Source organism: Lontra canadensis, unplaced genomic scaffold, assembly GCF_010015895.1.
Source record: "Lontra canadensis isolate GAN:19392208 unplaced genomic scaffold, GSC_riverotter_1.0 scaffold25, whole genome shotgun sequence".
NCBI lineage: Eukaryota > Metazoa > Chordata > Mammalia > Carnivora > Mustelidae > Lontra > Lontra canadensis.
The window spans coordinates 13,901,521-14,044,198 of NW_022631019.1; the positions used below are offsets into that span (position 1 = coordinate 13,901,521).

The 142,678-nt window shown below is 46.4% G+C and overlaps 4 protein-coding genes across 6 annotated transcripts in view; 2 read left to right on the forward strand and 2 right to left on the reverse strand.

Annotated features, from left to right (window-relative positions):
* Positions 1-218: 218 nt before the first annotated feature.
* RNF186 (ring finger protein 186) lies at positions 219-41,608 on the reverse strand. Its single transcript, XM_032864029.1, has 3 exons — positions 41,451-41,608; positions 2,669-2,732; positions 219-1,123 (listed from the first exon to the last, which is right to left on the reverse strand). The coding sequence occupies exons 1-3, from the start codon at positions 41,606-41,608 to the stop codon at positions 284-286; spliced, it is 1,062 nt and encodes a 353-aa protein (XP_032719920.1). The 3' UTR covers positions 219-283.
* Positions 41,479-67,359, forward strand: OTUD3 (OTU deubiquitinase 3). Of its 3 annotated transcripts, none has more exons than XM_032863615.1 (8): positions 41,479-41,827; positions 49,064-49,212; positions 53,781-53,893; positions 58,387-58,509; positions 61,634-61,765; positions 62,273-62,369; positions 63,498-63,682; positions 64,673-67,359. In XM_032863615.1, exons 1-8 carry the CDS (start codon positions 41,607-41,609, stop codon positions 64,847-64,849), a joined length of 1,197 nt encoding a protein of 398 aa, XP_032719506.1. In that variant the 5' UTR covers positions 41,479-41,606; the 3' UTR covers positions 64,850-67,359. The 3 variants fall into 3 exon arrangements, with proteins under 3 accessions (XP_032719506.1, XP_032719507.1, XP_032719508.1); XM_032863616.1 differs by having other exon boundaries at positions 63,504-63,682; XM_032863617.1 differs by lacking the exon at positions 58,387-58,509.
* An 8,318-nt stretch (positions 67,360-75,677) lies between these two features.
* On the reverse strand, positions 75,678-78,967 carry LOC116871379 (group IIE secretory phospholipase A2-like). Its single transcript, XM_032864059.1, has 4 exons — positions 78,928-78,967; positions 78,037-78,175; positions 77,767-77,873; positions 75,678-75,909 (listed from the first exon to the last, which is right to left on the reverse strand). The coding sequence occupies exons 1-4, from the start codon at positions 78,965-78,967 to the stop codon at positions 75,767-75,769; spliced, it is 429 nt and encodes a 142-aa protein (XP_032719950.1). The 3' UTR covers positions 75,678-75,766.
* A 59,432-nt stretch (positions 78,968-138,399) lies between these two features.
* Positions 138,400-142,678, forward strand: part of PLA2G5 (phospholipase A2 group V) — a 7,649-nt gene continuing 3,370 nt past the window's right edge. The window contains exons 1-3 of the mRNA XM_032863618.1: positions 138,400-138,456; positions 141,119-141,168; positions 142,293-142,437. Of these exons, the coding sequence (XP_032719509.1) occupies positions 141,129-141,168; positions 142,293-142,437 (185 nt within the window). The 5' untranslated portion in view covers positions 138,400-138,456; positions 141,119-141,128. The remainder of the gene's footprint in view (positions 138,457-141,118; positions 141,169-142,292; positions 142,438-142,678) is intronic.

The following is a 142,678-nucleotide window of genomic DNA, read 5'->3' on the forward strand; positions in this document are numbered from 1 at the left end:
CAGGAGCATTAGAGTAAGAGGAAACCGGGCCCCTTGCGGCGGTCAGGGAATCTGCGCCCCCTCTAAGACCCCGGGCGGTTTAGATGCGCTGTGTCCCGGGCAGACGTTAAGTCTAACACCCAGGCACATAGTTCTGGACCCAACACAACCCGGCTTTGGCTCGCAAGTCCAACGGGTATTTAATCCTCCAAGGGAAGCAGCCTTCGTTCAGGGTCCCTTCACCTGGTCGCTGTGAGCCTAACAGGGCCCAAGAGGCAGCAGGTGCCGTCTCTTCAGGGCGTGCTTAGGCGATGGAAGAGATCTCGCTGTGTTTCCGTCCTCGGCAGAAAACAGTCCCGGGGGAGGGACAGCAGCTGCCCTGGCTGCTGGCGTGACAGCAGAAGACCAAGGACAGTAGCAGGGCAAAGGCGATCACCAAGGCAAGCACCCACTGGATGACGCCCGGGTAGACAAAGGGCAGAATGAGGACAATGAGCAAGACCAGCAGGATCAAGTGCACGGCCAGGCGCCGGGCGGCCACGCGGTTGGCGTTCGCCTCGTCCTGCTCATCCTCTCCTGCAACGCCGGGGTGCCCTGCCGCCAAGGGGGCGGAATCTGCCAGTCTCTGCGGACACAGCCGCACCTCCGGCCACGGCCGGCCCAGTAGCCCCACCACGGCCTCCTGGTCGCGCAGGCTGCAGATGAGGCCCCCGGGGACAGAGGTGGCCTGGCGGCACAAGGGGCAGGTGACGGACCAGGTGTTGTCCTGGACACACAGCAGGAGCTTGAGGCAGACGGCACAGAAGGAGTGCTGGCAGCCCAGCAGCTTGGCCGGCCGGTTACAGCTGTAGGGCTCCCGGCACACCAAGCACTCCAAGTCGCCATCCGCGGAGCCCCAGTGCCCCCTTGTCGGGCCTGCGGCCTTGGCGGAGGGGGATGTGGCTCTTGCGGAGATGGGCTGGGGCTGCTCTGGGACCCGCGAATGCAGGATGTCTGCACAAGCCATTCTGGGCTCGGAGTCAGCAGGACCAGGCAACTCGGGGCCTGGGCGTGGACGAAGGGCGACCGCCGGCGCCGCTGGGACCTGGATGCTGTCTGGCCTCGGGCCGGGCGTCTCAGCCTCCCTCGCCTCCTCGTCAGGCGCCTGGTGACAGCAGCCGTTTATCACCCCTTCTCCTGGGGCTGCTCAGCTTGGCTCTTGGCTTATGTCTTCTCCCGAGTTATTATTATTTATTTTCTGGAAACCTAGGGTTAATCAGTAACTCGTGAGCCTGGGGACCTTGAGTTGCCTGATAGGAAGGCCGGAGGGGGCAGGGCCGGAACTGTGAGTCAGGATTTTCCGGTTGGGACCAGGTGTCTCAGGAGCCTCAGCAAGATGGTACCTGATGAGCTCTCAGATGCATAAGGATCCCCACCCTCTCCTGACCCCTGGAGCCTTTAAAAAATGCAGATCTCTAGGCCCCAAACCCAAAGACTGCAATCCTCTGGCAAGTCTAGGTGGGATTTAAGAACCTCTGGTCACAGTTAACAGACATCTCTGATCCTGATGTTGATGAGGGTGGCCGGGAGAACCCACTTTGAGAAATCCCACCCCTAGCCAGATTTCAGACAAAACCTTCCAGAGGTCAAGATGGGTGGACAACAGTTTTGTGCTTTGAGCACATTTGCTGACAGGTGACCTCGTGTAAAAGAGACATGAAGGGGGAAAAAAAAACAACTGAGTGAGTGGCAAGGGGTGGTGGGGCATGGGAAGAAAGCCCGGGCCCACACAGAAAAACCCAAACCCAAACTGCTCATGGGTCTCTCTTGTACCTGCTACTGTAGCCAGGTGCTTCCTTGTCCCAGCAGCTGTACGGACAGCTACGGAGTCACGAGCATCACCCTTGGGGCCTGCTTTGCCTGCACCTATCCAATGACAGGTGTTATTTTTGGGCGTGGGGAACATATGTCCTTGGGGGTCGTAAGAGCCACTGCCCTTTATTTGGGGTTACTGTGAGCCAAGCCCTGTGCCAGGTGGTCTCCTGGGGTCCCACCACAGCCTGTAATCGAGGCGCTATGAGGCCCGGGAGCAAAGACGGGGTGTGGTCAGGGCAGGCCGGCTGACAGCCTCCCAGGTGGACGGACTCCCATGGGGCCAGGGCCCGGTGGAATCTGCCAGGACCCAAGGTCAGGTTCCCAGGAACTCAGTCTCACCAGTTCACATGGCCTCCAGGCGGCTGAATCCACCTGGCAGGACTCACGGGGAACTGACGGACGTGTGCAGCATGCAGTTAAGAAAACGGGATCCCCCTACGTTGCCTTGACCATCGGAGCGTGGGGTGGCACAGTCCATTCCTTCAAAACATGCCTCACGTCGGCTGCATTGACTCCAGGAGGACGTGCCGAATGGTCCTTTCCAGCTCATGTCACCTGTTGAGGGCCACACAGGGTCCAGCTCTTTCCATCCAGCTCTTTCCTCCACCCCAAGGGGCAGGCACTGCCCTCCTGCTCCACCCTGCCCCACCCCCGACTGGGCTTCTGTCTTGGAAATCCAGTTCCCAAATTCCGCCTCTGCCAAGGTGTTTCTTCTTGGCCCTCAGCTTGACCGGTTGTTTCTTCCCACTAATGCTTTCCCCCAAGTCAAGCTGAAGGGGGCCTCGGATCTGACTCTGGGCTTCCGTTTTTACCCCATGCCCAGCATCCATCTTGCCTTCTCCAGGGGCCGGTCCTGTTTTTCTTTGAGGCAACCATTGCTGACCACTGTAGTTCCCATTCTGAGGAAGGGGGAAGGGGATGAGATTCAGCAAAACCCATCAGCGTATTCCGTCCGTCCTATTGGCTGCAGCCGTTGATTTCCACCCAGGCAAGTGATCTAAACCAAGCCAATGAGATTCAACTCTGGAACTTCCGATGAGAAGCTTCCCTTACTGCTAGGTTTCCAAACTGGAGGATGGGCCCCTGGGCCTGCTAGGACCACCGGGTCAGAGAGCCTGTCTGAGAGTAAGGCGAGCGCAAAAGAAAGATGAGAAGAGAGTCAGAAACAGCCCTCATAACATTATTTGAACGCCTGGATCTAGCCATACCTGCAGCAAGAGCTCTATCTTCAGATTTTTTAGTTATATTAATCTATGAAACCCACCCCTGTTTTCATTCTTCAGCCAGCTCAAGCTGGATTTCTGTCCCTTGCATGAGAAAGTCTTCCGAGTAACATAGCAAGAGATGAAGAAAAGAGATGAAGATGAAGCCTTTACTTGCTGTCAGACGCAGGGTCAAGCATCACAAGACGATCAACCCGTACATGGCCAAGAGTGAACGAATGCCTGTGTGTTCCCATGCTCAAAGGGAATCTGTCTTTTCGCTGCTTTGACTCACATCAAATACTACTCTTCTGTGTCTGCTAAACCCTGGGAAGGGTTGGGGATGGAGGAGAAAAAATTTGTTGAGCTGTATTCTTTTATAATGAGAAATAGAAAATCAGGCGGACAACACAGTGACGTCAGCATGGCTAGTGCTCCTCCCCGCCCCCACACCTCTTCTAGCCAGCTCTAGGGAAAGCGAAATAATCAAGAAGGTCGCTTGCTGGGTGAGCTTGTCATCAGACCAAGGGAAACTATTTATGGGTCGTGTCTAAAGAGGAAAATTTGATATCACTGGGCAACCATCATTAAGAAAATTTATTACGGGGCGTCTGGGTGGCTCAGTCAGTTAAGCGTCTGCCTTCAACTGGGGTTGTGATCCCAGAGTCCCTGGATGGAGCCCCACATATGGCTCCCTGCTCAGCGGACAGCCTGCTTCTCCCTCTGCCCCTCACCCTGCTCATGCTCTCTCTTGCTTATTATCTCTCTCTCTCTCTCTCTCTCTTTCTTAAATAAATAAATAAATAATGTTTTAAATAAAAGGAAAATATATTGGTTGTAACAGCTCAAATATTACTGGAAAATAAAAAGTAGAACATGGAAGTTCCTTTGACTACTGCTCCTGAGAATGATGGCTTTTCACAGCACATTCCATCGTGTTTCTTGCATCCTGCCATGGTAGTTTGGGAATTTATTTATTTATTTATTTATTTTTAGTAGGGCAATGCAGGGCTTGAACTCATAACCCTGAGATCAAGACCTGAGCTGAGATCAATGGTCGGACGCTTAACCCACTGAACCTCACAGGTGCCCCAGTACTTTGTTTCTTAAAGGTGCTTTGGCTTAATGATCTAGCATCAGCACTGGCTTTAAACTGGACATCCGGCGCTTGTCACTTGACTAGCCGTGTGACCTTAGGCAAGTCATTTCAGCTTCATTGAGGCTCTGATTTTAATTTGGTCAAACGGAGACATTAACATTGTAGGAAATTGTGGGAGACAGTGCTTAAGCCCCCCACCTCCATCTGACTGCTCAGGGAAGACTCAGTAAGGTAGGCACCTTGCTTTGTAACCGACCTCGATGTCATTGATCTCTCCCAGGGACATGGAGATAAGATGGTTTGTGATCTGGTTAGCTGGTGCCTTTCAAGGAGGAGTGTATATGTGCAGGGATCTGGAGCGTAGCCTGAATCAGCACTGTCTCAAGGGAAGTACAAAATGTCTCCAGAGACGTAACATGCAAATTCATCTCGGATTCTCAATTCTGCTCTGTGTTATGTTTGTGTTTGCTGTAATAAGAAAATTTGAAACCTTCGAGTCCTTCCACATCTTCAAACAAAATATATTTGTTTTTTAATTGCTGTACAAATATGAACTCATTTGTTCTTTGTAAAGTCTTTTATTTCCCCCCCTTTAAAGTGCATTTTCTTCTGTCCAGTGGCTTCCTTCAACCCTGTGGCTCTACGGAGCTTGAGAAGTACAGCCTCGAGGGAGATAGACTTCCATAGTCCACTCCAGTGGGGAAGCCAGAGCTAGTTCTCCCGATGGACCCCCTGGGCACGTCGTGCTGGTAACCACGGACCGACACCCTGCAAAGACATTGCTGATCTGAGCTTAAGGCCTGTCTCAAGTTCACCAGGGGAGGAGTGAGAAAACAGCAACGTCATGAGGTTAAAGTGTTTGATCCATGCCTGGCCTCTGATTTTGGCCAACGCACGGTCGCTCCACATTCCAGCGTCCACCAAGCACTGTGCCCCAGTCAGATGCCCCATCGTCTTCGGTCCTCTCTGCCCTGAGCTGGCTGGTGTCTCAGCTCACAGCCTTATTCTAGAATTCCTGCCTCTGTGCACATCAGGACCCTGCCCCCTACACCTCCCCCGCCCCCCCGCCCCCCTTCCTCTCCCATCCCCAAGCATCTGTGGTCTGAGGACAGTCTGCTAGAGGAGACAGAAGAATAGCATTTGGAACAAAGTCACAGTATCAACATGATGAAGATCAAGTACAGAGGAGAGGGAGAGACAAAGCACCCACTGCGGGACATTCGAAACTGTGCTTTGCTTTCTTTTACTGTTTTTAAAAAATAATTACGTGAAGAAAATCCATGTTTATTTATAGAAAAGGAAATTGCTGATGAACAAAAAGAAAAAGAATATCAGTAATCAGCAGTCTCACAGCCCACAGAAAACCAGTTTCGAGATCTCCTTTCAGACTTCTGTCTGTGCATACTTCTACAAAGAAAGTGTTTGCCCATTACAAGGGGACGCTGTTATTTATTTATATTTTGATAACCTGTATTTTTACCTATGAGTTTATCATGCATTTCTTTCCATATTAATACACATACTTCAAACATTCCTGAAGGGGGTGGGATATTTTGTCTCACGAATGTACCGTATTTTCATGAATCAGTTCCCATGAGGACCATGTCTAGGCTTTCCCATTTTCCAGCATTATCAGCAATCCTGGGATGTACATCCCCAGACATGTGTTTTTTGTGTCTGGCCCTTTCAAAGTTTCCATATGTACATGATTTCTCTAGAAGCCTTTTCGGCTGGGGAGCATCTGGCAGGTCAGGTCCCAAACCCAGATCTATGTTGAGTTGTCGATGGCCCTGCTTTAAGCCCCAAAGCCTGGAACTGTCAGCTGATGGGCTGTAGATGAAGCCACTTTTGACCAATTCAGAATCATCACCGTGCCTCTCTCCCTGAGGTTTCAGAAATCAGGTAACGAACCCTAAGGCCACATTTTCTTTGAATTCACAGTAATTCTAGGGTCTAGATCCATTTCCCAATGCCACCTCTGAAATTACTTTCCAGTCCCTCTCACTTCTTATCTCTTTGCCTGGCTCTAGTTCAGACTTCAACTTGGAATTCTTCCTTGATCCCCTCTGTCTACCTCCTGGGGTCTAGTCCTGAGACCCCAGCCCCTTAACTGCTCCCTCAGCTCCATGGAGCTAAGCCATGGGCAAAGGAAACCCCACCCTTTGCATGTGGCCGGGCCCTGAGGGGAGCCCGTCTGTCCTCACGTGGTGGAGGTGGAGCGTCTCCTGGGTTCCGAAAGGTCCTTGTCTTTGTCTTCTGCAACCTCTTTCCTGTGACCTCCAGTTGTGTGAACTGAGAAGATACAGAAGATGAGTCCAGGAAAAGAGGGGTTGGAGGAAGAGGTGTTCTTATTACATCACCAGAATAACAGAGCACTGGAAGTCTGGTCCCAGTTGGACGCCATGGCCTTAGACTACCAATGGGCCAACTCTACTAAACACCTGGCTGAGAGATATTTTAGTTGGAGTTTAGTTCACCCATTCTTCCAGATCTTAATATTTCATACCATGTCCATGCAACTCTAGCTTTCTGTGAGCTTCTTAAAAGGTACTCCTGGAAAAATGTGGGTGGGTGGAGAAGAAGGTTCCAGAGACAAACATGGGAGAGAATGCGTCCTTTACCTGAACTTGGAGATTCACATGGATGCTGGAGTGTTAAAAGCTCTTTGAAATCCCATTGTTAACCTGCTTGATTTTATTTAATCCAGATTTTATCTTGAACTTCTCTGACTGTGGAACCAGTTTCCTATAGAGTACTTTTCATTGCCACATAAAATTTTGGGGGTACTGAGAAACAGTTTGGGAAATGCTGTTGGATCCAACTAAGTCACCAGAAAATTGCATTTGCCTCCATGTTTTCTAAAGACTCTCACTGAGTTGTACTTGGGACTATTTTGTTGGCTTTTTTTTCCCCCAAAGAACACTCTAACAAATAGGCTTATAAAACTACTACTGCATGGACATTCAGGGATGTGGCCGGGGACACCTGTGTCTGACACTACTCGGTGTCAGTCAGTGACACCTATATATACACACACACACACACGTGAAAAATGTTCTTTTTGGCTAAGCGCTGGAAAAACCTTTGTTTCATCTGAGGGCAGATTGTCTGTCCACACTACTTAGATATTCCAAATTATATATTGTAGCTTCCCATTTTTGCTTTGGCTGCCAGGAAGCTCAACCTTAGCCGTGGTGAAATATCCTACTTATCATGTGGTGCTGCTGCAGCCCATCCCCATCTCCTTAGGGTACATTTCTTATCCTAGTTTATGGTTTATTTAGTCCTGAGGTCTGATGTTCCATCTTTGGATTTATATTTCATTTATATACATATACATATACACATACACATATACATATACATATATAATATATAAAAATAATTCCAAAATGTTTGTACAAAGAGGAGATGTAGACAAAAAGAAGAAGAGACATGGAGATAGAATAATAGAAGAAAACTTGGTAAATACAGAGGGGAGGGAGAGTGGACGTGCAATGTGGAATTCCTTGCTTGAAAAGAAGCCCATGGGCTCTCGCCTCCTTCGACTCACACTGTCCTGGATCCAGGAGCCTGGGACGATGTGTGCCTGTCTGGGAACACCTCTCCACTTGTCCTCGGCTCACCACATTCCAGGGAGCACAGACGTGGGATCTGGATCACTGGGCCGTGTGAAAATTAGTCCTCCTAGGCATTGTCTGTGACCGTACACTCTGTTCTGCAGAGTGATCAGCCCAAGGTTAAGAGGCAGCCAAACCAGCCTCTCTTTTCTCCACAATGTCCAGTCCTGGCCTTTGCAGAGTCTTCCTGGGAGGAAGACACTCGACTACACATTAGAGTCTCCTGGGCACCTGGGCTTTGAGTCATGGTAGGATGGCTATCTTTGAGCAGATTGGCAGGACAGACAGAACTGCATTTATTTTTTTTTATTTTTAATTTATTTTTTATTTAGAGTCAGTAAGCCAAGATACAGCCCATCATTAGTTTTTGATGTAATGTTCAATGATTCGTTAGTTGTGTGTAAGTTGGAGATGCAGAACTTTGAGGAGCCAGGTTAACCTAATTCTTAGCTTCCTCGTCTACTTAATGGAGATGAAAATTGTGTCTGTGCCAGGAATCTTTTGGTCATAGGAGTCAGAAAACTCAACTCAAGCTTGCACAGCCCATGAGGAAAGGGAGTTTGTTGGTTCATGTGACTGGGAAGTCCAGTGGCATCTGGCTCCGAGTGAACCTTAGCCTGGGGCTCTCACAGGAACTACTATTTGTTGAATGTTGTCATGGCTTAGTCACTTACTTCCCACCACACACACCTAGGAAATAGAGTTTATTTCTATTCTGTGGATGAGGAAACTAGGTCACAGAGAGGGTGGATGGCTCTACATGGCTAGCAGGTGACAGCCAGGGAGGGAGGGGTTTGGGTCTTGCTCCAATGCTCCAGCCGCTCAGTTAGATTCCTCCTTTGCCAGCAACATGTGTGTGGGTAACATGTACCTTTAAGGGTAAAGAAGGAGCCCCTAACACCCGGGCCTGCCTACCCCAGCACTCCTACCTCACCACCACGATCTGCTTTGAGCTCCATGACTGATCTTATGAGCCCATTCGTCCTTGTGTTCTCAGTCACCACTTGGACTCCAGACTCCCAGGTCACACCTCTTCTTGGGTCACTGATCTCCAAAAGGCTCTATCATGCCCTATTCAGTCCCCTTCTCCCACTCATCCCTGACTCCTAAAAACCTTCCATTGTGCCCTCTGGGATTGGGTTATTAACAAAAATATCTCCATATCTTGACTTCTTCCCTGGACATTCCCTTTGCCCACACATGCGACCAGGAACCCAGCTCCCCCTTGGGATTCTGCTGCCCCTGCTGCCCTCTCAGGTGGAAGCTGTTGGTCCTCTTACCACCCTTGTACTGAGGGGTCTGGAGGTGGCCAAGTGTCCTCTTACATCCTTATTGTCACATGTAGACCCTTCTCCCTCCCCTCTTCCTGAAACCTCTCAGGTTTGGACTTAACTGTCATCAGATACGAATTTCTACTGTCTTCATTGATTTCTGGCTCCTTCCCCTCATTTCCCAGTGATCTGGGCTCCTGGCTCACTGTTGCTTTCCCCCCTACATCCAGTCTGAATTTGTGATGCTTGTAACACATTTGTGTCTGATCCTTCCAAGCACCGGAACTCTCAGTTCCTTGACTGTCCCAGTGAAGCTAAACAAAGCTGGAGGAAAACATACAACCAAGCTCACTATGATCTTCCAATGGGGCTTTAATACTTCCAGGCAAGGACCCACCAGGTCTTTAGTCCATTGATTCTCCCCTCTCCAGAATGGCTAGTTTGCATCTTCTGCTCTCTCCTGAAACCTCCATTTCTTCTCATCCTTATTCTTTCCTGTTGACCTTGCTGCCCATTTATTGAGATAATGAAAAGAACTTCCTTAGTCTGCCCTGCCCCACCTGCCATCCACCAGGATCTGCCCCCACATTCTCTGCCTCCCCTCCTGTTCCCATAGGTAAACTTCTGTGCTTCTGGCTAAAATCAGTACTTCCATTTGTGAACTCCACTCCCTCTCCTTGGGTCTGGCCAAGGCCATTGCACAGACAATTCTCTCCTCTCTTTTGTTCAACATCACTTCTCTTGCCTCCTTCAGGATCATTCCCCAAAGCATAAAAACATCTATTATTTTTCTTATAAATTCTTCTCAGGTGGACATGCAACATTTTTCAAAAATAGATCACATATTAGGCCATCAAACAAGTTTCAATAAATTTAAAGGGATTGAAGGCATATAAGGTATGTTCTCTGACTACCATGGAATAAAATTAGAAATCAGTAATTGAAGGAAATTTGGGAAGTTCACAAATATGAGCTAATTAAATAGCATACTCCTAAATAATTAATTGGTCATAAAAGAAATCATAGGAGAAATTAGAAAACACCTTGGTATGAATGAAAACAAAACCACAATGTAGCAAAAGTTATGGTATGTAGCTAAAACAGTGCTGAGAAGGAAATTAATGACTATAAACGTCTATATTAAAAAAGAAAAAAGATTCCAAATGAATTACCTGAACTTCTACTTCAAAAGTCGACAGAAGAAGAAAGAGAAGGAGGAGGAGGAGAAGAGTTGGAGGAGGAGGAGGAGGGGAAAGGGAAACTAAACCTGAATAACAGAAGGAAGAAAATAAAAAAAACAGAAAATAAAATAAAAAAACAAAAAACAGAAGGGAGAAAATAATGATTAAATGAAACAGAAGATAGAGAAATAATAGAAAAAAATCAATAAAACAAAAAGATATTTCTTTGGAAAGATCAATGAAATTGACAAACCTTTAGTAAGACTAACCAAGAAAAGAAGAGAGAAGACTTAAATCACAAAAGTAATGAATAAAAAAGGGACATTACTACTGACAGTACAGAAATAAAAAGGACTATAAGGGAATACTATGAACAATTATATGTCAATAAATCAGATAACCTAGATGAAATGGACAAATTCATAGAAAGAAACACATTATTAAAACTGATTCAAGAAGAAATAGAAAACCTGAATAGACTTATAACCAGAATGGAGATGGAATTAATAATCAAAAAATTCTCACAAAGAAAAGTACAGAACTAGATGGTTTCACTGAAGAGTTCTAGCAAATGTTTAAAGAAGAATTAGAACCAACTCTTCCAAAAGAAAATAGAAGGGGAGGGAACACCTCTGAACTCATATATTCCCCTAAGACCAAAACTAGACAAAGACATTACAAAGAAAAAAAAAAAATAGAGACCAACATTCCTTATGACTATAGATGCAAAAACCCTTGACAAAATTTAGCAAACCAAATCCAGCAGAATATAAAAAGAATTATATACCATAACTATCTGGGATTCATCCCAGAAATGCAAAGATTGGTTCAATATAAAAGATCAATTAATATATTACACAATTTTAATAAAATAAATGAGAAAAGCCATATGATCATCCCAATAGTTGCAGAAAAAGCATTTGGCAAAATTCAACACACTTTCATTATGAAAACACTCGGGAAGCTAGGAATGGAAAGGAACTTCCTCAATTTGATAAGGGGCAACCACAAAAAAACCCTATTGAAAACCTAGCTGTTGCTTTGTTTTGCTTTGTTTTGTTTTTCACAGAAATTGACAAGCTGATTTTAAAATTCATATGGAATGCAATGGACCCAGAATAATCAAAACAGCTTTTAAAAAGAACGAAGTTATAAGACTCAGTTCCTGATTTCAAAAATTCCCACAAAGCTACAGTTATCAATACTATGTGATGGTAGCAGAAAGGTAAATGTAGAGTTCAGGGGAGTTGAGAGTCTAGAAGTAAAATCATACATTAATGGCCAATTGATTTATTTCCTTTTTTAAAAGATTGTATTTATTTATACGAGAGAGAGAGTGCAAAGAGAGAGAAAGAGAGGGAGAGAGAGAGAGGGCATGAGTAGGGGAGTGGACAGACGGAGATGGAAGGGGAGAAGCAGCTCCCCAATGAGCAGGGAACCCAACACAAGCTTGATCCCAGTCAGACCTGAGTCACCCAGACACCACTATGGCCAACTGATTTTCAATGAGGATGTTAAAACAACTCAACACAGAGAAATTGTCTTTTCTTTTTTTAAAAAAGATTTTGTTTATTTATTTATTTGTCAGAGAGAGAGAGAGACAGAGACAGAGAGCACAAGCAGGCAGAGTGGCAGGCAGAGGCAGGCAGGCAGACCCCAGGACTCTGGGATCATGACCTGAGCTGAAGGCAACAGCCTAACCAACTGAGCCACCCAGGTGTCCCAGAAATTGTCATTTCAACAAACGATGCTGGTTCAACTGGATATCCATGTACCGAAGAGTGAGGTTGGACATTCTATATGAAAATTAACTCAAAATTCAACAAACCTAAATTTAAGAGCTAAAAGTATTAACATGCAAAACACAGAGATGGGAATCCTCATGACCTTGGATTAAGCAACAATCCCTAGGTCTGACACGTAGAACACAAGCAGCCGAAGGGAAAATATAGATAACCCCTGACCAAAACTGGCAAAGACACTCTCACGAATGTGAAAAGAAAATCCATAGAACAAAAGAAAATACTTAAAAATTCTATGTCTGGTAAGGTTTTGGCATCCAGAACACATAACAAACTCTTATGACTCAACAGTAAAAAGACAACCCAATTAAAACATGGGCAAAGGGGGCACCTGGGTGGCTCAGCGGGTTAAAGCCTCTGCCTTCGGCTCAGGTCATGATCCCAGGGTCCTGGGGTGGAGCTCCACATCAGGCTCTCTGCTCAGTGGGGAGCCTACTTCCTCTTCTCTCTCTGCCTGCCTCTCTGCCTACTTGTGGTCTTTGTCTGTCAAATAAATAAATAAAATCTTAAAAAAAAAATAGGCAAAGGAGTGGACATCATTTCTCCAAAGAAGATACATAAAGAGTAATGAATAAGCATATGAAAAGATGCTCAATATCATTACTTATTAGCAAAATGCAAAGCAAAACCACAATGAGATACAACTTTCACCCACTAGAATGACTGTAATAAAACAAGCAAACAGTAACTGGTGTTGGGGAAATTGAAACCCTCATGATTGTTAGTAGGAAAGTAAATCATACAGATACTTTGAAAAACATTTTGGCAGTTTCTCAAAAAGTAAAAGAAGATTACCCCAGTACTTGGCAATTATACCCCTGGGTATATACACAAGAGAATAAAAAAACATATTCACATAAAAACTTGTGCCATGGGGCACCTGGGTGGCTCAGTGGGTTAATTCAGCTTGGGTCATGATCCTGGGGTCCTGGGATCGAGCCCTGCATCGGGCTCTCTGCTCGGCAGGGAGCCTGCTTCTCCCTCTCTCTCTGCCTATCTCTCTGCCTGCTTGTGATCTCTATCTGTCAAATAAATAAATAAAATCTTAAAAAAAAACAACTTGTGCCATGTCCACAATAGCCCAACTAAGGAAAGAACCTAGATGTCCATCCACAGATGAATGGATAAAGAAGATGTGGTATATATACATAATGGAATACTATGCAGTCATCAAAAGCAATGAAATCTTGCCATTTACAACAATGTGGATAGAAGTAGAGGGTATTATGCTGAGCAAAATAAGTCAATCAGAGAAAGACAATTATCATATGATCTCCCTGATATGGGGAATTTGAGAGGCAGAGTGGGGGGCTTGGGGGATAAGGAAGGAAAAAATAAAACAAGATGGGATGGGGAGGGACACAAACCATAAGAGACTCTTAATCTCACAAAACAAACTGAGGGTTGTGAGGGGTAGGAGGGTAGGGAGAGGGTGGTTGAGTTATGGAATTGCAGAGGGTATGGGCTATGGTGAGTGCTGTGAAGTGTGTAAACCTGGGGATTCACAGACCTGTACCCCTGGGGCTAATAATACATTATATGTTAATAAAAATAATTAATAAAAAACCAAACTTGTGAATGAATGTTCATGGCAGTATTATTCACAATAGCCAAAAAAAGTGAAAATAACCCAAGTGCATTAACCAATAGAGAGACAAAATGTACTTTATCCATATAATGGCATTTGGCTGTAAAAATGAATAAAGTTATGACACATGCAGCAACATGGATGAACCTTGAAAACTCTGTGCTAAATTAAAGAAGTCACATAGAAAAGGTCACATATTGTTTGACGCCCCCCCTTATAATGTCCCCAGCAGGCAAATATGTAGAGTCAGAAACCACACTATTGATGATAGAAGGAGAAGATTTGGAGAGTGACTTCTAATGGGTTTGGAGTTTCTTTTTGGGGTGATGAAAATATTCTGGAATTAGATAATGATGATGTTGGCACAACCAGGCAAATATCCTAAAAGACAATAAATTGTGCACCTTAAAAAATTATTTATTCATTTGTCAGAGAGAGAGAGAGAGAGAGAGAACACACAAGCAGGAGAAGTGGCAGGCAGAGGGAGAAGTAGGCTCCCCACTGGGCAGAGAGCCCAATGTGGGGCTCGATCCCAGGACCCTGGATTCATGACATGAACTGAAGGCAGACATTTAACTGACTGAGCCATCCAGGTGTCCCTAAATTGTGCACTTTAAATGAGTGAATGTTACAGGATGTGAGTTACAGCTCAATAACTCGCAGGACCTAAGTTTTCACTGCTGGGGAAGGAAGATAAAAATATTGAAAGGGAGAAAACTAGAATAAACTCTGAGGTCTTGAATTAGAATTAGGGGTCGGTGTGAACTCTTGGCTTTCAGTGAAAAAAGAAAAGGTTCAGAAATAAATATAGATGTGTGTGTGTGCACATGTGTATCCTCTTCTCTTTGCTGAAGGGGCCTGGGAGCAGTGACACCCCCATAGTGATCCTCAGAGACAGGTAGCCTACTCAGATCTTGTTTCTAAATAACATTCTCCATCAAGGACTCTGCTAAGGAGTCCAGGGAAGCAGAGCACCTTGGAGAAATGGTTGATCCCAAGGTCTGGGGAGGAGCCCCGAACATCATATGGTTGCCAGAAAAAAAAAAAAAAAAGAGTAAATGGTCAAAGGGCAATGTTCCACTGTCCAAATCAAGGATAATTTGGCAATAAAATAATTAATGATAATAATGGATTAAAACTCATGAAATGAAATAAGAAGAGTCCATATAGATACAAATTCATAAAGGAATGAATTGAAAATGTCATGAAGAAAAGGATAGTTACAGAGTTTGAAAGTATTAACCCACACAAAGGGAAAGAGAATAACGTATGGTGCTGGCAGGCACCACCTTAATCAAGAGATAAAAATGAACATCAATAATGGGATAGATCTAAAGACTGTTCCCCTTAATAGGAGAAGTGAGAACTCAGCAGTGCTCTTCTAGTGTTCCTGCCGATGATGCGAAACTTCAATAGAATCATGAGGAAGTATCAGTCAAACCCACACCCAGGGACGATCCATGAAATCTTAAAAAATGTTAAGATCATTCAAATCAAGGAAAAGCCAAGAAACTGTTCCAGATTAAACGAGTCTCAGCATGTGATTTTGAACTCAATCTTTTTGCTATAAAGGACCGTGTTGGGACAATCAGTGAAGCTTGCATGAGGTCTCTGCATCAGATGGTGTTTATTTCCTGATTTTTATAGTTTTAGTGTATGATGGAATGTCTGTATTTGGGGGAGACATATACTGTTGTATTTGGGGATGATGTGTCAGGCTGGTAATTTTTTCTCAAATGGTCAAGGAAAAAAAGCTCTTTTTGTCCATGGTATGCTGGAGTCCACTATGGTTGTATTTCCCCACCTATGCATTCAGTAACACCACCGTTGGTAGCTTGAAATTGTGGTGGGAGTATTTATATCATGGCAATTAGCAAATGTTACAACTTAAGGCTTGTCTGCATTGGCGAGCCAACAGTTGAACATAAATCAGGATTCTTTGTAGCATCTTTCCAACATTTTGGTACTTTTTTTGTTATTTCAAAAACTTATTAAGTTACAAAAAGGAGAAGATTTATTGACAAGTTACTGTTTCAAACCCTCCTTTGAACAAAGCTTGCAATAAATATATAAACATTTGTATTTTTTTACTCAAATAAAATTAAATACAGTATTATAGTGTTTCAGGTGTACAAAATTCAGTGGTTCTGTACATTTCTCAGGGCTCATGATGATAAGTGTAGTTTTAATCTCCATTAACTGTTTCCCCTGTCACCTCACTCACCTCCCCTCTGGAAACTGCCAGTTTGTTCTCTATAGTTAAGAGTTTCTTTTTGGTTTGTTTCCTTCTTTCTTTCTTTTTTTTTTTCTTTGTTCATTTGTTTTGTTTCTTAAATTCCACATGTGAGTGAAATTACATGGTATTTGTCTTTCTCTGACTGACTTAATTCACCTGGTGTTCATTTCACTCTAGGTCCATTCATGTCGTTGCAAATGGCAAAATGTCATGCTTTTTTATGGTTGAGTAATATTCCATCATGCATATGCCCCCTCTCCCCATACATTATACCACATCTTCTTTACCCATTCATTTATTGATGGACATTTGGTCTGCTTCCATGTCTTGGTTATTGTAAACAATGTTGTAATAAAAACAGGGATGCATGTATCTTTCAAATTAGTGTTTTTGTTTTCTTTGGTAAGTACTCAGTAGTGGAATTACTGGGTCATATGGTAATTCTAGTTTTAATTTTTTGAGGAACCTCCTTACTGTTTGCATAGTGGCTGCAAAAAAGAGAGTGTTTGTACAGTGTTTTATAGTTATCAGAAGTATACTCCTGTACCTTCAACTTAAGATTCTTGACAACCCTGGGAAGGAGAAATTATCACGCCCATTATAGAGACAAGTAAATGGAGACTGAGATAAGTTGGGATCTTAAATTTTAGAATAATGGCTCTTTTTATATATCTTTGTGCCCTCAGTGCCTGGCATATTCCTTGACATATACTAGTTGCTCAATAATGGTAACCAAATCTCCAAGCAGAAAAGGCAAGTCTCCAATCTAGATCTTAGAGCTATATAAATTCATCCTAAAATGGAATGGACCCCAGGTTGAGTCAAACTTCTCCCTGACCACCTATACCAGCACCCCAGGACCCCAATCATAGTCCTCTCTGTCAGTTTGGTCTTCTTCTCCACACCTGTTCTATGCATCTGAGTTTTCCTCTGGGCCACACTGGGTGGCAAGTTCATGGCCAGCTCTGACAATCCTGGAGCGTTAAGTGTTTTTCCTGTGAATGAACTCCACCCACCTTCTTTCTCCCTTCTCTCTGTTGACCTTAAATTTCCTTCTCTCTTTCATAAACAAAGCATAAAGTCATCTCGCTAACAACTGAGCCATCCTCCTCTGCACGGAGACTCCCAGAAGAGTAATTTCAGGTCAGAGTGAAGTCCTGTTTTATAGCTTTGGCCCCACATCACAGGAAAAATCACCAGGGTTGTCTGGCTGTTTCTTGACAGTGAAGTTGTGCTCTAAAATAAACAGCGGTGACTCAAAAAGAGGAGGAAGGAGAGACGGAATATTTTCCTCATGTAAGGAAGGGTGTGAGGGTGAGGGCATGGGGGGATGGGTGGAAGGTAGTGCTTGGAATTTCTTTTCCTCCCTTTGGTCACCTTCTGGGGAACTGTCTTCACCCTACAGAGTCAGTATTACCTATTCATCCTCAAGAAATTTGTCTGCCTCCTCTTACAACTGAGTCAGCATCTAGAGGAATCGTCATCCATTTGGTGTTGGGACCACGGTCCGAGCAGGTGGTTGGCATTCTAAGTTTTCTGCCAGCAACACAGTTTGCTCACAAGCAAGTGTATCTTTCATCAGAAATAAAAGGGAACTCATTCCAAACATTTCACTTTTTTTTTTTTTAAGATTGTATTTATTTATTTGAGAGAAGAGACAAAAAGAGCATGAGTGGGGAGGGACAGAAGCAGAGGGAGAAGCAGACTCCCCGCTGGGCAGGGAGCCAGATGTGGGGCTTGATCCCAGGATCCAGAGACCGTGACCCGAGCCAAAGGCAGATGCTTAACCAACTGAGCCACCCAGGTGCCCCTAAACAGCTCACTTTATTTATTTTTTTAAACTTAAATTCAATTAGCCAACATATAGCACATCATTAGTTTTTTGTTTGTTTAGAGTTTTTACTTTCTTTTTTATTTAGGGAGAGTGAAGAACATACTACTTGTGTCTTTGTGATCATTTGCTGAGCTATTATTAATTTGTATTTTTGTTCTCAGAATGATGGATAGCTTCCTGTTTTTCATCCCAAGAAAGTAGCTAGAGGCAGAAATTTCCAGGCCTCCTTAAATCACAGCCCCAGGACTTGAGCTCCTCTGGGTGACCAGAGTGGATTGTCTGCGAGAGGATGCGGCCCCAAGGGTTGGCAGAAACAGCTCCTAGTAGGCAGGAGACAGAGGAGGAATTGGGAGAGCTCTCCCAGAGAATAGGAAGGGTAGGGTAGAAAAATTTAACTTGTTCCAGAAAAGAGGAACTGGCAGGACCTCTGATGGGCACGGCTGTGGGCTGAGCAGGGGGAGTTGCCATCCCAGACACAGAGCCCGCCTCTGTACCTCCCTGCCCCCCAGCTCCCATACTGGCCAGGGCCAAAGATGTCCTGTACACAAGCTTGGCTCCAAGGCAACAGAAATGCCTCCTTCAAAGTAAGCTGGGATGGTGGGCCAGCAAGTCCAGGGTGGGCTGATGGTCAGAGGGTCTCTCCTGGAATGGTCCAGATTGTACAAGCTCCCAAGGACTTTTGCACAGTTCTTGGCGGAGGAGGGTTTTGCAAAATATGACTGAGATGGAATTTTCTGGCAGCTAGTCAGGTGGGGACTCATTAGCTGATTTATAAAATGAGCATTTCTTAGTCCAGATCGTTCGGGAGTTTAATGTGCACTCATTACACCCATTATATAAACACTGACTTTGATCCACGTGATGACTTTATACTTCTTTTACTTTCAGATTGAATCTGTATGGGTATATTTCACTGAATAGTCTATGAGATTCAAGAAAGTTCTGTCACAAACAAAGTCCCACGTTATCCTCACATTACAATTTGAATAAGAGAGGTATTGCCTACTTTGTTAAACAGAGAGAAACCTGATCTATAAATGGGTCCCAAAGTGTGTTCCATGGGACACCTATTGCATGGTATGTTTTGCAAACAAATTTGGGAAATGGGGTGTTAAATAGAGTTAAACAAGATTCACTTTTGCATTCCTTCTTATACAAATATGTGCATTTGAATCACCAAGGGATCTATGGAATGGACATAGACAACATTGTCTCCCAAACTTCTTTAATCATAAAACTTCCTCTCCCCTTTTCACGTTGAACATTTCCTGGGATGGGGATTCAGCAGGACAGTTTCAGAAACTTGGCTGAGGTTCTAGTCAACTGAACCATGTGGCCCATCACAACCACCAAAGGGGTTTTGGTCTCTGAAAACAGCCAAAGGGGAAAAAGAGATGATGTGCCTTCCCTAGCAAGAAAAGTCCCTTGGACTTGGAGTTGACAGGCCACCACTGGACACACTGCCCCTTCAGGGTCCTAAGCAATGATTACAGCAGCCCCTCATCTTACAGAAGGGGAAACTGAGCCCAAAGAGAGAAATCAACTTGTCCTAGATCACCCAGCCAAGAGCACAGTTCCTGCAATCCCAATGTCCAGCACCAAGAGGTTCAATCTCACTGAGTGGGGGCACTTTTCATACTTTATCTTGTTTAATGTTTAAGAACAATACGTGCACAGAATTTATAACTCTTCATTTCGGGGCACCTGGGGGGCTCAGTGGGTTAAGCCTCTACTTTTGGCTCGGGTCATGATCTCAGGGTCTCAGGATCGAGCCCCGCATCAGGCTATCTGCTCAGCAGGGAGCCTGCTTCCCCCTCTCTCTCTGCCTGCCTCTCTGTCTACTTGTGATCTCTCTCTCTCTATCAAATAAATAAATAAAATCTTAAAAAAAAAAAAAACCTCCTCATTTCATGGCACCAGTAACTATCTATAAAGGTAGGACTGGCAGATAAAATTCAGGACAGTCAGTTGAGTGTGAACTTCAGACAAACAACAAATAATACTTACATCAAAGAACTATTCATCACTTACTTGTATTTTGACTTGCTAAATCTTACAATCTTGCATGAGCCCAAAGCCTTCCAGGAGCTTTTAGCCAAAATGCAGTAGAAAGCATGGAAAGGTTTGACTTTAGGTTCACATTCTAATTTGGCCACTTACAGACTTCGTGACCTTGGACAAGTGACTTAACCCCTCTGAGCTGCAAACAGCTGGAGTAAGAATTAATCAAAGAAAACATATGGGCAAACTCCCAGCACAGTGCCTAGCATGTAGTTGGCACTCAAATATGACAGTTATTATTGTTCTCTTTTACTTAGAATAACATTTTTTTTCTCGGTCTCTTGTTCTGGTTAAAAAAAAAAAAAAAAAGTGTGGTTGTGGATCCTGGGGGCATTAGTTGGAAATGTGTACCTGACTTGGGTGATCTTAAGCACACCCTTCACGCCATCACCTACTACAACCAGAAAATCGCAAAGCAATCAGGAGAGTGTGGGCTTTGGCCCATGTGGCAGGCACAGCTAGAGGTCCACCAGGGGTGGGTCCAGGTTTTGTGGAACCTGAAGTTTATGCAATTTGGGGAGGGGGTCTTAAGAAAAAGAATACGAAACTAAGTATATAAAATTAAATATGGGGCGGGGGTGCCTGGGTGGCTCAGTTTCTTGGGTGTCTGACTCTTGATTTCAGCTCAGGTCATGATCTTGGCTCAAGTTATGATCTTGGGGTTGTGGGATTGAGCCCTGTGTTGGGCTCTGTGCTGAACGTGGAGTCTGCTTTTCCCTCTCCCTCTGCTAATCCCTCCATCCCTGTTCCCCCCAACCCCAAAATAAATTTAAAAAAATTAAATATAGGGCATTGGAGGAGGATGGACAAATGAGTTTCCCTGAAGCTTAAGCTTTATTAGCTTTTCAGTAAACATATTCTGATGCCAGTCCAGTATCTACTCTCTACTTCCTAATTTTATTAATTAAGATATTTATTAAAGATTTTATTTATTTATTTGACAGAGAGAGACACAGCGAGAGAGAGAACACCTGAGCTGAAGGCAGATGCTTAACAACTGAGCCACCCAGATGCCCCTTCTTAAGTTTTTTTTTTTTTAAAGATTTTATTTATTTATTTGAGACAGAGAGAGAGAGAGTGGTGGGGAGGGGTGGAGGGAGAGAGAGAAAAGCAGGCTCCATTTAACTGACTGAGCCACCCAGGTGTCTCTCCACTTCTTATTTTTTAACAGAAACCGGATTTTACTTGGGTAGTGCTATGGACTGAATGTTTGTGTCCCTCCAAAATTCGTATGTTTCAAGGTCATCCCCAATGTGATGGTATTTGGGAGGGGGGGTTTTGGGAGGTGATTAGGTCATGAGGTGGCATCTTCGTGAATAAGGTTGGTGCCCTTATGAAATAGGCCTCAACTCTTCTGCTGTGTGAGGTTGCTCATGAACTGGGAAATGGGGTCTTACCAGACACCGAATCTGCCATGGCCTTGATCTTGGGCTTTCCAGCTTCCAGAACTGTGAGAAATAAATTTCTGGTGTTTTAAAGTCACCCATCTATGGCATTTTGTTATAACAGTCCAAACAGACTAAAATAAGGGCAATTGTCCAGCTAAAAAAGTTAACACTACCCCCATTTTCTAGATTCCCTTGCAGCTAGGCATGTGCTTGTGGCCTATCTTCCCAAGGAGATGGTAGCAAAGATCTATTGGTCATACCTGCAGAAAAACAATTATTTCCTTGATTAAAAGGCATAGATTCAGAGGGTGCACCTTTGTCTTTGTTCTCTCCCTTCCTGATTCTTCCTTCTGGAAATGAGAACATATTCTAGGAGGTACAGCAGCTGTCTTTCAACCATGAGGACAAAACCCACACACTAGTATGGCTGGTTGGAAAGATAGAGGGCTCCTGGATCCTGGGTGGTATCTTGGAACCACAATCCCTGTACCAGTCTATCTCCAGAATTCTCGGTATGTAAGAAAAAGAAATCCTTTTGTTCCAGCCACTGTGTCTGGTTTCTGTTACATGGAGTCACATACAGTGTTAATGGAACAGTATCAGAAATACCCAGGTTCAAACCATAAGTCTAACACTTACTGTTTGGACAACTTTGGGCCATTTAACCCAATTCTCGGCAATAAAAAAAAAAAAGATTTTTTATTTATTTAATTGAGAGAGGAGAGAGAGAGGGAGAATGTGTATGAATGGGGGAGGGGCAGAGAGCGGGAGAAGCAGACTCCCCACTGAGCACAGAGCCTGACACAAGGCTCAATCACAGGACCCTGAGATCATGATCCGAGCCGAAGTCAGATGCTTTGACTAACTGAGCCACCCAGGTGCCCCCCAATTTTCTGCAATTTAATCACCATATTTAAAACACAAGGGTTACGGTGATGATTACATATCCGAACAGAGAACTCAGAAACAGACTACATATATGGCAGGCTGATGTATGATAGACATGGCTTCATAAATGAGTTGAGAGAGGACAGATTATTTAGCAGATGGTGTTGGGAAAACCACTTGTTCTATAAAAAGAAGTTGAATCTCTTCCCAACAAAATGAAAAAAAAAAAATCCCCCAAGGACTTAAGATCTACTTACAAAAGATAAAAACCATAAAGCTAATAGAAGAAAAGTGTAAGATTATATCTTGGACATATCGGCATGAGTATGGATTTCAAAAACAAGAGGGTGAAACACAATTTTTTGGAAAAAAATGGACTTAGCTACATATACACTTACATTTTTTAAAAACAAAAGACACCATAAACAAAGTGAACAGATGGACGGACTAGAAGGAGAAATTTTCAGCTTAAACCAACAGAGAATTATTGCCTCAAGTCTAGGTTCTAGGCCTGCACTGTTGAATATACCACTGACCACATTTGCTTGTTGAATACTTTATATGTGACTAGTACAAATTGAACTGCATTATAAGTATAAAACAGATAACAGATTTCAAAGACTTAGCATGCATAAAGCAATGTAATGTGTCTGAATAATTTGAAATTGTTTACATTTTGAAATATTTTAGACTTATTGAATTAAATAAATATATTGTCAAAATTAACTTCACCTGTTTCTTTTTACTTTTTAAATGTGGCTATTAGAAAAATTTTAATTACGTATGTGGCTCACAATATATTTCTATTGGACAATGTTGTTCCTTGGCAATACAAGAAAGTCCTATACATCTGGAGGGAAAAAAGTGTGGATACTCAGTAGAATAATGGGCAAAAAGCATGAATAGGCAATTGATAGATATAAAGTGGAAACCCAAATAAAGGGGGAAAGTAGATGAAGAAAAAGAATGAATAACCAGAGAAAACAAATAAATATAACAATGAAAGTAACTTGACCCATCAATTTAGCAAAAATGAAAAACTAGTAGTTGCAAATGGTGACAGCATTTGGAAAAAAGGGATCTTCATGCACTCTGGTGGAGTGCATACTGGCAGAACCATTCCTGAGTAACTCTAGTTGCACTAATGAAACTGTGTTTGTGCATATGCAAGGCAGATGTCCAGCTTGTGGGTACCAATCTGGTTCATGGCAGTGCTGATTCTGAGTGGGCAGTGCTTACATCTCGATGGCTGTTAAATAGTTTGAATATCACGTATGTGTGTATCCTACTGAACAAGCTATCCCACTCTTAAGAATGCTCCTCTGAAAAACTCTCTGATACACATCTGTAAGATAGAGAAATACAAATAAATACAAGATCAATTTGACACACACCATACGTGCACACAATCTGGCCTAGATTGGAGCCAGGAGGTAGATATTTCCTTGGTGTCTACCACTGGGGAACTGTTAGGTAAAATCTGGTCTATACATTGAATGAAATGTTATGTAGAATCCAGAACTAATGGTCTGGATATATATATAGCAACATGTGTAGATCTCAAGAAGAAAGTGTTGAGGAAAAAAGAAGGAACAGAATGAGATTTATAGTGCAATTCCATTGTGTGGATTAGAAAAAAATCCATATGATACAGTTTTGCATTTATGTATACATCAAAATAAACAAATGAAAGGTCAATTAGATGGACTTATATTAATTAAAATCAATTTGGGTTGTTATGGTGGGAGAGAAGAACAGAAGTGGAAATTGAAGATAAATGGGGAGGGGAAAAATAAAACAGAATAAAACCAAAGGGGGCCTCTTTCTAGGGCTGCCATCTTTAACAAATAAAAACATAGGATACCCAGTTAAATTTGAATTTCAGATAAAAAACAGATAATACATTTTTTAAAGATTTATTTATTTGAGAGAGAGGAAGTAAGAGAAAACACGAGTTGGGGGAGGAGCAGAGGGAGAGAATCTTAAAGCAGACTCCCCTCTGAGTGTGGAGCCTGACACAAGCTCAATCCCACCATCCATGAGATCATGACCTGAGCTGAAACCAAGAGTCAGATACCCAACTGACTAAGTCACCCAGGTTCCCAGAACAGATATTTTAGTTTCTATACTCACACATGTAAGTACATCTAGAATGTTGACTGTGGCTGAACAAATGGCAAAATTCAAATTTAACTGGATATTCTGGATTTTGTCTGGCAACCCTAGACTCAGGATATAGGTAAGTTCACTCCTTTATCTGGCTGAACTGACTAAACAAGTGATAAAAGTGGTATTTATCAGTTCTTGGGAACTCAGTCCTTGCTTACTACCCTGATTGGTCCTTGGCACTGCCCATATCTTTCTGGGTGGGTCATTGGGTATCAGACGGCTATCCCATTGGATGTATGGGTGGTATGAATTAAAGGTCTTTTTGGCCATTTACAGTAACATCCAAACCTTACATGTATTTAACCTTTGTGCTATGTCAAAGGCCTGTCACTAGGACCCCCTGGGAACATTCAGCCCATCGCTCCTCACTCACATCCTACAAGGGAGAACACCTAGGAAGCTGAGCGAGAGAGCAGGTGTTGGACAAAACCATGGGCGTTACTGCCAGTTCATCCTGGTTCAAATCCCAGCCCTGCCATTTATTAGTTCTGTGACCTTAGGTCACTGACCTCCAGAGCATGGGTGATTTCATCTATAAAATAGGAGAAGAAACAGATACCTCCCAAGTCTGTTGTGAGGATTATAAGAAATAATAGTGAGAAGTGTGATAACAAAACATATATAAAGGGCTTAGTATAACTATCAAAAATATTTATCTTGTATTTAAAAAAAAAACCTGGGAGGAAATATGAAATGTCAGCTGTGGCTAAGTACATGACTAAAGGAGACAGAGCATATAAAGTGCTCAGCACATGATCATCACCCAATAAATATTACTTATCTTTTTCTATTAGTATTTATTGGCAGTGGGCTCCTGGATGATGGTTATTCTTCTCTTTATACTTTGTGGTTATCCCCCCCATTTTCTAAAATGAAAGCATAATTATGTTTGAGCCAAAAAACTTTTGTGGGGTGCCTACCATGTCCAGGGAACCATATTAGTTCCTTGGCATAGATTTGGAAGAGAAGAGGTTGTAGTGGGAAATCTAGGACGAGATGACCGGATGGTCTCTCTACAGTCGCTGTTCTCCCTCCTGCTCCTTGTGTGGCAGGATCTGTAGACTAGTTACAATAAATGAGATAAGCAACATAGCCCTTAGGGGCTCAGCAACTTCCTCTAGCCTTTCAGACCACTCCTTTCCAACATGTACCCTCTTTTTTCTCTACTATTTTCCCATCACAGAGTACAAGAAAGGGGCACTAAAAATCACCTAGCAGTGCCCACCAATTTTACAGATGGAGCTCCAGCCTGTGGCTTCTCTCCTCTCCCACTTTCTGCTACATTGGGGTTCTTGCTCCTTAAGAGACAGAATTAGATGGGATTAAGATAATCTAGACCAAATGTTAAAAAGTCTCAAGGCCCCAAATACTAAGATTATCAGTTGCAATACATTCTGAGCTTACATTCTGGTGCCAGGGTGTGTACTGAGCCCTTTCTGGTGCAGAAGTACCTTTAGTCATAGTACTTTTTGTGGAACATTGTAAAACTCATGTGTATGCCCCCCAAAGAACAAGTTAATGCAACTCTGCTGTATGTTTAACTCTATTTAAAAAAAGAGAGAAAGAGAAAGATTGGATGAAGCAGGGATCTCTTTGAGCTTCCTTTCTAATTTTAGGCTGCTTCTTGTTTATGTGTTTAGTCATTTTTGAGCATTCATCAGATAACAAACAGATACTATATTTATTAGGGACCTTTTATGGGTCAGACTCTCAGTAGACAGATGGTAGCAGGTTCCAAAAATCTGGGAAAAGAAGTATTTATGGGAGAAAAAATTAAGATTGACAGAAATTCAGGATGCTTTCTGGGAATATTTACATTTTGAAAGAGACTTTACTATTTTTTCAGCAAAGGAGGACAACTCTGATGGTGGAATTTCAGCCAATGTGGTATGTCAAGGTAAGAGAAGTATTTGGGGGCAGGGATTCCCTTCCAAAGCCACTCAGCTCATGAACCTGAAGCAGCGCTTTCTTTGGGGTGACAAAGTTCTTCCCAGTGGGTGGGCCTCAGTGCCAAAATATATTTGAAGCTTTATCCTCAGATAAGATGGGGATAGGGATCCTTTGGAGTTCCTTTGATGGGACTTGGCCTTCATACAGCTCTGAAGAAATGAGAAGAGAGTAACTGGAAGAACATGACCTGGCTGCACTTGCCCCATTAGCGGCCAACTGCGGGGTGGAGCAGCTGTTTCCAGGTGTGTCCAGATTGTCATGTTGACAAACACGTCAGCCTGCACCCACCCTGCTGTTTTCAGGGAAACCCTCTTCTCTTCCTGGTGTCCTTTGCTCTGGTGTTCAGCTCCCTCAGCTGTGACTCTGTGTGAACCCAGACCCCAAGGAAGCTCTGTGTCCCTACTCAGTCTCTCAGTATCTAGAAACATGTCTGGAGGTGGGGAAAGAAAGGCAATGGAAGATCACTGATTTCAGAGGGTTAAACCAAAGGGCTGCTTCTTCACGGATCTTGTATGCATCTGTCTCCCACTGCCCTGTCCCTGGTGGCCCACAGTCTGTTTTGCATATTTCTTGGAAGAGAAGTGGCTTTCTTTACAGGGTAAAGTCCCCCATGATAGGAGGGAATTCAGAGGGGTGGAACAGACCAGGTGTTGGATTCTGATCTCTGTGGATGACTCATCCACTTTGGCTTGGAATTTGCCTTTGCAAAATGGAGACAATAAAACATTTTCCCCTTTACTGCCTCACCGTTTTTTCAACTTACGAGGTTGGCAGGAGCACTGATTAGCCTGTGAACTCTTTCGGTCTCCCTTGGAGGGTAGTATCTGATAGAGGTGATGTGGATGGTTGTCGTTTATAGAACTGAAGATGTGTTTTCAAAAAAACCCTTCCTGATACCTGGAACTGAAAAGTTTGTTAGGCAGGGGTAGGTAGAAATAGAATGAAACTCATCTTGGAGAAATCAATAGTCCTAGAATTGATATTTGTGCCTGAATCTAAGCAGTAGGATCTGTGATTCTCAGGTTCTTGAAAATAGGACAGTTTTGTTTAAAACTTTGTAGTTAGGAGCACAGGCTCTGGAGTTGGACTCATGTTCGAATTCCAGCTCAATTCTTGCTAGCTGTGTGACTTTGGATGAATTTATTAATCTTTTTGGGCCTCAATTTCTTCATCTGTAAAATGGGAATAGTGGCCGCACCTAAGATTGTTTTGAAGATTAAATGAGTTTAAAAATCTAAAGCTCTTTGAACAGAGTGCATTACAGACTGGGGGTTTAGTAAGTGTTAGTTTTATCTATCTATCATCTGTCTAACCTACCTATCTATTATCTATCTATCTATCATCTGTCTATCAATAACATTATCTTCTGGACTGAGCAGTGCAGTATAGAAGAAAGAATCTAGGATTTGAAACAAATCTTTTTCCAAGCCTGCCTATACTATTCAGAAGATTTGAGATCTCTGGGCACATTACTATTCTTAAGATTTTGTATTCAGTAATGGCTGAAAGCTGAAGATACTTAGATGAGCTGTATAAAATACAAAAACATCTTAATAGTGTCAAAGACCTAGAATGAGAGTGAAGGGTACTGGCTGAGATCTGGGAACAGATAGAATCCCGGAGAGGTGAGCCATACTTTCAGGGCCACTTTCGCTCAGGAACACTTGCTGGTATCAAATAAACAGCTAAAATATTGAGCTGTCTTTTGGCAGCCTTCCAGAGCTAGGAGGACTAAAATGGGATTTTGTATCTCATCAAGAGTAGTGATCCTGGTAAACCATTTCCATTTTTAGCTGAGACTCAAAAGTGCTGTGTGGTAGGAGAAAATGTGAAGTGGAAGTAAACCAGCTCTAGCTCAGACTATAGCTAGCTAGTCTTCGAATCATTAGAATGGCCCAGAAAACCGCAATCTTTTGATTGTTTAAATTGTCCTGGATAGTTAGTACCCTCAGGTATATAATAGAAGCTAATGAGCTAATGAAAATCTCTTTTTTTTTTTAAGAAATTAACATCATTCTAGGCCTCAAATTATTTTAACAAATATGGTTAAGAATACAATACGTAGCAAGTAATTAAAGATAACTAGGTACACTAAAAGACAAGACACCATGAGTGAGTGTCTACAGAAAAAAACAGACAACAGAGACAGACCCATACAGACTGCTATTGTAAGAATGATCTGAAACCAACAATCAAACAACAACACTTACTGTGTTCAGGGAGATAGAACCTCAGCTGGAAAATTTGGTTAGGAAACAGGAAGTGATAAAAACGTATCGTAGCAGATTTTAGAAAGAACCAAGTAGAAATTCTAAAACTAAATATAAGAACCCAAACTAGGAATATAATGGATACAATGGATAGGTTTAACATCAGATTAGGCACAGCTAAAGAAAGGAATAACAGCATATACTGTAAAACAGGTAAAGAAAATCTCCAAAACAAACAAACAAACAAACAAAACAAAACAAAAAAAAAAAACAAAAAAAACCCCAAAAGGATAGGGAATCAAAAGGGTGTGAACTACACAAGAGGTAAGTGACATAGAATGTCCAATTTGGAATTAATAAGAATCTCAGAGGAAAAACAGAATGGAATGGAGGTTGTATTAGAAGAAAATGATTGAAAAATTTCCAGAGATGAGGGCATATCTCTCCACAGACACATGAAGCCCAGAAAATCCCAGACAGAATGAATAGAAAGAAATCAGACTCAAGCACCTAATGGTGAAACTGCCCCAGTGGTTCCCTATTTCTGCAACATTCTTCCACAGTGCCCATTCTGGCTAAGTTATCCACAAGTCACATCTTAATTTACATCTAACCTAAATTAAAATGCTTCATGTCTCACCTCCTCTCCTCAATTCTGACTTAGGTGACCCTTCCTCTGGGCTCTGATAGCATCCCACACTATCAGATTTTTAAGCTTACCATACTAGAAGTTGCCTCTTTATCTGCTGTATCTCACACCAGACTGTGAACTCTATGAGAGCAAGGAATGTGTCTTAATTGCTTATTGTTGATTTCCAGTACCCCCAACACAAGCCTGGCACACACAAAAGTACTAAAAAATGCCAGAGAATGAAAGTTGCCTATACTCTTTGAGCCTCAGTCTTCTCAGCTGGAAAATGGGTACAATAATACCAATCTCATGCATTCTTATATGGTTGTTAGAATTAAATGAGATAAAACATGTACCAGACATCTATTGGCATAATAAGGCTATACATTTGGGATGCCTGGGTGGCACAGTTGGTTAGGTGCCTGACTCTTGGTTTCGACTCAGGTCTTAAGAGTTGTGGGATTCAACCCTGATTTGGGCTTCTTTGCTCAGCATGAAGTCTGCTTAATTTCTTTCTCCCTTTCCTCTGCCCCTCCTGCTTGTTCTCTTTCTCTTAAATAAATAAATAAGTAAATAAGTTGTTTAAAAAATAATGCTATGTATTTGACCTTCCTGAGCCTCCATTTTCTTATTCACTCAATGGGGACAATAATACCGGTTAAGTCATTTGTATTATGGCTGAGATAAGCTTTCAATCATGTCATAGCTAACAGTGAGCCAGCAGGAGTTAAATGAGCTAAAGGGAGACCAGGCTGATTTGTCACATTTCTACTGTGTGTCATTTCCTGTGCCGGGAGCTCTGTATTCATCGCTTCATTTTAAAGTGGATGAAAACATGAGGCATATAGTCCTCCTCTTCCCTGTTAGCTGCCCAAGAGCTAACAGCCTTGAAGGAACCCTATCACAGAACAATTGTCCTGGGGGAAGAGGAAGTAAAAAGAGAAAAGATGTTTTATATTCTGGGTGAAGCTCTTGATTTTCAAGTTCCACAGCAAACTGAGCCCAAGGAGGAGAGAGATTACATTACTGAGCAAGACTCTTTTCTTCTGTATCCCCGGCAATTAAAAAAGTACGCATTTTTTGACAATACAAATGTGTTACATCCTAGGAGCCTAATATCCCTCTTCTTATAGTTACTGATCGTCCCAGAAATAAGCAACCAGTACAGAGAAAAAAAAAAGAAAGAAAAGAAAGAAAGAAAGAAAAAGAAAGAAAGACAAACACAAAAAATAACCCTCCCAACATTTCTAGAAGGGGGAGAAGGAGCAGGGGGTCAAAATCTCATGAGGCTCAGTCCATAGGGTTCAAAGCCCTGTCCTCGGTTATGTTCGGCCAGCAATCACTTTGAGTCGCCCATGTGGGACACACTCTCGCACTTTTCCCAACAGGGCAAGGCTGCGTTAGCAAGCGCAGTGGTGTTGGATGGCACTGCGAATACACCTTCCAGCTCCAGACTTTGCACACAATCAAAGCTTGTGTTTCCCTGACTTAGTCCCTTGCTCCTGGGCAATGCATGCTTATCCTTCTTGAGGTGACTCAGAGACCCAGGCCTGGAAGTGATACGCATCACTTCTGTTCATATCTTAGTGATAAAAATTTGTTTTTGGCAGCATCTGGGTGTAGGAGGGGCTGGGAAATGCATTCCATGGTAAGGCATGCTGCCTGTTAGCAATAGCTTCTGCTCTGGGAGAGGACACATGGATTTTCGGTGGGTGGCTACTCATCTCTTTTGTAAAAAGTCTTATTATTAATCATCATCATAATCCTCATCATCCTCATTTCTGGATGGGGACACAGAGGCTCCCATGCTTAGGTAACCTCTCCCAGGTCTGTAGCTTGGAAATGGTGGAGGCAGGATTTGAACTGAGGCAGTGTGCTTGAAAAATCCCACGTGTTTGCCACAACATTCTGCCAGCTCCCGGGGATGAAGAAGACCTAGAGCCCACTGACATCAGGGGCGTCTGGGGGGGCTCAGTCGGTTAGGCATCTGCCTTCAGCTCAGGTTGTGATCTCAGGGTTCTGGGATGGAGCACCTTGTCCTCCATCTCCTGCTGCCCCTCCCCACACTTGTGCACGTGCTTGCTCGCTCTCTCTCTCAGAGGAATAAATAAAATCTTCGAAAAAAAGAAAAAGGTGATGTCAGACATGTCCCTGAAATTTTATTTTCAGGAACAAAGCTTTTGAAAAAAGCTAAGTAAGTACTTGAAAATGAATTCTTTCACAGTGACCCAAGGTCTGAGCTCAAATGCCACCTTCTCAGAGGGGACTTCCTTGCTCCCCTTGCCTTCCAGCCACCCTGATCCCCAAGGCTCTCTGTATCGTATGACTTTACAGCCTCTGCCATTTCACCATGCAGCTCTCACTGTCTGAGATCAGATGTATATTTGTTTCCTGGTGAACTGACAATCTCCCCAGCTAGCATATCAGCACCTGGAAAGCAGTTTACTACTTTTCCCACAATAAATGCGATAATGTTTGCTTTTTTTTTTTTTTTTTTTAGGTTAGGTATCAAATCAAATGGTGTGTACATTTTTAAAGCGTAACTTAAAATGGCAGCCAAATGGGGACACGATTAACTAAACACAAAATTCAGAAATTAGATACTCACTTCTTTGAATAGATCTACTCCAAGGGGGTCAATTTGACCTCAATTTCCTTTCCTCTAGCTATCCTTTCAGGATACTTCTGGGTCATGCTTCTGCAGCTGGAGATATTAGAGGGAACACTTACAGGCTTGGGAACAGTCCATTTTATCCCAGAGATCTTATCGCGAGGTCTGGGTCTCTCCTGAACTTTGCAGATACATACACTTTTATTCCTTCCATCTTCCCGAAGAAGGGAAATGGGCCCAGAACCCCGGACAGCTTCCTGGGATGTCAGAGCAGGACCTTTTCAAAGGACAGACATGCTTCTTGAGGAGGCCTGAGAACCATGCCTCCCAACTGCTGGCAGGAGCGCCAGCTTTTGCAACAGCAGTCACGGTGAGATTCTGGGTTTTTATAACCGTGAGGAGTTTCATTCTTTTTCAATGACCATGGCCAGCTTCGATAGTCAGTGGTAGCTCCCTCTGACCGAGCTTGCTAATAAAACTTTCTCCCGTTTATAGGATGTGCACCAAGCAGTAAAACCTGGTAGTTCATACCCATCAGCTTGCCAGGTGGTGTGTCTGTTTTGCAGATAAAGCGACAGAAATTAGACAAGGTTAGCTCTCTTGCACAGAGTCACATATTCATTCAGGAAACAGAAGAGTCAGGATTCTAACTCAGCTCTGTCTGATACCAGAGGCCCTCAGCTCTGGCCACTATGTCTCATTGTCCCTGTGGTTTATGGTTATCTTTCTGTTTTATAGTTCAGTTTACAGCCAAACTTTAAATGCATCAGAGTCAGGTAGATTTTAACTATCAAAGGAATTGTGTGTGTGTGTGTGTGTGTGTGTGTGTGTGTGTGTGTGTGTGTTTGGTTGCCTGCATTCTAAAACCCCGGCAGTGCCATTTTCTACCACGCATAGATTACAACTGTCTGAAAAACTTGGAGATGAAGAGAACCAGAAAATCTGGAGACCACGCCATCGTCTTTATCTGGAAATGTGGGCTTTTGGTTGTGATGGCAGAAGGAAACCAGTCCTCTTTCAGGAGTGTGCTCAGGACCTTCCAGAAGCTTTTCCTGATGACACTGCTCCTCCCCTGAAGTTCTGGACAAAACTAGCTAGCAACCCGTGTCTGGCACCAGGGAGATGACCTCTGAATGAAGTATTCCATTCAGCCTTGATGTCTGCCTGTCCAGATGCGAGAGCTGTCTTGTCATCAGGATGCTTTGTCTTGGGTCCCCAACAAAGGAGGCTGGATCTTCTAGGACAGGGATTCTTACTCTTTTACTTTCTGTATTTATCCATTTATTCAAAGCCCATTTGTGGGGACTCTCCAGCCACATATAATAGAGACAGTCCCAGCATGGAGAGGCCCCCAGCCTCGTGGAGAGAGGCAGATAGTGAATCTGTATATTTAATAGCAAAAAATTGAAAATGTATGAGCAAAACTGTATGCATCAATAGGGATACATTTCCAAAAACATAATGTTTAATCAGGTATACAAGTCACAGGATGATATATCCACTTTGGTATCATTTATATAAAGTTAAAAATGCTAAGCAATCCTGCATACTGTGTGATATAAACCTAGGTCTGATGAACCCCAGGTTTATGAGAATGGCTACCTCAAGGAGACAGGGAGGAGCGACTGCTGGGGAGGGACATCTATGGGTCTTCAGTTGTATGTGTGACATTTCATTTCTCATGGCAGCAGTATTAGGCATGCTAGTGTACACATACACATTTGTTATCATTAATATTTCTTATTTTTAAGATTTTATTTATTTATTTGAGAGGGAGAGAGACAGGGAGAGAGAGAGCGTGCATACATGAGCAGGGGGAGGGAGAAGCAGGCTCTGCTGAGCAGGGAGCTCAATGTGGGACTCGATCCCAGGACCCTGGGATTATGAGCTGAGCCAAAGGCAGATGCTTAAGTGACTGAGCCACCCAGGCACCCCTATCATTAATACCTCATTTTAAAAGGCAAGTTTTATTTATTTTTAATTTTTTATTATGTATTATTTGCTTCAGGGGTACAGGTCTGTGAGTCCTCAGTCTTACACAATTCACAGCACTCCCCATAGTGCGTACCCTCCCCAATGTCCATCACCCAGCCATCCTATCCCTCCCAACCCCCCTCCACTCCAGGAACCCTCAGTTTGTTTCCTAAGATTAAGAGTCTCTTATGGTTTATCTCCCTCCTGATCCCATCTTGTTTCATTTTTTCCCTCCCCACCCTCCACGAACCCCCGCCTGGCCTCTCAAATTCCTCACACCAGAGAGATTATATGATAATTGTCTTTCCCTCATTGACTCATTTTGCTTAGCATAATACTCTCTAGCTCCATCCATGTCATTGCAAATGGCAAGATTTCGTGTGTTTTTGATGGCTGCATAGTATTCCATCGTGTATATATATATATATATATATATATATATATATATATACACACCCCACATCTTATCTATTCATCTGTTGATGGACATGTAGGTTCTTTCCATAGTTTGGCTATTGCTGCTATAAACATTTGGGTGCATGTGCCCCTTGTATCTTTAGGGTAAATACTCAGTAGTGCGATTGCTGGGTCATAGGGTAGCTCTCTTTTCAACTTTTTAAGGAACCTCCATACTGTTTTCCAGAATGGTTGTACCAGTTTGCATCCCGACCAACAGTGAAGAGGGTTTCCCTTTCTCCGCATCCTTGCCAGCATCTGTCATTTCCTGACTTGTTAATTTTAGCCATTCTGACTGGTGTGAGGTAGTATCTCATTGTGGTTTTGATTTGTATTTCCCTGGTGCCAAGTGATGTGGAGCACTTTTTCATGTGTCTGTTGGCCATCTGGATGTCTTCTTTGCAGAAATGTCTGTTCATGTTCTCTGCCCATTTCTTGATTGGATTATTTGTTCTTTGTTCTTTGGGTGTTGAGTTTGATAAGTTCTTTATATCCAAAACTGATAAGTTTTGGATACTAGCCCTTTATCTGATATGTCATTTGCAAATATCTTCTCTCATTCTGCCAGTTATCTTTGGTTTTGTTGACTGTTTTAAAAGGCAGGCTTTAAAGATATACTCACATATGTGTATATAATCTCATCTTGAGTTTTTATTTAAAAGTGCATTGTGTTTGTCAGACAGAAAGGGTGGGAGGAAATATTAGGTTAAACCACGTGAAAATTTTCACTTCTGTAGGTTAGAAATGCCCAGCTATCAGCAATCTCATATGTTCAAGCCATTAAGCACATACACAGCTACAATCACTACCTCTGATAGTGGGATTATGGATGATTTTTTCCCTTTGCTATTCTTTAATGTCAACATATTCTCCCACGAACATGCTGTATTTTTCATATCTGAAACATTGCCACATGTACTGTTTGAGAGACAAGAGAGAAAGCTTTCTGCTGCCCCCTTGTGTGCCCTCTGGCACAGGACTCCTCGTCCCTTCACTGGCCGGGCTGCTGTGGCCACAGGGGATAGTCCTCCTGCAGATACTGATGGCATAGGTAGGTTATGCAGGGTAACTTTAACAACAGACTCCGTGGGCAGTTAGGATCTATGGCACAGAGACACTGGACAAAGAAATTGTTAAGAGCTATAAATATATATCTGCCCGTCAAGGACCAGTGAAGTCATCAAATGAGTATGGGCATCTAAAATCTAGCCCAGGGACAGAAACCTACCCCCCACAATTCCCATAACCCATGGCCTTCTCCCCCAATCAAGGGCCATGGATAAAATGGAGAAGTCAAGCAAGGGTCACACAAAACTGAAAACTGATGTTTTTCATTCCCCATGAGAGCCGTGAATGTTCTATTTAGTTGCTAGAAAAAAGAATGATGGATAATATTAACTATTCCTTTTACATAGATAAATAATTTAGTATATATATTTCAGTATATTGTAGTATATAGCATAGAATCATTTAAGGGAAAGTGCAGAGATTGGACACTGAGGAGGTAGGACAAAAGAGAGGTAAGGGAGAGAGAGGGAAGGAAACCAGTATTTACGGACTTAGGTCACTACCCTGTCAGAGTCATGATCTTGATGTCTCAGAACAACTCTGAGAGGAAGCCGTGGCTGCTCTCTCTTTCCAGATGAGGAAACTGGAGCTTGGAAAGATAACACTGCTGTTCGCATGGGTTTCAGCAGCAGAAATGGAATTTGGGTTTATTTCAATCCAACCACTCCCAAACTCTTTCCCTTTTGGTCTACCATATGCTAAGTGGGTGAGGAAAAGGGGTGCTGGAAGTCCTGAGAAAGAGGATAAGGTCCGGGAGGGGGAGCAGGGCCGACAGAAGGAGGCACCGGAATGACCAACATTGAGAGCAGGAGCCACAAATGGAAAAACAGACAAAGGAGTGACAAATCTCCCCTCCAATCCCCCCACGCCCTGTTTGCGTGCACATACACACACACACGCTCACTCACACACACACACACACACACACACACACCAACATAAAATAAAAGATGCAGAAACGAAGAATGAGAGAAAAGAAATTTGAAGAATAGATTTTGTTAGTCCAGTAAAAATAATGTAATTATATGTATCATACACAATTGCACTGCCTTTATTTAAAAAAAAAAATTTACAGGGACGCCTGGGTGGCTCAGTTGGTTAAGCGGCTGCCTTCGGCTCGGGTCATGATCCCAGCGTCCTGGGATCGAGTCCCACATTGGGCTCCTTGCTCGGCAGGGAGCCTGCTTCTCCCTCTGCTTCTGCCCTCCTCTTGGCCTATTTGTGATCTCTCTCTCTCTCTCTGACAAATAAATAAAATAAAATCTAAAAAAAAAAAATTTACAAAGATAAGGTCTCTTTCAGTCTTCCCTCCGCCCTTACTCTTATCAGGTTGGCATTTATCTTTCCAGACCATTTTTTTCCATATGTTTCTGTCCATATATAGACCTGCAGAAAACATAACTCTTCTGTTTTGTTTTATGTTATTTTCGTGTTTTAGGTAAAGTCTACTTGGAAAGCGTTGTTCTGCCTTGTGGTTTTTCATTTGACCACAAGTCCAGGAGAGCTGTGTATGTGAATTCTAGACCACCCTCATTTCCCTCCCCCTCATCCTGTTAAAGTGTTGTAAAGCATTTAATAAATGGCTGCTTTATAATTTAAGAAGCCATTTTCCTATGGATGGATATTCACATTGTTTCTAATTACTGGCTTTTACGTACCATTGTGCCTTAAAGCCATGTGGGTATAACTCCCAGTCCATGGCCCAAGACTTGTTTTAGAATGGGTAATGAGATGTGGCCTCTCTGGGTCATCAGACATTTAAAATGCTACCAGGGACTGCCCCATTGTCCTTCAAAGGGTCCAGACTAGTTTACCTCTAAAATGCAGTGCATGAGAGTTCACATATCCTCTATGGTGGGTTCTGACAAGTCCTAGAGTTGCATTTCTTCACTAAAATTCTGCTAATCACACTTAAAAAAAAAATCAACTAATTTGCAAGTAGTTCCTGCCCCCCATCAAGACGGTTTGCTTTCCACAGTTTCAGTTACCTGCGATCAACCCCAGTCCAGAAGCAGATGATCTCCCTGGTAATGTTAACAGATTGTCAGAAGTTCAATAGTAGCCTAAGGCTACATCATATGCCTGGTCATTCACCTTCACCTCACCACGTCTCATCACACAGGCATCTTATCATCTCACATCATCACAAGAAAGGTGAATACAAGATATTTTGAGAAAGAGAGAGAAGCCACATTCACATAACTTTTTAAAAAAAGATTTTATTTATTTGCGAGAGAGAAAGAGCACAAGAACAGCAAGAGGGAGAGAGAGAAGCAGACTCCCAGCTGAGCAGGGGGCCCAATGCGGGGCTCAATCCCAGGACCCTGAGATCATAACCTCAGCCGAAGGTAGACGCTTAACTGACTGAGCCACGCAGGTGCCCCTCTCATAACTTTTATTACAGTATTTTGTTGTAATTGTTCTATGGCATTAAACGTTATTATCGCTAATCTCTTTCTGTGTCTAATTTATAAATTAAACTTTACCATACGTTTGTGTGTATAGGGACAAACATAGTATACACAGCGCTCGGTACTCTCTGCGGTTTCAGGCACTTGCTGGGGGGAGGGTCTTAGAATGTGTCCCCTGCACATAAGGGGAGACTCCTGTACTACATGCCACCCAGTGAGGTTTTATAAGTCTTTGAATTAACTCTGATGAAGCTTGTAGAGCATTCATTCAGCACACAAGTCCTCCTTCCCTTCGGCCTTTCGATAGTACATATAAGCATTATTCCTTCCCACTCAAAAGGAGACGTCGTCTAACACAGCTCTTTGCTGAGGGACAAGCAACTAGCTCCTTCAAAAGCCTAGACATTGGGTGCCTAGGTAGCTTAGTGGGTTAAGCCTCTGCCTTCTGCTAAGGCCACGATCCCAGGGACCTGGGGTGGAACCCCAAGTTGGGCTCTCTGCTCAACAGGGAGCCTGCTTCCTCCTCTTTCTCTCTGCCTACTTGTGATCTCTCTCTGTCAAATAAATAAATAAAATCTTTAAAAAAAGAGATAAAAAGATATTCTAGGTATGGGCCAAAAGGCTGTGGGCCTCTGGAAGAAAAGAATTTTATGAGAAGGACAAGTGTTTGCATTTCTGTCACTATTTGCACATATTCTGGCTTTCCATATGTTTTGTGAAGACAGGCCTTCCTCTTCTGGTTTCTGAAGTTTGCAATGCCAGACTTTGCCTTGCCCCCATGAGCTTTCCACCACAGAGAAACGTTTCAAGCAACTCTGTTAAGCTAGTGAGCCTGGGGCTTTATGTTTCTATTAATGTCTACAACTCTCCCTCCCTTTTCTACAACAGCATGGCCATTTGGCAGAATAGTAAACTGAGGTTCAGAAGTTAAATCACTCACCTAAGGTGAACCCAGGATGGAGATCTAGGTCTATCAGGCTCTAAACCGTTATGATCTGCTTTAACACAGAAAAACTTTAAGATTATGTATTTATTTATTTGACAGACAGAGATCACAAGCAAGCAAAGAGGCAGGCTGGGTTGGGGAGGGGGAGCGGGCTCCCTGCAGAGCAGAGAGCCTGATGCGGGGCTCCATCCCAGGACCCTGGGATCATGACCTGAGCCGAAGGCAGAGCTTTTAACCCACTGAGCCACCCAGGCGCCCCAACAGAAAAACTTAAATCGAAAATCAGACAACAGTGATATGTGATAACAGAGGTGGTCGAAAGACTGTATTAACAATGAATGTGGGGGAAAGAGAGCTAATAATGAAATAATTTATGTGTTATATAGAGTTTTGTGCAGTTTGTGAAAAGTTATGTGTGTCGTATAATACAGAGGTTAAGAGTATAATATAGTCCTGGGGACACCCGGCTGGCCCAGTCAGTAGAGTGTGGGACTCTTGATGTTGGGGTCGTGAGTTCAAGCCCCATGGTAGGTGTGAGGCCTACTTAAAAAAAAAAAAAAAAAAAAAAGCATATCGTCTGGAGTGAAATGGTCTGGCTTTGTGACTTTGGGCAAGTTACTTAACCCCTCTGTGCCTCAGACAGTACCTATTTCATTGAGTTGTTGAAATGACTACAGAAGACAGTATTTGCAAAGCAATGAGAGCAGTGCCAGGCACACGGTAACCCCACAGAAGTCTGTCATTACTGTCCTTACTGTTGTATTTGGTCCTTGGGGTTATTGCTGCTATTTTACAGATGAGCAAAAGGAACTTGGGAGGGGGAGTAACCAACCCAAGCTTGTGGCATCTGTTGGTGATAGACCCAGCCCTGAACCTGGGTCTCTGCCTTCCTGTCCAGGGGTTTGCACTCCCAGCACTTCCTGTCCCCTCCCCCCACCTTACTAAACACAGCAGAGGGGTCATCTAAAACCTTGGAATGTCTGTGCAAGAAAAGGTGGGTCCAGGCACAATTCACACTCTTTCTTCCTGAGAACAAAAGAAGGATCTGTAGTGGAAGAATTTCAGGAACGTCAGTCAAGCCCGTGAAACATTCCAAGACAAGTCAGTCCAGTTCCCTTCTAGGTGCTTTTACTAGCATGTGAATCTATCTTTCCAATCGCCCTCACTTCGCCTCCGTCCTAGACCCAGTGTCATGTCCTTGACCCAGAATCACATCACTGTCATCCGTCTTTGGAGCCTCCCATGTGACATCCCCCCCTACTCATTCGCCTCATCAAAGCCGAAGACCTATTTCTAGACATACACCTGATCGTGTCTGTCTCCAAGATGGCCCCGCCAGGGCTCTAGGGACTTGGGCTGAGTCCCTTCGTATGCTCTATGGAGATTGCGCTGGAGTTGGGCTTTCCTTCCGCTTCCTGCTCAAGCCCTCGTAATTCTGTCAGATGGTACTTCCTTCAGTTCTCAAAACTGAGCACACTGTCCCCTCCCTCTGAACTCTTTCAGTCTGCCCACGTCCTTCTCACCCTTTCAGCTTCAGCCTGGCACTCAGTTCTTCCTGGAACCCTTTATGCATCTTTCACTCCACTTCCCCCCCCCCAAGGCATCTATACCTCTGCCTTGATAGCATTTCTTATGCAATATTATAATTTGCTGTCTCCTTGTCTATATGTCCCACTGGAACCTGGGCCTCCTGAGGGCAATCCCCCTATCTCTTTGGTTCGGAGTTATGCTGGGCATCCAGCACAGGGTTACTGGTGGGAGATAAATACGGACGCTGGTTGAAACTGAGTGTGCAGATGCTGCTTTTGGCCATGACCCAAGAGGACCTTGTAAGTAGAGTGAGAAGATAATTATTATGGGCGGAAACATTAGGAACATTCCTAGGGATGGTGAGATTAGTTTAGAGGGCCATAAAGAGAAGGCAGTAGCATGACTATGGGAAGGGAAGGAATTAAGAAAAGGGGCTGAGACGATGGAGGACAGGGTGTTAAGGTAACCAAACTGGGAGGCTATTAGACCAAGGTGGCTGTAATGCCTTGTAACTACAGAAGCAAACCAAAACCTAAGCCAGACTCAATGCACTCAAATCCCAGAAAATGAAACTTAAGAACCAAGCACAGTCAAGTAGGTTTTCCCAAATAAGTCAACGGCTCATGCAACACCATCAAATAATTTCCTGGCTTGGCTTCCTGTCTTCTCTATAAAATCCTCTCCCCTAGCTACTGTTGGAGGACCATCCCCAGCCACCTTTGGTTTGGCACAGCTCCGTTCCCATGATGTATGCCCAAGATAAACCCTCGAAAATGTTGATGTGCCTCGGTCTTCCTTTTAACAACGGGATTATTGCAGGAGACGGGGGTTACTTGTCAGTGGGGTTAGGTTCCAGAGTAGGTGGGTGTGAGTTAGAGCAATCAATGATCCTGGTTTACGGAGAACTGTCTCGGTTTTAAAACCACAAGCCCTGCGTCCCAGGAAACCCAGAATTCGAGGCAAACCTAGGTGTGTCACCCTAGATTGGAATCCAGATTCCCGGAGTTGTCAGAAGTTTTGGACAAGGGCAACCTCTCCCTTTATGAGGATGGTGGAGAGGGAAGGATTAAAGAAACAAAGCGTATGGGCTTTGGAAGGAGGGCAAAGCTCTGCTTCTTTGCTGTGGTATCTTCTGGAAATTCCTTAACCTCTCAGATCCCATTTCCCGTAATATGGGGATAATAAACACGACTGAGCCATGTGAACGGGCCTATCCCAAATGTAGGCTCAGAAGTAGAGTTAAAAGTTTTTAGTTTCCTTTCTTTCCTTACTTTGGTCGCTGATCTGGTCTCCGACTTTTCAATCCTTCTCCTTCTCCTCTTGACCGTCCCCTGCCTCGTTCTCAGCAGCCACCAGCTCCTCACTCGGAGCACCACCCACCGCCGGGGGGAAGAGCCGAGCCAACAAAGCTCGGTGCCCCTCTGCCTCTCTCAGGCGAGCTCTCTATGGTGCCTGCCCACAGAGCCGCGCGGAGGGGGCGGGGCACCTCACGTGTCCCGGGAAGCCCCGCTCTCGCGCAGGCGCGGTGGCCGCGTCGCCGTCGCCGGGCTCCGTCGCCCGCGCCGCTTCGCTTTCTTGGCACCTGAGACGGCCGCCGGGCGGTCCTGCGGCTTTTCGTCTTGCAGCTGCGGGCCGCGCGTCGCGGCCATGTCCCGAAAGCAAGCGGCCAAGGGCCGGCCGGGAAGCGGCAGCCGGAAAGCCGAGGCCGAGCGCAAGCGCGACGAGCGGGCGGCGCGCCGGGCCCTGGCCAAAGAGCGGCGGAATCGGCCGGAGTCCGGCGGCGGCGGCGGCTGCGAGGAGGAGTTCGTCAGCTTCGCCAACCAGCTGCAGGCCCTGGGGCTGAAGCTGCGGGAGGTGCCGGGGGACGGGTGAGGCGGGCCCGGGAGCGCGGGAGGCGGCGCCGGGGGACGCGCGGGGCATGGCGACCGTCGCCCGCTCTCGTCCGCTCATTCATTCAGGAGGCGCCGAGCGCCACCGCTTCCCAGTGCGGGAGGGGGGTGGGGGTGGATCCCTCCCCTCGGGACGCTCGAGTAATCTCAAACTGACCTCATGGTGGCGGAGGCCGCGAGGAAACTGTGAAGTGGTCCCAAGAGACAGCAGTGGAGCAAGTCTCCTTTAGATAGGTGCCCAGGAAGGCCTCTCTGAAAGGTGACATTTAAGCTGAGACCTGCAGGAATGAGTTGGAGCTGGTCCCTCGAAGAGCAGGACAGCACGTAGGGCAGTCAGAACGACGCTGAGACCGGGAGAAAGAGGCGACGCTCCACTTGGTATAACACTCTGTCCTTCTGGAGTTCTTGCTGTTGGGTGCTGCCCTCCTTTTACACTTAGGAAGTTAGGTCTTTGCACTGAACTGAAGGTGACTTCTCTAGTTCTGACTTCTGTGCGCCCGAGTTTCTCCTCTGATGCTTAACTCCAGCTTGCTTGGGGCTTAGACTGGAATCTAGGGCAAGCTTTTTTAGGGAACACGAGCTAAATAAGTGGGATGGGAGGGAGAAAATGGGGAAAGGGAAGGGGATATGGATCCAGAAGCATGGATGACAGCAGGAAAAAGAAGAGAGGGGGGGAGAACAGTTAGCACCCTCATTGCAGGGGTAGGTCAGAGGGAGCCTGGTTGCCAGGGTGTGTCACTCTGGAAGAGACAATATTAATAATAGCCTGGCTGCTGCTGTTCTTCCCTTCATTTAAGGGCTCAGAAAGGGCAGAGGGAGGAATAAGAGGAGGTTCAAGACCATATAGAATTGCCTTACTTACTAAGCATGGAAAAGAGGGAAGAAAGTGGTTTTTGTTTTTTGATTTCACATCACACTGTACCTTATTGATCAAGACAGTGTATGAACTGGCACTAATTGATATTTCCCATCTTTTCCTGCATATGTTCAGTGCTTAGACACTTGGCTTTAGAGTTTGGTTGCGTTTTACTCACCATCATCTAGCATAGTGCCTAGTACATAGAGGGCATGCAGTGCTTTTTTGTTGTACAATGAATGATAAAAATGTCACAGAGGCCAACTACACCCTCAGGAGGGGCTCACAAAGGGACGTTTTCTTAGTGGAGTCACTGCCGTTAAAGACTTGCTTTCTTGTGTCTTGCTTTTAGCCTAATACTTTGATTTCGTCAGATATAGTTTATGAACTATTCTGGGCCTTACTTACCCTGATCAAACTTACAAGCACGAGACACTGCTGTATAAACTAAAATACTTTACAGTTGAATATTTTACACTGGGATTGAGGTGAGGCTCTTCCTTGCAAATGATTGGAGTGCTTGTGTCTGTTATACTGGACATGGTATTCTCAATGTCAGGATGCCGGGGAAACTGAAGTACTCAACAGAAGGTTGCTTCTGAGCAGGAATTGCAGCATAGGGAACTGTAAAATCCTGAGGGAGCTCTCACAATGCGATGGAAAACTTTGGGGGTACTACCTCTTCTCTGCTCTGCCCCCGGAGAACATAATTTAGTTAATTCAGCAAATGTTGGTTGAGCAAGAGCTGGGAATCCATTGATGACTAAGATACTTAAGGAGTTCACAGCCTAGTAAGAGATAAATGAAAAAGGGAGCTCAAACATTTTGACCTACGGACTCCTTTACACTCCTGAAAATTACTGAGAACTCCAGAGAGCTTTTGTTTATGTGGGTTATAGCTATCAATATTTACTGTATTTGAAAGGAAAGCAAAAATTAGAAACACAAGACTACACAAACACCCATTCCATTAACTGTCAGAATGATAACCTATGTATCACGTAAGCTCTGGAAATCTCCACTGTATACTTGTGGGAGAGTAAGAGTGCAAAAGATAAGTAACATCTTAGTTTTGAACTCAGGAATACCCCGGAAGGGTCTCAGAGCTACCTTCCCCTCTCCCAAACTGGGCCCCACTTTGAGAATGGATGATATAAATAATTACAGTTTGGTATATTTTTAACAGTGGCGGATTATAGTACTATTGAGAAGTGGCCAGCACTTCCTGAAGCGATCAGGGAGGCCTTCTCATTCATTCGTCCAATATTCAGTGAGCTTACACCATACCAGCTGCCTCTCAGAGGAGGTCATACTCAGACTGGGTCATTCCCATACCAATGGGAATATGCCAAGAGAACATTCCAGGCTGAGGAGTAATATAATACATGTAAAGGCACAGGAGCGCATTATTTTTTTAGAGAGACAGGAGTTGCTTCGGACGCAGGAGTATCAGGGTAGAAGGGTAGAACACTGGCAGGGAGGCTGCGGAGGCCAGAGGAATGTTCATGTCCCTCCCTTCCGGGGTCACTGTTCTTGAGACAATGTTAGCTAAAATGATAATGATAATTCCTTCTGTGTGTTCCATGAGGCTCACCCCTTTCTGTTCACACAGTCTTCCCACGGGGACCATGAGATGGGCTGTGGTTCAGCCTTCTAGTGTTGTGGTGCTTTTGGATATAACGACAACAGGCTTTATCACTGTGCAGTGAATGGGGTTCCCTGTGTATGTGATGGCTTAGTAGGTATCATCAGATTCTTTATTAATATTTATTGAGTACTCTTGGTGAAATAGAATGAAGTTATGATAACAGAAGTTGACAGCCTCCACTCTTCGGTCTTTCCATTCTGGTGTGATTACCATATTGAGTAGCCTGACCTAGCCTCTCACTGTGGAGGCATATTCACTGTAGGCGGTATGGTACTTAGAGCATCCTGGCACCTCTGGACACCTGCTGTCCTCTAATGTAGCCTTTACGTGAGATGAGTCAATTTAGCCTAGATTAATCTCAGAGCTACTTACGGGGTTTTGTCATGTGTCATGGGCCGCCTTTGTATTGTCCTCTTGTCTGGAGGGAGGGCCAACATAAATTAGATTCAGTTTCAAAACAAAGAAATATTTTAACCTTGGTGTTGTCCTTAAAAACATGATTGGCATAGTGTGAAAAGAATGTCTGATTGGATTAGGCAGTACAATATTAGCATCTCTGAACCGTATCTAGTTGCATCTTACTAAATGTTGGCCTCAACTACATTACTAATTAGTAGTGTTCTACAATGAAAACGTTAAAGAATCACTAATTTTAACCATTTATCTCTCCTAAGCAAGTTATTTTTTAATTTTTGTTTTGCTTTTGGAATCTTAGGATTCTAATGATGGAAGGGCATTGCCACATCACCTTGTCACCGGCATCCCGTGGACAGCTGCTCTGCATCTAGCTCACTGGTTTTCAAGCTTGCTGGCACACTTAGGGAACTTTGGAAAAAATACAGTGTCTGGGCCTCTTCTAGATCAACTATACCAGAATCTCAGGCAGTGGGACCTGGTTAGTCCTTTAAAATGTCCACAGGTGATTCTAATATGCAGCCGTAATTGCAAACCATGGAGCTAGAGTCTAGATTTTAGGCTAGTATTTCTCAAACTTTAGAATGCAACACAACCATTTCGAGGAGCTAGGTTCTTGGGTTTAAACCCAGAATGTTTGAGTCAGTAGGCCTGGGGTGAAGCCTGAGAATTTTCATTTCAAATAAGTTTTCAAGTAGTTAGGGATCATACTTGGAGAATCAGTGATCTAGACCGGTGCTGGTCCAATAGAAATAAAACAGGAGCCAATATGTAATCTAAAATTTTTCCATTAGCTACATTAAAAAAAAAGAAACAGGTGAAACTAATTTTAATATATGTCACTGTATGTCATAATATTGGTATGTTAAAATATTATTGTTTTGACAGAGTCAATATAAACATTTTTAATGAGATATTTTATGTCTTAAAATACTATTCAAAATCCAGTATCTTATCCTTACAACACGCCTCAGTTTCGATTAACTACGTTTCACATGCTCAGTAGTCACACGTAGCTGTTGGCTGCCGTTGTGTAGAGCACATATGTAGACACCGAGGATTGCCAGTAGACGGAAATTTACGGGATCCTTAGTTTAGGACTTGTTTCCATAGAGTTAAAATTTCCTTTCATTTGCCCGAATCTGTGTCTCTGGAGCTCCCGTGTTTTAGTTTTAATGTACAAATAACAGCGCGCCTTTCACCATGACATATAGTTGGAGGTAGATCTTGTGTCCTGCCGAGCCCGCTTTAGGCTAAGCTGTAGTTCATGTTCTTCATCTCCTGTGGTTTAAAGCCACTTCCCATCGGAACATATCTCTCTGAAAATGTGGTAACTAGAAACGCATCTAGTACTCTAGCTGTGGTCTGAGCTCCAAGAGGACAAGCCCTGTCCCTCCCCTGCCCCCACCCTGCCCTTCCTGCACATTTACTGCTATGGTGGCAGCCTCGGAGGCCATTAGTTCTTTCCGTGGCTGTTACAGTATTGTCTCCTGCTGAACTCTCACTGGGCACCCAGAACTCCTTACACTCCACTTACGTAATTGTTTTTTTTGTGAACTCAAGTGCAAGACCTTACATAGAACCTGATAGTGCACTGGTTCTCACTGGAGATGAGTCTGATGCTCCCACAGGGAACGTTTGGTGATGTCTGGAGACAGTTTGGGTTGCCCCAACTGACGGGGAGGCAGTGGAGGTGCCGCTGGCATCCAGGGGGTAGAGGCCCAGGGTGCTTGTCAACATCCTGAGGTGCAGTGCGCAGCCGCCACAACAGAGCCGTCCCCAGAGGGCCGTAGTGTGAAGCCCTGCCCTAGTGTATGGGGCTCAGGTGTGGGCTCAGCAAACGGGATCTCCTAGGGGGCCTTTGGGCACTGGTCGCATTGTGCTCTTGCAGGACTCCCCGAGGCCGCCCGCTATGCTAAGCGTGTGGTGTTTGTTCAGTTTTCCTGTATCACTCTCTTGTAACGCTGTCAGAAAGGAAAGTGATTTGTCTATCTTAATTTTTCATTTTTGTTACGTATTTTTAGTAAGCTCAAGGAGAGTTTGGTAAATAGAGATACATATCTTAAAATACTTTTAGCAGTTACTTCTAATTCCACTGTGTAGGGATAACTACAGGTAACCTTTTGGTGCCTGGGTTTGAATCCTGGGGCCACCATCTACTGGTTGTGGGACCGTGGCTAAGTTACCCGAGGGAGATAGTAATAGTACCTGTCCCAGAGGGTTGTGAGGACTAAATACATCTAGTACACATTAAGTGTTCAGAACAGTCTGTGGCAAATCGTAAGAGCTACGTAAGCGATGGTTTCAGCGTTTGCATACATTTATGTGTGTTTTATGTGTGTGTATATAGTGTGTGGATGGACATGGTCAGGTTCACGCAGTGTACGTACTTTTATCCCTGTTTTTTGGCTTGTATGGAGAACATTTGCCCATGTTACTGAAAGTTCTTAGAAAGCAAGTTACTTTCTGCTGAATACCATGAATTTAATGTAAAATAACTAAATACATAATTTTGTGCTAAATCACACCTCTTTTTTTTTTTTTAAAGATTTTATTTATTTATTAGGGTGCCTGGGTGGCTCCGTGGGTTAAGCCTCTGCCTTTGGCTTGGGTCATGATCTCAGGGTCCTGGGATCAAGCCCCACATCGGGCTCTGCTCAGCAGGGAGCCTGCTTCACTGCCCCCCACCACCCCCCACCTCTCTCTGCCTACCTCTCTGCCTGCTTATGATCTCTGTCTGTCAAATAAATAAAATCTTTTTTAAAAAATTCATTCATTCATTCATTTATTTATTTAATTTAGAGGGAGAGTGAGAGAGCACATGTGTCGACAAGCAGACTCTGTGCTGAGCACTGAGCCCAACGCGGGGCTTGATCCCATGACCCCGAGATCATGACCTCAGCCAACATCAAGAGTATGAGCCATCCAGGCACTCCCCAAAAGTAGAATGACTAGTGGTGGCAGGTACTAAGGGTTTAAAGAAGTTTGAGAGAAAAGCTTAAAGTTGAGAACATCTTATCCATTAGGTTACTTTTTTTTCCCGTGGGTGAAAAAAGATGGCTGTTGTATTTTAGTAAAAGACACCTCCGTGTAGTATACACAAATGCTATATTCCAGTTGGTCCTAGAATCTTACCCCAAATTGATGCATAATTTTTTGGTTTCTAGTTTATAGTTTATAGAACCTGCATTCTTTAAATTTTCTCCTCTGCCTTCATAAATAAATAAAGTATATGTCTTTATATGCTTGAAGAGATTCCTGCCTTCTCCATAACTTTCTGTTGAAAACTCACTTTTCTGAGTTAGAAACAAAAAACCTCTTTCTCCTGCACATTTAGGTCTGAAGTTATGGAAGTAATGATTTATATTTTGCGATGAGTTTACTCTTCACTTGGAAGAGCGGACAGTTTGGTGTGAAACTGGGCAACTGTTGGGCTTCCCAATGGCTTATTGCCTTAGTTTTAAGGATACTAGTTGGTGTTTGTCTTGTTTTGGTTTCTGTGTGTCTGGGTTCTATATTTGTGATACAATTTGAAATTTTAGAAGCCTTTGAGGAGTTTCCAAGTAAAGATAGCTCTTAAAGTTTATTATCAGCATTTTAATTTGAGAAACAAAAAATGGCATTTAAAGTTTCCATCTGGCAGGAGTAACAGTGGCTTTGTGGCTCCCTAGGTGGGAGGAGAGGAGCCAAGGAGGGAGAGTGTCATTGCAGTACAACTTTGTGTTGTCCACGGGCTTTCCTTCTCCTGGTCTTCTCCACTATGTTTATAGGACCCAAACAGAATGTAGAGTTCAATTGCTTGTATTAGGAGCTTGACAAATTGCTGTCTTTTGGGTACTCTTTGTTAGATGAATGATGGTAGCTGGGCAGCTGTAGCGGAGCTCGTTTCAGAAAAGAGGCGATAGATAGGATTTATTACTTGGGAAGGGCCTCTGGGAATCCTAGTCCTTAGGTGTGGAATGGCCTGTAATGTCTGGACCCTGTCTTCAGGTGGTTACTCTATCACCACATGCATGTATTGAAGCAGCTGAGACTGGGGAAGTTCATTGTCTTTCCTGAGTCAGCTAGCTGCTAAGTGGGGAATGAGGTCCAGTCTGTAGCCTCTCAAGAAGGTATATGGTTGAATGCCTGCCCTAGTGCTCTCCCCACAGTATTTGGGAAGAATCCTGGACTGTCAGAATTGAGGCTTTATCTCCAGGGGAATGATTCCCATCAGTGGCCTAGTGCAAAGCGTCGTCGTTTCAGATGAATTAAGTTCATTTTTAAAAGGTCTTGACCAACATTTTTGTTTTGATAGCAATTGCCTGTTCAGAGCACTTGGTGATCAGTTGGAGGGACACTCACGAAATCATCTCAAGCACCGACAAGAGACAGTGGATTACATGATAAAGCAGCGGGAAGATTTTGAACCCTTTGTAGAAGATGACATTCCTTTTGAGAAACATGGTAGGTTCACCGTGGGACACTGGATCCTCCAGGAGTAATGCATTGGGTAATTAAATCCATCAGCATTCCCCACCCTCTGAGTCAGGGGTTTCAGTTCATAAATGATGGCATTCATTTATTCAACAAATACTTGTCTGCTCTGTAATAGGCAGCATGCTGGGCAGTTGGGAATCAATAGGTTAAGGTATCTGTGCCCTTAATAAAAGTGATGCTGTTAATTAACCTGAAAAGCTATTTAAAACTTCTTATTCAGTGGTGGGGGGGTGGTCAAAGAAGCCTATAAAATGTATACAGACTCATCTTCATTTTGAAAGGTACATAAACACACACACACACACACGCTAGGAAACGTGGCTAAGTCCTAACATTTTGTGGTTGGTAATTCTTGGCTCTGCTTATTTTTCAGAAACCACTTACTTTCAACAACTTCGAGATATAATAACACCAATTTATAGGGTTTTTGATAAGGATTAAATTAGATAATATAATTAAAATAAGTTCTTAATAAATGCCAGCCGTCTAGGGGTGGCGGGACTATGACAACTTTAAATGTTCTTCTGCATATTTTTCTGATTTTCAAAATGACCATGTATTGCTTTTTTTAAGATTTTATTTATTTATTTAACAGAGAGATCACAAGTAGGCAGAGAGAGAGAGAGAGGAAAGCAGGCTCCCTGCTGAGCAGAGAGCTGGATGCGGGGCTTGATCCCAGGACCTTGGGATCATGACCCGAGCTGAAGGCAGTGGCTCAACCCACTGAGCCACCCAGGCGCCCACATATTGCTTTTATAATCAGAAAAAGCAGTAGTCATTTTAATTTCTCACCAGAAACCCAAACACAACCACTTTTCTTTGAGGCAAGTCAATGATTTAAATTAGCTCAGATCTAGTAAGAAAGTACATATGAGCTTCCCCCCACCTTTTATTTAAAAGATTTTTACTTATTTATTTTAGGGAGAGGGAGAGAAAAAAAAAGGGGGGGAGGAGCAGAGGGAGAGGGAGAAGCAGAGTCCCTGGGGAGCGCAGAACCTGACACGAGGCTTGATCCCAGGACCCCGAGATCATGACCTGAGCTGAAATCAGGAGTCTGATGCTTAACTGACAGCCACCCAGGAGCCCTAGTACATTTGAGCTTTTAAACTTTAAGGTTCGGGGTACCTGGATGGCTCTATCAGTTAAGCATCTTCCTTCAGCTCAGGTTGTGGTCTCAGGGTCATGAGATAGTGCCCTGCCCCGCATTAGGCTCCCCGCTCAGCGGGGTGTCTGCTTCTCCCTCTGTCTCTCCCCCATTTGTGCTCGCTCTCTCCCTCTCAAATAAATAAATAAAATCTTAAAAAAAAACAAAACTTTAAGGATCTACTAAACAAGGTGTTGATATATTTGTATTTTACTAACATTATCATCACAGGGCGCACATAATACCCTTACAAAGAAAGAGACAGGATCATTCTGTGTTTTAGAGAACTAATTGTGGATGCCATGTCAGGAATGGATGGAGAAAGACTGAGAAGGAGGATGAGTTAGAAGCCTGTCCACATTGGCCAGATGAAACAATAAGAGAGTCTCCACCAGCTACTTGGGGTAATCAGTAGAGTTCAAGCTAGGACAGTTTGGTATCGTAATTGACAGGCCTCATTGGAGGTGGGGAGGAGGGGAGGAGGAGGAGAGGAGGAGGAGACAAAGGTGATTTGGAACGTTCTGGAGAATGGCTGGGTAGTTGTATCCTTATATTCTCCATCGAGAGAGAGGGCAGCAGGAGGAAGACCTTTGGCAGGGAAACTATCCATGACCCCAAAGCCTTTTTCATTCCTACCTAGGAAAGGACTCATTCATTAGGCACCATCAGCAAAGGGGCCCAGCAGCAAACCACCCCTCTCCATGAGTAGTTTTTGTCAGTCACTGAGTTCTGATGGTTCCTCTCTCTGGCTCAATTTCTGTCTGGCAGATACCAGGTTACCAGATGCTCAGCTGTTGACAAGTGTGGGTCTACAGGGCAAGTTTTGCAGTTGAGTGCTGTATAAAATGAATGGTGTCATTCGCCCAAGTAAAATATCATTTTGGATGGAGAGAGTTTTCACTTTGACTGGAGAATCCCTGTGGATATCTGCAGTGAAGTCACGTGGTAGATTTGGGGTGCGGCAGGACAGGGGACTCCAGCCTGCAGCCACCAGCGTGATGTGATGGTCCCTGTCGATGCACAATGGGAGGCTGTGTTGTTGAAATGCCACTGGGTTTGCCTGATGGCTGCTTGGTGCTCTGTAAGAATTTGAGCATCAGAGGTGTGAGAGGTGGCTCTGGCTGCCATAGCGGAATGAAAGGACCCTGAGAAGTCTACACATTCCATTCGCGGGTCACCAGAAGCCTGGACTTACTCCGTGTATCACTCTTCTGGTTAATGTGGTTTTAACGCCTGCCTGCCTTTTTACACTGTGAGATTCTTGGGGACAAGGACGGTGGTTGTTCCGCAAAGTGGCACTGCCTGGCACCTGGTAGGCACTCGGAAGACGTTTGTTAAGTGAATAAATAAACGGCTCACTTAACTCTTTAGGGCCTGGTTACCCTGGTGGATGGCTGTGTTGTTTAAGATTGTTCTTTCCTTTAGACTCTGGCTCTCCAACTGTACAGAGACTGTACAGAGGCCTTCTCCCTCTCTCTTATGCCCCGTCGTTTATGAAGGCTTGTCACTTCCACCTCCATGTCTTTTTCTTTCCCCGCTTCTCCCTCATAAAATCAAGTCTTGGGGGACATTTGCTTAGACTTCTTCAGTACTATTTGGACTGATTCCATTGCCTCTTGACCCCTTGAGTTTGTCTTCCACATTGCGGCCAGAGTAGTGAGCTAAATGCACATACATCTAAGACCTCTTTTCCCATCAAAAACCTGTTGGCCACTCGCCACGGACCTGAGGATAAAGTCTAAACTCTTCAGCTCTTGTTAGTTCTCTATCCTCGTCTCCTGCTGTTTCCCACTCTGTCTTCTGCTCCCCGACCCCCGGCTCTCGGCAGTCCCAAGTTCGCACCATACTGTATAGCGCACAAGCTCATCCTCTCTCTCTCTCACCTCTGCTTGGAACGTCATCCATTCCTCTTCTGTCTGTCTCCTGCTCGCCCTGTAGGAGTCAGTGCAGTTGTCTGCTGAGAAGCTTGTCTGATACGCCTTACCTCCCCCTCCCACTACCAGACTGGGTTGTGGTCCTGACCCGGAGTTAGCCAGACGGCAGGGTTTGGGGGCACAGTCTCTCATAAGACTTTCCTCTCTTCTTTCTTTCTTTCTTTTTTTTTTTTTTAGATTTTTAAAAATGTATTAGAGAGAGAGAGAGAGACAGTGAGAGCAGGAACATAAGCAGGGAGAGTGGGAGGAGCAGGAAGCCCAATGTGGGGCTCAATCCCAGGACCCTGGGATCATGACCTGAGCCAAAGGCAGACGCTTAACGACTGAGCCACCCAAGTACCTGACTTCCCTCTTCTGATACCAACTGCAAATTGGGGGTTTCCCAGAACCAGTCTCAGGTTCAATAATTTTTAGAAGGACTCAGAACTCACTGACGGTGGTTATACTCACAGTTACAATTTTTTGCAAGGAAAGGATATGGGTCAAAATTAGCCAAGGGCTAGAGTCAGGGAAGGTTACACATTCACAGAATACTGTCAGCCAGGGAGCCCCCTGACTTCCGCGTTTGGATTTCTGGGGCCTCATTATGTAGCTATTATTGATTGACTGCCTAGGTGGGTGCTCTCAGTATCCAGCTCCCAGTCCCCCAGGTCTTCCTACCATCATGTGGCCAGAGAGGCCCACCATGAGTCACCTCATTAGTATAAACTCAAGTGGGGCCAAGGGGCCCATCATCCTTTCACGTGGGAAATTTCAAGGGTTTAGAGGTTATTACCTAGGAGTCAGGGACAAAGGCCAGACCTCTCTGGGTGAGGCCAAGTTCCTTACCGTACATCCCTTCCCTGCGACACTTATGCATCAGCCTGTTTTCTTGTTGTTTGTCCCCCACTGGTTGTAGACTCCTTGAGCTCAGATTGTGACCAGCTATGTAATGGAGTGGCCAAGAGCCAGGGCTTGGAATCAGGCTGCCTGGGATGCAGTCTCTGCTCTGCCATGTACTGGCTCTGTGACCTTGGGCTCAGTTACAAACTGCTCTACCTGGAGGATGGTGTGCATGATGCTGTCTCTTTCAGAGAGTTTTGAGGATTAAAAATAATAATCCGGAAGTGAGTAGAGCCATGCTTAACACCTAATCACACTCATTAATGCAAACTGAAGGTTACTCTGGTTGTTGTTCCGTTTCCAGCCTTACAGAGTTAGGCATATAGGAAACAGTCAGTAAGTGATTAATGAGGGAAGAAATGACTCCTTTCTTTATGAATGATTGGTACTCTTCCGAGTAGCAGACGACATACCGTGCAACCAACTGAATTCCTGGTTCTGACAGAGCTTACGGATTTCTCAGATGGATCCTTCTGTTTCATACTATTTGGAACTAAGCAAATACCAAAGCATGCTTGCACTTGGATTTTTCCATTCCAAAGAGTTCATTTTCCTCTCTCTCCTGTTTTGTGCAGTGGCCAGTTTGGCAAAGCCTGGAACCTTTGCTGGCAATGATGCAATCGTAGCCTTTGCAAGAAATCATCAGTTGAATGTGGTGATTCATCAACTTAATGCCCCTTTGTGGCAGGTAGGTCACCTACTGGGGGACTTGTCTTAAGCTCTTACTTATAAATTAGCACTGGGGGTGTCCAGAGATGGTGATACTGAACTGTACAGGGTCACTTGGACTGCCGGCCTAACCACAGACGGGAAGCTGCCAGTGGCTTTGAATTAAACCCCGTGCTATGTACATAGGGAATCTGAAGTATAAGGCACAGACCTTTAGAAGGTTAACAGTATTATTCAGCAGGGTGCTGGGGTTGCAGGAGGGCACTCGTGATGAGTACTGGGTGTCCTATGGAAGTGTTGAGTCACTGAATTGTACATCTGAATCTAATACACTGTTAACTAACTTGACTTTAAATAACAACTTAAAAAATATATATTATTTAGCAGTCAGTTAACTGGGTAATTTGAGGGCCAACAGCCTAATATGGAAATACTTTAGATCACGTTGTAGAAAATAGTAAAGCGGGAATCCAGAGGATTCGGGCCTACAAATTCCGATTGGAGGTATGCCTAACCCACGTGTATGTTTTGTTTTTTTATGTGGAGGGAGACAAAAACCAAATGCACTCAGTAAGTGTTGCTAAAAAGTGTGTTCTGAACAGCAAAATATATTTCATGGCCTAGGATGTCAAGCTCTGTTCTGTGCTCTGCCCAGCCACACAGAATGGTTTTAGTGGTTTTTCTACGGCAAATAAGATTTTAACAACACGTACTCGGTGTGGTCCCCTGGCCCCTGTCATGAAGTACTTGTCCATTCACCTGTTTCCGCCTTTCATTACCTTTGGTATCCTAAAGTAACCTCATCTCCTCCAAACAGTCCATCAAACCAAACGTTCTGGAGTATGGAAAGCCACAGGTCAGGGGGAAAGTGTCTCTAGGCTACCATTCCCTTACCCTTCATCCTTGCATTCAGAGCGCTGCTTTTCCCGTTGTGGCTCCACTCCTCAAAACTGTGCATAGGATTTCTGTTAGTCCTCTCTTCTTCCCTTCACTTCCCCATCTCTAAGTTGTTTTTTTTTTAAATTAGCTAAAACATGTTAATCAGGAAATTTCGAAACCTCAGAAAAGCCCATAAAAGGAAGTAAAAATCACCCAGAGTGTCCTATTATGCAGAGGTTATTACTGCTAACTTGTTAGTGTGTATCCGTGGCATTCATGTGCACTGTTTGCCGAGCCTGGAAAAGAGACACATCACGGTGGTCTCATCCCTGTTTGAAGCCCATTTGCGCACACGGAGATGCGTCTGTGTGCACGTGTATGCACTTCTTACACATCTCTCTGATTATTTTCATAAAGGCAATGATGACCTTTTTTCCCCTCGTTTTTTAAATATACCACCTGCACATACGTATTTCTTTGTAAATTGCTTGTGTCTAGCCTTTCCTCATTAAAAATAAAGTTTATAGAGACACAGTTTACATAGAGCAAAGTTCATCCTTCTCTGACGTATACTTCTGTGTGTTTTGACAAACACAGTCATGTCACTACCACCACCGTCAACATACAGATTATTTCCATGACTCCGAAAAGTCACCTCATGGCCATTTGCAGTCATAGTTCCCTCTCCCCCCATCCCTTGCCTCTTGTAACACTAATGTCATTTATCTCTTACAATTTTGCCTTTTCAGAATGTCCTATTAATGGAAGTATGTAGTCTTCTGCATCTGTCATAATATCCTTTAATGAAATTCTCTTAGAGCGGAATAAATGGGATACTCATGGGTTGGTGCAAGATATAGGGACAGGGCGGGGGGACAGTGACTGTACATATTTTGTTTTGGGGCAGTTTTGTCAGGTGGACCAACACCAGGGAACACGATCATATTTTCCGAGATTCTCTCTTTCTAAGGTTGGTCTTACAACCAAGAATACTGGTTACTGGTTCCATGGTCTCAGTTTTTGGTCATTAAAGTTTTACTGTTTAGCAGAAGTCATCAAGATCATTTGAATTTATAGCATAATGACCCTATTCTTGACGAAAAATAATCTGGGCCAACTTAGTAACCACAGTCTCCCTTTCCATTGAGAACTGTTTTTACAGATTTTACTTATTTATTTGAGAGGGGGAGAGAGTGTGAGTGTGTGTGCGTGGGGAGGGAAGGAGCAGAAGGAGAGGGACAAGCAGACTCCACACTGAGTGCAGAGGTTTGATTCCATGACCCTGAGATCATGCCCTGAGCCTAAGTTAAGATCGGATGCTTAACCGACTGTGCCACCCAGGAACTCCAGTAACGTTTTTTGTTTGTCTTATTTTTATTTTTTAAAAAGATTTTATTTATTTATTTGACAGAGAGATAGAGAGCACAAGTAGGCAGAGCGAGAGGGAGAAGTGGACTCCCCACCAAGCAGGGAGACCAGTGCGGGGTCATGACCTGAGCCAAAGGCAGCTGCTTAACTGACTGAGCCACCCAGGCTCCCCTAACTTTTTTTTTTAAGTTTTTTTTTATTATCTAGGTAGTTGTGGAAGATAATTCTGCATAGTTAGAATTTTTTTTCCAAATATATTTCTGTAGTATTCTTTTTCATGGATTGCTGAACAGTGAAAGTATATGTTTTGGTTTTTTGTTTTGTTTTTGAAAGTATATGTTTTTAAAATAAATATAATTGCTGTATAATGGAACTGTGCACTGGATCTCCTCCCATCTTCCCACTCCCCTTTGAAGCATCTTATAAAAGTTCTTAAAAATTTATTTATTTATTTGACAGAGAGAGATCACAAGTAGGCAGAGAGGCAGGTGGGGGTGGGGATGAGGAAGCAGACTCCCTGCTGACAGAGAGCCCGATGTGGGGCTCGATCCCAGGACCCTGAGATCATAACCTAAGCCAAAGGCAGAGCCTTAACCTACTGAGCCACTCAGGTGCCCTGGATCTTAAGAAAATTTAAGAATTGAAACTGCATTGGTTGCTACTATCTGGGGTAAGAGCTCTTGCATGAACAATGAGTAGACTTGTACTCACAACATTGAGACCCTGAAACCTGCATTTTTTCCCTCGTTACAAATGGAGTATGTGCTTCTGTGAACAGTGTAGACATGTGTAGCATAGAAAGTGAAAGTCTTCTGTAATCTCTCTCCCCCTGAACATCACAGTTAACAATTTGGTGACTATTCCAGTTATTTTCTCCTATTCATACTGTGTGTATATTACTATTATTTAAATATGTACGTATTTTAGGGACAATGTCATTCAAAGATTCTAATCAACTAGTTTCCTTTTCCATTACTCTTCCTGGAGATTTAATTTATAATTGCTTTAACTCCTCCCAAGAGAGATAATTGGTACTCGCTCTATTATATGTCAAAATCAGACTCTCTGTATTTTGAGACCTAAGTATTCCACCTGGAGGAAATTTCCATGGTTCTGATCTCTAGACTTGTGTGGTTCCGGCTTTTGTTGTGTTTTAGACCATAGATACTGTTTGAATTAATGGCAGAATCTTACTACCTATGACTTTCAGTAAAAACAAGAAGAGGTGCTGATGTTTTGGTGTTTAACAAAGAAATAGTTACTGGGCTTTTAAAGGGACAGATTCAGAATTACTTCAGAGTTTCTGTGGAGGTGGTGGTTTCTTGGGGGCGTACCCAGCCTGACCCTCAGGGCTTCTGTACAGCACAACTTCAGGGAACACCATTCTTGTTGGGCTGCGCTCCATGGGCACCATTTGCATGGCGTGCCTTGAAACAGTGCCTCATTGGGCCACGCAGTAGTACTGCTTGACTGTATCACGTTTTGTTTTGATTTGGTTTAAGTGAGATTTTTGAATTTGTTCTTGTTAATTTTTGAATTTGTTCTTGTTAATTTCTTAGTATGCAGTTGATGGAAAATGCTATTTTTGTTTTAACAATGGGTGGATTTACTCTGAGTGTCAGGTCCCTCATTTTTGTAGTCCCCTTTCAAGGTCTTGGGAGGGGTTATAACAATTTAATATTTGTAATTTTGTATTCTTTTTCTCAGAGAGGGCCCCAGGTTGTTCGAGCTTCAAACTGAACAAATCTGTCTCAGCCCCTGGGCCTTCCACCCTGGAAAGGGCCTGTGCATGGAGGGGCTGAGGGGTGCGGAAGCCTCTGAAACATAAGCTGCTCTAATTTCCTCGTAAATCTGCTCTGGCTTTGGACTATATTTTTTCATGTGGATGGATTTCCATATAGTTACACATTAAGCAGTTTGAAGCCTATGTAACATGGGTGGGAGAAAGAGAATTCAGAAGTTACTTAAGCATTTTTTTTTTTTTAAAGAGAAAGTCTTTCCTTTATTTTTTTCCCCACAAATTAAATCAGAGGCTGAAAACACAGGGCCCAGAGTCCAGGTGTGCACCAAATCTCTCATCGCAGCAGATGCTTGTCCTGTATCTGTTCTTCCAGCCCCGCCCTCTGGCATATCCCAGCCTATCCTGAATTCATGTGTGCATGGAGCCTGCTGACTGGGCTTCCTGGACAACCCAGGGGGCCTTTCCCTCCCAGACTTGACACCATCCAGATCCTTGCTGGCATCTGTCTCCCCTTTTGCCTGCAGATTCGTGGCACAGAGAAGAGCAGCGTGAGGGAGTTACACATCGCATATCGGTGCGGAGAGCACTATGACAGTGTTCGGAGGCTGAATGACAACTCGGAAGCCCCGGCACACCTCCAGACAGATGTGAGTGAGGCCCCTGTTTTCTTCTGTGTTCTCAGCCCTGGTGGAACCGGGTCAAGAACTGTGTGCCCTGGGAGCTAAAAACCAGTGATTTTTTTTTTTTTTTTTAAGATTTTGTTTATTTATTTGAGAGAGAGAGAGCGAGAGCATGAGTGGTGGGGAGGGGCCAGGGAGAGGGAGAGAGAGAATCTAAAGCAGATTCTGCGCTGAGTGTGGAGCCCGACCTAGAGCTCAGTCCCGTGACCTGGAGATCCTAACCTGAGCTGAAACCAAGAGTCTAACATTTCAACCGACTGAGCCATCTAGGTGCCCCCAAAACCAGTGATGTTTTATGTTTTTCTGTTTAATTGACTTTTTGGGTGATCCTCAGGAGCATTTCCTACTTATGGATCTTGCTAATTTTTTGTGGAGTTTATTCTTAAGTATTTTGTGTTTTTGTTTCTATTATAAGGAAATGATCTTCTTCTTTTTCTGTTTCCTAGCTAGTTATCATTTGTATATATGAGAGTAGTTAACAAAATGTTAATTATGTGTGCACCCAGCTATCATGCAGAATTCTGTCTTTTTTAAAAATTCGGGTAAAATTCACGTAACATAAAATTAACCATTTTATTTTTTAATTTTTTTTAAAGACTTTATTTATTTGACAGATCACAAGTAGGCGGAGAGGCAGGCAGAGAGAGGGGTAAGCAGGCTCCCTGCTGAGCAGAGAACCTGATGCGGGGCTCGATCCCAGGACCCTGAGACCATGACCTGAGCTGAAGGCAGAGGCTTAACCCAGTGAGCCACTCAGGTGCCCCCCAAAATTAACCATTTTAGAGATTTTTTTTTTTTAAAGTATGCACCATGCCCAGCATGCAGCTCAGTGCTGGGCTCAAACTCAGGATCCTGAGATCAAGACCTGAGCTGAGATCAAGTGTTGGACACTTAACTGACAAGACCACCCAGGTGCCCCCAAATTAACCATTTTGCAATGTACAGTTTAGTGCCACTGATATACCGACAAAGCTGTGCATCTCCTTCCTCCATCCAGCTCCAAAACATTTTCCTCACCCAAGAAGGAGACCGCGTGCCCATGAAGCAGGTCACTCCCCATTCCTTTCCTCCCTCAGCCACCACCAATCTGCTTTATGTCTCTATGGATTTATCAGTTCTGGACGTTTTATATAAATGGGATCATACAATATGTGGGCTTTTGTGACTGACGTATGTCACAGCAGCACGTTTTCAAGATTCGTTCATTTTGTGGCAGGTGTCCATACTTCCTAAGACTGAATAATACCGCACTGTGTGGATAGAGCCCATTCATTTAGCCCTTCATCTGTCGATAGGCATCTGCGTTATTTCCACTTCAGTATATGTGCTGCCGAAGCGAGCACTTATTTCCACTTTAGGCTCTTGTGAATAGTGCTGCAATGAATATTTGCGTATAGCATTTCAGTCCCTGTCTTCAGTCTTTTAGATACATATCCAGGAGTAGAATTGCTAGGTCATATGTTTAACTTCTTGAGGAACTGCCGCACTGTTTCCACACTGGCTGCGTGTCTGACGTACTGTCAGCAGTGTGTTCCGGGTTCCACTTTCTCCACACTCTTAACCAACACCTGCTATTTTTCCTTCTTTCTCTTTTAAATTATGGCCATCCTACCAGGTAGGAAATGCTGTCTCCTGGTTTTGATCTGCATTTCTGTAATGGTTAATGCTGTAGAGCGTCTTTTCATGTGTTCGCTGGCCATTGTGTGTCTTTGGAGAAATGTCTGCTCACGTCCTTTGCCCATGTTTTAACTGTGGTATTTGTGCTTTTGTTGTTGAATTATAAGAGTTCTTTATATATTTTGGATACTAGCTTCTTGTAAGTATATGATTTGCCAGAATTCTTTTTGTTTGTGGTAGTTTTTTGGTTGATTCTCTTGGGGTTTCTTTTTTTTTTTTTAAGTATAGAATTATATCATCTGCAAATAGTGGTAATCTTTCTTCTTTTCAATTTCATACTTCTGGTTTTTGTTTTTTTTTTTTTTGTGGGGAGAGGGCTAATTGCTTTTTGCTATTGCCAAAACACTGTTAAATAATCATGAGAGTGAAATGTCTATTGAGCTCCTTACTTTAACAGAACTGAAGCATTAGTGTACGGATTTACCATGGTTATTTAACTACCCATACACTGAAACCCTCAGGTTTCCAGTCACTCACCACCATTAGTAGTGCTGTGGTGAGCACTTTCACAGAAACCCTTTCTAAAGTTGACGTTATTTGACATTATGTCCTTTGGATATATTTTAAAGTCTGGCCAAGTTGTTTGGGTGTAATTTTACAATAGATCGCTTCGTGCTGGAAGGAATGGACTGCACACTGCTGGATTCCGCTTATGCTTTTACAGGCAAACAAGTAGGAATTTGTCCTTGCCTATTTCCCATCTCCCTGTGTTAGCAGAAGTGAAGAGAGAAGGTGATTGAGCAACCACAGAGCGACGATTTTTAGCTATTGTGCAATAAGCTTAGGTTGGAAAGGCCTCGCGGATACCAAACGAACTGCTCTTTCTGTTTTTAGGATTTGCATTGCCAGGTTCCCTTGCACGTGGTGGTATGCCTGTGGTTAGGTGAGGTCAGATGAGGTGAGAGGAGTCACGCCCACCTGTGACTGTCCAGGTGGGACAGGAACTTCAGCACACCAGGACTTGATGATGATCAGAGAGGGCCTTGGGACCCAGGTGAGGGATGTATGAATGTTTCTTCGGACAACTTGTCCTGCTGCAGAAGCTTATCAGTTGAGCTTCTGTGACTAAACGCCTAGCTCTGGCGATCAGCTGAGACAACGTGTGCTGTTCAAGTCAGCGGTCGTTGCCAGATTGTTGGTGTCTAGAAACGATGTGGGAGCTCTAATGCCATTCTTCCTGAGCAGTTTATCCTCTATCTTGGGCCTTTCTTTTTAACACTTGTTTTATGGGCTGGAGTATCCGTGTCTGGATGAAATTTAGCTTAGTCATTGCTATTCCCTGAAGATTGCTCCTGGAATCTTCTCCCCATCAATAAATACTAGAATGATTTTGAGATTAAAATGTCTTCCTATGTGGAAGATTCTGAACCTAATTTGCATGTTCCATGATTATTACTCTTTATATTTCCTTTAGTTTCAGATGCTTCATCAAGATGAGTCAAATAAAAGGGAAAAGGTCAAGACGAAGGGTGTTGACTTTGAGGATGACCTGAGAGGTGAAGTAGAAGATGCTGTCCAGAAGGTCTGCAATGCGACTGGATGTTCAGTGAGTATTTCTGTCCTGTAGTAATAATGGTGCATGAACAAGCATTGCTGGGCCGAGTTTTCCTGCCAGTTTCGTAGCCCCAGTGTAGGATGCCCACACCTGATGGGCCGAGCAAGGTTCATGATGTTTGTGGCTCATGATGTTTGTGGCTCATCAGATCAAGTGAGATGACCTAAGGAGAGCTGCTTATTCACTTGTCTCTTGTTTGCTAGATTTTACCCAGTGTTGCTCAAAATCCTAAGGAGGTGTGTGGGTTTTTTGTTTTTCTTTTTCTGACTGGCGTTTACACTAGTAAAAGTGCAGTTTTATATAAAGGAACTCATTTATATTAAATAGTTATTTCAAGTGACCAGCCTTATTGAAAATTAAGGCATCTCCTAAATGGAAAAGGTCTTGAAGCCAAGCCCTGATTCTCACCGTTAGCTCTTCTCACGTATCAGGTTGTTGACGTGGAGGTAGGTAGAAGAGTCTACCCAGTCTTGACGTGTTCCTTTGTTTCTTGGATAGGATTTTAATTTGATAGTCCAGAACCTGGAAGCCGAAAATTATAACATTGAATCTGCAATAATTGCCATGCTTCAGATGAACCAGGGGAAAAGAAATAGTGAGTCCATGATTGATATTTATATGCTTTCAAAATGGTTGTGTTGGTGACTTTTCAAATGTTTAATTTTTATCAAGGCACAGGTAGTGATTATACTGCCATTTATCACTTTCTGCATGTGGGCATGTTTTACAAGGCCCTGGCCCTGCCTTAGGGAGGAGATAATCTGGAGTTGGGGAGAGAGGGGCAGAGGGGAGACAGGGAAACCAGCATAATAATTCGTACTAGTGGGGGTACAGAGAACCAGGGGGTGCATGGAAAGGCCACTTAAGCTGGTCTTAGAGGGATGGAGAGTTCAGGGAGGACTTTATTCTTTTTGAAAGAGGAATCCCTTATAATAAAAAAATGATAACTGAAATAGACTAGAGAGAGAAATAACTGAGTTTTCTAATGGAAATATATAGATAACTAGTATCCATCAGCTGGTGAGAAATTAGAATTTTGTTTTACTTGAACTGGGTTTAATTCTGTGACTCAGAAAATGGAAAACAACAACAACAAAAAAGACACAGTCTTAGTGTCCTCACAAGTTATTCAGAATGATTTTGGTACATATTGCCGGATAGGTGCCAGGTTCTGCTCCCAGCATGACAGTTTTCTATGTGTTTGGGTATTTTCTTCTTTATGTATTTGCTGTGCTTTCTCAGAAGGCTGCGAGTAACTTGGTCTTTGTGACGTTAAAACAGCACCATCCAGTATAGTGTGTAGTTGACATGTATGGCAGAGTGAGAGTAAGGAACTGAAGTTTCAATTTCATTGAACTTTAATCATTTTTAATTTAAATGGCTACCTATGGCTGATGGCTGCTGTATTAGGCAGTACGGGTTTGGAGTCTGTTTCCTTTCTGGGTTTTGGGTGCAAATGAAAGATTTCCTCCTAAAAATACGTGTTAAAAAGTGGTTTAATAAGACACTCTGCAGATGGGAAGCTGATGATTAGGCTGGTCAGCAGGTTCTTTTTAAATTTATCTTCCAAATAGTACCAGTCATTCCCCGCTGTGTTCCCCACTGTATTGACTTGATGTTAGAATTTTGCTTCAAGGAAACTTGCTCTCTTTGGAGTTATGCATTGTTAGGTTGTGTAACTGTCTTAGGTTCTCAATTTTAATAAAATACCTTTCTTTGGAAGATGCAGAGGAGAACCTTGAGTCCAGTGGCCAAAGTCTGAAGCCGTGTGGCCCTTTATGGGAGGAGGGCGGCAGTGGCACCAGGCTCTTTGGAAATCAGAGCTTAAATGAAGGCAGAACTGACAACAATAAAGAGCGGGCCAGCCCTAGTGAAGAAAACAAAGCAAATAAAAACCAGCTCCCAAAGGTATGAAAGATGGGCTCGCAAAGGCCAGTGGTGGGCCACGGTGATTCAGTGGCAGTGGTGGGAACTGGGAGCTCATGTTAGTGCATCATTGTTTTCTGGTGGTTTGAAAGTAGTTATTGCAGAAAAAATGGGAAGTGGATAAGGGGGCATCGAGAAGCAGAATGAGAACCTTGCTTGTCCAGTTTGCTGCGTGCAGTGACGAATAGAGGTGGGCCTGGCCGTGCTGCTCTGTGTACACACATACAGCCTCCCTCCCCGCCCAGTGCTCCTCTGCGTCCAGGTGCTTTCCGGTTAACCCGTATGATACAATAAGTGCCGTCATCTTCACTGAAGAACTTTGTGTGTAAATCTTTGTATTTTGCATTAGTTTTTTGTGTAGCCAGAGTCCCAGAAGAGGAATGGATAGGTTAAAGGGTATGGACATTTGAATCTTTTTAAGGCTTTTTGATAAATTGTCAGATGTTTCCCGGAAGGGTTGTCTCTCCCCCCGCCCCTGACTCCTGCAAGTAGTATATGGTACCATTGCTTTTACGGAATTGGAAATTCCTTTTAAAGATTTTTCACCAAGCAGTTCTGAGCCCCAAATGCAGCATAATGTCAAAAGCCACAGGCAGTGGTAAAAATGCAGTAAGCTGCTGCGGGTTTTATTAGGGTTACTGGGGCGTTAAATTATGTAGAGACAGGGGGCCTCTGGCATGTTTGAGCATTATGTCGTGCAGGACTGGGGTTCATGTTTCTTAGGTCATTGTGTATTGGATTTTGAGAAGAATGGAATTTATTTCTTTTGCTAGCTCAGCAAGGAGATAGAAATTTAAATGTAAATTGGAGCTGTGATGGGAAAGACATCACTTCTGGTCTGTTAGGTGGGTTTTCTCTGTTCTTGCTGAGAAGCAGCCCATGACCCTTGGATCTGTCCGTGCCCCATGTGTCCCCTCGGCAGGTGCCACCTGAGTCTGCCGCGTGGGCAGCTCACGCGGCCTTCTCTTTCAGGTCACCAGCAGACAGAGGCGGGAGCAGCAGCGACTGGAGAAGAAGAAGCGACAGGAGGAGAGGCACCGTCACAAGGCCCTGGAGAGCAGGAGCGGCCACAGGGACAGCAGCCGAAGTGAAGCGGATGCGAACACGCAGGTCACCTTGGTGAAGACCTTTGCCGCTCTCAACATCTGACTCTCTGGCCTTCTGGGAGCTGCGAGGAGCGGATGGAAAAGGAGCGCCGCATAGCAGGCTCTCCAGGGAGGCCGACCTCTCACAAAGTGACGTGCAAGCCCCCAGAGTCACACACAAGCTCGTACACTGAGTTAGTCTCCTTTCAGGCTGCCTCTGTTTTGCTCAGACTTTTGTTAGTGGTGTGTTCTGTCTGATGAACGTTCAGTGAAGCCATTCATGTTCTGCAATTAAAACATCGAGTCCTAGGGTTGGACAGTTAGTTCAGGCAAAAACCTTTTAGGTGTGGTTTTATTTGCCTTGAAAAATCAGAGTTCAGTGACTCTGGGACTTTCCCTGAGCACTTGGGGTGAGTTTTGCCGTAATTGTTCACGAAGTAGTTTAGATTAGTTGCTAGAAATTCCGAACGACAAGTTTCCTTTGTTTTCCTTTCATTTTCAAGCAGATATTCACATACGGGATAGTTTGTAAATGGTCTTCAACTCAGGAACATGTTTAGATTTAATTTTCTACTAGTCCAAGTTAATCAGAAATTAATTCAGGAAGTATTTTTCCCAAAGTAATAGGATATGAGGGTTGCGGCCTGTAGTCAGGGTGGAAATTCAACAGCTACGTTTCTCTCCTTCCTGACTCTCAGGCTGTTTTCAGGTGGGATGCAGGTGCTCAGTTTGCTTGTGCGCACGCCTTCTCAGAAACACGCCCGATGCTGATTAGGCCCGGACTTTGCTGGAAAAGTGGTAGTGGTGTTGAGGTTTTGGTACTTGTTTCTTGACACAGAGAAGGTGGCATGTTACTGCTTATGAGGTAATCCTGAGCTTCTGGTCGTATGGAGAGCAGAACCCAGGGTTATAAAGGGAGAAATGAAGAGAGTCCAGTCTTTGTCTGCAGAGACGCTAAGGAGTTACTTGATTTTGTGCGGGCAGAGGTCTGGAAGAATAACTAAAGCTTTTCAGGTTCACCTTTTAAATAATTAACTGTTTTCTTCTTCATTGTTCTAGACTTAGATACCTTTAGAGAAGTAATTTTGACCTAATGCTCAGTTTTCTTAATGTTGTGAAAATGGAATCGCATAAAATGCTGCATTTCTTTCTTTCTGTTCCAGCCCTATCTGGGATTTTGATGTCGGAAAAATTCTTCCGCATTCTAGCACTTGTCAGGGACTCAGGTTAGCCCAACAGGGCAGAGGCCATGGAATGACTCCACAGTTCTGACATGGATTTGAGAGGTGGAGAGGGGTCATTCCTAAGACAGTAGGTGGGTGTGAACTTTTAACCTAGAACGTATGGACTGGACAGTCGCGGACAGTCTTGGCCTTTTGGGGACCCCATATTTGGGCAGATAAATTCTGCTGAATGAAGGTAAATTAGTTACTTCTCCACCTCAGATTTCAAAATTATAACTGTTCCAAGGACACGGGAAAACAATAAAAACCTTTTGACTGAATGGATGTACCATTATCTGCGCTGGGCCTGGATTCACTGAATTGCTTTTATCAGCAGATGATTTGCTTTCTTCAGTTTTAATGATGTGTTTTAATTTTTTGTTTGTTGACTTTGGTGACCTTTTGTAGTTGGAGCACCTGTAGTTTCTTGAAACTGCTCTTAGGCCATTGCAGTTTGGGCTTCTTCCTGGTACAGGGCTTTGTAATAGTCGGCAGATTTGGAAAGTGCCGAGCATGATTTCTTTGCACATTGTGGAGTCCTGAGTCTGAGGCTCTTGTGCTCAGTCCCCGCGGGTGCAGGGGCTCTGATGCCTTACTGTTTCCAAGGGAGTGAGACCCAGTGCTCACAGATCGATCGTGCTCTTGGCTTTTGACTCTGGACACTTTCCTGACTGTGGTTGGTCTTTCCTGAGCGAACACTCTTTCTTGTCCGTCCGGTAGGCCTAGAGGGCAAGAGACCTGATTCTCTCAGGAAGGTCAAGATCGTGGTTTTAGAAACTCAGCAGGATTAGGAATCTGAAATAACCATAAGGGATACCCCTTGTCAGGAGCAATAGAATTGCTTTATTTTTACCTGGTTAGTGAAGGTGGCCTTGGGCCCTGTTGGGTTTTAGAAGTTTAACTAGAAGCTGCTAAAAAGTTATTAAAGAATATTGGGCACACTTGTTAACAAATTACCAAATTCTGATAATAGACTTCAGCATTTCTGGGGTAAAATAACAGTGGTTTTAAAAACTAATCTGGCTTCGGGAATTTTCTCTTACTACCATTTCATAGTTTTCCAGTTAAAATTGGTCTGCGTTTAAAACGTTAGTTATTAGGAATGGGGTACACGTATTCGACTTTAGTGATCTCTCTCGCTAAGCGTGTGAGTTTAGACTTTACTGCCTCAGTGTCACTGAAGGATGAGGTAGATGGGATCCGTATACTTAGTTGCCTTGTAGGCATTTGAAAATTACTTTATTGGCAGCCAGCGTGGAGGCCCAGTGTGTTTGGCTCTGGGCTGACTGTTCTTGGAACTCTCATCCCCAGCCCAGTGACTCACGTGCACCCCACGTTAGGAGGCGCATGTTGCTTACTTAGCCTCTGGGCTGCATCTTGGCTGTTAGAAGTTAACGTTACCTGGGGTTGTCTCGGTAGCCTTTAGTGAGGTCAGGAGAAGGGGATGGGGCAGTGGTCTGTAGCTGCTTATTCGTCTTAGAAATTGTATATAAAGGTTTTATGGATTTTAAAATAAGATTTTCTAAAGGTCAAAATAAATAAAATTTTAGTGGCAAGAGCTTTGTACTAGAGAGGTAGATGTATTAAAGCAACCTAGAACCACACCTTTTAAATAACATAGTTGCCATCAGGAGGTGTTCGAGAGAACGCGTATGCACATGTAATTTTCCGTAGCGCGCACATATGGTTTCTGGAGCAGAGCCTGCTTGAGGGATGGTGGCAGAAAGCAAGATCTTCAATATCAGCGGAGGTGGTTGTCTGTATTTTCTTTTATAAGCTCTGAAAACACTTCCAAACCTGTTTTGATCCCGAGGGCTTGTGAAGTGGGGTCTCCCTTGCGGGGTGGCTCTAGTGGGCCTCACGGGAACCTTCGAGTTGGTCATCGGTAGCGCCCTGCCTCCTCTGCCTGGCATTTACAATGTGAAATGACACGGTCCTGGGCGAGGGAGGCCGTGCGACGTCGGGGAGAGCCGCTCACTCGTTAAGTAGGTCAGCATCGAGGGACTTCGGCGCTGAACTGTCCTCCTGGTGAGTCCCTGTCGTCAGTGTGCAGTTTCTCTCATTCTGAGAAGCTTCAGACTCTGCCCGGGTTTTACTGGGTCTGCGTAGGATGCTGTCAGTTTACCTCCGTGAAATGGTCCGCTCGAACGTGCAGTCGGTTACCGGAAACTGGGATTTCTAGTCCACGCTGACTAACGGTCTCCCTGAGTCAAAGGAAGAAAATGGAGCGCTTGGTCTCCGTGGGTCACATCTGGGGCCGTCGCTGACTCCCATTTTGGGCAGACACGTGGCTCTTCACCTCTTTACCTCTTTACCTCAAGGCTCGGTCTGTCTGTAGCAAACGTCTAGATTCAGAGTCTGCTGCTGTTCTCCTGTTTTCAGTCTTCGCGCTCCACCTCCGCGTTCAGAGCAGGCGTGGCTGAGACTCTGGGGCCTTCCGACAGTTGTTAGGAGGTCATTGAATAATGGCACATTTTTACGACCCGCGTTTTCCTGACTCTAAAGCAGATTGTGTTTTTCCGCTGACACTGAAGCGAAGGTCTTCTAGATGACGTGTTTAGGGAAATCTGCTGCCATATACTAGAGGGAGAATGAGTAACTGGAATGAGGCGGAGGGGGTGACCTCACCCCCCACCCCCCGTCACAGGGCCCGGCCCCCGGGGAATTGATGGGCCTGCGGGCTGCCTCGCTCTGCTCAGGCCCCAGGTGATGCTCCTGGTGACCTCAGGCTCTTAGCCATGTCTTCTAAGCTTACTAGTCTCTCTCTGCTAGTTAGGGGTGCTTTGTAGCTTGGTTAAAATGGTTAGCGTCCTTGCAGAGTTACCGGAGAAGGGGCTGCGGTCGTGAAGAACGTTTCTGTAAAGCACGAACTTCTGCGCGGTGGCTCGGTTTCCAGCAGGGCAGCCCCGTGTTCCAGAATGGCTGCTACTCCCTGTGCCTGTCGTCAGGTGGGCGACCATCCCCGGACGAAGCATGTGAGGGCTGCCCCTACCCCTGCGCACGTCCGCAGCCAGCAGGCCCCCGTGGCCAGCCGTCCGGGACAGTCACTGGGGCTCAGTCAGAAACCTCAGCCTGTGGTTTGAACCCCTGGCACGTCCCTTGACCAAAACTTGAAGAACACTATTGTGGGGCTGTCCCCCATGTTCCCACCCTCATTGTTCATTTTCCACGGCAGGAGGGCCCTCGGCCTCCCCAGCCACCCTTCCAGCAAGCTCCAGGACCACCGAGCTCAATGAGAAGATGGAAGGAGCCGGGAGTTAGACTCAAGCCCTGCGTGTTCCTCTTGCTGGCACAGAGGTGTCAGAGGGCGTGAACCCCCGGGAAAGAGCACAGGTGTGTCTTTGGGGAACACGGGCCTTCGTAGGCTCGGGAACCATCTCTTTTTTCTAATTGCACTATACTTGTCCTCGCTTCAGTCTGGAGATACTGAAGACCTCCATGGGGTCACAATCCTTAGACTTAGCAAGTCTTGCCTTATCTCTAGAGCTCGACGGGGAGAAATGTGACCATTGTCTGATGTCCATAGTTCATTTCCTCTTGGTGGTTTCTTTTCACAGATTGTGTTCATCTGAACCATTTTATTTTTATTTACCAAAGTACTGTACTTGGCTATTTGCAGTGTTTTCAAAACCAAATGTTTCTTTTTTGTGTGTTTTAATCTTCCATACTTGGTGCAATAGAAGCTGCAAAGATGTGCCACTTTATCTATGAAATGGAATTTTGTATACCAATAAATTCTAGTTTAAAGACAAAGCTTCGCGTTGTTTTCGCCAGCGGAACCACCGTTTGAGTGCGTGAGACTGGGAGAGCATGCCAGCAAGTGGCCTTTTTAGAGGCCTTGGCATGGAAGAGGGAGGGCACGGTCATTTGGGTTCTCACCAGGCTTGGAGGAGCTGATTGAGCTTCGGTACAGGTGGGTGCCACCACCGCGCTTGATGGCAGAGCCGCCCTGAAGGACGGGGCGCTGACGGTGGGTGGATACCTAGGAATATCTCTGAGAATTTGGAGTTGTCTAAATACGGAACAGCTTCTGTTGGCTGCCACTCTAGAGCTCTAAGGGTTGGTTTGACCCATGCTAGGAGGAGGCCAAGCCCACCAGACACGTGGGCAGCTGTGACTGGAGCACAGACACCTGGAGATGTCCTCAGCAGAGGACAGGGCAGGGAGAAAGGCAGCTGCAGAAAACCAGTAGGGAAGTCTCCAGGGGTCACAGGGGCCAACCCACACGAAGGTTCTGGCCAATCACGTGGTCAAGGCCGGTGCAATCTCATTGGGCCTTGCCACATCCTGGGAATTTTGGCCTCGAGACTCCCACTCTTTCTAATTTTGTACTCAAATTGGCTCCACAGTACCTTGATGCCAGAAGGTATCCAGTAGCACCCCGCATGAAAGGAAATGTGGCTACTGGCACAGACGTTTGTTTCCCCATGGTCACTATCCTTGAGTGATTTTCGCCTCCGTCCGTGATTGAGAGACCTCTGGGCACACATTCCTGAGTCTGTGAGGCCTGGGGTCCGGATCCTATCAACCCAACTGAGGATCTTTCTGAAAGCTCCTACTAGAATCAAAGTGATGTCCCGATTCAGGTGCTCCCTCAGCTGGATACCATCCCTGGCCTCCATCCCAGCCGGCAGTGATTCACTGGAGACCAAGGGGCCACCTGCTAGCTCAGGCGGGGGTCCAGGGGCTTCCTGCCAGGGCCCAGGTGACCCGTGAGGTCCTGTCTACGAGGTGGGCTGAGCCTGTGAGGTTAAAATGTTCTCGGGCCAAGTAGGGAATGATCAGAGTATAGGAAGTTTGCTGTTTACATTTTCCTCCAGGCTATACAGCAGTGCTCACTCAGGGTGAATGACAGTAGGATGCCAAAGACTGAAATACCACAAGGGGGACAGTGGCTGATAGGTGTCCCTTTTCGGTAACTTCATGGTTGCCTAGGAGAAAGCTGGTTTGGAAACCCAGGTTTAAAGTTTGTTATTTACCAGTCGCCCCGCGAGCCTTTACACGTGCCCCAATGCTCAGAAGGCGGAGATGTGCCTTGAGATACGATAAAAATTGGTCATAGGATGCTCTGCGCCAATGTGGGTTTTGGCTAGGCTGCTGGACAACGTGTGCACTTGGATCACAGTGACTCAGCGATTGAGAACTTGTTTGTTCGTAAGGGGCCGGGACCAATCTTGCCGCTTCATAGGTACCGGCTTGGCAGAAGGAAAACTTCCCTCCCTGGAGAAACTTGTCTGAACCTCCCTATGGCAGAGCGACTTCGGTACCTCAAGGTCCTCCCACTTTTATTCAATTTTTTCACCCATCCAAGCATCCAAGAATCCATCCTGCGTTTACTGGACCTGTATGGTCCAGCGGTTCTTACTTCTGGGCATAGAATCAGGCACGGACCCTGTCCTCCAAGTTTCCAGGAGTGAAAGGGGACTTACACACAATGTGAAAGGAGATCCTATACTAGGAGGACCGTGAACTCAGAGGGAAATCGAGGCTTGGCAGAGGAAGCGACATTTGGCCTGGGCCGAAACGGGAGAGAGGGAGACCCTACAGGGGGTTATCGCATGTTCTGAGGACAGAGTTTATTAAGGATATACAGTTTGGGGAAAGACCGGGCACTTTTTGTTGTTGTTAAGATTTTATTTATTTATTAGAGAGAGAGAATGAGCAGGAGAAGGAGCAGAGGCAGAGGGAGAAGCAGAGCCCCCGCTGAGCGGGGAGCCCAATGTGAGACTCGATCCTGGCACTGCAGGATCACGACCTGAGCCAAAGGCAGACACTGGGTGACTGAGCCACCCAGGCATCCAGACTGGGCACGTCTTCAAACATGTGTCCTGTGGCTTTTGCTACCGAAAGAGCAAGGCTGTGCTTGCCGCGCGACTCCCCGAGATGAGGCGGACTTCGCCCATCCTAACTGTTCAGTGGTGTTGGGAGTTGACCCCTGGGTGCATTTTGACTTTGGAGCTCTGCACAGGTCGCAGCCCTCTGGGAACGGAGCTGCGCACGCTCTCTCTGGCCAGGTGTTTCCTCTGTTGGACCTCCGCTCGGGGCACTGACAGTGAATGATTTTCAGATGTCTCTGCTTAAGATCAATGAGCACTCAGAGTAGTGAGCTCCAGGGCTCTTCGAATAAATGAGCATAGGATTTACCCTGTGCCTGCTGCCACTTCCCTAAAATAATTCCGATTATCATGTGTCCGTGAATTCAACCGAACAGATACTTATCTAGCGTGTACTGTGATGGGTGCGGTAGGGGAGGCAAAAATACCTAGAGCGGCTCGGCCGGGATGGAGCTTCTGGAATGCTCCACGCACTCTGAACACATTGTCTCACTTAAACCTTTCAACCCCTCTGTGAGCCTGGTGATTCCATCCCCATTTTACACAAGAGGAAGACGTAACAGGCCCACGATCACAGACGGCCAGCAGGATTTGAATCTAGAGCAGTCTACCTCCACCGCATAGGAACCCCAGACAAGGACCCCGATGATGGGGCGTAAGTGGACCAGGAAAGGTGCCAACACATTGCCTGGCATTTCAGAGGAGGGTGAAATCTCCAGCTGGAAAAGCATCACAGAGAAGGTGGCATCTGAGATATGCCTCAAGTGTGCAGATTTTCACATGTGAACAGGGAAGCTTCCAGGCTGAAGACAGCTCTGTACAGAGGTGTGAAGGCTGAAAGGCGGTGGGTGGGGGCAGGTTCTGGGACTGTTCATGATGATGGTGCGCTATAAAGAACTGTATATACGGCTGGATCACCGAGGCTGGAAAATTAGATGATGCCACGTCTGAACGCCACGGGTTGGTGGACAGTGGGAGCTACTGATGGTTCTGGGGCAGAGGAAGGAGAGACATGATGGAAATCAAACTGGGGGAAGAGGAAGCCAGCCTCGGATGGTGACCGGCTGGAAGAAGGAGGTCCTGCTGGTCTAGTCTTGCTCTAGGAAAGCACTAGTGTAGAATAAGGTGTCTGTCTGCAGGTTGGCCACATCTGATATGTCTCTATCTCTGGCATTCAGCGAAGGACCAGCCATGTCGCCAGTGCACACATGTACACACTTACCAGAGGTTCAAATCTCCAGCAGGGACACCACGAAGAATCCCAAAGAAGCAGATGGAGGTCTGGTGAAATCCTAATCGGAAACTCCAATCTGCTCTGATTTCTCATCACTTACTCAGCAAGTTACTTGATCAAGCATTTAGTGAATAGCTTGTGTTAGGGTTAAGTGGAACAAAGCAAATCAATCCAAATCGTGTCATCAGAATTGGAGAGGCCATTTATGAAGAACATTCAGGTAACAGGGTCCTGCCCCCAGCCTTGAGGTAGCCCCCAGGCCTCATGCGTTCCTTCGTTCATTCAGTGAATTACTAAACACAAAGCACTTAGAACAGTGCTTTAATAAACAACATTTAGAAGTGCCAAGACTTGTTAAAGTGTCAGATCATTACGGCTGTCATTCATTCACAGAACACGAGCGCTTATTATGTGCTAGGCACTGTTCTACACTTTCATAAACGCTAACTCATTCAAACCTTGCCACAACCAGCCCGCCTTGTTCCAGTGGGCCCCGTGTCCGGGTGTTTTGGGTTTTAATGGCCACACAAGTCACTCGGGGTAAGGCGGTGTCTTGTTAACCTACAGGTTTTGCCTCCGTGGGCCTGGGGTCAGGTCTGAGATCCTGCATTTCTGACAAGCTCCCGGAGGATGCTGTTGCTGGTGTCCACGGGCTGCACAGAGCCGCAGGTCGGGAACAGAGGCACCGTGGCTAACTGGCTGAGCAGAGAGGTCTTGACCTGGAAACTGTGTGACCTCAAGTTCAGGGATTTTTTTGTCATTGCTGCAAGTGTGCACCTGGCGATGAATGTGTGTACCACAGACACGTAGACGGAGTCCAGACCCATTGATTCATTCCGCGAACGGTTACGGATCACTGGGAAAATGGACCGCACGGGTCTAGTTCGTAAGTTCCAGTTTTCACTCTGCCGGATGGCTGCACACCTGTTGGATGAGCCGGGGGCTGTCCCGTTGCTGCCTCACACCCATCGCGCCCAGAGCGTAACCTCTCTCCATCTCCCCATGCCAGCTCCCTCTGCCCGTGTGCCTTGCTTATGCAGTGACATCTAGCATTCTAAGATGTCTGTAAGGGCTTTGTGGTTTTTCTCAGCATATTATTGATGATGCCGAGGGACCCATTTCACCCTCCCAGAAGCTACTTTGTCCCCTGATGAAGGGAAATCCGGTATGAGCTGCATTTAGGTTTCCTCCTTGTAGCGGAAACCAAGTGGACACCAGAAGGCGCCTCAGGACCACTCTTCCCAACACACGCGCTCGCTTGCCTCCCCAGTCCCAGTGTTGCTCTTAAGACCTGATCGTCCTGTGACTCCTTGCAGGGGACCAGCATCATTCAAAGTGGCAAAGTGCGCTCACCACCTCCCCGCCCTTTGTTTTTGCTAACACAGAACATCTTCACCTTTCAAAGTTTATGACGATCATCCCTCTGATGTTTTCTCTCTCTTTCCTGCCCTCAAAGTCCAGAAAGTTGCACACACGCCATGAAAACGACAAACGGCATGAACATTTATTGCGTGTCTGCTGTGAGCTCTGTCCCTTCTGTGTAATACCTTGTCCCACGCTTGTCTCATTGAATGGGCTCCTCCCAGTCCTGGCAGGCTTTATCACCATACTGTAGAGAGTAGAGATAATTCTGGCCATAGTGAGGAGTAGACTTTGCTGACGTACCTTGCTTCCAGGGTTGGCCGCATCCCACCTTGGGGGAACCCTTCAGTGCCTTAAAATCTTTGTGGCTCCAGAGTTAGATGCTGGAGGCTGACATCTTTCCTCCCCCCGCCTCCCCCATATCAGAAGCCTGACCCGGCCTGGGCACGCTCTCAGCAGATCTTCTCTGGGCACTCTGGGCTCTCCAAGATGACAACCAGAGGGTTACGTTGACATGGCCATATGTGGCCATGCAGGGTGTCACTGGATGATACCAACGTGTGAAGAAACAGAGGCATGCTGGCTGGGAGTGAAGACATCCCTGCAGATAGATCGTCCCCTCTCTGTCCCCTGGCCGCCTTTCGGTCAAAGGAGGGGTTTGGATGATTCTGGAGCTTTTTTTTCACACTTAGCCATTCTGCTAATCGGAGGGATTTGAGGCCTGCTGACATGGTGGGGACAATATTTTTAGGTTGGTATTTTTCATGCTTCTCACATGACACCATATGGCCAGATCTATTCCTTCTGGATATCGCCATTACTGTCTTGCATAAGGTTGTAGAATGTTAGAAAAAGAGAATCACAAAAACTTACTATAAGGGGAAATGGAAAGGACAGAATGTTAGAATTACCCGTGGAGGTCACCGTGTCCCATTGGTTCCTGCCGCATTCCCAGTGCTTAGCACATTGCTGGCACAGGGTAGAGACTCGGAAGAAAAAAAAAGTGAATGAAAGAAACTGTAGACTAATGAAATCCTATAATGATAGAATCTGGGGATCAGAGAATATTAGAATCATAGGACATTATTCACTTAGGAGAGGGAACGGGGATCTCAGGGCTGAGTTATAGAATCTTCTGGGTGCTAGAGGGTCCCTTGACTCTTCCTAGGAGGACCAGAAATGGTCCAGGCCACAGTCTGGGAGCTCTCGGGGGCGGGGGTGGGGGGGTGGGTGTGAGAAAGGACTTTCTGGAGGGAGGGCCTTTGGTGTCAGTGCTGCCCAGGCCGGGGCCGCTGGAGGCGAGGCCCAGTGCAGAGGTGGGCCTGGCCCTAGCAGGGTGGTGTGGGGCCGCTGCACAGTGTGTTGGGATAGCGCACGAAGTTGCGGTTGTAGGTGCCCAGGTTCTGGCGGAAGCAGAGGGCGGCAGTCCGGTCACACTCGCAGGTCTGACGCTGGCAGACGGTTCGGCCGGCTGATGGGACAAGGTGAGTCAGGGACCCTAGGGCTTGAGCCTCCCGCTCTCTGAGGTCTGCGTTCTCTGTCCCATTCTGCTGGGAGCCCACAGCCGTGGGGGCGTTTTGGATGTGGGGGGGCAGGGCCCGGGGGGTGTCTGGGGAGACTCCCAGGACACTGGGAAGCTGGGGGACATCTGTCCTAGCTGTTCTGCCTTCCTCTCCCATGCCCATGCACCACCCACCCCCGCCCTGGCCCTCTGGCCAGCCGTGTGGGTCTCTAATGCACCTGCTCCAGCCCCAGGACAGATTTCTAGACAACCCCTTCCCTGTGGGAGCCATGGCTGGTGCTGGAGGGCAGCCAGCGAGCTGACAGGGGAGCAAGAAATGACAACGACTCAGTCCCAGGTGGCCTTTGCGTCCCGGAGCAGCCTGGGCCCAGACTGGAGCCTGTTGGCACTGAAGCTCGGGGCTTGCTCGGGCCCTGGGGCTGTCTCCATTCGAGGGGACAGAGCCTGATTTTCTGGCATTTGTCTTCAGGCCCCCTCTCTATGTGTGTGCTCACACCTGGCCTGGGTAGAGCCGGCTTCGGTTCTCTAAACAGCGGGGTCCCAGGGCCTCCCCTTCTCTCCACGGCCTCTGTTGGCCCTCGGCAGCTCTGGCTCCTCCCTGTTCCCATGAATACATCTCACAGAAATGTCCAGGGCTCCTCTTTTTCCCCTCAAAGGTCAGCCTCCACTTCCCACCAGGGTTCTGCCCACATCTGCTATTCCAGCAAAATTCAGGGGTTTATCGGCTGCATGGGTTCTTTTGGGTGGTTCTTGCTGGGAGCTAGATTAAGCTGGGAAAGGGAGTGTGACTGGCTCCATTTTATAGATGAGGAAACAGGCTTTTGAGAGGTCACATCTCTTGCCCAAAGTCACCCAGTGGGGGAGAAAGTGAAGCCCTGATCCTCTGACCCTGTCCTCCTGACACTTCTCCTCAATCATGCCCTCAGTGCCATTCCAGACAGGTGACTCGTTCCTACCTTGCATAACCCTTCTGTGATGGAGAGCTCACTATCTGTCAAAGCTGCCTTGCTGTGTAGACAGATGGCTGTGGGAGCAAGAGACTGAGCTAAATCTGCCTCCAGTGGTTCTGGTACTGGCTCTGCCCACCCTGCCCCCAGGACAGACCTTAGAGATCTGAGCTGTCTTCTTTGACTCTCCACCCCCTCACGCAGCCCCGCCCTCCCTCTAGGCGGCTCTGGCTTTGCAGCGGGGAGGCTTGATGCTTGGATCTGGGCTCCCTCCACACTGCCACCTGGTCTGGGAGGCTTCCATGGGGCTGGGGACCAGAGGAAAACTAATCCTCAAGTGGGCATTGGATCTGGCAAAGCTGAGCAAATAGGTCCAGCCTGAGAGCCCCACCGGGGGAGTCAGCCTTCAACAATGGGGTCTGCTGTCCCAAATCGTAGCTCTAGCTCGGTCTGGGACTGTGCCCTCGAGGCTCTGTCCTGGAGACATTGCTCTGAAACTTGCTGCCCAGGCCCTGGAGAGGGTGTGTGGGTATAGCTCCCCTGGGCCTGGCTCAGCTCCGCCTCCTTTGTGCCTCCTTCCCAGGCTGGAGCTGGGGGTTCTCTGGTGTGGAGAAGGCCTGGAGCCAGGGCAGGAGCCCACAGGTCCTGGGATCTTTAGACTGGATACCAGTCAGGCGGGGGGTAGCCCAGTCTTTCTCTACAATGCCCTGATGGTGGAAGACCCAGCCCACCCATCCCTCTAGCCCAGGGTCCGGCCCTGACGAGGAAGCAGGGGCCGCCATCAGGAGGGGGCTCCTGTCTGAAGCTGCCCTCCCCCATCCAACCTGGGTTCTGGGGCGTTCCAGAGTTGTTCGCTTACCACAGAAGATGTTGTTCCTGCTGGCAGAGAAGAGATACCTTTCCAGCTTGGGTTCACAGCCCATCTTCTCCAGGCGCCCGTAGCAGCAGTCATGGGCATGGCAGCACCTGGAAGGGTCACGGTCAGTCTAGAGGGGCCCAGGAGCCAAGCTGGGGTGGACCAGGGGCTGCCGGGGGGCCCAGGGCTCCAAGGAAAGGTCAGCCTCCACTTGCAGGGTGTCCCAGCTTCTCCCCACCCCCGGGAGGTCCCCCGGTAGGGCCATCTGCTCACCAGTCCGTCTGGTCCACGGGCCAGTGGGAGCCCCCAACACCGCAGTAGCAGCCGTAGTCATTGTACTGCAGCGCTGGCTTCCCTGTCATCCTCTCGATCATCACCCCAAACTGGACCAGGTTCCCGCTGGCCAGGGCCACTGTGGAGATGGAGGGCAGAGGCGGGCAGACCCATCAGGGCCCTGCCCTCTGCAGCCAGCTTCCCTCACATCCCCTTAAATCTGAGTCAGACACCTCCAGATTGTCCAGCCCACCTCACCACGCACCTTGCTCCCAACAATGACGCCATCCGGTAATGATATCTCCACACTGTCCATCCCACCTCGATCCCTAGGGCTCACCCCACTGTGACAACGCACCCAGGGCTCCTCACGCCCTCCTCCCTCATCTCCAGACTACCACCCACTCATCCTCCTGCTTGTCCCCCACTGTGCCCCCAAATGTCTCCCAGTGGGTCCTGATCATTTCCCCAGGTTTCAGAGCATTCTGTCCCCACCAAGTCCCATTAGATGCCACTGGATTGGCTTCATGACCACCTGGGCTTTCCCGAATGCCTCCAGATCCTGCTGATACAGCAGCAGGGGTTTGTCCATCCAGGCAGGCTGGAGCCCCAAATGGAAGCTCATGGGGAAGATGTGAAGCGCAGGGGGCAGGAACCTCGTCTGTGTTACCGTGGGTCCCCACCAGCCCCTTTCCTGTGCCCTCCTAGGTCGCCCGGGCTGCATTCCCTCCCCCTACCCGTCCCTTCTTCCCTGGCCTGTGCTGCTTCAAGGCACAACTGGCCTAGAGTTGACCCCCCACAACTTCCCTAGAGCCTGGTTCCAGGACCTCCGGGGAGTTCTCGGTTCCCAGCTGGGGAGGAGGAAGAGAGAAGGTCACATAGGTCACTTACCCAGGAGGCAGAGGAAGGTCAGAAGAGGGGGAGGCTTCATCCCAAGGGGAGGGGAGGTGAGCAGGGGGCAGAGGAGCTGGGCTGCGAGAGAAGGAAGTGAGCGGGGTGCTTCTGATCTCAGGGCACCTCCCCAATTAGTTAAATACTGGGTCCTGTCCACTCCCCATCATTAACCCCCGAATGCACAGTGATGCAACTATACTTCCAGGTCTTTGGTCAATTCCCCAGGGGAGGGGCCAGTCGGGGGCCTATGGACTTGGTTCCCAAGGGGTTTTGGGGAGCAGTCTGTGGCTCTCTCTTTTCCCTGCCTCTGCCTTCACCTACCCCTTTCCAAAAACCATGGTGCTAGCTCTCACCGGCTGGGCTGTGAGCTAGGGGCTGTACCAAAGGCTTCTCATTCGTGGCATCTTTTTCTCACCCCCATTTTACTGATGCAGCAACTGAGGCCCAGAGAAGCTGAGAAACTGATGTCCACATGGCCAAGTCTGTCCTGTTTCCATGCCGTTAGCTACTGCAGCAAGCCCTCTGCTCCCTGTCCCCTGCTCCATGTCCCCTGCTCCGTGTTACCCAGTAGGAGAGTGCTGAGTGTAGCTTGACCAGGAGGCAGGACCCTGGGGACCTGGAGGGCCATTTGTCCAAGATCGAATAGGCCAGAGGCTGGGAGCTCAGCCAGCTGAGCTTAGGGATTTTTCTTCATTGTTCTTTCCTGGGCAGGCTCCTGCTTGTTTGACAAGCAGTGAAAATGCTCCCAGATGTGACTTCTGTCTCCCTAGATCCCCAGGCAGTGGTGTAGTGTGTAGCCATAGAAATAGACTCTGTCTGAGTCAGCTGGAAAACCCACATTCCAGCATGGACTGGAAACTTCCATCCTTTTGATGTTATCTTAGGGAATGGGTTGGGGAGACAGTACCCCCTGGCCCAGCTTGTCTCCCAGCATGAGCTGCCGTCCCCATGGTTAGGTCAGAACACAGAGGCCAGGCTTCAGAGCTTGGCTAGAGGTCCGGAGGGGCCGGGGGATGGGAAGGAGGGTCCAGCTCTGTTGTGCTAGGAGATTGCAAAGTCCCACCAGTCACGGGTGCACCGTGGCCTCCTGGGCTGGTTGCTGCCCACACCCCTGAGTCCACGGCGGCAGAAGGGGAAGCAAGATGCCCCCTGTCCTGGCCTGGGATTCCTCGTGCCCTGCCCTCCCTGTTCCTGGTCTGGAGTGGGGGTAACTTGACCAGCGATTTCCGTCAGCGCAGCACCTGGGAGCTGCCTGATCTTCAGCCTCGTGGTCCTGCTTCCATCACTTAGGCAGGTCTTTTGCCTTGCTCGTCTCCTTAGTCTTCCTGTCTGTATTATGGGGACAGAAGGCATCCCAGCTTGCCTCCTTCCTGGCAGGATGGGAAGCTCAAGTGCCACCAGGCAGCTTGCCCCCTCTGAAGCCCCTTGCTGTGGCCAGGATGGTGCCAAAAACTCTTCTTAGGCAAGATCTCAAGGAGGCTTCAAAGAGCCCCATGATGCTGCTGCTCCTATCATCCCCACTTTACAGAGAGGTAAACTGAGTCCACGGTGAGCCAGAATATGGGCCCAGACAGTTTAAAGGGCCTACCTCGTGCTTCTAGTAAGGCTGGTGCCTAGCACGTATGGTAGTTTTAAGGGCTTCCAAAATGCATGAATTTCTTTAAAATCAGAATGACTATAACACAGCCTAGATTATATTTGCCTTCCTACCAATGTGGTCATACATATGCTTTTCACTTTTTTTTTTTTCTACTTTAATGGAGGAAAATGCCTTTGGAGGAAAGTTGCCATGTGAGACTGACCCTAGGCAGAAGGCCAGCCGCTCAGGAGCTGGTTTGGTGCAGAGTCTGGGTCTCACGCCTGCAGACGGGAAGGACTTCCCGACAAGATCCGTGACACTGTGGTTGGGGGGTGCAGGTCAGGGGTCCAGGCCCGGGGCGGGTGCCACCTGCGGAGGGGAAGAGACATCTGGGTGATGGGATCTTGGCCAACGATTTGGGATTAAAAGATTTTAATGCAAGGTAAGGCTGGGTGAACACTGGCCGAACTGGGGTTCAGGCTTGCCTTGCACCCCTCCCATTTCCTGCTCCCGATCCTCTGGGAACTCACCACCCCCCACCCCATGAGACTAGGGGGTGGGGAAGGGCCAGGGAGGTGCATGCACCTGGCCAGGATCACCCAGCAGCTGTGAGTCATGGGCTCTAAAGAGGGGGCTCCCCGTGGCTCACCACTGCCTTTTGATTTTAACAAGGGCTCCTCCTGGCAGCCCCTGGCTCCTGGCCTGGGTCATCAGAGCCCAAACAGTGAGTCATTGAGGAGCTAAGTCTAAACAACTGAAAAGGAGCTTTGATTCCTGGGAGGTTTGGCCCCTAGCCCTTCCTGCAGCAGCGTAAGGGTGTTTCCCAGGAAGGGCCGAGTTTCTGAGGCAGTTCCTTGGGTGAGCCATTTTGACTCCTGGCCTGGCCAGGATGGGGCCCCTGCCAGCTCTTCCCATGTGTGCCTGGAGCAGAAAATCAAGGACTGGGGTAGGGGGTGGGTCGCAGAGCCAGGCGGAGAAATCTAGGTGGGCTTGCAGGCAGAGGTGTCTGCGGCTGAGGTTCTGGGGAGGACTCAGATGTGGAGGAGAGTTTCAGGATTCGGGACATGTGGTTGGTTTTATAGTTTTCACACAGTGACACCATGTGGTTGAAAGGGCCAGGGTCTCTGCACCCACAGGATTAGAACTGGAGTGTGTGCTCTGCCCTGTAGGGGCTGTGTGACCTTGGCTGGGCCTGTCACCTCTCTGAGCCTAGCTTCGTCATCCATAATAGGGGGATCATTGGCCCTACCTTGCAGAGTTTGGGACTGGACGGAAAGGAAATGAAGGGTGTAGAGTTCTCTGCGGGATGCCGCGCCCACAGGAGGCACCCACAGATGTTGGGTTCCTCCTTCCTTTCCTCCTTACCTGGCCACAGGGGAGACGGTCACTGTCCCAGGAGCTCCGAGCACCTACCCCTGCTGGGGTGGAGCACAGGTGGCTAGGCCAGGGCTCCCAGCCCTCGGATAGGATGATGGTCCCCGCTTGAAAGATTTTAACTTCCTTGATGGAGGGTGGTCAGGGGGAGGTGAGTAGAAGGAACAGAGCCCAGTCTCAAAGCAGTCTTCTTTCTTGTGGTGTAAGTGAGTTCCTTGTAGCTTAGAAGCTGTCACCACCACCACCATCACCGTCATCATCTCACCATCTCCTAAGCTCCAGATGCGCTGCGGGCACCAGACTGAAGGCTTGATCTCATCACTTCTGTGGCTTCCCTCAGAGTCTGGTGACTCCTGCAGATGTCTCCCAGCGGAGTGGGGGGAACCGGATTCCTGAAAGGACTTGTAGCCTCTTTAGTCAGTCACCTCCACGGGGGACTTCCTATGTGCTGGGCAGACACCAAAGAGCCACACACTGTGATTCTGGCCCTCGTGTTGCTCACAGTCCAGCAGGGAGACAGACATTAGTAATTATACACTGAAGAGAAACTTACAAATAGGCATAAGTGGTTTGACAGGATGTTCCATGGGCCTATGGGAGCATTTATGGGGGTGTCTGATCCAGGCAGGGGGCCAGTGAGGACTCCCCTGAGGAAAAAATTGTTTAGCAGGAGTCTCAAGAATTTAATCAGGTGAAGAGGAAGGCAGAGAGAGTTTAGATAGGGAGACAGCCTGTGCAAAGCTCCTGTGGTCTGAGGGACATGCATCCAGGAAGGGCTGAGAGGCGGCAGAGGTGGTGTGCTGTGCTACTTACTGGTGGGCGGGCCTCAAAGGGCATGATTCACTGGGAAGCTGACCCCAGGAACTTGACCTCCTGTTCACCCCACGGTATGCCTTTTGCTTAAGCCTGAGGGGCAGGTGGTCTAGAGCTTGAAGAATGCTGGAGAGGACCCCGGAGTCCCCTATGAAGATGAGGCCCCTCTCAGAAGGAGATCTGTGGTCTTTTCATCCCAATGGGGAGACACCGTGGGCACCCGAAGTCCAGGGAGACTAGTCCCCTCCGCTGGGAACAGGTTTTGTACAGTTGTCATCACACAGCTGGGTTCTCCCATTTGTGATGGAGAGGAAAGAACAAGACTCCTCGGCGTGGGCCTGCTGTCATCTTTTATAAGGTCGCCAACGTCCTTGTAAAATGGTACAGCTGTGCCTTGTTGGTCTTCGTCCAGGGAACAACGCAACGCCAATGAAGTGTTTTATACCAGGAGGTGTCCTGCTCATAGCTGCGTTTGGACAGGATGGCGCTGGCCGCGGAGGGATCCAACAGGAGGGACCCCAGCCGGGAAGAGAAGCCCAGTTCGCGGGTATGGCCAGCTCCAGGATGGTGTGGGCTGCAGGTATCGGTTGACAGAGGGGCTGTGCTGGGACAGACCAGGTGGGTAGTGGCATCTGAGAGATGGTGGGAGTGTAGGGGGCTACCACCCTGTTCATTGGGACTTCATGGATGTGGGGGTCATGGGGGAGGGACAGGAAACAGCAGACCCTTGTCCCATGAAAGTTCTACTGCCCGAGGCTGATCCAAGGAGGTAGAGGGAGCAGGGAGGCCTAGGGGAGTAGGGATGCCCCCAGAGGTGCAGGCAGGTGTCTGGTGCGGCACAAGCATTTTGCTGGGTTGCCTGTGTCTCTGAGCGCCTGGATGTTGGGGGATATGTAGACCCCCCACCCGCTGTGGGGGACCCCTTTTCTCCTGAGTGCACTAGTGTCCCAATTGAGAGGATATTCTGGGCTCTAGGGTCAGGCTGCCTGACTTTACCATTGGCTGACCAGATACTCTTGGGCAAACAACCTCACTTCCAATGATTTCAGTTTCTCCACCTGTACAATGGGGATAATAATGGCACCCGTTCCTGATATGGTTGGGAGTTAATCCAACAGGACCTGCTAAGTGTCTAGAAGAGAAACCTGTTAGGAGCCGTCATACTAGTTAACACAGATTAACTAGCGGGCCTCCCCTGTAAAACCCCTTCCTGTTTGGAGCCCCCTCCCCATCCTTTCTTTCCCAGAAGCCTCCAGAACCTGTTCTGGGTAGTGGTGGTGGGGCTCACCCCTTAGACTTTAAAGTTTAGGGGGTCTGGGGCAAGAGTACATGTGAGGATCCCCATGTCGTATGTCTAAATATTTAAAAGTTATAATCAAGCTGCCAAGGTGGGAAATAAAATATGTTCTATCCTTCTATCTGAATATGCTTTCCTAACAACAGGTTAAAGAATATATGGAAAGTCACAGTTCTTACATGAATCAAGTCAGGCATGTCCAAGTCACTCAAGTTTAATTATTATTGTATGTGTCTGGGTGTTTTGTTGATGGGCTTGTCATGTTTGAATCACTTATAGAATATAGACAAACATATTTCATAAATGATTGTACCTTTTTCTTGCTTTCATTTCAGCAAAATCTCCAATTACATTATAATCAAATACATTATAATCAAATTTTTACGTAGTTTTTGCTCCTCTGACCATAATGATCAAAAGGATTTTTAAAATGTAACTGTAGGGGCGCCTGGGTGGCTCAGTGGGTTAAGCCGCTGCCTTCGGCTCAGGTCATGATCCCAGGGTCCTGGGATCGAGCCCCACATCGGGCTCTCTGCTCGGCAGGGAGCCTGCTTCCTCCTCTCTCTCTGTCTGCCTCTCTGCCTACTTGTGATCTCTGTCTGTCAAATAAATAAATAAAATCTTTAAAAAAAAAAATAAAAAAAAAATAAAATGTAACTGTATTCAAAGTGAATACAATTCGCTTTGAATACAATATTCAAATAAAATTGTAATACAATATTAAATACAGACTTATTTATTTATATAATTTATTTATACAATATTAAATACAAATATTAAGTTCCAATTTAATACAATATCAAATACAAATTTCAATACAATATTCAAAACAAAAAAATTCTTTGTTTCATAAAAAAACAAAGTAAATCTAAAGAAAATCTAAGGAGAAAAATTCAAAATATTTTGTTGCTTGCAAAAAGGTCTTCTAAAATACTCTGAACTCTCTATTACAATTAATAGGCAAAATATAAATTATAGGCAATGAATATAAAAAATTTTAAATGATTTGAATAAAGCTGGCTCTTTGGAAGCATTTTTGTTGAATCACATCTTGCCAAATATATATTTTTTAAAGATTTTATTTATTTGAAAGAAAGAGAATGAGAGAGAGCACAAGAGATGGGAGGGGCAGAGGGAGAAGCAGACCCCCCAACCAAGCAGGGAGCCGGATGTGGAACTCGATCCCAGGACTCCAGGATCATGACCTGAGCCAAAGGCAGTCGCTTAACCACTGAGCCACCCAAATACTTTTTAAAAAATGAGACTATTAGCCATTCAGGCGTTTGGTGTCACGCAGCTGCCAATGAAAGACACTGCTCTCACCACACAGTGTTTGCATCAACCTGCCTGATATACATTTCCCAGTGACAGGCATTGTTTGATAAAGCCCAGGGGTCCTCAGTGACCCTGTGAAACTGGGGCCCACAAGTGCCTCGACACCGTGAACTGGAAATGACCATGCCCAAGAAAATGGGTATTTGGAACAGGTGGGAAGTGCTATTTGCTAGGCAAGATCTGGTGTGTCTTCCAGAGGAAGGCTCTGATGAGGTCATGCGTCCCGGAGCGCCCACTGCCCACCCATGGTCCCCAACAAGCACGTGACCACGAGGCAGCAGCCACGGCTCACAGCCTTCTGAGATTTCCATGCGGGTGCCTTTTGTTGCCAGGACATGGGGCAGGAGATGCCAGGGAGTGGTTCACCAGGCTAAACAGTGTTAATTATGAGAACAGAGGAGAAAATTGCAAACGAGGAGCCAAGAGGCCAGGAACGGCGCTGACCTAGAGCTGGGTGCTGGCAGGGGCCAGAGGCACTCAAGGGCCTCCCAACAAATTTGGTGTGTGTGCGTGTGTGTGTACGTGCATCTGTGTGTATGCATATGTGTGCATGTGTGTGTCTGTGCGTGCTTGTGTGTGCATCTGTGTGAAGTGTGGGTCCTCTGGAGCACGGGAGCCACGGTGGGCCTGGTGTAGTGATGCCCCCATCCTTTCAGCACCTCCTGTGTGTTCTAGGGACTTTACATTTAACCTTCACCCCAACGCTGTGAAGTGGGCATTGTTGTTGCTGTTTTACAGATGGCAAGACTTAGGCTCAGAGCCCTGCCAAGGAAGGAACCAGCCAAGGCCACAGACTGCCCAGTTCCCGGGATGGCTCCCAAACCGGTCTCCTGCTGTTGCTCCATGCTGCCTCTCAGTGGTGAGTTTAGGAACAGGCCTGCCGTCCTTGCTCACTCAGGTGCCCTCGGTAGGGGGTCCTGGAAGCTGGTGTCTAGTTCCGTGGAGGCACTGAAGCTGACTTCGGTGGCCTCGTCTGACCATTTGCACTTTGGTTTTCCACCACCCTGCTGCTTTGCCCTCCCTCGAGCTACCCAGGTACCCAGAACCCAATCCTTAGGGTTTCTTTGGCTCCTGATCTGGATTCCTTGAAACTGAGAACTTCTTCCTCTGATTGAGATCCAGCGTCTGACATCCCCAGGGTCCCAGTGCTCCGGCGTGCTACTCCTCAGAACCTAAGGGGCCCGAGACAGAGGCTAGAGGAAAGAATTCCAAACAAGGAGGTGAGAGCTCAGGCTTCGGGCTCTGCCACTAACCCCTGAACCAAATCCAAGTCGATTCAGTAACCTGGTGGGGCAGAGAAAATCCAGGAGGACCCCTGCTGGGGCTGGGCAATTCTGGAGGTATTTTCTCCAAGCCCCAGAGTCTGACTGCCAAGGACATGAAGCTTTCTGTCGGAAGTCGCTGTAAGAGGCGTGTGTGATATCCAGAAGTCCGGGCACGGAGGATCTCGGAGGCTGGGGTGCCTCCCCGGCAGCCAGAACCCAAAGCAAACAATTGGATTTCCTTACAGAGAAATGCTGGCGTTAGGAAGATAGCCTGGCAAGGTCAAATGCAAGGACAAAGAGCACATCTCAGAAACAAAGCTTAGAGGCTCTAGGGAGGCTCCCAGCAGAAATAAGGGAGCTGCCAGAAGTCAGAGAAACTGCCAGGGCAGCAGCGAACGGACGCCCCAGGGTCGCCTGGAGCTCCCCAAGTAGGTGCAAATTAATGGTCACCAAGTCCCCGCGACAAGAGAAAAGAATCCAACACCTTCCACTTGGCCACCGTGTAGGGCCCTCACACGTGTCGACCGCGGAGAGGAACAGGTCCCACCGCGGACTCCGGCGCACAGATGAGCAAATGCGCGGGCCGCCCCTGCAGCAGGCTGGTGGAGAGCGCCAAGGAGCCGTGGAGGACCGAGGGGACGATTCCCTCTTCCTGCACGGAGAGGAGCTGTCACCTGAACTGGGCCTTGAAGAGCGAACTGGGTTCAGCGGATGGAAGCCCCGAGGAGGGAAACGCAGTGCGAGCGGTGGCTACAGACCCCCAGGGGCTCAGGAGTCCTGTGGACGTCTTTGCTTTTTCCTGCCCGGAACCCTTCCTCCCCTCGGATACCCCCATCCCAATTTCCGCCTCAAATTCTAGGTGGTCCTGGTGGAGCTGCCAATCACAGTGAGGCCCCACCCTCAAGGGGAGGTGCATGGCCCAAACCGACCAATCAGACAGGAACTCCGCTTCCTCCGCGGAACCAGGCCCTAGCTTGGGGCAGATGGACAGAGCCATTCTGCCCTTAATGTCTTAAAAAAAAAAAAAAAAAAAAAAAAAAGTGTGGGGTAGGGGAAGTAGAGGCAGAGAGAGAGGGAAAGAATCTCAGACTCGTGCTGAGTTGACCTGGGGCTCCATCCCACAACACTGGGATCATGACCCGAGCCTGAGTCTGATGTTCAGCTGACTGAGCCACCCAGGTGCCCCTGTCCTTAGTGTCCTAAAGACACTAACGTGGTCTCGCTGGTGATTTCTTGCCTTCTGTCTTTCCCAAGGCCTGCTGGATCAGCTTTCCCTCCTATTTCACGAGACACCCAACTTCCTTTAACCCAATTCTTTTTTGGCTTTGGCTGGGCAGAAGCTTCTACGGTTGGCAAAGATATTTAAGTGATACCAGGAAGAAGGTTGTAGGCCTCAGGCCCGGAGGGGAGAGGTTGGAACTAGGCAGAGGTGGGACCCGGATCCGACATTGGAGGACTGGGTGGTTGCTGACATAGAACAATTTAAAGCGGATGAAGAATGGGGAGGCCTCATGATGGGATGGTTGCTTTGACAAAATAAGGGTAATTAAAGAGGGAGATATTATCATACCTGGCACCGCCTTACACAATCCATGTCAGGTTTCTTTTTGTTTATTTTTTCTGTTCTTCCCGAAGAGAATGTGGGTTCCTTGAAGACAAACGCTTTGTCGTGAGCACAGCTCTATCTCCAGCCCTAGAACAATGCCTGGCACCCAGTAGGCGTGTCAGCATTCGATGGGCAAATGCACGTGGGAATAAACATCCAGCTCCAGTTGAGGATTTCCAGAGCAAGAAGCAAAGGGTTATCCCAGGAAGAATCCAAGGGATTTGCTAATTCATGTTATCCAAAATCTGGGGAGAAATCGTGAGCATAGATGTTGGGGCTCCTCTATCAAGAATGAAATGTTGGGTCAGGCTGGACATATGACTATGGGTGCCCTGGCCATGGTTCTGCAATTCAGGGTGAGAATTTGGGCAGCCCTCTGAGTCTAATACTGCCCAGGTTGGCAAGCTCAAATACTGGTATATGCTACACAGCATGGAAAGCCAGATTCATTGTCTTGATGCGCGGGGAGTAGACAGGAATTTCTGATTGTTCTCTATCCCGTTCTCCCTGGCTTTTCTCTCACTCATCACCCCAGTGAACCTCCTAGGGTCCAGATTTCTCTTCCGTCACTCTCACTTTGAGAACCTGATTGGGGGGGGGGTGTCATAATTTTAAGAAAGCTTATCCTGGGCTTTTCTTTCTTGACCAGAGATGTTGGTGGAAGGGCTGCAGCTGAAATTATTTCAGAGGCGTTGAGGGATGGCCAGGGATGCACAGCCAGGAGGCAGCGGGCAATCACCAGGACAAATGAGTGGGGTCATCATGACGGGTAGTCAGTGGGTGAGGTGACGAGATCTCAGAGCATGGGTGGGGCCAGTGACCCTCTGAGTTTCGTTTGGTTTGTGTGATTGACACATCTGAATGAGCCAAATGAAATCCCCTAGAGTCCAGGAGCCTGTCAGAAGAGAGTCAGACTGGCATTGAATTTCTATCAGACACGCTGTCATTCATTGTAGGACTTCCTTTTAGTATCTTTCTGAGTTTGATGCACTGTTTTTTTGACTTTATATCTTTGTCTTAGCTTACCTTCTTATTTTGTTGGAATACATTCTCAGATAATTTTCTGGGAAAAAGAAGCAAACATCTGAATCTTCCCAAAATATCATGGCTCCCTTATACTTTTTCTGGATGGAGAAATCCAGCCCAGGGGTTGACAGACTAGGGCCCATGGACCTTGTGCCCAGTTCTTGTTCTTTTGTAGACAAACTGTATATTTCCCCCTCTTTCATGGAAGCTTTTAGGATCCCTGCTTTGTCTTTATTGTTCTAAAAGCTTACAGTGATGGGGTTGGGCATAAGTGTTTTTTCCCACCTGAGTGGTTAGCACTCAGTGGGGTCATTCAGTCTGAGGACTGTTATTCTTCAGTTTTGGGGAATACTCATGTTTCTTTGAGAATTCCTGTTGCTCTGTTTTCTCTTTTTGGATTTCCTTAAAGTTGACTGTTGGACTTCTTGGACTGATCCTCTGAGTCTGTTATCTTTCCTGTAATATTTTCTTTTTTACAGTCTTTTTGTTCTACTTTCTGAGAAATACCTTGACTTTATCTTCCAACCCTTTCTTGATTTAAAGAATTCCAGCTATCATATATAGAGAAAAGTCCTCTGATTTTTTGCTTGGAGTTTAGTGGTGGTGGTACGGTAGGGCATGGGGAGAATGGCTTCCCAGGCACTAGGCTTTCTGTGTGTGTGTGTGTGTGTGTGTGTGTGTGTGTGTGTGTATGGTGTAGTGAGCAATTCGTGTCAATACCTCTGTCCATCTTGTTGGTAGTAACCATTTTTTTTTTCCTTGAAAAACCATCACTCTGCTCCATAGTATGGGATCCTGCAGGGTTTTGTCATGGGGCCCTGCACTTGCCACAGGGGTCGGCTTGTGACCCATGATGTCCAAACACTAGTTTCGTTTCTCCTAACTGTGGGGAAATTTCCAGGTGTAAGCACCCAAATGGTACCACTCAGAACATTTCATTAGATTTTGATTACAAGTCTTCTTTTTCTCTGGAGCCTTGGCTATAAGGACCATACAAGTCTGGAACTGCCTGTGACCACCTTTCTTACCTACCTGGAAGCAGCTGCCTGTAGAAGGAAGCTAATGGGCTATCGGAGGCAGAGAGGGATTCCCAGAGACAGAGACCCTTGGATCCACCATTGTTTGACTTCCACTCTGAACCTTCAAATCATGTGACCCAGTAAATTCTCTTTGTGACTTAGGCTCGCTTGACTTGGGTCTGCCATTTGAAACTGATAAAGGATACAGATTCATCTGGGAAATCTAGTCTACTCATAATCAGGAGACCCCTGGGTGGTATATGGAGGTAAGCCTGAACACCAGGTGCTGTGGATGGAAACCTCAGCAAAGATCCTTGGGCCCAGCCTTGGCTCATAGAGGGTATAGCCCCCACCTTTCAAACAGACTGATTGACCACCAGGAAGTGCAGCCATAGTGTACCAACCTGGGCAAGGTGAGCCAAATTGATCTGTTTTAGACATTCTTTATACTTGAGTGTCGTGGAAGAAATTATCCTGATGACTCCCCCTTCTATCCGATCATTTTCATCGTCCTCATCATGTTTCCCACCTGCCCCTGTGGGAGATACCAACAGCCAAGCTCAGGCCCATCCCTGTCTCATTTTTCCTCACCAAGGACTAAAACAGCTTTGAGTCTTTTCCTACCCAGAGTTACCTTGTTATACTTTGACGTTAGGCAGAGAACATTTTCAGATCTAGATCTGAAATAATTCGTTAATCACACCCTTTGCCTAGGTAATGGAGCAAAGGTGATCTGAGAACAGATGAAAGCAGACAAGGGACTTCAAACATTAGCTAAAAGCTAGCAGTGAAAAATACAAGGAGAAATCAATCAGCAAATCAGACAACATGGCATATGATCTATAAGATGGAAATGTCAGACTTCCGGTGTGTGGGAGCGGATCTGTTCTGGGTGGTCTAACCCAGAGAACCAGGCTCTATGTCACATCTGGAAGGAGTTGAAGAATTACCTAATTCATAAGTAACATGGACCAAGGGGCATAGTGAAAACAGTCACAATCATTCATGAGACAAATGTTTACTGAGCATCTCTTATGTGCAAGCTTTCCCTGGGTGCAAAAAGGAATCAAATAGGTAAACTGTCTTCCAAGTTTGTTGTCCCAAAGAGGAGATAAGCAGGTGTAGAAATAACTTTAACTCTCAGTAGAAGCTGATAAACAGCTTAGGAGAGGTTTAGGACAGGTGGAGATGTCATTCTTTTTTTTTTTTTTTTAAGATTTGTATTTACTTATTTATTTGACAGAGAGAGAGAGAGAGAGAGAGAGAGCGAGAGCGCACAAGCAGGGGGAGGGGTAGAGGGAGAGGGAGAAGCAGACACCTGGCTGAGTGACATGGGGTTTGATCCCAGGACCCTGGGATCACAACCTGAGCTGAAGGCAGATGCTTAACTGACTGAGCCACCCAGGCGCCCCTAGAAATGTAATTCTGTAGTATTTGTGTTAAAATGTTAAAAAAGATAAGATGGTCTTCTGGAATGGGTTAACAAAAGAAAGTTTAAGGCCCGCTGCAACATCCACCTAACATGGGAAGGGGAAAACATATTACTTAATGACTGCAAATCCCAAATTGGATGTTGGCTAGGAATTTAAGAAATGTGTAAGGAGGAGAGCTGCGGGGAGGAACACGTGAGGGACATCTGTGACAAGCTGCTGCTCGCCTATAGCTGAAGCTTTGGGGGACAGTCCTAGCAGAAATGGTCGGGTTCCTGGGAGGGACTTAGCGGGAGCATGGGCCGTGCAGGCCTTGGGGTATAGACTACTTCAACTTGACTTCGAATCAGAAGAGGCCAGCCCTAGCACAGTGCAAGGGATAGCAGGGGTCTTTAGCAGATGTCCCAGGGCTGTGGGAGCTTTGGGGAACCTGGGCAGCTGAGTCATGATTCCTTTAAGAGGGGGTTGGATCGGGGAGAGAGGCTTCCCCAGGCAAGTCCTGCAGAGGCTGGGGCAGAAGGACGACTGGCTGCCTTTCCTGTCTCTTCAGTCAGGCCCACAGGCCAGGACTTTAGCTTCGGCAAAATTCGAGTGTTTTTATACAGCAGTGCTTCTCGTACTGTAACTTGCATATGAATCACCTGGGGATCATGTTCAAATGTGGATTCTGATTCACTTAGTCTGGGTTGGACCATGCTTTGGGCATCCAGGTAGGTCCCACCCAGACCTTGGAATCAGGATCTGCATGGTAACAAGATTGCCTGTGATTTGGGGGCATGTTAAATTTGGAGAAGTGCCACTTTAGGGCACGAGGCTTTTAGCTTTTAGCATTTAAGTCCTGTCTGCTTGGTGTAGATGGACTGCCCAAATTCCTTTCCATTTGCGTTGTTTCAGAGCCAAGGGACAGAATGGTATAGAGGACTGCTCTCAACCAAGGGGGCTCTGGGCTCCCAGGGGTTATTTGACAATGTCTGGAGATGAATTTGAGAGTCACGACTGGCAGGAAGCTACTGGGATCCAGCAGGGCCAGGCCAGGCCAGCTGCTAACCATCCCATGATGCCCATGACGGCCCCACAGTTGAGAATGATCCCGCACCAACTGTTGATAGTGCTGAGGTTGAAAAACCCTCCTGCGGAGGGACCAGCCTTGTATCTCGATGGCTTGTCCAATGTGGTCAGTCCCAGGGAAGTCTCAAGTTAGCTTTTATTATTTCCAATTTATTAATTACAGAAGTCAGATCATGGCCAAACACTGGATTCACTGATGGACAGAGGGTAGGTTCTATAACAGAAAATAATGAGAAAGGAGCAGGCACCCTTATTATAAACATAACACACCACCCACTTGTACTGAGTATAGAAATGATGCAACTATTCCGGGATACAGGAAATTTTTAAGAATCAGAATTATTTAAGAAGTTACCTCATTGTTTTTTTTTTTTTTTTTAATCTCAATAAGAGCAGTAGGAGAAGGGAAACAAAATAAAAACAGGCAGGTGAATTTGGGGGAGAGCTTTCCTTCGAATTATGGTTCTTAGCAGCAGCAGCAGCACTGGGAACCTGCTAGAAATGCAAAATCTTAGGCTGGAAATGCTGGGAACCTGCTGGAAATGCAAAATCTTAGGCCCCAAACCAAACCTTCTGAACTAGAAACTCTAGGGCCAGGGCCCTGGAACTCATTTTTAGAAGTTTTTCAGGTAATTCTGCTGCTCACGCTGGTTGGAGAACCACTGCCTTGGGAGAAAGGCTGAGATACCAGGGAACCAGCTAGAAAGGTAGAAACACTGGGGAAGTTGAGATCTGCCGCTGAGACTGAGCCAATGAGGAGTTGGGGAAGACACATTTTGAACCATAATTTCCTTGGATTTTAGCATGCAAGGCAAAATTATACTCTTTTTAATCTAATATGCTTTGATGTTGGTTCTTCTTTGATCTTACCTGAAGTGGTCAACAGAAGATTTGTACACAACTGGGGTCAAGAAAATGCTCCCTGTCAAACAATTGTCAATTGTCATTGATTTTTTTGTCATTGCGTCTGGATGGTATTAATGCATCAAGTCTGGATGCATTAACATGAGTGAGAAATGTGCATTTTAGAATAAATGTATTATGGTAATTTTCAGACCTCACTTTCTTCCTGGAGGTTTGACTAACAGAAGAGGGTTCATTTCAATGGAGGAATTTGTCATTAGAGTATGGTTCTGATGTCATCTGAACTCTTTGTCGAACCTAATAGGCTGTGTTGGACAATGAGGCTGAACATGAAATGGGAAACAGAATGTGGAATATATTTTCAGCTTTGGGTTCAAGGTGGTGTATCAGAACTAGGTTCAGCTGTAACAACAGAAACCCCAGATAATGATGGCTTAAACAAGATGGAAGTTTATTTCCCTCTCGCAGAAAAGAAGTCTGGAAGTAGAGGCTCTTGAGTGTAAAAACGAGTTCATAAGCACTGAGGACTGGGTGTCCTCCCTCTTGCTGCTCTGCTGTACTAAATGTAGGACCTCATGGTTCAATATGGTTGCTTGAGTGCCACCTATTGTGTTCACATTCCACTTAGGGAGAAGGATGAGGGCCAACCTCAGGGGAACTCTGGTCAAATAAAGGAGGATGCCTGCCCTGGAGAAAGCAGCCAGTGAAGGGGTGAGGGGAAAATCAGGAGAGTGTGGATGGAAAGGAGGGGAGAGTTTGAGGAAGCAACATGAGGGCTTCTCATTCTTATTCTGATCAGGGCCACTGTGGTTTTTCTCTTGTCACATGATTTACTCTGTATTCTTTAGAAACATTCATTTGAAAGATCCGTCCCACAAAAACACATAACATTTCTCATGACCTCATCATTTCAATTGAAAAAACGGTCTTTCCCTTCAGTAAGTCCTGAGTGTGTACTTCTTTCTTGTGCAGTTCTTGCTCATATTGGGCACCATGGAATTAAAAATGCAACTCTGGGCAGTCTGCCTCCCTCCCAGGGCTTCACATGGCCCGTCCCCAGGTCACTGATGACTATCATGCTGCCGGTCCTGTGGCTCATTCTCAACACTCATCTTAGTGGACCTGTCCCAGCATTGAACATGCTGATCCTACCCCCACCTACCAAGCCCAGGCTCATCCTTGCCGAAAGGACCTCTCCTCTCCAGGTCGCCCTCCCACCTCCTGGCCACCCCCAGTCCCTTTTGCTGGCCGCTCTGAGTCTTCCTTCCCCATCCCTCCCACTGGGGTGTCCCAGGCTGTCTTTGAACCTGTTCTCTTCTCCGTACCGGCAAGCAAACCCAAGTCCTTCCGCCTGATGGGCAGCAAAGCCAGTCACTGAGACATCAGGTCTGCAGCAAGGAAAGGGTTTATTCCAGAGGCAGCTGAAGGAGGGGGCCATAGGACAAACTTCAAATCTGCCTTTGAAGGGGAGAGAACAGGTTTTTATAATCACAGGGGTTGAGATAGCACACATACTGATGAAAAGGGCCGGGAAACTGGGGGGCATTCACGACAAAGGATGGAGCATGCGCACGGAGTGGCGTCCATGTAACACTCCACGTTCACCAGGGCCGGGGGAGACTTGACATTGGAACCAGGCCCTATTCAGCCCAGCCTTCTGGAGGTTCTCAGGATGAGGAGAAAGGCTATGGGCATGCTGTGAGAGCTGGTGCAAACTGGCTGGGGTCTTGGGCTCCGTGTCTCCTTATCTTGGGGAGGGAAGGCAGGGCCTCCCTCCTTCCCAGGCCAGAACCCTACCAGCTGACCCTGAGTCCAGGCTTCTGCAGAGAGAGCTAGTTAGTGAGGTCTGAAAAGACACAGTAGCTGATTAGGGAGAAGCAGTTCAATGAAAAACATGCTTTAAACTTTCTGCGGGTTTCAGCCTCATTAACCCCATGGGGCATGGATTCCTATTCCTTCCTAGGGTGCTACAACCGGCACCCCCCTCCCCGCCCAGCTTTGCAATCCTCTTCCCAGCGCCGCTCTGCGTGCCTGGTGAGTCCCAAGTCTATCCCTGCAGCCCCGCCGCTGGAGGGGCATGTACTCGACTGTCTGCTCGACCTCTCTACTCGGATGTCCCGTGGGCGTCTCAAACTCCACGAGACGCGGCGCCAACTCCTGCCCTGCCCGCAGAGAACCGCTTCCATCCGCCTTGCCCGGCTCAGCGGACGACAACGCCTCTTTGCAGGGGCTCGAACTCAACACCTGGACTCATCCTTGACTCCGGTGATCCGGTCTGTCAGGAGGTCCTGCTGGCTCTGCTTTCCAGTGGCATGGAGCCACTGGTGGCTTCTCAGAGCCTCCACGGAAACAACCTCATCTGCGCTGTCGCCGCAAGTCCTTCACCTGGATGGCTGCCACGAGCTCCCTCCTCCTTGCTTCCTACAGGCTCTTCTCCACGCACCGGCCGGAGTGAATCATGTCATGTGCAAGTCATGTCATCTCACTCTGTCACAGAGTGAAAGGCACAGTCTCATGGCGGTCGGAGCTCCATGTGGTCCAACCCCCTGATCCCAATCCCTGGGATGCTTTCTTGCTCCTTCTACTCCGGTTCTGGTCGCCCTGCCTTGGGGCTTCCGCCCTGCTGGTTCCCTCTGCCTGGCAGGTGTCCCCTGCCAGATACCCACATGGTCTACACCCTGGTGCCCTGCAGTTATTTGTTCAAATGTCACGTTCTCTGAGGTTCCCCACCCCCCAACCCTACTTACAATGATAATCCTTTCCCCTGACCGGATTTCCTCTCCCTCTGCTGTACTTTTTTTTATTTCCACAGCACTTGTCACTTTCTAACATACTATGTAACTTACTTATTAATTAGGCTTGTTGAGGATTGATTGTCTCCTCCCTCCTCTTTGCTCCCCGTGGCCACCCCAGGACCTTGGTCAGACATCTGTGTTTAGTTTAGTTTAGTTTACTTTTGTTTGTGATGTGCTCTGAGCATATGGAAAAGTGCTGAAACATAGTCAATTCTCGGTCAATGTTTATTAGATGATGCTATAAAGAATCTAATTGGTCTAATTCTGTGCCCTATAAATTAAAAAAAAAAAAAAGCAACAAGAGGGTGGATTTGGTCTCTAAGGCACAAAGAAGCAGTAATAATTAATAAAAGACAGAAGGAGAGTCCCCAGCCACTTGGACAGGTAATCCTTCTAAACAACTGGTACAAACATGAAGACATTTTTAGTCTTACAGGAGAGTGAAAAACATAACGATGAACACGCAACATTTCACATTTCAGGGTTACAAATCAAACCGCACACAGAAAGCTTACTGCCTTCGAGGCTTTTATAATAAATCAGGAAGAATATGAGAAGTCAATGAATTATTTGATGCAGGAAGTTAGAAAAAGGAGGACAAAATAAGCAGGAAGAAAGCAAGAGAGACAAGAAAATATGATAATAGATAATACAGAAAAAAAGCAGAACTGACAAAGAGCCGATTCAAGAGCAAAAAAAATCTGAAATAACATAATCTGTAGTCAGCTTGATCCTGAGAAAGGGAGAGCAGCACAAATGTGCAGAATTAGGAGGAGACAAGAAATCACTTTGGAGGTGTTGGTGGTATCAGCATCCATGTTGTCCTCTCCCAGGGCACGGGGGATGGGCACAGCTGAACCACAGCCGAACCACTGAGATGAGGTAGCCAAGCTCCTTACCGGTCAGCTGCAACATGGAGTAGACCTCTCACTACCTGTTGAAGTTAACTGTGTCTGCTTGGATCTTCCATTTGCAACACCAAAACTGCCCATCTCCTGTGCCCTTCTTTTATGGTGTCTATTGGTCTCACTCTGGTCTTTGATATGGACTCAAATCCCAAGTCCCCCACCTTAAGGTCTGAGGGAGGGGGCTTCCAGATTCCCAGAACCACTGACCAGGGTCCTGAAGTCTCCAAGAGATGTCACTCGGTTTCCACCCTGCAGACAGCAGCCCGTGTCCATCCACCTGGCACTGTCTTCTTGTCTCTGAGTGAGGGGGCAAGTGGAGGTCCTCTCTGGCCTGGCTTGGTTCACCTATTTATCTGATCCTGGTTGTTCCTCTCTTGGGAATGGGTCGATTTCCCGCAGTTCTTCAAGGAGGTGGTGGAGGATGAATGAACTGGTCTATAGGGTTGGAGAGAGGGAAGATGCCTGAGAAGGGGAACCCAGTGAGAGTCACCTGGTTTGGGGTGTTCAAGACCTGCTCAGTGGTTCTGGAAATTAGGAAGTCCCCTTTTCAGCCCTTAAGGCAGAGCACTCAGAATTGGAACCCGTGCCCAAGACCAGAATGAGGCTATTAGTGACAGTGGAAGAAGAGGCAAAGCAGGGGCAGGTCCAGTGCCTTTTAGGTGAGCTTTGTACAGTGGTAAGGTCATTGGTCAGTGTGTCACCAGTCATGCTGGGGCTACTTCCAAAGTCTTCTGCAAGGCCCTAGCTCTGAGCTGCCAAACCAGGAACTTGCTCTGGTGTCAGCACCCCTTCCTGCCCACATGTTATTCTGGGGGCAAAGCCATCTGGAGTTGGTGGTCTGTTTGGGTGCCCAAGGCTGCCCTAGGGTCAGCTGCCAGTCAAGCACAGGTCCAAGTCCTCCCAAATTCACCTGTTTACTAGTCTCCGTTTTGGCTTCCTCTGCCTGCTCTAAACTTACAACAAAGTTGGTGGCTTGAAAGAACACGTGGGATTCTCTTACTGAATCAGCGGCGGAAGTCCCAAGTCAGTCTCATTGTGTGGAAATGCAGGTGTCGTCAGAGCTGGTCTCCCTTCTGGAGGCCCCGGGCAGAATCTGTCTCCTGGTCTTTTCTGGCCTCAGGAGCTGCATTCCTTGGCTCATGGCGCCTTCCTTGGTCTGCAAAGCCAGCAAGAAGGAGTCTTGCTGCAGTGGTCACTCTGCTTTCTTCTTCTGCGGTATTAGCCTTCGCTTTGCTTTCCTCTTGCAATGAAGGACAACTTTGTGATTCCATTTAGGACCTAACCTGGATAATTCAGGATAACGTCCCCATCTCAGATTCCTGTTTTGATCACAGCTGCCACGTCCTTTTACCACATTAGGTGACAGTCATGGTTTCCAGGGATCAGGACCTGGATAACTTTGAGAAGTTCAGCTTGCTTCTCCCAAGGATGTTCAAGTTGTTTTTGTCCCGACGCCTGCCCTTATCTACTGTGAGCCCCCGGCTGCCAAAGGTGGGGGTGTCCAGTTTGAGCTGCGCAGCTCATTCGTTTCTTGGGCAGGACTATTATGGGTGGACAGTCCCACAGGGACAAGGGTCTCCCCACTAGCTCTGCCCTGTCCCACCACAGACCCCCTCTCTTCCTCCATACTGCATGCTGCAGAAGTAAGCACTGTCTTCCCCTGAAGCTCCTGCAGGGACCTTCCCTGAGTAGGGCTGCGGCAGCGTCCTCCCAAGTGAGTTCCTGGGGCAACCCTCGTCCATCTGTTGTGCTGGAGCTCCACCCCCAGGAGAGGAGTGGTATTACACCTAAATCTTAACAAAAAGTCCCTAGGTATTCGTGTCCTTTTCTCCTACGAAATGGGAGGCTTGGAGAAGTTATTTGTTCTTAGTGGCAGAGCCAGGATTGGAGAAGTCCATTTACTCTTTATATGCCACAAGGTGCCATTGTTGTAAAGTGAGAGTATTTGGGGTTGGAAGACACAGAAACACAACAGCAAAAAGGCCCCAAGTCCTGGAGGATAAAACTCTACTCTTTCTGGGGTGGAAGCAGGACAAATACCCACAAGGGAGTGGCCAGGGGTTTACCCTGAGACCCTGTGAAGATACAGGGAGAAGTCAACCATACCCAAGCCAACAAGAAGATCCCAACCCCACTGAGGCCTTGATCTTGGATTTCCAGCTTTCCAAATTGTTATTCAAGGCTCCCAGTCTGTGGCACTTTGTTATGGTAGACTGAGCAGACTAATATACCCAATCTGGGGATCCGACTGGGCAGAGACAGGAGGGAACTTTCTGGGAAGTGGAAATGTTCTATACTATGATGGGATGTGGGTTACGTGGGTGTATCCACTTGTCAAACTTGTCCGGCTAAAATTTGCGCATTTCAGCATATGTATATTTTCCCTCTAAGAAAGAACCATAAATATAATGATGATGATGAGAGCCGAGTGCAGGTGCAGAGTGGGTGGAGGGATGGATGATAAAAGAAGGCAGGATGCTGATAAATGTTGAGGCATGGTGATGAGCACAGAGGAGTTCATGATATAATTTTGTTTACTTTGTATATGTCAGACATTTTAAAAAATCAAAAGCCTGAAATAAAACAGTAAAGCACACGGAAATGATGCTCTCTTCTCTCTCTTCCTTTCTGGTGGTGGACTTCCTGGCTCTCTCTTCTGCCCTTCCAAGGGACTGGTTGAGGTGTGGAAAGATCCTGGGATTCAGGCTTTGTGAAGACTTGTCACTGTGGTTCCATAGCCCTGACATATCAGAGAGATTAAGCACTCATTCCAACTGCCACTAATGAAATAAGAACTTGTGTTAATCATTTGACCTTTTTCATTCTCAGTTTTTCACCTATACAGTGGAGTTAATTACAGCTATTTCATTAAGGAAGTTGAAAAATATTAAACATAAGGATGTATGCAAATAATTTAGGATGATTTAATGCAAGTAAATGAAAACCTGACTTGAACTGGTTTAAACAATAAAGGAAATCTATTGACTTCTGTAAAGAAAAAAGATTAGAGGCTTTCAGGTACAGTTTGATCCAGAGACACAAGCTTATTATTATTATTATTATTATCATTATCAATTCTGAAAACCTCCAGATCTCTATATACATTTAACCATATTTTATTCCAGATATCTAAGACTTTTTTCTTTCCCTTTTTTCCCTGTTTGCTTATCTGTCTGAGAAAACATTTTCCACATAGGTAGGATTAAGCAATCTCGATTTTATTTCCTCTACTCTCCTGCTTGCTAACTGCTCCTCTTTGGGTTCCTTATGCTTCTGTTCTGCACCACAATTTTCTTTCTTCTGTTCTCAAATATGTCAAGCTCATTTCTGTCTCTTTGCCCTGGCATTAGATGCTTCCTCTGCCTGGCTTGATTTTTCCTTGATCATCTTAGGACTGACTTCCTCATATCATTAAGGCCTCATTTCGGAAATCTTCACCTGTGCAATGTCTTTCCGGGCCACTCTCTCTCAAATTCCTATCCTGCCTTCTCTTATACTCCTGCTTTATTTTCTTTATATTACTTATGACTATCTTTTTTCCCTTTTACTTTGTTTATTGGCTATCTCTGTCTCCTCCCAGGGACTTGTAAGTCCAAGAGACAGGGACTTTGCCCGTCAGGCCTTTTTTTTTTTTTTTTTTTTTTTTTTTGCCAGTGCCTGGTTTTACACCTGAAACATTAAAAGTTCTTGTGATAAATACCCTATTGAATGAATGAATGGAAAGCAGGAAAAACAATATAATCTACCTCATAGGATTGCTAAGTGGGTGGAAGGCAAGAAATGCATTTAAAATGAAAAGTACAGATTAAGGAATAACAGTAACACTTTAGTAATTTTGTGCGGAGACAGAGGGTGAAGACACTTATTGGGGTGAGCATTTTGTAATGGATGTAGCTATTAGAGCACCATACTATGCACCTGAAACCTGTAAGATATTGTATGTCAATTACACTTCAATTAAAAAAAAGGCGGTGGGGGGGGAGACTTGGCCTGGGGCCTGCCAAAAAGTGCGTGCCAGGGAGTGGGAGTTTTTCAGACACACTGTTGTTGCTGCTGTTGTCAATATCCCAATTTCTAAGCACCTCTCTCCATCTCATTCTGATGGAAATTACTCCCAGGCCATGACCCAGTTGAAAAGTGGGCAAGTCTCTTGGTCAGCCAGCTGGCTTTTTCATCTCATCCATGCAACATAAAGTGGTTGATGTGATTTATTTCCCTTAGGGAAGGGAATTCATCAGTAGCTTTGCCCTTGAAAAGTCTCTGGGGCTAGGTTTGAACTAAATGTGGGAAGCTCAGATGGTCTGGATTTCATTGTCAAGGTCTTCAGAGACCAGTGAAAGCCTCCTTGCTTCACTGGCCAAATAAAATCGTGGAAATCAAATAAAGATATGCTTGTGGGAAGGTGGCTAGAAAATTTGGCTTCTTCCAAAGGCTTAGCCCTTCCTGAAATAGCTTCCTCTTTGGGGAAAGATCTCTCTAAGAGTCCATTCTCAGAGTTTCTTGAACCAAGAGAGCAGCAGTACCATTCTTAGACCCAGAGAGCAAGTGCCCCTGCCCTGGAGGACTGTGCAGGCCAAGGTTGTGCCTGCCTGGTGCCTGTGGTTCCCCTTCTAGACTGTGATCTGGGTGCTTGCAACTCTGAAATTTCCTTGCCCAAATGACCCTGAGTCACCTCCAGGGCCCCTGTGGGTTGTTTGCCCAAGTCCATCTTCTTGAGTGAAGGTGACGGATGCCATGCTATGTGAGCAAGAAATAAGCCACTGTGTTGGCTTGAGAATGAGAGGAATCTGGAATGAGTGTGGGAGGAAGCAGATGTGAGTATTAGCTAAGACTTTAGGAGCAGCCGAAAGAGCAGGGATGTGGGGATATCACTAACCTTCTTGATTAAAGTCTTTCAGGAGGTATGTACTGGGTCTTGAAAAAGACTCTGTGACCCGTTGGCCTTATGCCTCCTCAGTGTAGGAGTGAGGAGGGCACCTTGTTACCATGAGATGATGGAGGCCCCATGTTTACAGTGGAAGCTGGGTAGAATTGGGAAGACTTGAGAAGAGCTCATTGGCTCAAGGGGAGGACTGTGTTAGACACCATTGACGTGTGTCCCCAAATTCTTTATATATATGAATATATATATTCTTCTTTTAATATTTAAAAAAGTTTTTATTTATTTATTTGAGAGAGAGAGAACACACAAGAGTGGGGGATCCCAGGATGCTGGGATCATGACCTGAGTTGAAGGCAGATGCTTAATGGACTGAGCCACCCAGGTGCTCCCTGAATCTTGAGGCCCCACCTGTGTCCTGGACCCTCAGCAGCCTGCATCCAGGCCAGGCTTCAGGTGATGAACCAGGTGTGGTTTCTATCCTTGAACTTCTCCCAGTCTGTTCTTCACTGATTCACCCACCTAATTACATCTCACTGTATCGTGTATAGAAGACTTTTAGTCTCAGTCAGTCCCCCTCCTGCCACTTGGCATGCACCTGACTTTATTCTACTTGCGTCCGTTGAACTCTGTCCTAAAACTCAGGACCAAGGCCAAACAAAAATGATTTTTGGATTATGTGTGATTTCTGTTAAGATAGCTGAGAAATAGTGCAGGGGCCAAGGGCAGGCTTCCCCCAAATATGTCACTTTGACATATTGATCATTTCATTTCATTTTATTTATTTTAATTTTAATTTTTAAAGGGTTTTTAAATGTCTACCACAACCTCTTTATTGAATTCTTTACTCTTTTGCATTCTTTCCAAACAAATTTTACTGATTCTGTTTCTGCTTCTGATAAAAGATCTGCCAGGAAGGTATGAAAAGCAGAAATCGAACCAGTAAACTTACTTAGCACCATTATTTAGTTGTCTTTCTTTCTATTTTTCTCTCTAAAATTTGACCATCCTACTTTTCTATACAATTTTCTTAAGAAATTTATTTATTATCATTGCTGCAACTACTGTCTCACTGGAGATGGGAAGTTTAGAGCCAAGAAGGTCATATAAACGACCCTTGTTACTTTTTACTCACTTATTACCCCAGCCCAAGTTCAGTTTAGAATTATTTACTAATTGAAGTTCCCAAACTTAAGTTTTATTTGTTCTGTTAATTTCTCAGATTTATTATTTTCTTGTCTAAAAAGTATAAGAACTGCCTGTCCTGGTCATTTCTGTAGGTCTCAATTTCATTATTGGGCCCCCATGACCATGTAATAAAACCTTCCTTTTTTCTCCTATCAATCTGTCTCATGTAAATGTAATGCTTAGTCCTGCTGGAAGACCGTGAAGGGTAGAGGAAGAATTTTTCCTTCCCTGCAATAGCAAACTTTGGGGAATTCTGATTTCATCCTGGCCAGACTGTATAAACTAGGATCCTGAGGCCGGCCGGGCAGGTGTGTTGACTGCTACTCACACAGACATTCTGGTCAAGCTTTTAACATCAGGGGCAGTGAAACAACAGACTCTGGATCACGACAGCTCTGGGTTTGAATTCTCCCTGTTCCTTACACACTGCTTGTGCACATTGTGCGTGCGTATGTGCATGGTGGGGTACATTTCCAGGAGTAGGTTTGCTAAGTCAAAGGGCAAGGGCATTTGTAGTTGACCAGTTGCTTATCCTGTTACACCACACTTCTCCCTCCCAGCACCCTGTTATTATTGGTTTGTGCAAGACACGTTTTATTTTATTAATTTCATTCTTTCTCTCCCCTAGGGATTTATTCTTCATATGTTTATTTAGACATATGGTTGCTTGAAAGATATTTAGTGTCTCTGTGTGTGTTCTCAAATTATACACAAGGTATTGTGATATACATTCCCTTTTCTCTTCTGCCAAGTTTGCAAACTGGCCTAGGTGTCTGGTTCCCTTAGCCAAAGCCAATGTGGCCAAGCCAGATTTGAGAGAGAAGCTAGGGTTTTTCAGGGAGAGAGGGATCTGATCTCCACTGCTGGGGATGGTTGTTGGGGAGAAGGGACCGGCCAGAGCAGAGGACTGCCTCTTTTGGCAATGACTGGCTAAGATGGCAGGAATCTTCCGGAATGCTCTTTTTCCTGTCCCTTTGCTTCTTCACCCTGAGATGCTTAAGCTCTGGAGGCAAATATGAGGACTGTCCAAAGCCCTGCTGGAGTGAGGAACTGTTGAAAACAGTGTAGACTGCTCGGCTGCCCTCAGCCCTTCATTTTTTCCTCTCCTTCCCCTCCCAAGCCCGCAGTCCCAGGGACTGCCGATTTCAATCTCACTGATTTCAATCTCGGGACATGGCTTCCTGCCAGTTCTGCTCCTTCCCAGGTGTTTAATGATGAAATCCTGAGCGGAAGAACATATCCTTTCATTCCAGGTGAGGTTGTAAAAGCAATGTTCTCAGGAATGGAAGGCCTCCAGATTTTTTGCACACAAAAACTTACACTGAAAATATTGTGGGAAGAATGCTCAATTAAGAAGTGTCAAGTCTCTCCTGGAGGGAGAGCTGTAACAGAACGAGTAGGTCCCTCCTTTCATTTCCTGACCAGAGCGAGGCACTAAGAGGAAAGAAAAGCTCTTGGTAAGCATTGAACTGTGCCTTTTTACAAAGGGGCCTTTTGGGCCTCCCTTGAAACTGAAAATCAGATACAGAGGAATAATGTGGTCACATCCTTACTCCTCCCACCAGGGCTGAATAGGAAAGGAAGAAAAGTTGGGGCACCTGGGTGGCTCGTCAGTTCAGTGTCTCTCTTCGGCTCGGGTCATGATCCCAGGGTCCTAGGTTCGAGCGCCCCATCAAGCTCCGTACTCACCGGGGTTAGGGTTAACCTGCTTCTCCCACTCTCTCTGCAGCAACTTCAGCTTGTGCTCTCTCTCTCTCTCCATCAAATAAATAAAACCTTTAAAAAATATATATAGGAAAGGAAATAATTTTACCTACACAGCAGTAAGTCTCTTACTTTAAGTCAAAGGACAGACACGTATCGCTAGTTATGAAGTTGTGAATGGCATCTGTCTTTCCTCAATACAGGTTCAACAAGTGCTTCCTAAAGTGGGGTCCACTGGCCAGTGTGGGTCGTTTCCCACCTACAGGGAGGTACGTCTAGAGATTGAGAGTGTTTAGAAATTTCAAAGCAATTTGGTAAAATGAGTTTATTATGTTCATTGAATCAAATAATGAAACATGTGAGTTCCTGTTTCATCTGTCTTTTGTTCTGCCAAAATAGCGAACTGAGGCAGGTTAAAGACAAAAAGAATGGGTCCTTTACCAGGGACAGTTTGAGAAGCACCCTGTTAACCAGGAACGAGTGAACTTTTCCTATAAAAGGCCATATGTTCTCTGTCACACTATTCAATTCTGCTGTTGTAACTCAAAGCCGTCATAGACAACATGTAAACCAAAGGTAACGGTTGCGTGCCAATAAAACTTGATTTATTGCCATTGTAATTTAAATTTTGGAGCCCTAAAACATTTTTTTTTTGGAGCATTTACTGTGTCTCAAGGTATTATCTTTCTTTTGACTTTTCTCCCAACCATTTAAAAAATGTAAAAACCGTTCTTAGTTTGCAAGCTATATAAAAACAAGCAGCAGATAGACTTACCCAGCAAACCTAATCCCTGGATTAGACTCTATTGTCTCTGAGAATTAGCGTCTCATTTAGGGAGAGGAGAAAGTTTGTGTGTGTTTGATGATGCTAATTTTGTTTTGAATCAGAACTATATTCATAGGCTAATTTTTTTAATTAAAAATTATATATTGAGAAATCTCCCTTACACCCCATCTGTGTCCACCAGCCCTGCTCCCCAGGTAGGTCATCACTTAAATTAGCTTCTTGTGTGTGAAGTGTTTCTGGCAATATTGGCAAATACATGCTCACCCTTCTGCGCTCCCCTACGTACATGTAGCACACTGCACACTGGTTATCGTGTGGTCTGCTTCCCTTGCCACCATACCCTGGAGATACGCTGTGTTACAACAGAGGAAGGAGATTCACTATGTTGCAACAGAGGAAGCTTCCGGCATTGAACAGATACAGTCTCTTGTGTTTGAGATTGCATCCTTGTTTATTTAACTAGTCCTCTCTCCATGCATACTTGGGTTATTTGCAACCCAATTCAAAACAATGTGGCAATAAAAAAAAAAAAAACTTGCTCATGTATCACTGGGTAAGTGCTTGTGCGTGTGCATGTGTGTGTATGTGTGCGCCTTCACAGGGGAAGCATCCAGAAGCGGGGTCACTGAGCCAAAGAGTAAATGCATTTATCGTTTTGGTAGCTATTTTCAATTTGCCCTTTCTGGGCATTTTGCTCTCCCACCAGCCCCTGTTGGGTGTTCGGGATTTTTATCTATTCTAACAGATACAGATGGTACCCCAGTGGAGCTTAATTGGCATTTCTCTAATTATGAGTAAGGGTGAACATGATGAGGAATACTGCCCACAAACAAAGCATTTTGGGGCAGAATTAGAACAAGTCCCCCTTCTGGGCATTACAGAAAGGCACCACGTCTGGGTGAATGCAGAGCCGGCCGAGCTGTGCATGGGTCAAATTTAGCTCCCATGGCGCCCCATAAGTAGGGTGCCTTTGTATAGGGATCCACACCCAGCAGCCCTGATGGTTCAAGAAACAGGTGGGAACAGCCTAGAGGAACCCTGAACCCTGGATGACCCCAAGGGGAGAAGCATCCAGGTGAAGGTAGGACCAGCTACCTAGTTTGTGGGTCCCTTTACAAAATAAAAATAGAACCTCTTGTTATGAATGATTTGAAGATGGCTGCAGGAGGGCATTAAACTAGGTGTAGCGCCATTCCGAGCACTGAGCTGGAGGTTCTGGACCCAGGAAGCTGGCTCTGGGAGCAGGGGGAATGATGTCCTGAGTGGAGTGTCCAGCTGGGGGCCAGCATTATCCTGACCCACCCGCATGCGACTGGCCACACCGGAGAGAAAGGTACCACACAGAGGATGCAGACTGTAGCTCCCTGGAACAAGACCGATGGCTGTTTCCTTCCAGCAGACCAGCAGAAGCTGCTCTCACCCTGGGAAGGGGTAATCCACGGGTAATCATAATGACAGCCACAGACAGGCCAGACCCAGCCCTTGGTATCTGTTGTCTCTCTTAATGCTCCAGTGACCCTGTGCACTTGGACGTCAATATTGTCCGTGTTGGGATGAAGAAATTAAGGCTCGGGTTGTGGGTGGAGGGGGATTGGACTCACCCCGTGTGACCCCAGTCTGTCTTTTTACCCCTTACACTATATTGCCTTGTACTGGCTGGTTTGCATGCCAACAGCACACACATGCACACACACACACACACACACACACAAGTGACCCATGAATCGCTCTATTCAGAGGAGGTTCCAAGAGTGGAGCTGCTGCTGCTGAGCAGGAAGTTGGACTTGGAGACAGTGGAAATGGGAAAATCTACTGCCCAAGGAGGCAGGGGGGAAGGGGCCAAGGCATACATGGCCCAGGCTTTGGGCTTCTCACTTTGGATAGAAGACTTCTGTCTGAGGATAGAAGGGCTCCTGGCTTGTCTCTAGAATGGAAGAAGGGTGTACTCTTCTTTCCAGGGAACTTGGCTAGGGCAGGGAGTGGGGTGCTAGAGAAGGAAACTCGGCATCGGGTGGGAAGCTTCTAGGGGAAGGGGGGTCTTGGCACCCAGGGCCCTCCCTCTGCACCACAGGGGTCCCTCTTACGGGAGGTCTTCCAGCGTCTTGCAGAACCGTAGGCATCAATTTTACCATGTTAACACAGCTGACTCCTACAGTGGTCCTGTTAAGTTGAAATTTTAAGAAATAAACGCCAGATTGGGGGGGGGTTAATATTCTATAGCTTTGGGGGGAACCCTGGGGGAGAAGACACAGTCCCTGTCTTCCAGAAGCTTCTAATCTGAGATAAGCGCCTAGGCTCCAGATATTTCTAGCTGATGGGGAGACAGAATTCCTGCCCTTGGGCAGCCAGCCCTGGTCTGATAGGGGCAGACAAGAGCCAAGCATGGGGATGCTCTACTAAAGGCCTTTCTAGCAGCCATTGCCTTTTTCTTCCTACTGGCAGATGTGTCCAGGTGCAAAGCCCCCCATTTTTAGGTTATGATGCTTGGAGCTGCAGCATGAGTCTTGGCATCACGAGTGTAGAGATGGCCAATATGGCAGAGCTGACGGTCGGGGAAGCTGAGTCCTTGCCGACACGGTTGGGAACCTGCCCTCTTTCCAGTCTCCTGTCATGTGAGAGTCAGGCTTCCCCGTTGTCCAAAACTCTTTTCACTGGGCACTTTGATCCCATGAAGGGGTCATGATAGGGAGCACAATTTTTGCTCTTAAGTAAGGACTGTTGGGCAGGAGCCATGCTCCCTCAAGATTCTACTCATGGATTTGTTGTCCGGGAGCACTGAGCAAACCTTGCCAGCACCACTCACCTCTATCTGCCCCTTCTGAGCCCATGTTTCTCCAGGAAGTTGTCTACACTAACTGTTTCTGTCTCACTCCCCACATGTTCCCCTGCCCCCTCTACTCTGACTTTGTCCTCGCCACCCCATGGAAATGGCCCCTTCCGAGATCCTTGGTGGTCTTCCTGCCTCAAACCCAAGCAGGCTTGTCAGCACTTTTCCTGGAGGACTCCGCTGCTGCATTGGCTGCTGTGGGTCACCCCATCCTTGCCAACCCCTTGACCTCTCTCAGCTCTCCTCCTCCCTCTCTGACCATCTCCCCCTCTGTCTTCTTTCTGGCCCTTTAAACATCAAAGGGGTGAGAGCTTCCAGCTTTCAGGTCTGTTGCCGATTTCTGAATCTGTGTGCATCTCTCCCACAGATGTATACACACCACATCTTCTATATCCGTTCATCTATTGATGGCCACATAGGTATCTTCTGTGTCTTGGCTATTGTAGATAATGCTGCAATGAACAGGGCAGGGGAGAGGTTCAGATATCTTTTTGAATTAGTTTTTTCATTTTCTTCATAAATATCCAGAACAGGAATTTCTGGATCTTATGGTAGTTCTATTTTTTTTTTTTTTTGAGGAATCTCCACACTGTTTTCCATCGTGGCTGCACCAAATATACATGCCCCACAATGGGGCAGCCCACATCCTCACCAACACCTGTTATTTCTTGTCTTCTCAATAGCAGCCATTCTGATGGCGACAGGTGTGAGGTGGTCCCGAAGACCACTGTTAGGGGTCAAGCTCTTACTATCTCTTGACTGTTGCGGTAATGGTCTTCTCCCTGGTCACCCTCTACCTTGTCTCCAACCTCCCTGTAGCCAGAGTCAGTCCTCTGACCACCAAATCTGATCAGGTCACTGCTTTACTTAAGAGCCCCCTGCTGCTTTAGGACAAAGTCTAAATGCCATATGGCCTTGAAGGCTAAGCTCGGTCAAGATCCTTCCTCCTTCTCCTCTTCCCAGAATCATCCCCTCCGCCCACTCCTCCTCTGGATTGCACCGCACCCCTACAAGGGTGCACTAGACCCTGCTGTGCTCTTTCATCACAGTGCCCCAGCCTTCCTTTCCTCTGACTCCCTTAAGACTGAACCTTCCTGAAACCTCAGGCTGTGTGTGGGTACCCCCCTCCCCTTTTGCTTTCTTCCTCCTGGAGTCCACCATATTGTGTCTCATTTTCTTTACTTCACTCCGCTCTGAGTCTCTTACATGCAGCAGGGTTCCTGTCCTCTTGTACTGGTGCCCAGCATAGTGCCTGGCACAGCAGACCCTCAGCAAAGCCAACAAGGGGGACTGGGTGGCGTTGTTGGACTCTTGATTCCACACACAAGTTTTCCCCTGTGGTAAGCAAACTCAAAGCTCAGAAATTTGGTGCCACAGCTGTGTTTCTGCACAGCTGTGCAGAAACTGTGGGGCAGCCCCTGTGACAAGAACACCTTACTGAGGCTCACCCCCACCTCAACTGCCTGGTTCCCTGTTCTCTCACCCACTTGACCCTGGGCTGAGACCCATTACCTTGGGAACAGTCTAGAGCAGAGTTTCCAACATGCTGGCTGGGATTCTGTGCTGATGGAGCCCCGCCGTTACCCTTGCAGCTCCCAGCCCTGCTGGGGCCACAAGTGGGCCGAGGGAAGGGACAGATGGGGTACACTCATTGTTTCTCTGGTCCCCCTGGGGGACCTTCGCTGTTGGTAGCAAGCATAATGGCATAACGGGGCACAGCTTCCTTTCTGTTGCCAGTGGGGTCATTTCCCAAGAAGTCAGCAAATCCCCAGACCTAGGAGGACATCGCCTTGTGATGGGCCTGGCCCCTGTGTCCTCCCTTTCTGGTACCCCCAACTCCCTCCAGTGGCCTCTCTCTTTCACCCACTGAGAGACAGCCTGCTGCCATGAGACCAGAAACTGAGAGATGAGGACGTGTCCCTCCTTGGGTCAGAGATTGGGGTCAGCTCTCACTGAAGGTCAAGACTGTGGCCAACAGGAAGGACTACATGTTGAGAGTCCTGTAGAGGAGCAGGCCTAGACTCCTTGACCAGGTGATGCCAGCATCTGTCCCGGCACCTGGCCTCCTGCTCACACTCAGTACCCCTGGAGAAGGGATTGTTCCCGACATGCTCCTCCATGCCAGGTGGGGTCCAGGGTGACAACCTTCATCACACACAGAGGACACAAGGAGTGTGCACTCACATGAGCTCCTGGCCCTTCCCATCCCGGTAAACATCTCACCTGCATGCAGGCCTCTGATCCTTCAAGTCCTCCCCATGATGCCCTAGAGAGACCTCCATACTCCTCATCTGACTGAAGTTTCTGGAAGGTTGCAAGGGGGTCATTTCAAGAGACTGGGGCAAGGGGGAATCTCTGAGGTCATTGGTGATATGTCGCCCATTAAACTCATCCTCACCCTGGATTCAAGGCTTGGAAATTCCACTCATGGAACTGGATCCCCAATGTTTTTCTTCAGAATTAAAGCAGCAGCCTTCTTATGCAAGACTCTCCAATGCTTTACACATAAAAACAAGCACAAACACCCCCCCCACATACGTATATATGCGTACACACACTCAGAGCTCACCCACTAGTGCAGACCTCCTTTCATACAATATATCCCCATACACACACGACACGTGTGGGCACATATGATTTGTTATGAACCCTCTGTACATAGCAAAACATGTGCATGCAAGTTCATGCTCATAGATACCTACACACGAATGCTCACACACACACACACACACACACACACACACACACGCATGTACAACACAGCCCCTTGCGAAGGCAGCCAATGAGCTGGGACTTATACTCCTGACAGAGCATTAATTTCCAGGTATTTACCCTTTAGAAGCTGCCAGAGTTGGTATCCCCAAGTGACAGCCTCATTTATTCTGAATTCCAGCCCCGCTTAAGCAACCGCTGCCTCTGAGAAGTTGGGGGCTGGGCAGGAAGGAGAATGGGGGTGTGTGGGGCCGGGGAGTGGACTGCCTGTTATGCCCGAGTTTTCGCGTCCAAGAGACCACCAAGGAGCGAACACCAATGTAAACACACAAGGGTTTATTCAGCAAGCTTAAGCTTGGGCCCAAGTATACCTGACACAGCGGAGTAGGGACTTGGACCCCGAACCAGATTACAGTCAGAGTTTTTAAAGGCAGAGTAGGGGTGGACTCAGTGGTGGGTGAGGACAAAGGCGATATTTAGAAGGGCTATCAGGGTAAAGAAGACTGTCAGGATATTGGAGGCCTGGTTATTATCAAGCCAAGGCCATTTTTCCCTCTAATGAGGCACTAACATGAAGACAGTTGGGAGTTTCCTGGTGGAATGTCACATTCCTCCTATCAAGCATCCTTGTTAGTGAGATTTAGCATTGGGACATTTGTAAACCGAGGGAGACTCCTGTCTTGCAGGATTGTGATTTCTGTAAGTTAAATATTTGTTCACACATACTATCGAAGGGAGGGGAGCGGGTGGAGAGGGGGTGCAAGGTGCCAGCTTTTGCTTTGTCAAGATGGCGGTACTTATGTCAGGGCTAGACTCGAGGTGGGTACAGCCTTGTTTCTCTTGGCCTCCACACTGCCCTTGCTCCTTCCCCTCACCAGCTGGCAGGACAGAGAGGAGGATGGAAGAATTGTAGGTGCTATGAACTGATGCCCAAACCTTAGATTATTTTAAAATATTTCCTGAGGACCTCACTCCTAACTGAGTGACTTCTCATGACTGGCTCTGGGAGTCGCAGACAGTCATCTCCCTGCCCGCGCTTCCGGGAGAGGGTAGAAGCTGGCTGCCATTCTCAGGCCCACAGGGCCTTTGACTGAGTGAGGACCACTCTTCTCTTCCGCTAAATGTGGCAGTTGGGACTAGGAAATGGGGCCTTTTGTGTGACTCATTCATTCATTCAATCAATCACTCATTCACAGAAAGTGAATTCCTAAGTGATCACAGAAAGTGATTCCTAAGCCTCTAGGAAGTTCCAGACACATGAGAGCCTCTCGGGAGGTGAGGAGGACTTGCCTCTGGGAGCCCTCAGCAGGGAATGGGATACAGGGGGGCAGAGGGTCCCTGCCCAGTGATTCGGGCCAGTACCTCCACCTTCTCTTCTTGCCCACCTTTCTTCTCCTCCTTCCCCCTCCCTCCCTTCTGGAAAAAGTCAGATACTGTCCCGGAGTCCCCCCGAAGTACTCCTGCCACCTTATCCCCAGGCCTCACATGCTTGCCGATGGGGCTGCTTAATGCTTTCTGGGTCTGTTGTTCTTTCTTTTTCAGCTTTCAGGGACACAGGGACACCAGCTTTCATTTGTGAAGCAAATAGTTTTCCCTGCCCTGCCATACTTGCTAAGAATTTAGTTTCTGCGGCCTTAAACAAACACTCCTTGATACCAGTCCCCCAAAAGTCAGTGTGGCCGAGAGAGGTTGTGGTGCTCACATACACTCCATCTGCTTCCCACCTTCCCTAGGCCCCCCTCCAGGTACACAGGCCCAGGAGACTGGCTCTGACTGTCAGAACCCGAGCATCCATGCCAAGGGCCAAGTCCAGGCTGAAAAAAGGTAAAAACCATGTGCCACGACTCAGCCTTTCTCAGCCCCTCGTGGCAGCAGCAGAAGATGAAAGAGGCTTGGATCTGTGAGTCACGGCCCTGAGGCACCTGTCCTGGAGCGCTCGCTCTCCAGACCCAGGGGTGTTAGTGTGAGCCACACAGAAACACTTGCTGTTTGAGGCCACTGATCATTGTGATTGGAAGTGACTGCAGGTAACTCTCAATAGACAGGACCAGGCCTTGTGGTTCTTACTGCAATGGTAAGATGCCCTTCAGCAATAACCATCAGGAAACTTTTCAACAATAAGGGTTTATTACTTCTAGGACTTGGGAATTACATAGCACACCTGGGGCCACACAGCGAGGTCATGGGTAGAGAGAGTGTGCATTGGCCTGGGGTTCTGCATTTCTTGGGGGTTAGGACCTAGGATTTTGCAGGCTCATTCTTTATTGGTGAATTTAAAACCTAAGAGCAGGGCTCCTGGGTGGCCCAGTAGGTTAAGCCTCTGCCTTTGGCTTGGGTCATGATCTCAGGGTCCTGGGATGGAGTCCTGCATCGGACTCTCTGCTTAGCAGAGAGCCTGCTTCCCTCTCTCGCTCTCTCTGCTTACCTCTCTGCCTACTTGTGATCTCTCTCTGTCAAATAAATAAATAAAATCTTAAAAAAAAAAAAAAAACAGGGGGGGGGGGAAGTGCCTGGCTGGCTCAGCCAGTGGAGCGTGCAACCCTCCATCTTGGGTTTGTGTGTTACAGCTTCATGCTGGGTGTAAAGATACTTAAAAAAAAAAAAACCACAAAACTTAAAAAAAAAAAAAAAAAACAAAACCCAAAACATAAGAGTGGAAATTTAAAGAGCAGGAGGAGAAAAAAACAAGCTACGGAATGGTCAATTATCCAAACCAACCAAGATTTCTAAAACAAAGGAAGCAGAATGGATGGGTGTGGGTGCCCTAGCTCTTTAACTAGTGGCTGGCAACGTATTTATGGACACAGTTAATTGAGATGGTCTTTGCAGTGGATGCCTTGGAAGCAAAGCTCAAGTCAGGCACTTGAATTACAAAAAAGAGAAAACCCAACCTTGGGGGTTCACACCAAGATAACCGAATCTATCCTAACGACCCTCTAGGCTGCTTTCATCTCGAAGTTGTAATTCACTTTGAGTGCTAGAGCTGGTTATGAGCTGGGTTGTGTGCCCCTCCAAATTCCTGTGATGAGGTCCTAACTTGCAGTCCCTCAGAATGTGACCTTGTTCGGAAACAGGGTGTTTGTGGAAGTGATCAGTTAAGGTAAGGTTATTAGGACGGGCCCTAACCTGGTATGACTGGTGTCCTTCTAAGAAGAGGAAATTGGATAAGGAGATGCGTGCCTAGGGAGAAGGCCATGTGAACATGAAGGCAGAGATTGGGGGATGTTTCTATAAAGTAAGGGATGCTAAAGGTTGCCAGAAAACCCCCGGAAGCCAGGGCAGAGGCCTGGCACAGATTGTCCCTCCTGGCCCCCAGAGGAACCAACGGCACTGAGACCTTGACCTCTGTCTCCAGAACTGTGACATTTCTGGTGGCCCCCGCTATCACATCCAGGCCCCAAAACTCAAGGACTCTGGTGACGTCAAATGTGGTTTCTCCTGGTCCCATCTTTTCAGGATTTTCCCCAAGAATTCCAAGTCCACAATTTGTCCTTTTGTCCTTTATCCAAGGACTAATATAAACACTTGGAGGACATCAACAAACAAAGCATCATTGCTCTCTTTCTGCGGCTTCCCCTGTAGTGGAAAGACAGACAATAAACACAAGACACCGTAGGTAAATCAGACGGCATATCAGGTGGGGACAATGCAATGTGGCAAGAAGGGGCAGAAGGATGCATGCTGAGAGGTGGGTTGCAATGTTTCCTAGGACAGATGGGCTCTAAGGCAATGTGCTTTGAGCATACTCAGCACTCAGGAATGTTTTCTCAAATTTTTAATAATTAAGAGTCAGCATATTGGCAGTGGTGGTTTTTGGTGTCAGGACTGTGGTTGAAATTTTTCTACGAATCTCTGCTGTTTCCTGATTTTTCCTTTGTGAGAAAAAATTACTCACTGTTCCTTTTTTTTTTTTTTTTTGCTGGAGGGAAATTCTTTTTATTTTGAAATACATTCGTGCTTACGGGGAAGTTGCAGAAGGAGAGTTCTTGTATTTCCCTCCTCCAGCTTCTCTGAATGTTATCGTCCTCCATGGAACCATGGGACAACATGGAACCCAGGAAATGAACATGATTCGTTAATCTATAGCTCTTCTTAGAGAGTCTAATCAATGGTCCATGATACTGATCACCTCGATCAGTTGGTTAAGGTGGTATCTGCCAGGTTTTCCCAGTGGAAAGTGACTATTTTTCTCTTTGTAACTAGTAGTTATCTCAAAGAGAGATACTTAGAGACCATGCAAATATCTTTTTCTTATCATACTTTCACTCACTAATTTTGGCATGACCCCATGTCTCTTACCTGCAATAATTAAAACTGGTATTTTTTATTATCCCTTTTTCATGAGGAATTCAAATTCTGTTATAGGCAAGAACTTTTCCTGTATTCCTTATTCAATTATTTATTTATATTCTATGCAGTCATCATTTTCATCTATGGGTTATAATTTAATGGCATCATTCTTTCTTTCTTTCTCACATATTGTTCCATCTTGGCCATGGAGAGCACATTCAAGTTGAAACCTATGTCTTTTGGTATGCCCTCATCATTTTGTTTTTTCTTAGCATTTCCTTACTTTCTGACACCACAAGATGTCCCAAGCTTGTCTTATATTTTGCCTTTCCAAGCTCTAGAATCAGCCATTTCTCCAAGGAGTCCTGGTTCTTTTCCTCACCCAACGCCCTCCCTCTTTTTGAGGACAGTATTTAAAAACAGATATCCAAGAGCCAGGGGTGCTCATTGCTACTGGGGTGTCACTGCCTCAGGGCTTTCTCAGCAGTCAAAGCTGGAAGTAGACACACACACACACACACACACACACTCATATGCACTTGCACAGTGACTTTACACTAATGCCTCCAATTCCAAACTAACACCACAGGGTTCATTCTAACACTCTACCTTCCCTATTTAGAACTTTAAAAAAATATTTTATTTATTTATTTGAGAGAGAGAGAGAGAGAGAGCACGGCAGGGAGGGGCAGAGGGAGAGGGAGAAACTTATGACCTGCTGAGCGGGGACCCTGATGCAGGACTCGATTCCAGGACTCCAGGATCATGACCTGAGTGGAAGGCAGGTACCTAACCAGCTGAGTCGCCCAGGTGCCCTTAGAACTTTTTCTGAAAGGAGTTTCATTACTCACTACATATTTACCTATTTGTTCAGTTTTAGGACAAATACAGTGCTTTCAGAATCATAAACCCATGCCTCTGTGAGAAACAAATTTATGAAGTTCTATACATATTTTCTCCTGGTCTGTGTCTTTTCTCTTGACTGTGTCTTTTGCAGCACAGAAATTTTTAATTTTAATGAAGTTGTCCAAGATATCTCAAAAGTCATTTAAAGCCAAAGTCATCTAGATTTTCTCTTATCTTGTTTTCTAGGAGTTTCATGATTTTGTGTTTTGCATTTAGGTCTGTAGTCCATTTTGAGTGAATTTTTGTAAAGCATGTAAGGTCTGTGTCTAGATTCTTTTTTTCTTTCTTTCTTGCATGTAGATGTCTGGTTGCGTAAGCACCATTTTTTATTTTTTTTTTTTATTTTTTTTTTTTATAATTTTATTTTTTATAAAAAGCACCATTTTTTAAAAAGACTATCCTTTCTCCACTGAGTTGCCTTGTTCCTTTATCAAAGATCAGTTGATTCTATTTGTGTGGGCTTATATCTTTTGCCTCTCTGCATGAAGTTTAGAATCTGTTCATCAATACCCACAAAATAACTTACTGGGATTTTGATTGGGATTACGCTGAGTCTATAGATCAAGCTGGGAAGAACGGACATCTTAGCAATATATCCATGAACATGGACTATTTCTCCATTTTTAAAGTTCTTTGGTTTCTTTCATCAGAGTTTTATAGTTTTTGTCATATAGATCTTGTACATTTTTGTTAGAGTTATACCTAAGTATTTAATTTTTTGTGGTGCTAATGTAAATGATATTGTTTTTAATTTCAAGTTTCAATTGTTCATTATTACTATATAGGAAATCAATTAACTCTGGTAGATTAACTTTTTAGTCTCTGATCTTGCTGTAAGTGCTTCTCAGTTCCAGGGTCTTTTTGTTGTTATTGATTATTTGGGGTTTTGTACGTAGACAATGTACATAGACAATGTAAAAAGACAGTTTTATTTCTTTCTTCCCAATTAGTATATTTTGTTTCCTTTTCTTGCCTTATTATATTAGTTAGGATCCCCAGAATGATGTTGAATAGAAGTGGTGAGAGGGGGCATCTTTGTCTTGTCCTGATCTTAGTAGGAAAGCATCTAGTTTCTCACCTAAGTATGACTTCAGCTGTGGGTTTCTTTGTAAATGTTCTTTATCAAGATGAAGAAGTTCCCTTCTATTCCCAGGTGCTGAGAATTTTTACCATGCATGGTGTTGGATTTTGTCAAATGCTCTTTCTGCATCTATTGTTATGGTCATGTGGTTTTCTTCTTTAACTTGTTGATGTGATGGAATACATTAATTGGTTTTCAAATGTTGAACCAACTTTTTATATTTGGAATAAATTCCACTTGCTTGTGAGGGATAGTTCTTTTTATACATTATTGGATTCCATTTGTTAACATTTTTGAGGATTTTCACACCTATGTTCATGGGAAATGTCAATCTGCAGTTTTCCTTTCTTACAATGTTTTTGGTTTTGGTGTCAGAATGCTGACCTTATTAAAGAAAAAGGGAATATTTCTTCTGTTTCTGTTTCCTGGAAAAGATTGTAGAGAATTGGTCTAACTCCTTCCTTAAATATTTAGTGGAATTCACCAGTTACCTCATCTGGGTCTGGTAGTTTCTGTTTAGAAAGGTTTAAGGAGGTTACTAATTATTTATTTAATTTCCTTAATAGATATTGACCTTCATTAGGTTATGAAAAATTGGTTTAGTTAAACTGAAAGTGAATTTCACATGGAATTACCATATAGCCATGTTGGATAGCTCATGCCATTGGGAAAATCAGCTCAAAGAGGGACCACTTAGTTGGAAGTGAGGTACAAATATGGGAAGAAGAATGTGTATGACACTTGAATAAACAAAGAGTTCTATGGACTGGCTTGTTCGACATCTACTCCAACTCCTTCTGTTGTATCTTCCTGTACTGCTGATGCTGGAAAGCTTAAAACTTGTTTATAAGACTTGTTTGCAGGTAAGATTCCATATAGGTTAAGATTCTGCTTATCAGATGTATCTGTTTGGGGTCTGAGTGGATGGGAAGAGGGACAGGACATGGAGCCTCACTTGACTGGTAGAGGCATGACTCTGTGATGGGAGCTGCGACACCAGCTTCATGGCTGGTGAAGGAGCACCGATCGTGTTGTTGCCAGAGCAACGGCTCCCATCGCAGGTCAGTTCTGTGAGGTGACTCTGGGGGTTTGTTTTGGAAACTCAGCCTGCCTTTCAGCACTCCCAGGGATTCTGTAGGATTCACTGCCCTCCTGTAAATATTTTTCTTCTAAATAAGCTGGACATCCAGCTCTGAGTGGTGCCCTAGAGGAAGTTTGTTGGGGGCATTCTAGGCAGAGGAAGCTGTAAGTCCTGTGCCTGGCTATGAGAGGAAGTGTGCTGTTGGAGGAAGTGAGAAAAGGCCAACGGAGCCCAGAGGCTGGAGTGCTGGTGGGAAAGTCAGAAGGGTCCAGGTTACTACAGGCGTTCCAGCCTTCTCAGCTCAACCTCTGGCACTGTGAAGCCATATTGTGAAAGATGGACTCTTATTCATCAGCCCTTATCTTCAATCAATTCAATATTTTCGAGAGAGAGAGAGAGAGAGAGAGAGAGAGAGAGTATTGTGGCAGTTTAGGCTTACTAAAGAGGACCTCACTTGGGGATAATTTTAAGACCCACAGGCAACCAGAGGCTAGTGTTGGAATGACCTTTAGGAGCAAACCATGAGCCCAGTTGGGAGCAAGTCTTTCACTGTCGTACAGGTTGGACTTGTAATGACCCTTCGTGGACTATGCAGCCTGGTGATTCCATTCCTCCCTTCCAACTTGGCTGTGTGTCTCCTTGCTCACACCTCTCTCTGGGAGGCGATCCAGGGACGCAAATAAAACCACATCTCCATCTTTGCCAGAGCGTCGTCCTTCATTTTGTTTTCCACTATGAAGACTTGGCACCTGGTGGGGCCTCCTCACACTCGCCCCACGCTGGTTTGAGGGCTGCACTCACACAAATCTCTCAGCATAACTATGAACGTGGGCTTCTCCTTCGTGCTGGAAATGAGCAGGGCTTCAGAGAATCCTTGTCACATATCTTATGTCAACGGACCTCTCCTGGGTGGAAGCCATCTCCCTCCCTTCCCTTGGCAATAAGCCAGCCCACTGCTCTTTGATAAGATGTGCAAGACTATGGATCTTAGTATTTGTGTGTCCAATCCACCCACCAGACAAGGAGGTCTTTAAAGTCTGGGGGCTCTCCAAGCATCAAGCCGTGCCATCTCTTTCCCATCAGACAGGAAATTCCCTCCCTTTCATATAGCTCGGTCACCCCATGTCACACTCTAAGAAGCTGTAAAAAACTTGTCCCTTTAAGTCAAACCACACAGATGGTGCCAGGACACCGGCGAGGAAGGCCACGGCAGAGGAAAATATCATCACAGTAGAGGTCAAGGATAGCCCCCTCCCCTCTTCAGAGCTGAACACTCAGAGGGCACTTGCTGTGGGCTGACAGGGCAAGGTAGTAATTGACCTGCATCTTGTTCCTAGCACATGGCTCAGGAATGGAATGGAAAGGGCTCATAAGTGTGTGTTGAGTGAATGAATGGATTATAAATATGTGGATATAGAATGCTTATCCCAGACACCATGTACTTGGTCAACACGACCCCACCTTTGGAAGCCACTGAACTGGCAGATAAGCTGCTTGTCTGGCTTGTGTCTGGAAAGAACTGTGTTCTGTAGTTTCTAGAGCCCTAGAACCTGCAGCTAAGAAGGGCCAGTGTCCACTCATGGCTTCTCAAAGTTTGTGTTTGGTTTAGGTCAAGAGTTTGATTTCCTCATGGTAAGTAGGTGCTCTGGATAGTACTGGCCACTTACTTAGTCATTTTCTTAGCTGACTTTCTTTCTTTCTTTTTTTTTTAAGATTTTATTTATTTATTTGACAGATAGAGATCACAAGTAGGCAGAGAGGCAGGCAGATAGAGAGAGAGAGAGGAGGAAGCAGGCTCCCTGCTGAGCAGAGACCCCGATGTGGGGCTGGATCCCAGGACACTGGGATTATGACCTGAGCCGAAGGCAGAGGCTTTAACCCACTGAGCCACCCAGGTGCCCCCTTAGCTGACTTTCTGCATCTGTTTCAACTGCAGTGAAATCTTCTTAGGCTCCAGGAAAGAGCCAGGAATGTCTCCAGCCAGCTGTCCCCAGGGCCATCTGAGGTCAATAGAGGCTACAGCCAGAAGTTGGGGGAAGAAGGTGTTCTATTGGTGCCCAGGAGAGGCTGTCTGTCCCAGAAAGGGATTCTCCCTTAGCTCTGAGATGTGAAGTCAGGCAGCTGGATGGCTGGAGCCTTGTCCGACTGCTGCTCAATGGACCAAGGGAGAAATCAGCATGGGGTTGGGGTGGGGAGTGATACAGCTAGAAGTCTGAAATCCTCGCTCTGGAAAAAGGAGAGCCACACCTTGATTTGGAAGGAATATGTTCAGAATGAAAGTAGAGGATGCAGTGCTGGGAGGGCCCTTAATGAGGGTAGAGCTCAAGCATCTCACTTTACAGATGGGGAAGCTGAGGTTCAGAGAGTTCCTGGCAGAACTGGGACAGAACCGGGCAGAGTCCTCCCGGTTGCTGCACTGTGCCATGGCTAGCTGGAAACATAGACTTTGTACAATGCAACCACCTCCTTCTCACAGTGTTTGCCCCCTGACTCAAGACTCTCCTTCAAGTAAGCAGCATGTCCTTACTAACCCCAAAGTAGCCGTTGTCTGGGCAACCCCAGGAGTGACCTTCAAAGCATCTAGAATGTTATATGCACTTGGCTTGTGAAGACACGCATATCTGGTGGCCCTGTGGGCGGCCATTAGAGTGTAATTGGCCTTTTGTTGAGTTTCACTCAGACATATGAACTTCTAATCTCAGCTGCTTCGTTTAGTTGAGAGAAAAAGCTCCAATGCCTTTGCAAATGGAAAATACATATGATGCTGAGAGAAAGGGCAGGGAAAACAGCCTTTTAAAGATGGACATAAAAATTACCCCTAAAAACACTGATAAGCGTTGCTGTGAAATTAGATATTTCTTCCTTCCCTTTTATTTAGGAGGCAGATTACAGAGGTTTGAGACTGGTTTTCTGGTCCCATTAAGTTGTCTGTTTGCATGTCCTGCTACTCTGTGTAGCAGAGTGTAGACCACATACCAGCAACACTGGGATCTCTAGGGAGCTTGTTAGAAATGTCAAGTCTCGAGCCTCTCCCCAGACCTGTGGATCAAAATCTGCATCTTGACTCAATCCCCGGGGTAATCTGTAGGCACAGAAAGATTTGAGAAGCACTTCCCTAGAGCATGAAAGCCAGTCAAACACAAAACAGGCTCTGAACAAAGAAAGAAAAGAAAATCTTGATCATGCTTGTGTTGTAATCGAGAATATATGTAATCATATAAAAGTATTTATTGCAAAAATGGTTCTTTTAAAATTAATAGGCTTTGTGCTTTTTAGAGCAGTTCCAGATTTGCACAGGATTTCCATATACCTCCTCTCAGTCTGGATGTGCACAAAGTTTCCTCTATTGGTAACATCTTGTATTAGTGTGGTTGCTTGTGACAGTGAAGGAATCAATACTGATATATTATTATTAACCAAAGCCCATAGTTTATGTGAAGAGGGACTCTGTGTGTGGTATGTTCTATGGGTTTTGACAGATGCATAATGTTATGCCGTGTATCTACCATGATCATATCTTACAAGATGGTTTCATGCCCTAAGGCCACCCCACATCCTACATTTCACCTAGATATCCACTCTCCCCATCCCACATTCGTGCAACCACTGATATGGTTACTGTTTTCATTAGTTTTGCTTATTCCAGAATGTCATATTGCTGAAATCATGTAATATGTAGACTTTCCAGATTGGTTTCTTTCATTTAGTAGTCTGTCTTGAGGACTTCTCCATATGTCTTTTTGTGGTTTGATGATTCATATCTCTTGTCGCTGAATAATATCCGACTGTATGGATGTACCACAGTTTGTTTATCTGTTTACTACTGAAGGACATCTTGGTTGTTTCCAGTGTCTGGCAATTATGAATAAAGCTGCTATAAACATTCATGTGCAGGTTTTTGTGTGGGTGTAAATTTTCAACTCAATGGAGGAAAGACCTAGGAGTACAATTTCTGGATCATATGGTAAGACTATATTTAGCTTTGTAAAAAAACTGGGAAGCCAAACTGTCTTCCAAAGTGGTTGTACCATTTTGCACTTCCACCGTTAATTTCCACCACCCGCACCAGCATTTGGTGTCGTACATGTTTTGGATTTTAGCCATTGTAATAGGTGTGTCACGGTTTTTGTTTTATTTCCCGAAGACATATGGTGTGAAGCATCTTTTCATCTGCTTATTTGCCATCTGTATGTCTTCTCTGATGAGGTGTCTGCTCAGATCTTTTGCCCATTTTGTAACTGGGTTGTTTGTTTTCTTACTGTTGAGTTTCAGGGGTTCTTTGTGTATTTTAGATACAAGTCCTTTACCAGATGTGTGTTTTGCAAGCATTTCCTTCCAGCCTGCTGCTTGTGTCTTTCACAGAGCAGAAGTTTTTAATATTAATAAAGTCCAACTTAACAATTCCACACTTGGTGGTGTAACATTGGTAGCTTGAAATCGGTTATAGTGGGAATACTCACCACCCTTTGGAACTGGTGAACTCTACACAGCAAGTTTTGTTTTGTCTTTTTTCCACAGCAAGAGCTGGTTGTAGAACATTTGCAGGCAAACCGCTGCCTCTTGCTGTCTATTGAATCATTCCAATTGCTCTATGACTTTTCTAGTCATTTTTTTCTGTGTGCCATAGAAGTTTTTCTGTTTTGTGTATGTAGGTAAAATATTGGTATTTTCTCTTCCTTTTTGTTTAATTGCTCTTAATTTTCATATGTTCCCCCCTAACATAGGAGATATGGTGATGGTCATTTCTTATCCAGGGATTTTTTTCATCCTAAATAATATCAATTTTTTAAAAAGATCTATTTATTTATTTAGACCAGTGGGGAGGGGCAGAGGAAGAGAGAGAATCAGACTCCATGCTTAGCACAGTGCCTGAGATGAGACTCAATCCCACGACCCTGAGATCATGACTTGAGCTGAAATCAAGAGTCAGATGCTTAACCAACTATGCCACCCAGGCGCCCCTACAAACTGGTGGTTTTTAATCCTCAATTTTTACTCTTATTTGTTTATAAATGACATTGATATTAATAATTAGACTGAGTTCTGACTATTGATGTAATGTCATCACAAATGATTATTAGTTTAAAAACAACTAGTTTGGGGATGCCTGGGTGGCTCAGTCATTAAGCGTCTGCCTTCAGCTCAGGTCATGACCCCAGGGTCCTGGGATTGAGCCCCGCATTGGTCTCCCTGCTCAGCGGGAAGCCTGCCTCTACCTCTCCCCCTGTTTGTGTTCCCTCTCTTGCTTTCTCTCTATCTGTGTCAAATAAATAAATAAAATCTTCCCCAAAACTCCCAAGTTTATATCTAAAATGAATAATCACAAATAACAGACCAACTCAATAAAGGAGACAAGGAGCTTTTTTAACTTCAGATAACTGATCTTTTTCAACATATCTAAAATCATTCAAAGTATAAGCAATAGTTATATAGTGAATTTTTGGAATTTAATTTAAAGAGCTAAGTGCAATTTGACAAGACAGACCTCCTACTTTGCTTTGCTCCGTACTTGGTGAAATTTTTGTCATAAGGGAGGCACTCAATAAATATATGTTAAAACTACAATTAAAGTCAGCAATAAGACAGATACCTGCTATCACAACAGCAATTCATTTATTTTACTAGAAGTCTAAGCCAATGGAATAAGATATCAAAAATAAATAGGTATAGGGTCATCTGGGTGGCTCAGTGGGTTAAAGCCTCTGCCTTCAGCTCAGGTCATGATCCCAGGGTCCTAGGATCGAGCTGGGCATTGGGCTCTCTGCTCAGCAGGGAGCCTGCTTCCCCCCACCCCGCCCCGCCTGCCCCTCTGCCTACTTGTGATCTTTGTCTGTCAAATAAATAAATAAAATCTTAAAAAAAAAGGTATAAAATTTAGGCTAAGAAGACAATATCATTGTTTGCAGACACTATAATTCTCTTTGCAGAGACAATTAGCATTAGAGACTAAGAGAATTTGACAAAGTTGCTAAATATAACAATATACCAAACAATCTGAAGTCATATCCACATACCACCAAGAGCCATTTAGGAAATATAATGGGAAAAAATTCCATTTACAATAAACACCAAAAAATACAGAATTTCTACAGGAAATCTACTATATAGTTAGTAGATTTTTTTCTTTTGAAGAAAAATCCCCTTGTCCTATTTTTTAGAAGAAAAATCATACAACTTTATCAAAGAACATATAAGAAGACCCAAATAAATAGTAAGACTATGTTATGTTCAGACTTGGTGGGATGAAAGATCGTCAAGCCATATGTAAAATTCAATGTAATCCCAACAAAATGCCAATGGAAGTTGTCATGGAATTTGAAAAACCTTCTTCTAAAATTCACGTGAAGGAGGTAGTGTTTAACCAAATCCTTTGGGAATAACCAAAACCTTCCTAAAGAAGGAAGGTAAGAGACTTTCTTTAGGATATGTGAAGGCTTAAACAGTCATAGACATCAGGTAGAGTGATACCAGGGCAAGTATTCACAGGTAGATGAACGTGAAATAAGGAAAGTCCAGAAAGAGATCTAGGTGTAGGTATAAGCCTTTGTCATAGAGGAAATATTAAAATTGGAGGGGAAAGATTGGGTCATTCAACCAAAGGGGTTGAAATATTTGACCTTTATGGAGACACTCAGTTCCTGACTCCTGTCATGCTCACAAGCAAACTCTGATAGAAGAAAATGCAGAAGACTCTTCTTTTGACCTCAGAGTCATGAGTAACTTTGCAAACAAACTACCAAAGCGGACTGGCAACTTATTACATAAGAGTCAAACATTTTTATACTATAAAAGATGCCATAAATAAAGCTGAAAGACAATTGGCATGCTTAGAGCATATATTTGCCACATAGGTAGCAAAAGATTGATGTCTTGCCAATCTTCTGCTTCCCGGAAGCATCTGATACAGGAAGTGTGCCCCTTCACTGCACCCCTGCCCCCAAATAGAGCTGAGCATAGTTCCGAGGAAGGGGTGGAGCTGGGGCACATGAAGTAACACAGATATGAACAGACCATTCATGGAAGAGGAGGTCCAAATGGTCACTAAGAGTATGCAAAACAGCATGACTGCCCTAATGGTGTTAATACACCACTTCATGCTCATCAGATTGGGAAAAATTGACAAATGTGACTAGTAAAGTGGAAAATGTGTATGGCCCCTGCCTGACCTGGGTAGCATCCTTACCAAACATGCTTAACCTGATAACCATGAGGAAACAACCAGACCAATCTAAATTGAAAGATATTCTGCAAGGCAAATGGCCTAGATTAAAAAATGTCAATGTCGGGGCGCCTGGGTGGCTCAGTGGGTTAGAGCCTCTGTCTTCAGCTCAGGTCATGATCTCAGGGTCCTGGGATCGAGCCCCGCATCGGGCTCTCTGCTCAGCAGGGAGCCTGCTTCCTCATCTCTCTCTGCCTGCCTCTCTGCCTACTTGTGATCTCTGTCTGTCAAATAAATAAATAAAATCTTTAAAAAAAAAATGTCAATGTCATAAAAGACTAAATAAAAAAAAAAGATTGAGGAACTTGGTAGATTATTAAAGAAGATTAAAGAAGCACAACAGATTACAACTAAATGCAATACCTGATTCTTGTTTGGATTCTGTATGGAAAAAAAGCAAAAAAAAAAAATTGGACCTAAAGGATGCTATTTTGGCAATAGGAGAAAATAGAATATTAGACATTTTTAATGTCCACCAGATAATAGTGTTATCTGCCATACAATTATCTGCCATAGTTGTATAGGGTTATTTAAGAAAATGTCTTGTCCTTAGATGGCAGATGCTGAATTCTTTAGGATAAAGTATCTGCGATTTATCCTCAAATGTGTGTGTGTGTATAAAAGGGAAGCAGAGCAATTGTAGCAAAATGTTAACAGTTGGTAAACCAAAGGGTTTATGGGTGTTCACTGTATGAATATTGCAACTTTTCTATAGATTTCAAATTTTTAATTTTTCAAAATAAAATTTTAGGAAAAAATGTGAAAACTCTATGACCCAACATTGCCCTTTTCAATACACACCTAAGAAGAAATCAGACCCAGAGGGACCAATATGGATTGAGTGAACAAAGCAAGTTGTGTGATGTTAAGTATGCTATCATTCCATTTGTAGAAAAATAAATAACAACAACAAGAAATAATGTATATTGTTTATGGATACATGTATGTAGCAGGAGCATAAACTGTGCATTGGATACACATCAATTTCAGAATCTGGTTACCTGTGGAAGGGGAAGGAGATATGGAGATGGGTTGGGAAAAAGGGCAATGAGGCAGTTCCATTTAATCTGTAAGGTATTAATTCTGAAGGAAAAAAAAAACCCAAAAAACAAAAACCAAAGCTAACTAAACACACACACACGCACACACGAAAGAAATAACAAAAACACGAAACAAATACAAAAGCCAATTTAGACAAAAACAAACAGGAAGAAGAAGAAAAATTCTCTTGGGGGTGAATATGGGGAAGTTTCACATTTCTAGGTTTTTTTTTAATGATTTTTTTCCCTCCTCTCTGATCATGAAGAAAAATAAGATTTAATATCTGTATTGTGTCACGGATTATAGCAGTCAAAGTAAGAGTTGCCAGTCTGGACAAACAGAGTCCTTCTAAGCTCCGGGGAGCCTCCGGTTAGCTGTGTGACCTTGGCCACTTTCCTGAACCCCCTGTCTGAATAGCACGTTTCCCCATGGAGTTAATGTCTGTATTCAAAGGGGTAAATCATGTGTTGCACTTAACATAGCTCCTGGCGCACGGTAAGAGTCCGGTAAGCATTAACACCACTACTATTATTGCAGTGGCCGCTGTATTATTATTCCCCAGCCCCCACTGGCCAGGGCAGGGAGTCCCTCTCTAGGCTGCTGCTCTGGGCTTATCCATCTCTGCCCTTCTGCACTGTTTTGGGTGGTGTGTTCATTCTCATGCTGTCTCTACCTTTAAACTCCAAGCAAGGAGTCTCCTGCTCCCATTCATCTCTGTATCCGGCGACTGGCACAGAGTGGGCACTCAGGACATTGGCTTTGAGTGAGTATTGACACCACTGCATTTCTGGCCGCTGGTCCCCACTCTCAGAGCTCCCTTTCAGTATATTTACTTCCCCAATGGCTCCAACACCTTGCGCCCTACCCTGCTCCTCCCCGTGTGCTCCTGGGCATCCCATCCCTGGGCTCTGTGCTAATGCCCCTGTCTCAGCCAAGACTGAGGACCCCGGATACCCCAGTAGCCAGGTTACTTAGCAGATTGTCAGAGCCTTGAGAGAGCGCTGAGCTCAGGGCCACCAAGGTGGGGGTGAATCCTCCAGGCTAGGGGGATTAGCAAAGGATAAGGGTGTGACCTGGATCATTCTGAAGCCACCACCAGTGGAATTCTCTGGGTCACTGCCCACAGACAGAAACACCTGGGTAATACCTCCAGCCCCAGCCTCTGGCTTTCTGTTGGATTTCCTGCATCTGTGAAGGCAGTTGGGGCCAGAGCAGAAGAAAGCCTGGCTTGTGCAGGCAGAAGTTTCTCTCGCTACCTCCAGACCTGTCTTGATCACTTGCTCCCATTCTGGCCTTTAAGATTCTGGAGTCTATTGGGATTTGCAGCCTGTGCACCCCAATGTTGTGGCTGTGGGCAGGGAGCCAGCAGGACCTGGAGCCCCATGGGGCTGCTCGTGAGAGCAGGTCCCAGGAGCAGGAGCTGAGGCCAGGCCAGAAAGGTCAGTCACGGGCATGAGGCTGCATATAGGGGAGGGGCCGACCAGCTGGAGTGGGAGAGATGGGAGAAGGTGGGGTCTGATCAGCAACGAGGATCCCCAGGGAGTTTCGGCAAGACATAGACCCTGCTGGAGGAGTCTCACTAGGGCCTTGGGGTCCCTTTCCCACAAGTTGGCAAGCCCTGGATGCTGTGCGGTTCTCACGGAGGCCAGGCCCACCTGAAGGGAGCCGGACATCACCTAGAAGGTTGTCCCCGACAATGGGGGGCAAAGCCAGCACAGTTAGGAAGAGGGTTAGAGTTGGAATCTGTGTTTACTTTAATCTGAGGCTTTGCCTGGATTTCTTCTGAACTCAAACCACAAGAAAATATTCGTCTTTGGGAAAAAGAATCATCAACAATTCCTTAACTTTTCTGAGCATCCCCTGTAGGCAGACACTTGGGTACACGTGGGTGGGAATGCAGAGCTGTGGGGTGCCATTCCAGCCCAATAGGGAAATGGCGCTGGGCTCTTCCTCTGGCTCCCTGCAGCCCTCCTCTCTCTGCCCCCATGCCCCGCCCCCTCTCTCTGGAAGACAGTTTAGCTTTGGGCTGAATTTATGCAGCCTTGGGGATCAGACCCATCAGGTTTGACTCAAAAGCCTTTGCTGCTTACCAGTTGCATGATAGGGGCAAGCCATTTCTGTTCCTTCCATCCTTGCTGTCCTCATCTATAAATGGCAGATAATGGCAGTGGCCACCTCCTAGGATCCCCTTAAGGGTAAAAGGGGAGAAGGCACATAAAGAGCTTAGCATGATATCTGTGCTCTGTGAGCCTTGGCTATTTCTATTAGTCATTCCACAAACATTCTTTTCTCAGACCCGGTCTGTGCCAGTGTGTTAGATCATGGAGATGAAGTAGGACATCCTCATGGATTCATGGCCCAGTTTGTTCATTCATTGATGGATCCACTCAGGCAGCCAATAAATGTATATTAAACCCAACACTGGGCACTGAGGGGGTCAAAATAAAGGACACAGTCCCCGTGCCCAGGTTGCTCACAGTCTTGTGGGGGAGAGGCTATGATTGAACATGATTGTCCTGGGATGAGGGCGCTCAGGGGGCACAGAGGACAGAGAAGGGAACACATCCAGTCCGGGGTGGGGTTGGGCTCACTAAAAGCCCTTTTTTGGGGGCGGGGGAGGGCAAAGGAAGACCCAGTTTCCTTATTGTTTCTCCAACTCACAGCCACGCTTCTACTCCAGGACCTTTGTACATGCTCTCCTCTCTGTCTGCGGTGGTCCTTTCCAGGATGTCCCCATGGCTCCCTCACCTCCTCCATTGTTTATGTCCAATGTCGCCTCCACAGTTGGACCTTTCCTGGCCACCCTATTTAAACTGGCAGAGCCCACTGTCAAGCTCCCGGTCCCAACACATGCCCACAGCCCTCTGTTCTCCCTTCCCTGCTTTGTTGTGGATCACCACCTCCTAAGCTGTATCTTTTACACGGTATATTTGGGGACAAGTTGGGGAACCATAAGCGTTCTTCCCAGGAGTGCACTGGGAAGCAGGTGGTAGATAAGGCGAGGCTGGAGAGGGTGGTAGTGGGGCCAGATAATGAAGGGTCCCATGCCTGTGGGGGGAGAGAGGCACCTTTGACCTTGGTAGCAGGTGATATGTGCTGACCTAGAGGTTAAGAAGCTTGACCAGGAACTGAGGAGGAGACCAGGCTGGCAGGTATCAGGAAAGGCCTCTCAAAGAGGGCACAGTGCCTGTTGGGCCCGAGGAAGGAGTCCATATGTTATTCTAGGTTTATGGCATTCTAAAGGCCTTGTCTCATTTTCCCCCATCCTACCAGACAGATGCTGGATTCTCGATGCTAGAGTGCAGAGGCTGATTTCCTTTGTTTCCAGCAGGGCCCAGCTGCAGCTCTGCCAGTAGGAGTTGCTCCAGAAATGATTGCTAGGTTGGACAGGGATGGGAGACAAGTGGAAGGGCCTGGGATTGTAAGTGTCAGGATCATGAGCCTAGAATCTCGGGCACCACGTTGGATCTTGCCAGTCTGTGTCTGTTCTAGGGTTTCTCTAAAAAAAGCAGTGACATTACAGTGTGGAAAAACAAGTAGGCGTTTACAAGGCAAAAAAGACAACAAAGAACATTCTGGGGGCACAGGAAACAACAGAAACAAAGACAGAAAGGAGGGTTGGTTCAAAGGATGTTTCTTGAGAATGAAGAGTTTGGTTTCTCAAAGATAAAACAAAGTGGGTACTTGTTATGGACTAGGTGTTTGATTTTGCGTTTTCAGCAAAGGTTTTGGTGGAATCAGAGTTCAGTTTGTTATTGAAAAATAACCATTACCAATGTAGGAACAGATTGAGCCCCAGATAAGACTAGCTGTGTGTAACTTTATTTTATTTTTATTTAAGGAATCTCTACACCCAACTTGGGGCTCGAACTTGTGACCCTGACATCAAAAGATCTGAGGCAGCCGGGCCCCCCTGTGTCTGTCTTTAGAGCAGGCTGCCAACTTAGAGAATGACTGAAATCCGGGGAGGTTGGCTGCTCCCTCAAGTCTTGGCTCATTCCCTCCAATTATTCTTTATCCCACAGATAAATATCAAACACCCTTATGTATTAGGTTCTCTGCTAGCTGCTGAAAATACGATGAACAAGACTGATGGGTTTCCTGGCCTCTAGTGGAAGGGGCAGGAGACAGAAGTCCTAAACAAGTCAAGAAAGAAATCCATGAGAGGTAAAGATGATGGTCAGGGCCACAAAGGGGAAAAACAGTGATCCAAGCTTAATTTGAAGGGAGAGGAAGAGCTACCTTGGGTTGGTGGTCAGAGAAGGCCTCCTGGAAGAGGTGGCATTATGAGACCTAGAGCTCATACTAATGCTAAGTATTAGTATTCCAGGCAGGGGGAGTGGCAAGTGCCAAAGCCCTCAGTAGAAAAGCTTGGAGTGCTCAAGGTTAATGTGATGGCAGGACTGTCAGTAGAAGGTCAGAGCCGGTGGGCACCTTGGAGCTCATCCAGTCCGTATCCCACTCAATTCATGTTGCTTTTTGCAACAGCCCTGAACATGACTGTGGTATGAATCAATGTCGGGTGTGGGGAGCCCCACGAGGCAGGGAGCACAGACTATTTGACAGCTCTCCCCATGCAGCTGAAGGGCTACTGAATTTTCTGGGTGTGTGTTTTTTAATTTCTCTAAATTGTCATTTTTTTTACACTTTTTTTTTTTTTACACGTTTACAGGCTAGAACTGTTGCTTCATAATTGACTTAGCTAACTTCATGTGCTTTTGACTGGTCTCTCGTGTTCCTAAAACTTAAAGTTCCTTTCCCAGAAGAGCATGTGGCGGCCGACCCCACCTCCTCAGTCCCCAGCTTTTGAACTATATTTCTTGTTCTCAAAATGCGATAAAAAAAAAAAAGAAAAGTGCCTCTGGGGACGGGAAACTCACCACCCTCAAGACTGTTCTTTCTATTCCCAGGACATCTGGGCTTTTAGGAAAAAAACTTCCTGGGCTTGACCCCAAATCAGCAGCCTCACCTGGGGCTGGCTCTGAGATCTGGAACCATGTGGGACAACTGTGGTCCCTTTTTAGCCTCGACGGCCCTTCACGAATTTGGAGACAGAGGCTGGGCACCCTGAGCCCCCTTCCAAACACCAGTCAGCCCCTGTTCCCTCCATCGGACAGGTATCCCGTGACCCAGACACCCCCAGTTTTCTGGAAGCACTCTCAGAGCGGGGGTCAGGACCAGTGCCTCCCTCCCGATGAGGTCGGCTAGGATCCCTCACTCAGGGCATCACACTGCCCGCCCCCCCCCCGCCCCATCATGGCAAGGATGGCGCCGCCTCTGTAATCCGAGTGCTACCAGGCTCGGGGGCACAGATCTGATGGCTGAGTTGTGTTATCCCGCCCTGTCCTTGCAGGGTTCCGTTTTGGGGTTCTCAGTGTAGGATTTATTCATCTCTTGTTGAACTCCTGTTCATCTTGCTCTTGATCGAGGCCGTTCTGGGACATCATCAAGAGAAAAGTCCAAACTCCTTAGCCTGACCCCCAAGGTTCTTTGGGACCTACCCAGCTGCTTCTCTTCAGCTAACCCTTCCACCATTCCTCAATTCCTACTAAACGCGTAGAGAAAGTTCCTTTTTCTGAGAAATCGAGCGTGGGCCTGCCCCACTTTCCTATTAAAAATAGCAAATGTTGGCTGAGCCCTTCTGATGTGACAGCACAATTCTGAACACCTGCCACCATCAGCTCAGAACATTGGGATGTGGCGGGTATGATGATTATCCCCATTACCAAGCTTAGCAAATCGAGGCACAGAGCAGTTAAAAACCTTGTTTAAGGTCACTTAGCTAATGAGCGGTGGTTCCAGGACATGGGCTCTTTATCAGCAGGCAGTGTGCCCCAGTCAGTTTCCTGCATGTCTTCCTGACTCTGCATCCGGTAACATTCTGTTAAGAACATGCTATTGCCCACGGTGTGCGTTATTACAACACGGCAATGGGCAGAAGTTAAAAATCAGGGCTTGTCTCCCCCCCGCCCCCGAGATCCAGTTATTAAATATTCACTCAAATATCACTGCCTAATGCCTTCAGCCTCATCCATTTATGGCTCCCCATATGACCCCTCGTGACGCATGCCTGCAAGTCCTGCATAGGCTGGTCCTTCTACCTGGGATGCCCTTTCTTGCATCCTTGCCTGGTGAACTCTGATCGACTTTTTTTCCTTTTCCCCAATTTTTAAATTTGTGGCAAAATACACACAACCTCGAAGTTACCATCTCAACCATATTAAATGTACAGTCCAGTGGGTTGTTTCCACATTGAAGAGACTGTGAATAATGCTATCAACACAGGCATACGATTTCTCTTTGAGACCCTGCTTTTCATTCCTTTGGGCACATACTTACAGGCATGACTGCTGGGTTATATGGTGATGCTACTTTTAATTTTTTAAGGTCTCGCTGTACTGCTTTCCACAGCAACTATACCATTTCTCATTCCCACCAACAGTGTACAAGAGTTCCAATGTCTCCAACCTGCTTTTAAAGATTCAGTTACAGGTGTCTTTTCTTCTAGAAAGCCCTCCGTGATCTCCTTGTCCTGGGATAGGTGTCCCTAATGTACATTTACTGAGGACCTATTGTGTGCTAGGCTCTGAGCTCAGCCCTTCAAGCATAAATTTGGGCAGGAGATGATCTCCGCTCTCAAGGCGCTCCCTGTCCTATTACTGAGGGACGGAGAGACGGTAGGACTCAAACTGGAGTTCTATGACAGGCCACTAGAGGGCCCTCCAGGCAGGGAGCAACCGTGAGGTTGGTGTGGGATAAGACAGTAAGGACCAGTTGATGGGGGATAAGACAGTAAGGACCCAGGCAAAGCTAAACACATGTCCAGCGGATGGGTCAGCTCCTTCTCCTCTCTGGCCAGCTCTTGTCATGTAGGAATCCAGAGCCGGGATCAGTAGGTCTTTTAGTTATTTTATTTAAAAATTTTTTAAAAAAGATTTTATTTATTTGTTTGACAGCACAAGAGACAGCAAGAGCAGGAACACAAGCAGGGGGAGTGGGAGAGGGAGAAGCAGGCTCCCCACTGAGCACGGAGCCGGGTGCGGGGATCGATCCCAGTACCCTGGAATCATGACCTGAGCCGAAGGCAGACCCTCAACGACTGACAGATGCCCCTTGCCAGGTCCTTAAATGAGAAGCTGGCAATCTGGATTTCTGTCTGAGATCTCTTAAGGCTCACAAGTGAGCGGCTAATTCCAACGTTTTGAAAGGCATCGTGGAGGACAAGCTCAGCGCTAGCTCAGGGCTGCAAGTTTATAACCCAAGACCCAGTTCCACTCATTAAGCAATTATCAGGAATTAGGAGCTCTGACTATAGCTCAGCTTTCACTTCTCCATGTAGAGTATGAGGAAACCACATGACACTTTTCTCAGGGGTCTTGTGAAGATCATGATCATTAGGTCTTTATTGGATGTCAACCCCTTTGTGGGGGTGGCAACCACATGGACCAGGTGACAGGCCAGGCTTTAGGCTTTGGGTCCACCTTTTATAACCTACCTAACATCGGCCGCTCAGTCTGGGCTCCTAATACCTCACAAGATTTTGTGAGATTTCAAGATCCCAAATAGTGACCTCGCCTTGTGCTGATGGTACTGTGGACGGTCACCAGCTATGGAGTTCCTCCCTCCTTCCTTCCCGATTGATCAGCCTCGAGACTCCCTCCAGATGGAAGTGCTAGAGTAGGCAGTATGTGTGATGAGTTCTACAACATTCCAGAGACAGGCAAGCTTCCTGTGGAAGGAGGAATCAAGGAGAACTTCCTAGAGGAGGAGGACTCAATATGGCTCATCGGTTAGAGAGCTCTGGGCAATTCTGCTCTATGTGCCTGCCTCCAGGGCGCGGGCAGCTATAGACCCTCTGATGAGACTGAGGGCACTTCGGCAGCTCTGGTCTTGGGATGAGAGAGTGCCCGGCTGTCTCTGGCTGCCCTCTGTGGGGCTTCAGCTCTGGACGAGCCTTCAGGAAGACGCCAGAGAACAAGCATGTTTATGAGATGTTTAATTTATCCCACAGATCCTTTTTGAGGGCTGAGCAGGTGTCCGATGCCCAGGTAGGTGCTGGGGTCAGAAATGAATCGGAGAAGGATCCTGCCCTCCAGAGGCTTCCACTCAGTGGAGGTGGAAGTGCTTGGGGTGTTTTCATCACTGAGGTGTGAACGACTAACTGAATCCAGTACCTGGAAAAGGGGGTGCTGGGAGAGGCTGGATTGTGGGGGAGACCGTGAGTTTGGTCCTGGTGTTCCTGCGGGACCTGAGCTACACTCTCAGGCAGGTATTTGAACTGGAATGGTTGTATATATTTAATCACCATATAGGAAGTGTGGGCCGCGGCCCTGGGTATGAAGCTGGAGCCGGAGGAGGCGTGCATTTCCTTGGCAAACCTACCTTAGCACCTGCTGTGTGCCAAGCGCCAGGAGCGCAGACGGGAAGCAGACACAGTGCCTGCCCTCGGCGGGGCATGGCTCTCAGTTTAGCGCGATGTCATAATAGCGATCGTGTTTATAATAGTTACGATTCACTGAGCACCCACGAGGCGCCAGGCACTGTGCTGAGTCTCTCTTGTCCACGTCGCTTCAGCGAATGATCACAGCTACAGAATGAAGCTGGTTCTGTGACTGGCCCGTTCTACAGGTGCTGGTAAAAGCAAGACCTGAGGGCGCCAGGAGATGCTGGTGGTCGGAGGGGACATCCAGATTTGAATCTGGCTGACTGGAAACTGAGACGCTTGGACCTGACCTCGTGCTTTCTCTTCCTTCCCCTACTCATTTCAGGGAGCATCAAAGTTGGTGCTGGACACTGTTTGGCCAGGCTAGCCCCTGGACATTTGCAGAGAGATAAGCCCTAAGTCCCTGACCATGGCTGAGTTCAGCCTGGGAGAGGTGGAGAGAGACAGGAGCAGACTTCAAGGGCAGATCTTTGAAAACACCTGCAAGTGGGGGGCCCACAGAGACGGCGGTGAGCCGCAGAGGGTGGATGGTGGAGTGTGGCCTCCCAAAGCCAGAGAGAGAGAGAGAGAGAGAGAGAGAGAGAGACAGGGTTGGGGATAGGGAGTGAAGCCCAAGCTTGGGCAACACCAGGCTTTGTGTGTGTGTGTTGGCGGGGGGGTCCCTGGGAGCCGGCTCCGGGACACAGCGGAGGCTTCAGGTGGCCCCGTGTTCAGAAGGAAGTGTGTGATGAGCGAGTGGAGACTTCTTGGTCCAGAAACGTGACTTTTATTTTTTTTTTAATTTTTTCTTAATTAAATTTTATTTTTTCAGTGTTCCAAGATTCATTGTTTAGGCACCACACCCAGTGCTCCATGCAGTACATGCCCTCCTTAATACCCACCACCAGACTCACCCATCCCCCCACCTATCCTCATTCACCTCCAAAACCCTCATTTTGTTTCTCAAAGTCCACAGTCACTCAAGGTTCATCTCCCCCTCCGATTTCCCGCAATTCATTTTTCCTTTCCTTCTCCCAATGTCCTCCGTGTTATTCCTTATGCTCCGCAAGTAAGTGAAACCATATGATAATTGACTCTCTCTGCTTGACTTATTTCACTCCGCATAATCTCCTCCAGTCCCATCCATGTTGATGCAAAAGTTGGGTATTCTTCCTTTCTGATGGAGGCATCATCCTCCATTGTAGCCATGGACCATATCTTCCTTATCCATTCGTCCATTGAAGGGCATCTTGGCTCCTTCCACAGCTTGGTGATTGTGGCCATTGCTGCTGTGAACGCTGGGGTAGAGATGGCCCTACTTTTCACTACATCTGTATCTTTGGGGTAAATACCCAGAAACGTGGCTTTTAGAGGAAAAAAAAAATGCTGGAGAGACAGGTCGGCAGACACAAGGCTTCCTTTTCCTCACTCATTTTGTTTAGTTTTGGATGGCGAGGCCTGTGAGTGTCCGCAGGTGGAGAAAGGAACTGGTGGGGAAAGAGAAAAGTTCCCGAGGAACAGAGAGGCGTCCCCCCCCACCTCTCCGCTGGCACCCCCAGACGCCTTTACTATCTGTTCCCTCAACCTGAGGTGGGGCGCGAGGGAGCCCGGCCTCTGTCCTGTTCACAGCAGAACCCTCGAGCGCCTTGCATGTAGGAGATACTCAGTAGGTCCTTTCTGTATTGAACTGGGGTTCACAGGGTTCTACGGGGTGCCCGGCCGTTAAGTCTCAGGAAGAGAAGGGCTCGTGAGGGCTGGAAGGAGGGGCTTCTCGCTGATGCTGCGGTGAGCTGAGCGGAGACAGGGGAGAAAAGACGCCAAGAGGGAGGAGAAGGAGGAGCTCACACCCACGACTCAGAAAAGTGTGTGCACCTGAGGGTCAGGGACGGGGCGGGACTTGGGATTTACAGAAGTGGAGGATCGAGAATAATAACAGTTAGCCATGTTCCTCAAGAACATTCTAGAAGGTTACTCATCATTTACTTATTTGCATTGTTTGACCACTGCTCTGTTGGAAATGCCTTCATTCACTTCATCCTCACAAGGACTCTCTGAGGCAGGACAGGTCCAGCCAGCCTGGAGGAGATGTCGCTTGTGGTGGGGAAGCCAGGATCAGAACCCAGGACTTGAAGCCCATTGAGAGTCTGTGATGTCAACCCCTGAGCCACACTCCTCCCGCTCGGCCTTATTTCATATAGTTCGCTCCACACCATGAGCCTCTGGGGCGGCAGGGAGCCGTTAATCTCTGAGATCACAGGAACAGAGAAGTGTGGTGACTTGCCCCGAGTCACACAGCTCCTGCGTGGCTGAGTGGGGACGGTGGCTTGCATGGCTCTGGCCGCAAGCCTGGTGGGATCTCCTTCCCAGAGAGAAGGAGTGTAGGAATTCCACAAGGAGTCCGGTGCCAAAATGGAGGCACCGGCGACAGTTCCCAGCATCTCCAGAGTGGGGATCTCACAGGCTCCTGGGTTGCCCCACCCCAGGAGCAGGCCAGAGTCGGGGGTTGGCAGGTCAGGAGCGACAGGAAGAGGGGGTGCTGCCTGGCTGCCATGGCTGTCCTTGAGTTGAGCCCCAGCGAGACAGAATGAGATACGAGCAGGAGCCATGGGCTGAGGACTCCACGGGGACGCAGGGTAGCCGGAGGAGGGTGGCTACCCTGGGAGGGTGATTCCAGCTCTCCTTTCCCTGCTGGAGAGCCCTGGACTGCAGGTGGCCCTAGCTACCCTCCTAGGTGTCTCTCCTGAACATCGCCTGGGCACTGTGACACGCTCCAAGGAATCGCAGCTTCGGGACACAAGAGGCAAAAAGTCCTTGGGGGTCCTGAGGGGCAGAAACAGGCCTTCCTGTTTGAGCCGTCAGGACTCCTGGATCCGGCCCAGGCCAGAGCGTGGGAGGAGTGCAGAGAGGCCTTTAAAACCCAAGGGCCCAGCCCCTGTGTCTTCTGCAGGTCTGAGACAGAGAGAAGGTCTCCCTGGTGAGGAATCTCATTCTGGGGGCTGCCTTGCTTGAGGTGAGGTGGTGGGCAGGGCACAGGGAGAAAGAGGGCCTGGGAGAGGAGGCCCCTGATCCCCCAGTGCATCCCCCCAGATTGAGGGGAGGTCTCTCACATGTCTGCTGTGCTGTGGGGCTCGGAGCTGTCCATCCTTTGTGGTTAGAGACCTGACCATGGTGGGGGCAGGGGGGACAGCTGCTCCATCCTCTCCTTCCAGGGACCCGGCCACTTCCGACCCCCACGTTTTTGGGCTTCTCTTAGGCTGTCTGTCTCCACTCCCTCCACCTCTCATGACCTCAGCCACCACTTTACTCCAAAATTATCTCGCGGCTGTGCTCATTTCCCTCTGTGGTCGCTTGATAAAAATAGCCAGCTCCACATCCTTCTCCTGGGGGCTGGCTCTGAGATCCAGAGATGGGCCACTTTCCTGGACACTGGGGCGGCTGTGTCCATGCCTCGGTCACCTCCTCGGTGAGACCTCTCTGCATCAGGTCCCTTCCCACGGGGCCTCGCGCTATTCCCTGCACCAGTGGCCCCGTCCCAAGGTGCTCTAAAACCTGCCTGGGAGTTTGGTTCCTTTCAGGTGTGGTGAGTCCAAGAGATGGGGAGCGGGGCGCCATTTGGAAGACAGTCTGTTATTTATGGTTTCTGAAAGAAGGGGACCCACGGCATGGTCAGGGACACACGGGGAAGCACCAGGGCTGATCAACAGGCAGAAGAAATGAGAGCAAGCTCAGTCCAGAGCCTTTCTTGTGTTTTCCACTGGCAAGGCAGGGCAGGGCAGGGGAAAGAGTTCGGGACTGGCGGCTCCAAGGATTTCAGCGGATTCTGGGCTGCAGGGGTGGGGGTATCCCCAGCTGCCTGCTTTCTGGCCCCGGGGTGATTTAGGGCAGTGGAAATGCTGGCTGGGAGTGGAAGAGCTCGATAGAGGGGTTCGGGTGTGAATTGCGGACTGGCTGGTTTGCTTGTATGGAAGCCATGCTCCCAGGGGTCTTCTGTTCCCTCTAGGAATTAGCTACTCCCGGGAGGGACTGTGTCTTCCCAGGCCGGCAAAGCATCCACAGGACATCAAAGCATCATCCAATATGGAAAAGGGACACTGTGAATAGTTCACAGGGGCTGCTCAGAGGCAGTGAGAAGAGTAGATTCACAGTCCTGGGCTGAATCATTGGGTAGCTCACGTCCCCCTGCCTGAGCCTCATTTTCCCCATCCGTGGGATCAACGACTGATATCCCTTCGTTCAACAAGTTGAAGGGACAGACACCGTGCCAGAAGGTTTAACAATAGTCACCTGGCAGGGTCCTCGGCAGGCTTGAAGCGACAGGGGACAGAAACTGGCACGCTGTGGATCCCCCGTGCGTGGTGGCTGGCCCCCTCCTCCTGTTGCTGCTCTGGGAAGCAGCCGAGGAAGACTAGTGTGGAAGGATAGGATCTAGAGCCTTTTCCCTTGGCTGGTTAGAGCTCTCGGGCCAGAGGCCATGGATGGACAGAATCCTGAGGAATGTTCTTGGAACTCAGAGGTGCTGCTGGACAAAGGGCGGCCTGGAGAGGCCAGCCCGGTAGCCAGAAGCCCCGGGGAGCAGAAGCTTGTGTGTGCTTGGAGCCAGGCCTCGGGCGGTGCCAGGGGCTCAGGGCTGAGCACTGCACAAGTGACCTCCAGACTCAGGGATCAGAGACAGCTGGGCACCGAAAGGGAAATCCTGGCAAACCATCAGCCAAACGAGCAGCTGTGGATAAACAAGGATTCTGGGGAAAGGAAGGGAAGGGAAGGGAAACAGGCAGTTGCCGGTAAAGAACCTCTGAGAGGCCAAGTTTGAATCAGGCACTGGCCCAAGACACATGGAATTTCTTCTGCCTTCTGGGTGTGACTTTTCGGGACTCAAGTGGGTGATTCAGATGTTTGCCGAAGGCAGGTGCTGGGGAGGGAAGCTGGGGTCTCCAGGCTCCATGGCTCAAAGGGCAACTCACCCTCCATGATAGGAGGCTGTGTCCTGCCATGAGAGGTGCATGGGCCTGGCTTTGAGCCCTTCCTTTGCCTCTTACTAGCTGCATGGCTTCTGGCAAGTTCCATGAGCCCTTTGAGACTCCTTTTTCTCCACGAGCTCCATATGAGCTCTCAATGGGAACAAGGACACCTACCTTTTGAAGCCCTCATGCTTATCTCGGGTCGAGTTATTTCTTAGGTAGGCACAGTGCCTGGGGCCCATGGAAATGTCTGCACTTGAACTCTTAGAATCAGGAGGAAAAAAAAACTGAATGTATGAGTCACGAATAGGTAATATCACATTCAGCCTGGACTGGGTTCGTTTCCACGCCAACACAGTTGTAAAATAGCACTTGAAAGAATTTTTTTTTTTTGGAGGAAGGGGCCTGTGAAGGCAAAAGTGCTCGAGACCCACCAACCACAACAAGGCCCCGAAGGGTGGGGACATGGTCTGCGGAGCGCGCTATTGTGTTGGGGCTTTTGTGGTGGGAAAGTCCTCTCCTGCCTCTATGGGGGACAGTACCGCATGAGGGCTCGGGACCCTGGGATCAACTCCTTAAGGTTTTTGCCTCTTTCCTGACTGAGGTCACCCACATGCTGCTCAACAGGAGTGTGTAGGGTCTGGCGGGGACCCAGAGGTAGGGTCTGAATGCATCCCCTGAGAGACATGTCACGGGATGTGTTTTCTTTTCCAGAACCCCAGTGATGAACGGCCTTCTCCCACTGGCTTGGTTCCTCATTTGTAGTAAGTGCTGGCCCCATGACCTCTGAACTTGTGACCTTTCACCTCTAGGAACAATAGGGTAGTGGAAAGGAGGCTAGTCTTTGAGGTTGGGGAGCCTTGAGTTTGAATCTCGGCTCTGAGCCTCTGTGTCCTCCTCTGTGACCCAGGGTGATATGCAGCCCCCGGATGGGGCTGTCACACGATTTCAGGTGGTGACAGGTGAAGACTGTGCTACGGGGACAACAGGCGGCTTGCAAATGTGGGAGGCATATTTTTTCCTTTGGTGCAAAACAAAACAAAATAAAACCCAAATGAGAACAAGACCCATCTGTAACTGTCCCATCCTGGGTCATTCTCTGCAGAGGCTGGTCCCCCCTGCTATCACCTCCCAGCTGGGGAGAACTGGCACAGCACAGGGGAGCCCCGTTCCACGTGCACAGCACCCCAACAGGCTGGCCTAATCTTTAATGTCTTGCCAGATCCCTGGAGACTGCTGGAGAGCGGAGGGTGGAGATCTAGTGCAGGGAGGGAACCCTTGGCTCTCTGTGAAACCCTGAACCTCTCCCTCCAAACTACTGTTTCCCACTCTGGAAGGCAAGGGAGCTGGCTTCAATGATCTGGAGGGATCCCACCTTGCTAAGGTCCTAGGCCTTATGTCCTAAATGGTATATTTGTGAGGAGGGACATGGCATCATCAGGAGAGAAAGCTACCCTATTAATTAGACCTCCTATTTCTTGGTCATTTACTAGGTATCTGCCTAGTGAAATTCACATACTTTCTCTGCCTAGAAAAGACACATACTTTCTCTCATTTTAACCTTTAGGATAAGTCTAAAATGTAGGCATTCACTTTGGGCCCTCCCACCCCACCCCATTTCCAGATGAGGAGTCAGAGGCTCTGAGAGATTCAGTGACACACTCAACCTCATGCTGTGAAATGAGTGGCAGAGACAGGATTTGAACCCACGGTTCTCATTCTCCAAGTCCAGACATTTAGCTCTACTGCTTGCCTCCCCCTTCTTGCTCCTGTCACACTAATGGGGAGAAGGAGATGCCTGGGTCCCCACAAGCCCCAGAGTGGGGGCAGGGGCAGGTGCATGCCCGATAATAAGCATGTTCCCCGGGGGCCGGGGGCTGTCTTCCAGATGTTCCTGCTGTGCCCGGGGGCTTGTTGGAGCTCAAGTCCATGATTGAGGAGGTGACCAAGAAGGACGCCCTGATGAGCTATGGCTTCTACGGCTGCTACTGCGGCTTGGGCGGTCAGGGGACCCCCAAGGACGGCACCGATTGGTGAGCTGATTACCATGATAATCCTTTATGCTCAGCCTCTGTGCCCACATGATCTCGAGTAATTCTGTGTCAGTTTTGGAAGATGAGTGTTCAAGGGCCATGTTATATGGGAGAAAATTGTGTATCTGGGGGGCTAACTGACTTGCCCAAGACACATCTAGAAACGTCATGCTTCTCAGTGACCACGCGTGTCAGTTGGTCTGTTGTTATGTACATATCACCCCAAAGTGAAGTGGCTGTA

Coding starts and splice junctions, on each gene's coding strand:
- OTUD3 (XM_032863615.1), top strand. CDS start 41,607: ATGTCCCGAAAGCAAGCGGCCAAGGGCCGGCCGGGAAGCGGCAGCCGG. Junction 41,828..49,063: donor CGGGAGGTGCCGGGGGACGG/GTGAGGCGGGCC, acceptor TTGTTTTGATAG/CAATTGCCTGTTCAGAGCAC. Junction 49,213..53,780: donor CATTCCTTTTGAGAAACATG/GTAGGTTCACCG, acceptor TGTTTTGTGCAG/TGGCCAGTTTGGCAAAGCCT.
- RNF186 (XM_032864029.1), bottom strand. CDS start 41,608: ATGGCCGCGACGCGCGGCCCGCAGCTGCAAGACGAAAAGCCGCAGGAC. Junction 2,733..41,450: donor AGCGGGGCTTCCCGGGACAC/GTGAGGTGCCCC, acceptor CCCCTTCCTCAG/AATGGGAACTACAGTGGTCA. Junction 1,124..2,668: donor AGGACCGGCCCCTGGAGAAG/GCAAGATGGATG, acceptor TGCTGTCACCAG/GCGCCTGACGAGGAGGCGAG.
- LOC116871379 (XM_032864059.1), bottom strand. CDS start 78,967: ATGAAGCCTCCCCCTCTTCTGACCTTCCTCTGCCTCCTGG. Junction 78,176..78,927: donor GACCTTCCTCTGCCTCCTGG/GTAAGTGACCTA, acceptor CCATCTCCACAG/TGGCCCTGGCCAGCGGGAAC. Junction 77,874..78,036: donor CCCGTGGACCAGACGGACTG/GTGAGCAGATGG, acceptor TGACCCTTCCAG/GTGCTGCCATGCCCATGACT.